The sequence below is a fragment of the Taurulus bubalis genome (genome assembly GCF_910589615.1).
Source record: "Taurulus bubalis genome assembly, chromosome: 11".
NCBI classification, from domain to species: Eukaryota; Metazoa; Chordata; class Actinopteri; order Perciformes; family Cottidae; genus Taurulus; species Taurulus bubalis.
In genome coordinates, this window is record NC_136599.1 from 5,581,571 (window position 1) to 5,708,426 (window position 126,856).

The following is a 126,856-nucleotide window of genomic DNA, read 5'->3' on the forward strand; positions in this document are numbered from 1 at the left end:
TATGGCGCTTCGACACAACCGATACAGTTTGGCGTAAAGTGTCCCACTTGTATGTTTTATTGATTTATTTGTAAATGTTTGATTTAAAAGGAGGGGGGTGGTCCATCTGCCGCTTCATAGCATGACTGCGCTGCCATTTTGAAGATGAATCGCTTCCAATTAGGGCACACAAATGACGGGGCAGTGCGTCTTGTTGGCTGCAGAGAACGTTCCTCCTCCGGGATCCGAGTATTGAGTCGGTGGGTTTTGGGCACGCAGCAGCAGATACATGTTTGAGCCATCGCTAAGTGGCACGTCTCATTATGAGGCTCGTTAGGGCCCGTGTTGCAGCTGCGTGGATGAGCAGCCTTAATAAGGAAAGTGACCCAACACCAAATATGAGCAGCGATGTTTTCCCACACAAGTCCGTCTACTATCGTCTTCCCGATCGCTTTCCTCTCGTCTGTCTGCTCCCCTCCCCTCCCCCTCTTTTGCCACAGCGCCCCACCATCACCATCAGCACCACCACCACCACGCCCCCTGTGTGCTTGTCAGTCACACAGTCGGCCATGTGTGTGCTGAAGACGTTACATAATGCCCTCCTTTCACTGCACTCCAGATCAAAGAGAACAATCCAGCACAGAAAGAAAAAAATGTGCTCCTTGATGATTTTTTTCTTCTTATCTTCCACCATCACATTGTTTTATCAGACTGTGTACAGTAGACTGAATTATTACCTGCTTCGGCATTCCCCTTCATGTTGAAAACCAAACAGAGCAAAGGGGGAATGAATGAATGAGGTTCACTTAAAACAAATCTAAAATACAGATGGGCAAGACATGAAAACGATATGCTTCAGTATATAAATCTCTTTTTAATGCGCTTTTCATTCATCATCTTTAAGTCAGAAAAAAACAAAACAAGAATTTGTCCATCAGAGTTTGATTTTAATAAAAGGAAATCGAGTTGCCTCACAGGAATACAAAAGGCGACACAATATATTTAATTCTGTGTAACTTTGGCTTTTTAATCCACAGGGGCTGCCCCCCCCCTTCAAAAAAAGAAGAAATGATGCAATTAGGATGAAATCATTATTGTGCAAATTGTGGTTTCTACTCTATTTTGCAGATTCTTCCGTGAGTTTCCGAGCGGAACGATCGCCTCTGTTCCAAAGCACACAGCGGCCCGGCTAAATGTTCACCGCACGTGCTCACACAGAGCAGGTATGGCCTTGAATGGAAATTCAATTAACAGAAAAAGCACAAGAACAAAACCCTCTCTCCATCGAGTGGAAGAAATGGTGACACACACACACACACACACAGAGAGAGAGAGAGAGAGAGAGAGAGAGAAAGAGAGAGAGAGCATCAAACGCTGTCAAAGAGGCCGAGCCTGTCCGCGGCGTCGTGAGGATTGCAATAATGAGTTTGTGTGCTGGGGGAACATTTACCTCCGATGCCAAATAGACTGCGCATTTTGGGACGACGGGGCAATAATGACGAGATAAAGAATTTTAAAAAAAGCGGAGCCTTTTTAGTGTGCCATTTAAAAAAAGAAAAGAAAAGAGAACAACAGGGAGGAGAAACTAGTTTAGCTTGTCGTTACAGTGGCGCGCAGCGATCTAATGGGATGCCGGTTTAAATGTCGTGCATGTAGGTTACATGTATGACATGTCTAAGTGTCCCCACAGTGGAAATCCAGCTGACATACAGGTATTTGATTCCCTCCAAAGAGCTGGGATCAGCAGCACTCCTTATCTCTGTTTAAAAAAAAAAAAGCAGCGATGGAGAGCGGTTGGCTGGTCCAAGGGAGCAGAGCGCCGGGGTTATCTCTGGCCCTCAGCTTTGGGGGGGCGGTGGGGGTGAATGTGCAGGTGGACCAGGAATTTAAAAAAAAAAGCCTCTTTAGGGCACACGGGCGCACGCTTTGCAGTGGTGCAGAGCAGACCGAGAGCCGCAGCGTCAAAATGGGTTTTGGCGCTCCGACCGTTATCACACCTGACAGTGTCTGGTTCGGGATCCAGCGGTGCACGCGGCATACGTAAGCGGCTGGTCATCTGGAAAGGCGGAGTGATAGGGTGTGACGTGTCACACGCCACATTAGGCCAGTGCCAGGGGATGTGTTTGACAGACCACAGGAAGTTCACTCCAGCAGCAACGCTTTGCCTCTCTTCGTACCGCCGCACCTATCGGAGACTTCCAAGCTCTCGTCTGGGGGACGGATACACGTGTGTAGATCATTTAATCCAAGATTTAGAAGTAAAAGGGCAGCCGTTGAATTTCTTCCAGGTATTTAAAAGTAGAAGAATGCAAAGCTTTATGCATTTAATGCACCTTTACTGTGACACGGTTGTGGTGTGACGCTGTTTGTCCTAATGTGTTGAGTCAGTAACAATACCTCATTAACGTCAGTGTGATTCATGTTTTAAAAGGCAAAACTCCTCCAGGTGAAGTTAGTCATAACTCTGGAGGCGAGCGAAATGCACAACAAAAAAACTACAGGAATGTTAAAAGTGATGCACAGACGAGCTGAAAACTGATTGTGGAGCATCTTCTGACTTGCAGACAATCAGGAATTAGAGAATCTAGCAAAAAAACATTTTTTTTTAACGATATCTCCTTGTATGTTGGATAAAATTGCTCCAACTAAAACTTCTCTACGTCCAATTTATCTCATGGATAAATGAAAAATTCAACCGGTTGTCACCCTCAAGACGCTGCTCTTTCGCTCTAGAGGCAAGAAAGAAGCATAATAGTGTGTGTTTGACAGAATTATGACAATATATAGCTATTCGTTCTCAACCCCCAAAAAATGTCTTCAACCCTTAAAGTGCATTAGATCTGTCTTCTAATTGGTACATTAGTACACTGCTGGATACAAGTTGCTCCATGTGTCTCTTTCTTGACCTCATTGACCCCTGCAGTGTCCCTCAGCCCGGGCGTCTTACCTGTCACTGTTTGGGGTCAGGGTGAGCGGAGCTGAGGGGCCCGAGGAAGAGGAGGAGGAGGAGGAGGAGGAAGGACAGACCAGGCCGGCCGCTGTGGCCCTGCCCGGTCCGGCTCACTCATCAGTGAGCACAGCTCCCAAACCTCTCTGATAGATCAGAATAGAAAGCATGCACCACATCATAGCTATGATTCACTGCAGCGCCCGAGTCCAAGCGCGGCCCGAAGGCCCTCGGACCTCTTAATCATCGAGTGTGTGTGTGTGTGTGTGTGTGTGGGTAAAGGAAGCGAGTGAGACAGACAGAGGAATGAATGAGCTTGTTTGCATACGACAGTGCTTCTATAAAAGTTTCCCCGTGTGTTTTTCCGCGTGTCAGAAAGAGTAAACTACAACTTAACAGGCCTTCAAAAATGTCTCCCAGAGCGCAGCACTGTACATGTCTCGCGTGTGTGTGTGTTTCCTCAGTTTTCGGTTCGTAATGGGGGGTATTTATGTATGTGGGTCGGCTAAAATATCTGTGTCTTATTCTGCTCAGTCATAATGTGCAGTGGGCGTAACCGCATGAGTGAAAACGTCAACGTCAGGCAACAGGAGGGATAATGCATGCAGAACACGTGTGGAGGTGACTTGGGCACATTTGCATACAAAGAAGTGCCAAAAATAATCAAATCAGCATCTGTTTGCACACAAACACACAGACGGGGGAGACTGCGACAACTCTGGGATTCAGGAGCGTTTGCCTGCTTCATTTCACCCGATTCCGATTATTCTGAATAAACCCGATAAACCGTATCGGGGTTGGGAGGGTCGTGAACTCTTCTCCTTCCGCCTCGCGGCTGCATTAAACCGAGCGGACGTGAGGTGTTAAGCGTGCGCTGGTGTAACCTGACAGAACTTGTTTAGCATGCAGGTTCTGAAGCTGCGCCCGGAGCAGCTGTCCGGTTTAGCATTACAGTAAATGCAAACTGCAAACTTTTCTTCTGTCGTTTTTGTGCACGAGCGCGGAGGAAAAACGAATAACCCCATTTGATGTCGGCAGAGTTTTTTCATTTTGTCGGTCCCGCCACCTAAAGAGGCCCAGGGCCCCCGAAACCCTTTGGGGCAGGGAATCCAGGAGGAAGCCATTAGAGGAGCTTCGCTGGAGCGCCGGCCCTTCCTCCCACCATCTCCACGTCAGGGCACAAGATCATGCAGAGCGCCCAGTGTGCGTGACATCCACGCAGAGGAACATGTGGAATTTCATCCCCCCTTCGCCATCAACTATTCAGTCCTGAAAGTAGTCGATTAATATTAGAATGCACCGGTTCAGATCCTTTTTTTCTTCTTCCATTATATTTAAATCTATGCACGAACACCACTTGGAATTTGGAGTGCATGAAAAATGTATCGAGTGCGAAAGATATTGCAGTTTCTTTGAGATATTTCCTGCACCCTCATTCTATTTCCCAGTGTTTCACTCGGCTTGCTCCTCGCTCCTGATTTGCATTCAGTGTTTGACCCAGGCACTAATCTACAATGACTCCCCCATAAGCCTCTGGCACATCGGGGAGACGTTATAAGCTGCGACAAAAGACAAGAAGCGCCGCGGCGAACCGAAAGTAGCAAAGGGGGGGAGGGGGGGGGGGGGGGGGGTCGGCCTACTGATTAGCTCAAATTGTGACATTAAATTCACTCTCACAGAGATTCAAATGAATCGCAGTTGGGATTTCAAATTTTTTTGCAATATGCCTCGATTGAAAACGCGGTCCTCTTTTTGGAGGCCGTTGCTTGGACATAGATACAGGGGAGAAATTCAGACGGTAAAGATGTTTGCATGAGACGGACAGGTACAGGCTTCTCCACATGATACTGCAGGTTTAAGAGCTGCCAAAAGAGGCAAGGTGGGGGAGGGGCAATGTCATGGAAATTTGAAGTCCTTTTTGAAGGGTCTGTATAATTTTCCAAAAAAGCGGTTGGGGATTTGTTAATCCAAACACCAAATATTCCCATTCAGCCTCGTGTGATAAGCCCTTATGATTTGTGACAGGGCAACCTCTTTGTCACAGTCTTGACATTTTGCATCTGTGCAGAAATCGTATGCTCCGAGCTTCGCCTGCGAGCTTCGCACGCCTGAAATAACCGCAATATTCGCTGTGTCACGGGAGCACACTATCAAATGGCATAATCGTTGGGAATCCACGGTTTTCACGTGTCCCAGAGTGCACCCTGCTAATCTCAGATCTCATCCTAGCTGCACAGCGTCGACTGTGCACACTGCTTGATATGCAGGCAGCGGTGTGCAGTTTGGGTGCATGTGCAACCAAAAAAAAGACACCTTTAAAAAAAAAAAAAAATAACAAAGTGAACTGGTAAACAAGTTCATCTCGGCAAAGTTCATATTCAGACTGGAAAATGGAGCCCAATTAGCATATATGCAGAGAGGCTTTGCATGCTTGACATCCTCTCAGCCCCTCTGCTGGAAATAGCCATGCACACAACATCCTCTGATTACATTGATATGTAGATTCATGCATCTGCAAAGATTAGTTATTCATTAATGTATTTGCTTTGAATTCTCGGGTGAGCGTACCTCAGACTGAAGTCTGGGCCAAACCGAATGCATCAGAGGAAAGAAAGGAAAAAAAAAAAGAAAATGTCACAAATGATCACAGAAAACCCACATCAAAAATATGCAGGTTCGGTGACCCACGACAACATAAACCCGATAGGGCGTCGCGATTTAAGAAAATCCTTTTGGCACCGGGGTTAAAAACAGAGGAAGTGTATAAACATAATTATCAGCCGCTTCATCTTCACAGCAGAATTAGTTTTCCTTGCTCTAAGTGGGCTATGAGGATTAATCATTGCAGCCTGTGTGAGTTGGTATAAGCTGTAGCGTTCTGTCATCCTTTCATAAAAGCATCATGGATCACCAGTTTGCTTCTTCAGTGTCCTCTCTCGCGGCCACACTGCGGGCACTTTTTTTTTTTTTTTTTTTTTAAACTTTAAAAATAGGCTCGCGACAGAGAGTGCCAAGAAATGCTAAACACCAAACAATGTCCTCCTCGCTCAGATCTGGCTACAAAATGGAGCTGATAAGCCCAGAGAGTCTGCACAGGGGAAGGAGAAAAACAAAAATAGTGTCACATTAATTAGTGCTATCTATATCAATTAGCGTGCACGGCGCTGATACGTGTACACACCTAATTTACAGTGTCAGTTTACGAGGTCACGTTTATTTATACACCCCTTAATCACAGTTATGGAATCGGCGGGCCTCTCATCGCGAGACAGGAAATGAAAATGAGTTTGGGAGGGGTTCCCTTTATTTGCCCATTAAGGTGGAACAAATAGGAAACTGGCTGATGAACACGGGGCTGACGAAATGGGAACAGAATGACAAAAACTAAAAAAGCAGGAAGACTGATTTGGACGTCAGCACCAAGTTGGCCGCCATCTTCAATTGCTGGGTCATTATGGGATATATTTCTGACCCGGCGGATTCAGTGACGCTAAACAAGGGTCAGCTGTACGGTAACGGAAAGACGTCATTGGTTGACTATCTGCACGAACTAAATCAAAGAGAGAGAGAGCGGAAAAAAAGCTTTTCCTCCTTGGTAATAAAAATGTGAAAAGAAGTTCAATCCATCATTTGCTTTTCCGAAGCTGCTGGAATTTGCCGGCACTACAAGAATAATTGTGTTCTGCCAGATTGCTCCCGACTAAACGGGAGCTTCCTCCTCCCTGTCCTCCCCTGCCCGAAAAAATGATGATCCATGGCTCTTGTGGATGTAAGACATCAGGTTGTGTTGTCTCTGGTTTTCATAGGTAATGATGCGAAATCACACGACTGGGAATAAAGACGCTTATAGTGGGCCATCCATCAGGGGCTGCTTTATTTGAGCTCCCGTTATAGGGGCATTATTCAGACCCCAGTCCACTCAAACACACGGCTGTCTGTCCCTAACCTCTCTTTCTCTCCCTCACACACACACATCTACACACACAGTCGCACACAGTTTGCCACGAGCTACTAGAGGGGACATCTCATTCTTTTATCCACGGCGGGTCATTGTGGCGGTGTCAGCTGGTGCCGTCTCTTTTATCACACTGGAAGCTAATGGAAGCAGCAACTGCACGAGGTGGGGGGAGAAGACGCACACACACACACACACACACACACACACACACACACACACACACACACACACACACACACACACGCTTTTATACACACAGAGCCATAAGAGGTTGGGGAGGTGGGGCCCCGGGGCAGGAGCTGCTCCGTGGTGATGTTTTTCTTGCCGAGGCCTCTATCAGCTTGTGTTTTCTGACACTCGGTAAACCACAAGCAGAGGGGCTTCCTCTCTTTTTTTCGGCGTTTTCATTTCACTGTAGCGGTTCGATTCCCCGTCGTGGTATAGAGCTAAGCTCGGGTGTCATCGTCAACCGAAAAAAAGAGGCTTTTTTCGTTTAATTTCACACGTCTCACCTGGCCTCATTCAAACGACACAACAAATGAATCCAGCTCTCTTTTCTTTCTTCTTCTTTTCTTCCACTTTAATCCCCGCTTGTACATTTTATTGCTCTCTTTTCTATATCTGTTGACGAGAAATACTCCACGGAGAACAACATGAGGAAGAAGAGGAGCGATCACTGCGGGAGGATTCACACATCCTTTGAAGGGACGGGTTGACCTAATTTCCCCCGATAATGGCGGAGAGGCGCAGGGCCGCTAAACACACATGCTATAAGGGACATATGCCAGGCATGTATTGTATTTATATTTTCTATAATTCTTTATTTTTTCATCCTTTTGTTCTCTTTGTATAACATAACAATCGTGCTTTATCATGTGACACCATTTAGATACATATCATGTTTATATTATGTTTTACATTAGGCAGTGAGACAGTTAAAAATATACAAAACAATATTGTTTTACTAGACATAGTTTCTATTTTTAATATAATCGTCAGTATCTTCATTGTCATCGTCATTTCGTATATTTCTGTAAGATATGTGCTTTAGCTTCTGTGATCAAAATATTATTGCAGAAAACAGCAACTCCATTTTTTCAACATTTAGACAATAACTTCCAATGTATTACAGACATTCACAGTTACATGTTTTACACAGTACAGTTTTACGACAAAGTTCCAGAGAAAACTGTGGTAGAGTAACTTTATACAAAATTCACAGGACATGAACTGTAGCCATTTCACATTTTCGCTCAGTTGTTTTGCTTTTCAGAGTAAACATGTTCTGTTCAACCAGATGCCTTTCACAGTAGCTGCCGCAGAAGCAAACTAGCATTGTCCTAACACGCCGTGGCAAAAAAAAGTCTGGGGGAAATTAAAGCTTTGTGCTTTTCACTAGTAAAGCAAAGACAACACAAACAAAAAGGAGAAAACAGGACCACTTGCTTACCGGCCTGCACTTACACATCTACATATGTATTGCTGAATACATATTGATCAAACTATAATTGATCATCACACGTAAAGAAAATGATAATAACTGTACTTAAACACAGAGTTGGTCCAGGTTTTTTGTGCTAGCATACAACGTGCTATTTTGTACTCGAGCCCAGTCGTGTAAACAGACCGTGGCTTCGTTGGAATTGGTGTCTTGGCTTAAGGCCGTCTCTGTTCCTCTTCTGCTTCTTCTTCTTCTTCTTCTTTTTTTATATATTTTTTTTGTCAGGAGACATTTCAGAATTTTTTTTCACTGATGTTTCCTGAGGAAAGCATGCAAAACGTAAACAGGATTGACTGTCAGCATTAAGGGATAGTCGATGTTTGTAAATCACTTTTCTAAACCCTCTGCTTTTTTTTTTTCTTCTTTTTTTGTGTGTAACTCTTTTGTACGTCTTTGTACCCTGTGCTTTTGCCAACCGAACACTAAATGGCATAGTTTTTGCTTTTGTCTGCCTATTGATTTTGGTCCTCCATCACAACACATATAGTATAAAACATCCTAAAAATAACTCTAAAAATTGTTTCGATCACATAAAAGTTTTCCCTTTTTTTTTACTGAAAAAAAGGAAGGAAAAATAACAGTCTCTCTCACACAAGACATCTTTTGCAACAGAGCTCCTAAACATGAACTTCTTATTGGCATTGTGCTTACTCCCCGTTTGCCTTGTGGCCTGTATTTACCTCACAGAGTGCAACGTTTGGAAAAGAGACAACTGTGTGAGGTTTAGTAAACATCCACAATAAAATTGACGCCATCCCTCGCACGTTCAATGATGTCAATTTTGTTCACTACTTCATCTACTATATTCACACGGTATTTACTTGATTCATGAAAGATATCCAACAAATCTCTAATCTATATCTCTATGTATTTTTCTTCTTTTCTCACAGTATTACACAGTATGTCTACACTTCTTCTTTTTTTAAATTCAGATTTATGTATTTGTGAACACTAACAGTCTTTGATATTGTTTTCAGAATGCAAACCAACAATAAGACATCATTGGCTTGTTTTTTTTTACAAATGCAGAAAAATGAACACATGGTGTGAAAATCGGTTTTTGATCACATATTGCCCCTGGAGGTAGGTGACTCAATTAAAATCTTGGAAGTCCTTTGTAATGTTCTCTTTTTGTCTACATGCTCCACGAGGGTTTCTCTGCTGTCTACACGTTGGCCTCGGCATTGGTCAGGTTAGAGGTCGGGCTGGTTGGGTTGGGTTGGTTCACGGTCTCCGTTGGGCTCGCCACCTTGGGTGGTGCGATGGTCGGGCTAACAGTTGTAGTGGTGGGGTTACCCGGACTGGCCGCGCTGGTGGTGGAGGTGGTGGTGGTGGTGATGGTTATGTTGGAGGTGGGACTAGTTGCCGGGTTCACCGGGCTAGCGGCGGTGGCCGCGGCGGCGGTGACGGTAGCGGTAGCGACTGGATTAGCTGGCGCAGGAGCCGGGTTAGCCGGGGTCACGGGGCTGGTGGCGCTGACCGGAGCCGGGCCGGTGGGGCTGGCGGGGTTGGCGGGAGCCGGGTTGGCGGCGGGGCTAGCGGGATCAGCGGGGCTGGACAGGATCGCCGCGTTGGTCTCCGCCTGCTGCTCGGGTCCATTCTCCTTAGGCCGCCTGACGACCGCAGGAGGCCTGAGCATTATCCGAAGTCGCTGGGAGAGAAACACAACGTGTTGAAGTACAGAAGAGAAACAAAAAAATGGTTGTCACCTCAGTCAGAAGAGCTTTATTTGTACCTCTTTGTACGTGCCCTTGAGTCCGAGGTACATATAGATCATGTACCCCGGTATGAGGATCATGGAGGACAACGCCATGAGCCAGCCCACTCCCTGACCCCAGGCCGGGAACACGTAGTCTCCCATTTTGAGAGGAACCATTTGAATGGCGCTGAACAAGAACACGCCCTGCGGGAGACACGAGACGCGTTACGCATCCTGACACCACCGGGCCACGGGCAAGCGCGGTCCCAGCCTGCCACGGCCGCAGGCAGGTGATATTGACTTTATTTATTGTTTCATTCGTCACGTCGTGACTTTAGATGTACGCTTGTGTTAGCGGGGAGTACTCACACCGACGATGAGCGGGGTGAACACGACCCAGCACATCTTCCACCATATGCAGGGCCTGTAGCCAATCATCTCCTCGATGTTGTCGTAGAACTTGTTCACACCTGCGAGACAAATGAATCCATGATCAAAATATTCATATCCAATTTATTTCAATTCGCCGCCGGTCCGCCATGCATGACGATGAGGACGGCGAGGCGGAACGCAGGAGCGTGTCGCGACCTTGAGGCTGTGCAAAAAATATCTTCAGAGCAGGTGTGACGTTTTTTTTCTCTAACCGTCGCATTTACCCCCGACTTTCCACACGTGACACTTCACCGACTGCATTTTTTTGCATGAGCATTTTTCTTTTGCAATAGTGCGTGAAACATGGATGATACACACCGTAGAACCAGGATATGGAGATGCATTCAAAGAAGACCAAGAACAGCAGACACATCCCACTGGCAGAGTAGTAGTCAAACAGCTTGAACACGTAGATTCCACCCTGGTTGCAGAAAGAAATGCGTTATAATACATCAAAAAAATACTCTGGTACTGTAGTAGTCCATATTTAAATCGCCTCTCGCCCACATACAGTAGATGCGTTGATTCCACGTCTATCTTTTAATTACATCTTTCAACCGGAGCACCTGCGTACCTGCGTGATGTTTGAAAGTCCGATCACATAGGACACCAGACAGACGGCCGCGATGAAGATCTCTCGTCTGCCTCTGAGAGCTTTGGGGAACTCGTCCACCAGCGCAGTGATGAAGCCTTCGACGGTGCAGAACTGAAAGAGATGGGACGCCTACGTGAATGTGTGCAATGCAATGCACCTGCTGTGCTTTTTTTTTAAAAATATCTACAGTACATATTTAAAGGTCGGTGATTATATTTTGCAAAATGTGTTCTCCACCAAGGAGGTTTTATGTTGAGTGATGATGACAAACGGCAAAGGCCCTGGGACAGAACCAATAATGTTATCTTCCGAATGACCGAGCATCCGCTTCTTGGGGACCATTTTGGAGGTAGCTTTGATATGCAAAGGGAACCCTATTTAGAATGAAGTTATAATTTAAGTCTTTTACTTTGAAGTGCTGGTGGTCATCCGGTGTATCGCTGCATGTATTATCTTCCCGAGTCTCTACGGCCTGATTCAAACCCAAATCTACCCGGACAGGCAGACCTGCGGGCACGCGGAGGTGATAAAGCTGCGTTAAAAAGACTTGACAGCTGATGTCAAAGCTCAGCTATATCTGTCCACAAGAAGCAAATTGCATGCTTATCACGCAGCAAGCAAAGGGGGTGAGCTGCGTGATATGTACCTGCATTTAAATATTTAGGTCAGCCCATGAGCAGATCATCTCCAAGCCCCTTACCTGGCTGTCTATCCCCAGCATGAGCAGCATGGAGAAGAACAGAATGGCCCAGAGAGGAGACACAGGCAACTGGGTTACCGCCTCCGGGTATGCCAGGAAAGCTAAGCCAGGACCTGGATAGCGAAGAGAAAAAAAAAATCATATTGCATCAGGGTTATTGTCATAGAACGCTGTTGTGACTGCAAACGCACACGCTCACATAGAAGTGATGACGAAGGCTGCGTTTAGCAGTCGCTATCAATGACAGTGCACTTTTTGTGTGTGTGTGTGTGTGCAGAGACGGAAATATTGCAGAAATATGCGATTTGTATTCACCTGAAGCTGCTACGTCGGCGATAGGTCTCTTTGTCACATGCGACATGAAGCCGACAATAGAGAAGATTACAAATCCAGCAAACATGCTGGTGCACGAGTTGATGCAGCACACGATGATGGAGTCTCTGGGGAGAGGAAATATAAAATAGGCCTGTTGTCAAAGATTTAAGTTGACTGAGATCTGAGAGAGGAGCTGCATCGCTGCTATTAATTCCTTTTGATCATAAAGATGTATGACAACAAAAAAAACTCCCTGACGCACATAAACGGATCTCATTCGAAAAATGTCGACGGATAATGAAATGTAGCGTTCATAAATATACATGTGGAGCGATATTTCCATTTGAAACATGCCCGGAAAAAGAACGCAACAGTTCTTTTTCGTTTTTCTTACGTAACTGATTGTGTACGTGACCCAGAACCGTGGGGCTGCTGGAGAAAACACTCAGGCTTTGCAATCATAGTCGTTGTTTCTCTTCCTGCAGAACGCACTCCGACTGCAAGAAACAGCCATCTCCTTGGATTCTCATTATATTTACGGCAGCACCTCACATTAATAAGGCCTTTTAAGAGCTCTTACCGTCCTTGAAAAAGGTCTTTAATAGAGGTGGATAAAACAGAAAAAAATTGCTATTTAATTGCGACCATCTTCAGCTATTACAAGTCACTCTGACATTAAATACAGCAGAATTCTCCGTCTCTTTCTCATGGATTATCTCGATTTGTGAATCGCCACCAGTCTTACTTGTACACGTTGTTATTGAAAGGGTTATAGCTGCCCAGAGCTATAAGTGACCCCAATCCCAATCCGTAGGAGAAAAAAATCTGGGTAGCTGCATCCAGCCATACCTGACAAAGGAACACAAGCATTTTTTTAGCCGCATGATGCCGAGCTCCGCCCCCCCCGAGGTCATGCAGTGCACGGATAGGCGTCACATCACGTGATGACATGTCATTACCTCCGATTCTTTGAGTTTCTCAAAGTCAGGGGTGATGTAGAACAGAATTCCCTCTCGAGCTCCAGGTAGAGTCACCCCGCGGATGAACAGAATAAACAGCATGAAGTAGGGATACGTAGCTGAGAAGTAAACGACCTGTACGACGTGAGACAGCGGGGTCAGCGGGGTGACGCCATTAATACATCTTAAATACATTTATGAAGCATACAGGACTAGTACATATGGAATTCACCCAATATTCAGAAGGTTTAAAACAAAAAAATTGGAAAAATTTCTATTTTCTTTGGCCACACACACACACACACACACATAGATAAGAGTCCCAATATTCAGCGCGAGCAGCTTCACTGTGAACGGCTATGTGCATTCATGACACTTGTGCAGGCAAGTTTCTGTGCAGTGTGGTGCGCAGGGGGGGGGGGGGATGGGGGTGCTTTGTGACCAAAACAAATTGTATTTGCCATGGTCACGTGACAAAGCTCGATTATTTATTTATTTCCCGAAATGTGGCACCACGAGGGAGGGAAAACTGCTCCAAGTTGAGGGAGAGAGGAGCAAACCAGATTGCGGCGTATTGAGCGTGCCGCTCCTCCTATCATGAAGCCACACTCGGCATAGACGCCGTGTCGGGAGAATTGGAATTAGAGGAGCCACCATGAGGCAGAGGAGGATTAGTGGACATGAGTGTTTGATGTCTCCTCTCTCTCACATTTAAACCAATCTGGACAATGCTGACTGCGGTTTAAATGATTGATGAGGTAATATTAGACTGATTAATATTGCATTGCTGTCACATTTGGTGATTTTGGGAGCCGGTATAGACACAAGAGGTCTTGGATACCCTGAATCTGGCAAACGTCTTACCTTCCCTGTCCAGCCAACCCCTTTCCAGATACAGAAGTACACGAGGACCCAGGCGACGGCCAGCGTTATTGCCAGTGGCAGTCGAATCTGGCCTGGTTTTTCCAAGCCATCGGTCATTTCGTGCATGTTGCGCCTATAAGTGAGAGCGAGCAACAATGAGACGGGGAAATGGGCATGCAGCAGCAGCAGCAGCAGAGGAGGCTGGGTTTCATGTGTCTCGGGGTTTTGCATGCAGGATAGTTTGAAGCTCTGCTGTGGTGAAAGCCAGAGAAAAGCATATAGGAAATATCTTACTCCCAAAACTCCACCACTGAACTGGTGAGATTGGTGGTATCTGTAATGGAGTGGTTTGTGTAACATTGCTCTGTGTTCCATACATTGTTACATGAGCTCCATGGAAGTTCCTGGAAAACAAAAATGACAGTGTTTTTTATTCTCCCTCCACAAGTATCACATCTGGAATTCCTAATTAACTATAACCTTGACCCTAATGCTGGGTTTGTCTTTTTTTATGAGTCACGTGTCCCTGTGTGGTACTTACAGTGGTGAAGGAGTTGTACAGGTAATAAATGGCCCAAGAAATGATTACAATGTAGTAAATGTTGAGATAGAAGGACAGCACAGCTGCTGCGAGGCCCACACCTATCATAGAAAAATGAATTAAGCAGTGTAGTAAAAACTATCATTGGATATGTGGCCTCCATAAATCCTATATATTATTTCTATGAAAGCACCATGAATATATATATATTTTTTATTTTTTTTGGACAGGCCTGGTATCAAGACACAGTTGTCTTTAAATATTCAGTTGAAGTGAAGTATACCTTTAAACATAGGAGCCAGTTTCCACACTCCAAGCCCTCCAATGGAGGTGTATTGCCCGAGGGAGGTTTCCAGTAGGAACAAGGGCATCCCAGCAAATATGAGAGTCAAAAAATATGGGATCAAGAAGGCTCCTGGATGGACAAAAGTATATGGATCAAGTTATGCATTGAAAAAAAAGAAGAAAAAAAGACCAATGTGACGCATGACTATAAAGAAAAACAACAATAATAAAAAAAAGAAAAGCACAACGTCAATTAATTCGGCTTGTAAATGTATGTGATATTCATTCTCTGCATGTACTCGACACGGTCAATTATGTTGGCTCGACTATGTGCATGGTGGAGCTGAACAGAGGGGGCAGTTTTTTTTCTTCATAAATTATCTGTGAAAAAAAAAAAATGTTTACCTCCACCGTTTTTCCCACAGAGATATGGAAACCTCCACACGTTGCCCAGTCCAATTGCATAACCCACACACGACAGGAGGAAATCAAACCTCCCTCCCCATGTCTCTCTCTCGGGCAGTGCTTTGTTCTGGCTCTCGGCGCTCGCGGCCAGTGCGTTGGGCACCATGTCATTATTAGTGGCCACCTCGTTCATTTCTGTGACCGCTCCGTCCGTTTTGGTGCCGTTCGTCGCCATGTCTCTGGGTCTATAGGCAGAGGTCCTGGCAGTCGAACGGGAGGCTTCAGCACCAGTCCACGTAGACAGCAGCTTCGCGGTTTCTTTATTATCAACCTATAACCTTTTTTTTGTTTGGACCAAACGTCTGGAGATGATGAAGCCTTGTGCACACACGGCTCGTCAGTCGCCGTTAACCTGGAATCGTGAATAGAGCATTTGGTCGGTTTTTTTCTCTCTCTCTCTCTCTCTCTCTCTCTCTCTCTCTCTCTCTCTCTCTCTCTCTCTCTCTCTCTCAAGAGGCGCTGAATATGTGGTTACTTGAAATGCAAACACATTTTTTTTGCACCGACAGGTATACACACTCAAACAATGTCATTTAACACACACTCTTTTACTGAATTATGCATTTTTTTAAACGCACACAAAAGCATCTCATTGACATTTTGCTGTCTGACATAAAAAAATAAATACATGTCATTCATATCAGACTCAGCCCCCCTCCCTCCCGCCCCCCTCCTCCCAAAAAAACCCATCGATGGCAAAGTCATGCTGGACTTTGCCATGACTCAAACACAGACGACAGATTGCACGTAAATGAACAGCCGCCAAAACCAGTTCAGCGCGCGCACGAAAGCCTAAACAAAGTCTGTAAAAAAAAAGAGGCAAAAACAAAGACACAGAAACACAGCGGGGATTCCATTCAGCTGACGGATAAATAAAAAGATAAAACTTTAAGACAAATGACAGGATCCGAAACATGCACTTCTAGCGCAAGACGCACCGTGGCAATAGCACATCGCCTATGATAATTATGCATAACGGAGTGGAGTCCACCAATTACCACCTGCAGATCCCTCCGAACTGTTACCCACATGCAGAATAGCAAGCAGCAGGGATACAGAGAGCTATCAAATAAACTGGAACACAAAACGCACAGTGGAGACAAAGGGATGTCCAATGCGTAAAAGCTTTACGCACCAGGCGGCACAAACAGCCACACCGTTCCATCCGATGAAATGAGAAGCAAACACGTTCATTCACGCACGGGAATGCGTCTCCACGTTCGCACCGTGCAAACGGACGGGCCAACAGACATTTAATTCGGTATTTAATTGGCTGCTTACACCGTGTCGGTGCAGAGCTCATCGCGCAGTCTTTTGCATTGACCCCCAGCAACGCGCCTGGCGCTCTCATTCACAATGTATGCACACGCACTGCCGCTGCAAAGACGGATAATATAGAATCATGCATTAGCCGGACTCGTTTTTGTGCGAGGCTTCAAACGCGCGCACACGCGCACAAACAGCCGCAATCGTTCAGTTTACTCACAATGAATCTGGGATCGGTGCCGCCGAGGATTCGCTGCCTGCCACAAATCTCGAAACGAGGTATCCGTAGATTCCTCCTGCGGATGAAGTTGTAAACTCCCAATATTTCTTGGAACATAGATAGATGTTACTTCCATTAAAAGACTTAAAGGGACCATGCAGCGTTAGAGATGTCCAAGCAGGAGCTGTCCAGCGGGGAGCAGTGCTGAAGACCAGGAGGAGGAAGAGGAGGAGGAGGAGGAAGAGGAGGAGGAGGCTGAATCAACACGGGCAGCAGCCGCTTCGCCTTGTGCGACTGTCTAACATCAACAAGCAGAGACTCAACTCCCATCTACAGCCTCAATGTCATCTCAAAGTCACCTCCCTCCTCCACCCTCCTCTTCCTCATCCATAGGCTGCACTGACATCGCACTTGTATGCTTTTTTTTTTTGGTGTTGTTTTTTAACATTTCAAATTGTTTCACTCTTTTCCCCGCCATTTTAATACACGTCGATAATGAGGCTTTCTCATTATTTATGTTGTTGACCTCCCATCGCAAGTTGCGCAATCCACACAGCCGAATGAGAATGAGGACGATTCCCGTTTCAAAGTTATGCATACTAGGGGGCTTAAAACATTTAAATTCAGGTTGTTTCCCCCTCGAACACTTTAGGATTCAGCTGCTTAAAATGCAATTATCTCTGCGCCCAGCAACACAAAACATCCCCTCTCCCCTCCCAGCCCTCATGACACACACACACACACACACACAGAAAGAGCACCCCCTCCCCTCATGTAATGATATCAATGGTCGAGGTGCAAAATGGAAACATATGTGGGGGTAATATGAGCAGCAATAAGAGGTCCACACGCGTGTGTTTAGGAAGGGGAGGCCAGGCAGCGGCTGTCTGCAAATCTGGCAAATTGTGATAAAGGCAAGCCCGTCAATAAAGGGAGGGAACATCGGCTGCTTGTCCAACTCTGACTAAGACCGACGTCTTCCACAAATGAGGGGATGATATGAGATGGAACTAACTCGTGGAGGAGGAACTCACCATTAAAGGAAAAGAACAAGAAAGAAAAAACAACAACAAATGAATGAAACTAAAAGAAAAACATGAGAGCAGCTAGAAAATAATCAGCGACGATTGGATCCAGCCGTGGATTGTTATTTTCTTCTTCTTCTTCTTCTTCTTCTTCTTCTTCTTCTTCTTCTTCTTTTTGTTTTGTTTTGATCCTCTACCAGAAACCATCCGGAAAGTGAAAGACAAGAACAAACATCTTTTAAAGGAGCAGCTCGTCAATGTGAAGTGGGAGTAGAGGTAAGAGATTCACAGCGTGTATAAATAGGCCCACACTTGTTTGATTGCATATTTAGCGCAAGTTTGTTTTTCTCCTCCTCAGCTCAGCTGCTTTTGTTGCGTGAACTGTGACGTCACGTTGGCGTCTACTCGTCTGTGCTTCCATGCTTGTTTATTAAAAAAAACACACGTGTGCTCTCCCTAAGTTTCCTGCTTAAAATCAGAACATATAAGCACTTTTTTTGTTCCCATCAGTGAGTTGGGGGTGGAGGAGTGCACACTGACTGTGGTGTAAACTTCTGGCATCATTCAGACTCCAGTGTGAATGTTCCTGTATCGCAGGCGGAGAGGGCACCAGATGGCAAACCAATGAGGGGTGAACTAACCTACTAAATGATACCACATGAAATGCAGCATTTAAAATCCCATCTGGGTTTTGCCGTCCCCGCGGACATGGGGTGTGAAAGCATGCCACATATTTATACACCTGCTGATGGAGCACACAGGCGTGTCCAATGGGCGGGTGACATGAGCGCTCAGCCGGCTGACCTCCTGACCCCTGCAGCCTTGGTCTGATTCAGCTCGCTGCCCGGTTCGCCAGCACGTCTCTTCATTTCAGTGGCTTGTATTTGACTCCTTGTGAACACGGTACGTGCTCCATTAGGCCGGGATTACGTGTCCTTTCTCGTAATGGCTTTTAGAGACTGTAGATTGAGTCTTTACTGGCTGTTAAATCATCTTAATGCTGGGGGTGCAGAAGGATGCTTCCAAGGCGCTGCACTTAACGTTGAAGAGTCCCTTTTGTCCCTTTTTTCCATTTAGTTTGGGTTTTTTGGACAAAATTATGATTATTGTATTTGAAATGTACATTATTTGATCAAATAAAATAATATGTTCTTACCAAAATATGTGGAGATATTTAAATAAATAGAAAATAACTGAAAATAACTTTAGTGCCCAATTTCTTTTAGGATAAAAACACAACATGTGAACTAAATAACTGAAAATGACTAATGGCGAATTTTTGTATAAATAAAAACACAAAATATGAAGTAAATAACAGAAAATAACTTTAACGCCCAATTATGTATGTATAAAAACACAAAATATGAAGTAAATAACAGAAAATGACTTTAACGCCCAATTATTTATATATAAAAACACAAAATATGAAGTAAATAACTAAAAAGGACTTTAACGCCCAATTTTTTATGAATAAAAACATAAAATATGAAGTAAATCAAATGCTTAAATTACATTTTTGAACATAAATTCAAATAAATCGAAAGAAAAATGCACAAATATAGCAAAGTTGATGTCGCATGTCTTCATGTGGCTCGAGCTTCAGGCCGCTGTGAGAACTCGGCCTCCATTTTCTCCCCTGACATCGCTGCTTTAACTGCTGTAGTTTCTCACTCTTCCCCCCCTGCCTTTTTATGCACTCATATTTCTCAACACCAGTCTGCAATCTGAGGGCCACAAAATGAACTGATTAGCATGATGATTAGTCATTAGTATGCTAATCGTAAGCAATTCCCATATTTTATTCATACTGTCGCCGACTTGTTTTTCTCCTTCTGCTGAAATTGTGTACACTCCCCATTTTATTCTCATTGTAAACACGCGAGTCAATCTGCTGACTGCTGATGATGAGTTTCACACGTCAAGCGTCTTTACACAATGTCACCATTTGTCCATATCACTAATAGATTCATGCAAGGTGAATCAAGCGATTATGAATCCATGATGGCAGAGGTAAACATTGCTTCAACCTTCTTTTCAGGAGAAATCTGGGTGCTGAAAAGCTGCAAAACACAGTTCACAAACACAACAAATCAACAGCAAATATTGACAAACCCCTTGTTTTGACCGCGAGGCAGCCTTCAAATGGGTACGCAAAATAAGAATGTCTTTTTTTTTAAAGGAACCCCACAAAGAGTTACCCTGTCAGAAGCCTCTGCTCTTTGTTTTCATCCTCTTCAGCGTGATTGCTGCTGCTGTGCATGTTTCTAGACTCGTCGGCGCTGAGAGAGTGTGAGTACAACAACATTGTGTCTTGGCGAGGCAAAGTAAAGCGTAACCGAATAACCACCGGCCCGAACATCTCTATGTAAAGCACAAATGTGATTTGGCCTGCCCACTCAGGTTTGATGATTGATGGAATTCACCTCACACTTCCTGCACACAGACACCTGAGACCGTCGCTTCTTCTTCTTCTTCTTCTTCTTCGCGGCCTCCAAAGATACAGGAACTCACTCGCAGGCTCCTGTTTGTCTGTGCTTCTTTAGTGTAGCATTTGTTTAGCATGACCTAAATTGCTGTGAAGTGAGTGCCTCAGCAGCTCTGTCTCGCCTCGCTCTTCCTCCCTCCCTCCCTCCCGACGTCTCCTTGTCTCTTTGTATGCCTCCTTGTTCTCCTTCGCTCTCTCTCACAAACACACCATTTACAAACGAGCTGAGAGGACAGTTTTTGTTTACAAAAAAAAAACAAAAAACAGATATTATTTACATGCGTAGTGAAGTATTGTGGGATGCAGGAATCAGTGAGGTGGGCTGGCCAATGATATTTCAGGAATAGCGAGTGAATCATCGACCAAATTTGTGGCGCATGCTCAGCATCTCTCCTTGGTGTGTGTGTGTTTTTTTGTGTGTTTTTTTGTTACCTTCCTGGAGGCATTAACAATGCAAAGAAGTTAAATCCCACAGCTGCACAATAGCGTATTTTTTTTCTCTCCTCTGTTGGGATTCTGATGTAGCTTTTTGCCACTCATTCAAAAAGAGATGACGTTTCCACAGATCCGTGGACTCGAACCGCCGTCCTTCAGCAGCTGCAGCTCTGACATGCCGGCGTGCAGCAGGCAGGACGGGGACCGGTTCCCCGCGTTGGTCTGTTGACAGCCAGCACACGGTGTGGATTTAGTAAACATCTGACCTCCACGATAACCAGTATGGGGGCACTAAAACGCTTCAAATTTTGTACATGCGTTGCTAGGCAACAGCATAATCGGTCTCCGGCTCTCTCCCCTCCTCTCACACGGCTCTCTACTGGGATTGCTGCGCCGCTATCATTGAAAATGGTTAATTAACTTCTACAAAAAGTCCATTAATGGAGCAGATTAGGCTTCTGAGGGTTAAAAAAGCACATAATATATATACGCCGGCATATGAATGCACGTCAAAGATGAAAAGGGCCTTTGAAATGGATTATTCAAGAAGCATGCACGGCTGTATTCTAGCAATAACGGCTTCAAGAGCCGCTATGAACAATGTAATCAATGTAAAATGGGTTTCGTGGCAAATTCGACACACTGGTGCCGTCCCTGACAAACTCATTCACAGAGATAATCTGTTATGATTGATTCTCAAAATTAGAAGAAGAAAAAAACACACAATTTTATACATTTATATTCTGCTTTCATGCCAGGAAATAATGTGTGTTGAAACACACTTATTTTCCAGATTTATACACACACAGATGTAGCAACTCTTCATATAAAGTTGAGATATGACACGAGTTACTGGACTGATTTTATTTCATATTGCCTTAAAAAAAAGCTTTAAATCAAAGAAATGAACGATAAAAAAAGATAAATACATATCAGGAATAAATATAATCAGTGGAAATGTAGATATTATGTGTTTATTATACGTGTATATATAATAAATGTGTTGTTTTTATCAGTGAAAGCAATAACGGTATCAAACAAAGACTTAAATTGCAGTGAAATAGGACCCGTACTTGTATTTAGGTGGGATAAATAGGTGGGTTTGAATGCAGGTGCATGCTGTGAGTTGGCAGCTTTCTCTCAAGGTGTTGGGCGGAGCGATCCACAGGGAGGGGGCGGCGGTGGAGAATGTCTGAGCAGGAGGTCAGAAAGGTGGGAGGGGGCTCGCTGGTGGAGGGCTTTGTAGAAAAGATTGCTCTGAAATTGTGTTTAAAAACTGCCCTCATGATGAAGAGTATGGATTCCTGGATGTGGAAGATTGTTCTTGTATTTCTAAATCAATAATAGCGAGCTGCTCTTGAAGCATAACCAATATTAACATGTGTATTAAAGGCTATTTGGTCTCAACATCTGCCGATATGAGATTATACACGAGTCAAACTGAAGAAATGCTTGAGTCAATCTCAGCATATCAGAGGTACAGTATCAGATAATCACTGTAATTATAATATTATATATCTAATTGACTCCAGCTTCTTGTTTTATTGCTATTTCTGTAATTAAAAGTTGCATTTCAGCTCCCATAGTAACACCGCCTCGTCCTCATTACAACCAGAGTTACAGTTAATAGATGGCAAATATAAAAAATGGGATTAAAGCAATTTCTTTGCAAATAAATGATCAACCCACAATGACAATTTCGGATCATTTGCGTGGGAATTGATTTATTATAATATTACTGTATTGTTATTTGAAGCGAGAAGGCACACACACGCATAAGGATTACAATTACTAAAATGATTGGCTATGAACTGGTAATAATTTCATGTTTAACATCACATTCTGCAGCTGGTCTACAGAAAAGTTATTCATCATGTTTCATGGCATCTGGCGTGGTTGTAATTCATAACAAGCATGTTAATTTAGGTCATTTTTGTTTTATTTTATTTGTCTAATCCGAACTCGTCAAATAGTGACATCACGGACTCGATAGTGACGTAATTGTTGATTACGCTCTGTTCCTAAAGCTGTGTAAGTGTTTTTCTTGAGTAAACGTAACTTCCTGTGAAGAAGGAAGTTTATTTTGAAAGGGCATTCTGCATGTAGAGCTGAAACATAAGACGCCGGCCCCGACACGTGCACAACCGACGCCGGAGGTTCTGCAAGAGAGTCACAGTTCGATGCTCAGAGACACTGACCGAGTGCTTCCAGTGGCTGGGAGTTGCATGCGTGGATTTAGCAGCAACGGTCATGTGTTGCTGTGGAAAAACGGTCTCATCAAGTATTGCACACCTGAGAAACCCAGACACTAACACGTCTGCATGCGGAGACGAGGGGTCCATCATCAGCATCAGAAAGAGCCCCGTTTAAAGAGCCCTTTAAACGCGAGCTTCGGCAGAAGCCTGCAATCCTTCCTCACCACACTGCCCCTGCTAATCCTCCCCGTTCACCCACATCACTATGGAAACTGACTGCATGTCTCACCCTTGCAGCCTAACTTGTGCCACGCCACCTGATCACCGTTCCCACGACGCGCCACGTGTCACCGCGCTGGGGCATTATTGGCTACTAGCGGCCGCCCTGTTGATGCCGAACCGTTGGGTTAATGTGCTTTGAAATTTGGACGACCGCTCCAGAAGAGACAATCGCTGTAGCTTAAGCTCAAAGCTGTGCAGGAGTGAGCGTCTCAAACTTATGTGTGGTGAGGAGTCTCAGGTTTTCATATTCCTGCGCCCGCTATACCTATTTCATTTATTTTCCTTTCCCTCTGGCAAAAGTGCAGGAGAATATTTGTCATGGTTTTAAAAGGTTTACCGGCTTCAAAGCGGAGGCAGCCGGTCGTCCAACCCATCAGTGAGACCACGCAATCCTTCCAGCACTGACAAGAATGGGTTAGAGCATGTGGACAAAATTCTCCAGCTAAGCTCCCAATTCAGAGCTTTAACGTAAAGCTCGGAGAAGCAAATTTGCATTTGCAGTTGACGTCAGCTTTAATCCACCCCAAACCACTTCTTCCACCTCCCTCAACATCTTGGAGAAGAGCTTCAGTAATCGCTAATTACATGGAGAAAAAAATGGTTATAATCGGTAGCAGCATCGGCCTAATCAGTGATAACACTGTAGCCTGAGATCAGCTGGAGGACCGAGCCTCAGGTAAACACAACCTGAACATAGAAGTCAAAGTTAAGCCAATGCTACGTGCATTTTGAGATAGTTTAAGCCTGCGGAAATAAACCACAGAAAGAAGGTTTAAGGTTTAGGTTTAAGCAACGAATAAATGTAATTATAAATGTAGACAAATGACTTCAGAATAACACTTTGTGTCACTGTGTTTGTTTCCTGTTTTATTTTGAAGTCCGTGTCTCTTGTGTCCTCTGTGTCCCTGCACTTCCAGCCCCTGTGATCGTCTGCCTTGTCCCTGATTGTTTCCTGCGGTGTCCCATCCCCTGCTCCTTCCCCTTGTTTTTAAACCCTGTTTGTCTCCTGCCCCAGTGTTGGTTCCTCCTGTGAGTGAGTCTGTCTTTTCTGTTTTACCGTGTCGTTTTTTGATCTAGTGTTTTTTGAAGCCTTGTCTGGCCTTTTTTGTTAAAATATATTTACTTTAGAACCGTTGCTTGGCACTTTGGTCCTATTCTGATTCCACGTCGTAACACTTTGGGAATTGAACACCGGCCGTCTGGTGGTTGAAAGTCCTTCACGTGGATGCATATAATTATTGTTTCCACCACAGAAAGGATCCTAACTGACTCCATTGTGTTTTTTTTTATTCATGTTGCCGACACACAATTTAAACGCATACTGTGCTACCTCCACGTAATGCGTTGTTATCTGCCTGGGTGAGTTTTTGTCCAAAAGCTTGATTAACCCCGTCTCATACTGAATGATGTTTCCAATACAACTAAACTGTACTTTTAATTACGTTCCGAGAGATTACGATTGCAGTTTCAACAGTTTGAAACACGTTGACCTTGTAAATAGAAACAAAACTATAAAAAATATTTTGTTGGGTTTAGGAAAAACAAACCATCATGGTTTGACTTAAATGAAAACTCAATTTAAATGAAACAAAAATACAACAAAGTTCTTGGTTATGCCTCTGGGAGAAAGCTCTGGGTTTTTGCAGAATCATGTGATACTTATTTGTGATCTGTCAAAAGAAACGTACATTTGTAGGAGACAGGGCTCTATGTATTTGTTGCTTTGCACTAACATGGTTTGGGTTATTGATACTTCAGTAGATATCAATGTCAAACATATTTTCTGTGACATGTTATTACAACCTATTGCAGCACAAAGTAGAGTCTTCAAGCTGCTTACTTTGTAGGATCAGGTTGTTGATGTGAAAAGTAGGACATCCTTGTATTGAAGTGCAGCTTTTCCCAGGTGTTTGGGATTTTTTTTTACTGGATAACCGACTTGAAACAACCGATAATCGCAAGTTCCAACCCTGTAACAATCATAATAATCTTTAATTGTCCTTTGTGTAACACATCTGCAAATAGTTAACTATGACATAAATAAATGATGTCCTTGATTAATGATTCATTCGTAATTTGTTTCTACAAATTCACATGTCGCAGGGCATCAACTCCATCATTTATGAGGCTGTGTTGGGACCAACTCTCATGTCGTGTTGCTTCTGTCCCAGGAGAGAAAATAACATCTGGACCGACGTGTTTGGCCAACACTTCTTTAATTATACTTTTTTTGCTGCATGCAAAACATATATGCAAGATCAAGCTTTCCATGGTCAGAGACACACATTTTAATCTGCATTTCTATGGCATTTATTCAGCTTTCATTATGTCGGCAGTGTAATTTTACATAATTAACACACAGATCACTGCTGCTAGATTCTTAGTATTTTATGAGCATTGTAACTGGCATCACCAGTTGTGTTGTATCTGGCGTGAAGCCAGGGTAGCTGCTGCCTGTAGGGACAATAAAATATAAATCACTATTTAAGGATACTTGATATATCCGTGGCTAAAGAGTCTCGTACATTTAAACTCTTCAGACGAATAAAACATCACCAAATCAAAGATTCAGAAGTACTTCAAAGATGGAAACGTCAACAACATTTCTCTTTAAACATACAGTACAAAAATACAGGGCACATTACACAATGTAGGAAACACTCAAAGGAAACATGTGATGCATTTTTATACTCCATAAACACACACAAGCAGGTCTATACTTTTATCAATTTGAGAACAATCCTCCACTTTACAGGCACATACATGCATTGTATCCAATAGGATTAATTGGATTATTGCAGAAAATCAAGTTTATGGTACTTACGTGTTATGAGCATCAAGATAATCCTCACAAATGAACACCACTTTTATGACTGTTGAAGCAATAATGCAATCGTCAGAAGTAAAAAGCTACAAATGAACTACACTTTTTTTAGCTTCTCAATTCACAAGAGGGGTGTTTACTGACATGGTGAATTCCATGTAGCTGATTTAATTTGAGGTTTTGTAAATACTGACTCATTCACTCACTCTCGCTTGGGACTATTGAATGAGAACCGAGCCATCGCTAGTGTTATTATAACAGCTGTGTTTGCCTGCTACAAGTCAAAATGCCTGCTTTGAGAAAGGCCTATTTGGTCAACAGCGGAAATATATTGAGAGAAAAGCAGAAACCCCAGAACAGATCCCTGAGGTACTCCATTATTCATATTCGAAAATGTTGATATAGTATTATTATAAGAAGCACACTGTGCTCTTTCAGATAAGTAAGACTTTAACAACTCAACCGCCAGGCCACATTGATTTTCTAGTAGGTCATAAGCACAAAGTGAGGTAATCTCACATCCCTACTTTTCACAGTTCTTTGACTTTCCAACAAGAAATGTTAATGACAGTGACTTCATAGACGAGGCTTCAGTAATCCACCCATCACCACGAGGCTGCTACACTTACATTATAAGTAAAATGGAGAATCAAGTTGACTCACTGTGTAAATGTTTCATCCGATTGTTGGTCGGTGCATTTTGAAGCTGATACAGTAGAATCAGAAGAAAACAAACCAACAAAAAAATTGAGAAATTGTCAATTTGTTTGAGCAAATTATAGCAATATTGTTTGTATTTATTTATTTCTGCAGTGAGAGCACGGTCTCAAGGCTTTGATTCATTAGATCATCATGTATGATTATTAAAACTCCCTATGTAGGATTTCATATCATCAAAGCCATCATACATCTTTTTCAGATACTATACGAGTAGCAGCCAGTAGAATACCTTCATAATAAATTGTTAAAAAAGGTTTTTGTGTTCTTATGGTATATTGGACATATGGTGCACACCAGGGGCGCGAGCTGCTTGGTTGCCAATTCAACATAATAAAGTGCTCTATATTTTAAAACAAATCCCAAACTTGTTGGATTTGTCTCCCCTCAGCCTCCACGAGGGGAGACCCGTGATTTACCATTCTTGCTTGTGTGCAGTGGCTGCTGGTTTTATCACGTATTTCCTCCAGGATCTCCCATGTCTTCCCATTGCACAGTAAACTGTATAAAGTAAACCACATTTCTATTTTAAGAGCATCAGATTTACCGCAGGCGTTAACCAGTGGCGGACTGGAACATGTATTTAAAGTAGCCTAATTAATCAGTGTGATGTGTGTTTTAGGACATGGGCAGATGTTCCATTGGGGGCTTTTCCACCGGGGGGCATTACAGAATTTCAGGCTTTTTGGACATTTGTCAGCATCTATTTGCATTAAAACCCGACTGCTTATAGCTCCCTTTCCCAGCTTTGCTTTTCCTTCCAACAGATTACTAAATATTTGGCCGTTCTTAATCTATTTTTTTTTACTTCAAGTTCCGTGCTTCTCAACATGTAAATAGCAACTTATTTTGTGTTTCTTTTTTGTCTCCCACTGCATAATATGTGCGTGTTCTCCAATTAGAGCAGAAGGTTTTAGTGCCTTTGCACATAAGTGCAAATGCATTAGCACCCAGATGCATGCGTTCAAATTAAAGCTGCAGTTTCACCAAAAAACTGCCCCTTTGATTTCCAATCTATTTTCTTTCTGGTATGTCTAGAGAAGTTATGCTATTTAGCCTTTTGCGCTGCATTGGGACAAATAACACAGATTGCAATTTACTTTCTGAGCGAAGCTGTGGAGACGAGATAATACACTGCTGTCGCTGTCCGACATGACATGCATGAGGACAAACCCAGGGGTTGTGGTTGCGTGCAACATGCCTGATGGTGTGTGTGTGTGTGTGTGTGTGTATGTGTGTGTGTGCGTGTGTGTGCGTGCTTGTGTTCCAGTATAACTCAAATGATCATTGCAGTACATGAGCAGTGTGATGCAACACCTCCAATGTATCCGTCTCTTAAACTGGGACAGATGCATGAGCAAGAGCAAGAAGTCCCTTAATTTAGTTGTTGGCAATGGCATCAGGGAACACTGACCTTTCGTTGGTTCCTTGAGGCCAATAAGTGAGTCACATGACAGCCGGATATTTACAGTGCCTCCTGTCACTGGCCTTGTCAAATCACAGCACACTCCACTGAAGCCTAGTAAGCCCTGGGCTGGACTTCAGCTACACAGACAGATGCAAAGGTGTTTTTTTTCCCTCCTCTTTTAACCGGAATGTACAGGAAAGCATTAGGGGATGTTGATGTATGTTAGTGTGAGTGTGTTTGCACATGAAAGCAGGACGGAGAGAGTGAGACATACAAGCGGAGACACAGACTGTCTGGAGGGCCGATGAATTTCAGGTCAATTTATCTTGTGAATGAGCCTCTGGAGGGCATTCGTCCCCAGACAGCTCATGAATTGTATAACAAGTACAACTGTACTTCTAGACCCACATCTCACAGGGGGCAACGATGGAATCGTCCAATTTATTTTCTCGTAGTTTGGCTTGGAAGATTAAACAAGCAATGCATGCAATGATACAACAAGACACCAGCCAAGGTTCTGCTAGAGTCCACTATCTTTACCACTTTGAATCTTTGGATTTTCGGCTGTAGGAGATCTCACAGTCAGACGTGTTTCTTCTTGCTGCCACGGTTGAGCTAGTTGTGCATGTGTGTTGCATAGATTGTATATAAGAAGTGACTGTAGTCACCGTGCGTCACCTATTGGTTTGTGGACTGCTGTTTTTGAAGCCTAAAGCTCGTCATTTTTGCCGTGACCGTCTTGGCTTTTTGCAACCAGAAGTGTCGCGAGAGGGTGAAGCTATGAACATCATGCTGTATTTACGAAGACTTGAAACTAGAGATTGAGACACATACATACTTGCACTTTTGCACTTCTACTGTTTAAGTTCATTTAATTTAATTCCTAAATTAACACTGTGTTCTTTTTTCTTTCATCCATATATTTTTATTTTTATCTTTATTTTTATTGTATATATCTTATATATCTTTCATCCCTGTTGGTTTAATATCTTATCTTATTTTCTGTGTAAATGGCTGCTACTCGACACCAAATTTCCCCTTGGGGATTAATAAAGTATATATTAATTCATTAATTTTACACTCATGTTTACAATGTTTACTGAAGTTATAAATCAAATGAGAAGTAGAGTCATTTTCTCATCTCATAGACTTCTATACAATCAGACTTATTTTGTGACCAGAGGAGTCGCCCCCTGATGGTCATTAGAAAGAACGCAGGTTTAAGGTACTTTCACTTGTCAGTCCCGGAGGTTGCCGTCCGGTAAGGAGACAATTATGCAAAGTAGCTTTATTTTGATTTCCTTTTGTGACCAAATCCCAAAGCCAAAATAGAATTAATAATTTAATTTAATAATTCCTTGTTTGCATTTCCATTTCATTGGTGGACTCAAGCTCTGTAAAGGTCAGAGTAAGGGACAGCATGCAGACAGTTTTCTCTCATGTATGGCAGCCAGAGGGAACATAATTAATACTGTAGGTGGTGCTTCCAAGAGGGCCCTTTTGCTCGATTCTTTCGGACATGATGGCACCATTGTGACATTGAGTATTGTGAATCTCGCCTGGTTCAGCTTTAATGCTGACACTGTATTCAGGGCTCAGACAGTATCCCAGATACAGAGCCATTTCAAAACATTTCTCTTGGACACAACACACAGCACAGATCAGCACTGGCCGACGGCAAATACCAGGACAGAAACACAGTAGCCTGCTTATGAAAACAAGAGTCTACAGACATGCTCCAGTCATTCTGTCAGGCTGTACTGTACAAAGGCACAAAACGCTTTGAGTTACATTATAAAGGCAGCATGCTAACACGCTCTCGGTGAAAACTTTGATCTTCTGGTGGCGCTAGAAGAAAAGTGAGGGGCTCCTCAATGCCAAAAGAAAACATCCTCTGGAAAACATGCATATCTGTAGTAAATGTCACGGCAATCCATCCATCATGGTGGTGCTAGAGGGAAAGTCAGAGGACCAAAGTCAGGGTGGCAATGGCGCAGCATGGCTAAAAACCCAGGATAAACTTTGACATGCATGCTACATTTTTACATTTAGAAACAGATTTTAAAGCAAAAAACAACAACTATATAGATACATTAATTAGAGTACAGCAAGCACATATTGAGCTAACCTCACGTCTAGACACCAATGTGCTGACGTGGTAAAACACACTTCATTCAACCTCAACAACAAACGACAATGTCGTTGAACAAAACCCTTCATGCAATCTTTCCAAAAATTGCCGTGAGTGAGCAGTCAGCAGGCAGTCAATAGCAGTATAACACAGGCAATAAAAGGTGTTTTGCAGCCATAACTCTGGCCACCAAAAATATTCAGTTTGCTGCAGCGGAATGAAAGATTAGTCTTGGACAGACACGGAGGTGCACACTCACTCACTCACAAAAACGCATGATCTTCCTGGCAGAGATCTTACCTTGTGAGTGGTCCACTGCCATGCATTTTCCAATAGAGGACTTAATAGACCCTTCAATGATGATTTGTATACATTTGGATGAATATTTTCACATTTGTTTATATTTAATGGATTCATTGGTGACAGACCATTTACAATATTAATGTTGATATTTACTATTGGGTTTTATTACTGCTATAAAAGCCAATGATTTCCATTGCCATTCTACGTAAAATTCCAGAAGTAATGTATACTATTTATCTCAGGAAGGTAATAAAAGTCAGGTGATAACCGTTGGAATTGTGACCTGCTTTCTCTCAACGTATACTCTCTCGACAGAGCAACCTTTTTCAAATGTAGTATTGCTGAAGTTATATCACCGTTTCGTTTTACTTATGAATGTCTGAGACATTGTCAGAAACCCTGAGGGCCTGCAGATCCCATTTCAGAGAGCTGCTATTTGAAGGCAAGAGGAGAAGGCAGTGACAAATCCAAAATGTGTGTGTGTGCACGCAGGGAGAATGTCTACTCGTTGTCACAGGCTACATTTATATGGGCTTAAAGATTCAAGTTACTGTGTTCACATATCGTACTGGCTCCATACCTTTCATTTAGCGGACACTGGCTTTGCATCCTCTGTGTTTGGGGTCTCACAGATTCTTTGATTACAACTCAATATGGAAAAAAATACCCGACTGAAGTGGTAACTCTCTGCAAAATGCAGAAATGAGCATAAAGCATTCTTATTTCCCCAAATAAGGAAGTATTTAAAGTTTTATATGAGACTTCATGAGCAAATGTATGTCTATTTTGTTCATGAGCAGAAATGTCCAATTTGTTATCCTACATTGTGACGGTACTTGTATTTAGGCTCAATTAAAATTAGATCTGAATTTAAAAACAACTGTCACAAACTGCAATAACAGAAATCCCCAAATATCTCTATAAAAAGTACGCAGTATCAAGGTAATAAAACGATATTGAATATATGTTTTGGGCTCTGCAGAAGCCCAAACGGAACATATTTTTTTTGTAATAATCAACATTTACAGGTGGAGCTTTATTTTGCTCATGAACTTTATATACAGCATGTTGTACTGTGTATAATTCCTTGTGAGCAACTGCATTTGATACATTTACACTGTTTATGAATATATCATCTGTGTGAGCATGCCCTTAACATAAATCACTAATATGACTTCCTCATCTCATGCAGAGAGACATTTATGAACAGCATTGTGACCTCCGCTGTTTGCAATGATTATTTGATGAGTAAAACATTGTAGCATGTTTACAGAGCAATATGGTTTCCAGTAATAGTTACTGAGTCAAAATAGAAAGAACAACTTCACAGGGAGTTTTCTTATCACATGACACATCCACCAAACATTTTTTCCTCCAACATTGCCATGTGAAAAATGTTCGATAATAAATCTGGAGACAGAATCTTGACCTCTTCTTTTTGCAAAAGAAACACATTTTCTGTCTCGCTGGAAGGGAACTTCTTCTTCCCCCATGTATCTTAGAGGAAATCTCTTCTGGGTGTCTCATACACTATTACAGAGGTTGGAAGGCGGGTAGTGAAGATAGGGTGGTCGGGACTTGGTGGTCCAGTGGACTGGAAAACGCTGCCCCCTGGCAGAGAGGCAGTGCGAGGCTCTATCGGCGCTGGAGCTAATGTGGCCACTGGCTCATTAGAGCTCTGATGTAAAGGAACACTGCCGAGCGCCAAGTGCTTCGGCGCTAAAAGAGTTCCAGAAAGAAACCACTGAACGCAGTGAAGCAAAGTGAATACTAGCCTCTCCCTCATCTCTAAAGATAAATCCCTCAATTTGGGTTAGACATTGTCACCGATCGGAGATCGGGCCTCTGTGATAAAGCGCTCACTGGACGGGCAGAGATGCTTTCACGTTGGAGAAGAAAAAAACCTCAAAACAAAAACACTGCATGTGCATCATTCAGTCTCATGCAGAGCATTCAGAGCCTGCCACAACAGGAGCTGCTGACAGGTTGGTCCTCAATGAAAGGAGGCAGAGAGGAATGGATGGAGATGGAGATGGAGAGAGGAAGGGAGGAAAGAAAGAAGGAAGGGCTGACAGGGAGGAGGGCCTATATGCTGTCAGCGCAGCTGCACGTCAACCCAATCATTATATCACGCGAGCATTTAAATTGACATGATGTACGCTGTGCATAGTAGTAGATCTTCACCAATGCAGTCCAGCTGATTCAGTATTGCCAGCATGAGATGTTCCGCCTCGGGCGTTTTGACACATTTGCACACTTGGAATCTATATTTTCTGCAGGAAAAGGATTTCAGGTTGATGGGTGAAAAAATCCAGCTTTTCAAATATCAAGCCAGTCAGATAAACTATTATTATGTCCAGCAGGAAGCGCGTGCACAATGTGCATGCTTGTGCAACTTCAGAAAACATTTCACATAACCTGGTTGGATGCAAGTATAAAAATAACTGAAAGCAGTGTGTTGCAGTAATCATTTGGACTTGTGGGGTTTTTAATACATTTGCATGAATGGTTCTGGAGTGCAAACAAACATTGTTAACCCTAATTGTGACCCCCATATGTTCAAGCAATCTCCATGTGAGCGTGCACGCGCACAAGAAGCACTGAATAGAGAATAATACAGTCGCTCTGAGGACAAAATGTAGTGGCAGGGAGGAAGAGAGGGAGGTGGAGTTGGTGGGGGAAATAGCCCCGTTCATCTCCTCTCATTTTCTGCCCGCTTCTACCCAGCAGAGTTTCTATGGCAACCCCTCAAAAAGCGGTGAATTGTGGATTTGAGATGCGCTGTCTGATTGCGCCGCGTGGAGGAGATGGCTGGCTCTTTCGTCAGCCTCGCTCTGTAAAGAGGAAATTGGTGGAGAGAGCTCCAATAAAAACGGCACTAGTACATATGCTTTCTTTGGTGCGTGTGCCAAAGCCTTTTCGGTACTACGGCATGCGAATGTGGGGGCGTGCGCGCGCACGTGTGTGTGCGTTTGCAGTGCACGCTGGCTGGTGGAAGCTTTACATTAGAATCTAGTGCCCCCTGCAGAGAGCTGCTCATCACTCCCCGGCACCCACCAGACTGCACGCAGCTCTCCAAATGAATCTGTCTGGCTGACCGTGCGCGCTCATCAGTATGCTTTTGGGTTGCAGCTGATGGGAGCCGGTGCCATTGATGACGTTTCATTTCGGCTCTGAATTCCCCGCAGCGTTGTACAACGCAGTGTGTTTTCATTTACGAGCACAGAATCTCATTCGGCCTCTTTCTCCCCCCCCTGACGTGCATCCTCCTCCTCCTCCTCCTCCTCCTCCTCCTCCTCCTCCTCCTCCTCACCTGTCCATTTCCAATGGAGGCTCCACCTTTGCATGTGACTGATGTGCACCGATGTGAGGTCTTTGTCAGGAGATGTGTGTAAGAGTAGGACATGTTGTTCAGTGTGAGTTCTCCCTCTCTCTCTGAGTGGCTGTATGATGCTTGTAAGCTGTGCCAGTTCCCATTAGCATCCCATTATAAACCAGCATGATCACTCGTCATTTAGAATGCCTGCCACAGCATGCTGTGTGTGTGTGCGTGTGTTTTACTGTGTGTGTGTGTTTTGTGAGAGCACGTGAGTGAACGTGTGTGTGTGTGAATCACACAGTCAAGTGATTGAGATGGCCTTGTTTCAAGAGAACATGGAGGAGGGGGAAAAATTGCTGCAAAGTCTTGCACTATGTACAATTCAATTTAAATGTGTCTGCAAGTGTTTGGTTTGTTTGACCCAGATTTCTCACCTACCCCAGTGTTGATAAATTGGATATCCTTAGGCAAGGCTTGCGCAACAATTTAATTTAGTCGATACATAGTGAACAGCGGCCTCTGCTGGCGGAATCTGTGTTGCACGTGAAGGCGAAGAATTAAGATCCTGAATCATGTCTTGTGGAAATGGCCTCAGACATTCATATATATATATATATATATATATATATATATATATATAAATATATATATATATATATATATATATATATTATTTTTTTTACTCAACTATAATGATAGCTTTTGGTTTTATTGATTATTTTTTTCCTGAGGTTTCTGCCTTCACCCCAATACGATGTTTTTTGCTGACTACATTGTCCAGCCGTTTTTAATTTTTTTATATACTTTTTTGAATATCTTCATTTTTTTTTCAATGGAATTGTGTTTCTGATGCTCACGTCACTGAAACTTTTTCCACACACAAAGTACTGTCACCATCACTGTTACACTGGAGTAATCCAAAGAACTGAACAGTTGTCATGGGGACAATTTGTTTCCAGTAAAAGATGAAAGAAGTCCAGTGGAAACTGTTTTATTGAGATTTATTATAAGATGAATTCGTCCTCAGTGCTCACCAGAAACTAAATTGGATTCATTTTATTGGGGTAAAGGCGGAAACCTTGAAACCTCTGGTAAAAAGTGAAAGAATGTGATTTTTTTGTCTTCCTTTAATCCTTTAATTTATCTTCTTTTTGGTCTCTTTCTCTACAGACACAAAAGGGGATTTACCTGCAACCTAAAAGTCCATTTTCACGGCAAACATTTCGACATGTGATGGCAATAAAAGCACAGGTGTAACAAATAACATAAAACTACGGCCGCATTCCATTTAGGTGGTCCAGGTCCTGTGTCGAGCGCTGGCATGGCTCGACCATGGAGCCTTAAATGGAATGGAAGGGAACCATCATTAATGTTACTGCTTACCCCTGTGCTATTCCTACTGGGAGATGAGTCAAAATGTCTGCCACGAAAAAACAGATTTGCCCTCCTTCTCTCTCCTCCTTTCACGGTCTGCTGGCTGTAGTCTCTCCTGGCCTCCACCCTCTTACCTTCTCTGCTACCCACCCACACACACACACACACACACACACACACACACACACACACACACACACACCCTCCTGAGCCTTCTGCGTCTCTGGTCCAGGTCTAGAGGAATGTTGAGTGTCTCTACAGCCCCCTCCCTGGAGATTAGGCCTCACCGTGGCCCCCTCACTTCATTCCAATCCAAAGTATGCCCCCTAAGAGCTGCCGCATTTTTATCTGAGCCGGGTGATTGTGACAGATTGGCCAAATGACACACAAACACACGCTCGTGGACACACGCCGAGGCACAAAACAGAGGGGAGGCTGGTCCTCCCGGAGGAGGGGGTGGCGGGGAGGGTACCAGACAGCGCCAGGCTCCTGCTATAAAACCCTCCCAGGATGAGGCCAGTGTCCTGCCCTGAGCTGGACAGAACCTCCTTCCTCTGTGCCAGGACGCCGTCCCGACAGGCAGCAGACGAGCATCCAACATGAACGACATCTACAAGGCAGCGGTACGTCCTCTCACTACTGATTCTAGCTAGTTGGATGCTCACCAAAAAAAGAAAAAATCAATCTGTGTGTGAACTAAATCTGGTATGACGGTGGTGTCGTTTTTTTTTTTTATCACAAACCCATAATCCCTAACCTTTGCCTTATTACTTTGTGACCTACGATGAGTGACTTATAATGTACGACCGCACTTTGACTCGCTGTGTGTGTTCTGGTCACTACAAAAGTCCCCCATCACTAAATTCCCCTGACGTTACTCGACGAATCCCTGCTGGCGCATCGCCTCCATCACCATCCGATGTCAGAGGAGCCCTGACACCATATACGTCTCTAGATGTTCTCCGACTCGCAGCACCTATCAGAGCTGATAGCGGCCACTCAGGAGGTCACCGACAGGACAGGTCCCTGGTTCCGCGTCGCTGCCGCTTCGTTCATGACTTCAAATGGAACGGTCCCCCCTTCACATGGCTAATTTTGGCCCCGGGGGTTGCTCAGATGCTTTTGCGCCCGTGGTCCTCTGGTGCCAGAGGAGGGCTTCAGGTTTAGATAAACCCCCCGCGACTAAATTCCAGCATTATCTGTGAGCCCGAAAGCCGTGTGGCTGCGGCTGTCTGTCCACCTCCGCCCCGGACGGTCAGCCGGCTGTCCCGTCCACTCACGCCTCGCATGTGAGCAGTGCAGCCGAGACAGCAAAGAGCCCACACAGGAATGTACAATTATTTGTTTAGATGCATTATTTGTTCCTTCATATATCACAACCAGAGGCGTGTGTGTGTATAAGTGTGTGTGGACGACAAACAATAACTCTTACATAAGCAGCTGTCTCCCTCTCTCATTCGTGGTAGCTTTTCCAGGATTACTGTTCCATTGTTGGGCCAGATCCACAGCTATGCTAATTTAAAGCACTGTGTATTGTGTCCTTTATCTGTGGTTCCTGATCCTGTCTGTTTATTTTTAACTCCTCCTCTTACTGGCTCTCACATGATATATAGGTCCTGTCAAGGATGGGCCAGCGTGTGGGACAAAGATGTTAACTGAAATGTCATGAAAACAGATTTCCATAAGAAGCGCAACACTTTAATGAGCATTGGTACGAAATGCATTATGGTGGAGGAGAAACATTTAAACAGACGGCTACAGAGAATGTACAGAATACACTAAAACGCCTACATTAGTATACGTGTAAGTACAATCCTCAAAGCAAAGCATTTACTACTTTACACTTTTTTACTTCTTGCAGGTTGAGCAGCTGACAGACGAACAGAAAAATGGTGCGTAAACTACAAAATCTCCCAGACTGAAAGCTAAAATATGAATTAATCGACTGCACATTGTGTATAATGTTGACAGCTGGTTTGCTAAAAGTGTGGCTCACCCTGTCCCGTGTGCAGAGTTCAAGGCCGCCTTCGACATCTTCGTACAAGATGCGGAGGACGGCTGCATCAGCACCAAGGAGCTGGGGAAGGTGATGAGGATGCTGGGCCAGAACCCCACGCCCGAGGAGCTGCAGGAGATGATTGACGAGGTGGACGAAGACGGTAAATCAAAAGCGCCGCGCCGCTGACGGCGACGAGAAACTAAATGACCTGGTTGATTGCCCGCTGACCTCTTCGCTGGAGCGGCGGGCAGGTCCATCATCGCACAATCATGTGGTGCAGACAAGCGCGGTTCAAACCCTCTGAGCTCTTAATGTCAAGCGATTGTCAAGGGGTCCCGCACACAGCAAGATGTGTCGGGCTGAATTAAAGGGAAATGCGTATCAGATGATGCACAAGTCAACTTGCATTTTCTAGGCGCTGTAATGATGAAACATAAAAAGTAACGCCCGATTTGCTCGATAAAGCGTCAATGTATATGTCATGCTGTCAAATGGTGTAACTATGGCATTTAAAGGCCCACGTAGTTTCTTTTATAGGTATTTCTTTTGTAATATACAGTAAATATAGCAGGTTCCAGACTTCTGTTTCCATTGATGCACTGTGTTAATACACTGGGCCTTTTAAGGAGCGCATTGGAGTTCTGCTGGTTAATGTGAAAGTCTCTCCAGTGCTGGGATGAAGTGCATTGTTTGTGTGCAGGGAGCGGCACGGTGGACTTTGACGAGTTCCTGGTCATGATGGTGAGATGCATGAAGGACGACAGCAAAGGGAAGTCAGAGGAGGAACTGGCGGAGCTGTTTCGCATGTTTGACAAGTGAGTTTTTCTTAAAAGCCTGTTGCTACTTTGCCCCGTTGAATTTGAATGTTTAAGACACCGTAAACTTGACGGAGTTAGATTTACCACAGACTAGAGTATCTCTAGCAAAGTATGCTCCCCATATGCAATTATGGGTTCTGACAAAATGCCAGGCGGCTCTGCTGAGTGCAGCGTGCTGTTTGCTCCGTAATCCTTTTTGACAGCTCAGAATATTTCAAACACCCACTCCATGTAAGCCAGACACCTCGTCTGAGCATCAAAGAACAACCTTTTTTCTCTCTCTCGCTTTAACAATTAAGTCTCCCCAAACACTTTCAACGCGAGATACGATCAGTCACATGTCACACACAAAACACGCCGCCACCTCCTCCACTGCCATCTGTGAAGCTGAACTTAGGTTTTGTTATGTGCATTAATACATTTGTACTCCCTTTTTTTGCAGGAACGCAGATGGTTACATCGACCTGGACGAGCTGAAAATGATGCTGGAATCTACAGGAGAGGCAATTACCGAGGACGACATCGAGGAGCTGATGAAAGACGGGGACAAGAACAACGACGGCAAGATTGACTACGATGGTGAGGAGTGACGGAGGAGACGGTGATGTAGCAAATGCTCATTCCACCAAAACTCATCCCAAATAAGACATTTACTTGATAAAAGCATCTTGTTTGCTAACCGAGTTTTCCTCTTCATTCGACAGAGTTCTTGGAGTTCATGAAAGGAGTGGAGTAATCCGGGAACAGGAGAAGAGCCAGAGTGTTATTTTTGTATTTCTCTGTGACTCCACGGTCATCTGTGGAAAACTGGGAAGCTGATTCGGAACGCCGCTGATAGAAACAATGGAACGACTTTGCAAGATACAGTCGAATACTGTAGCTGAATGTTTATGTATTTTTCTACCACCTCTTGCATCGTTGTAAATACAGTTTGTAACTACTTTTTTGGTGCCCGCGTATACAGAATTTGTGTAAATGTATCCAAATTACTTATGTTTTCTATAGAGGCCACGCAGTGCACCCGATTGGCTGCTCGGAATATCAACTTTGTGTTTGTTTTTTTTCAGACTAAACCTCGTCTCTGAAGTGCCACAGCCAGTTTACAAAGGAGAGACAGAAAATGTATGTGTGCACAAAGCAGAACACACTCATGACTTGACATATTTTTACACCAGGCTCCGGTAGACTAATCAGACTTTTAGAGCAATGTGCTGGACCCAGTTTGTGCATGTTCTGATGTGGCCATAGTGTACACTTCGGTATGTTTAAGAGACCCTCAGGACTCGATCTCCCCCTCTCAGGCCCCTGCAGCGCCTGCATATTTCTACATGGAAAGTCAGTTTGGAATGTGCGCTCATGTAATAAACAAGATGCATTTGTCAGAGCAGTCATGTTGTCAATTTTTCATTTTCTTTGAATCATCTAATTTAAACCGTATCACAATCTTTACTTTAAAGGGAAAGTTCACCCCAAAATAAATAAATCGTGTAATTTATCAATCTAGATTGTTTTGTTGCCTATTTTTTTTTTAGACATCGGTTGTAGAGATGTCCAACATACTCGGGTCCAAAACAATACATACAAAAAACTCCACAGCAACGTCTCTTTCCAGAAATCATAACCCGGTTACTCAAGATAATCAACAGGACTTTAAAATGTAATCAAGGAACTATTCTCAAGATATGTGGATTATCTTGAGTAACCGGGTCTTGAGAAAGTCTCTGCATCTTCCGCCGCAAACTAAAAACACATATTTTTCGACTACGCCTTGAATAAAGAAAGTAGAACCTAGTAGCTCCTTAGTAGCACTTAAATGGCACTTTGTAGTTTAACTTTGTTGAAGAAATTGTACTTTCTTGATTCTTGCTGTTGCACTTATTGTAATTCTCATTGGATAAAAGTGTCAGCTAAATGAAATGTAATGTAATGTTGATGTCAGGAAAGAGACTGTTGAGTTTTCCTAATTATTGTGTGCCATCTAGTCCCATTATGTCAGAGAGAAGGAAGACATCTCTACAGTGCATAACTCCAAAACAATCTAAATGGATACATCTCACCACAGGTAAGAGGAAAGATACCTATTAGTTTGAACTGTCCCTTTAAGTATAGACTTGGCTTGTTGCAGACATGTTGTTCTGTGCTCAGGTCGGGTGCTGTTCGGCAGTTGTTATCGAGAAGCAAACAACACTTAGTTTACAATCTCGTTCCTGATTCGCCTCGCTGCTCTTTGGATTCTGCGGGCCGATCACATGCTCGCCTCTCGGCCCTTCCCTGCTGCTCACACAGCAAATAAACCAACGCAGGAGGCCTGAAATATCCCCCGTGTGCTCTCAAAAGCAGAAACTTTTTGTGGTGTGAAACAGCTCTGTCTGCCTTAAATGTAATGTGTCTGTGTAATTTGTATTCAATAGTAGCGCTTGTCTGCGGCATGTGAACTATTCACATGGTTGCCGTGTACGTGTTTGGTTACACAGTCTATTGAGACAGGAGCTATTTATGTCTAATCATGTTAGTGCCCATGTTAGGGGATCTGGATTGACCGACACCAGTTGACAATCAGATGCCTTTGTCCTTATTAAGAATGCTATTTAACTACAAAGGGGGACAACAGTTCTATTGTTAAAACGGCTTTAATTCTGACATGTGTTGGCACATAGAAATATCTGGATCGTTAGAGGAGAAAGATTGATATCATACCGGCGACTGTTTCATTCTAGAATGAATACATGTGCATTTTAGTGACGTATTCAGAGGAATTGCTCACCGAAAAGCATACACAAATATATTGATATTAATCCGGACATTTTTCTGTTGGCTGCGTTGAATTTAATTCCCAGTTGAACCGGCTGCAGTTCTCACAGTGGCCACTTGGTGTCAGCAGGAAAACACAGTTGTATCCGTGTGTTTGGCGCAGCTCCAGGACCCAGAGGATGAGGAGGTTTCATGGCACAGATACACTCTTTTCCAAAAACAGACAATACTCGCTTGCCAGTCTTTGAAAACACACAGAGAGAGCCAGTCGGGATGATTTTGGACGTTGTTGGAATAATATTTAAATAATAACCATAAATAGACAACAAAATCCAAACCCTCTCTGAAATCTAGACAGAATGATTCACAGGGTTCATTTGCGTCCATTTCCAAAATGGATATATTTATATATATATATATATGTATATAAGCGACCATTGTTTTTAGATGGTGACAGATCTTTTGTGAAATGAGATCGAGTGTGAGCCGGTGGCGTCATGTGACCTGACTGATGACACCGTCCAAAGGCCTCCTCCCCACCTCCCTCCATCTCTTATTTCCCTGAAGGTCCTGCTCGCTCCATCCAGAGTCCTCATGGTCTGCGTTACTGACGGGATTTCAAACCCCTCATCAGCAGTGAAGCACATGCTGCTCCGCCTCACCAAACCTCTGCAGTCTGACGAATACAACACACCACGATCGACTCCAATCCGGGTGCACTGACCCCCACCCCCCCCCAAAAAAACACTGCATTGAGTAATAAAATGAGGTGAAAACATGTGAAAATGTGACGTGTTTCTTTCTATTTTTTTCTCCCCCCTGCACAGATTATAAACCGCTCTGCTGCCCGAGTTCTTAATAAGCTCTGAGCCGAGCTGAGTGGCGCTTTCCCCGCCATCAATGGGAGGCTGGGCAGCAGCTGAGTAGTGTGTGAATGAATCTGGGGTGTGGCGCACTAGCAGCCAGTTGGGTGGGGAAGTGACGCAGTTACGTAAGACGGGCCTGATGACTCATGCCTGCTGTTATTAACACACACTGCGGTTATGAGCCACCTTTGGTAATGTGGATTTCAGGGACACGTAAGCCGCCATAAAACCTGTTTCCTCTCCGTGTGCGACACTCGCGACCCCGTGACCCTGATTCCTGAAAATGACTGAGGTAGAGGGGATTTGCATAGGTAATAGTGAGCTTTCAATATTATGTAACTGGCTTCATTCAGTTTTATTCTCACTGTGTGTGTGTGTGTGTGTGTGTGTGTGTGTGTGTGTGTGTGTGTGTGTGTGTGTGTTGTCTATATACAGCTCCATATGTGCCTGACTCACACTTAGCCAATGGAATAACCCGTTTTATCCAGCATCTGCTTAGCCTCTACAACCCACGCGCACACACACACACACACACACACACACACACACACACACACACACACACACACACACACACACACACACACACTGGTTTATTGATTTAACAAAATCCCCCATTAGATCACACAACAGTCATGATGCACCATGAAATTGTTCCAAAACTGTGTTAGTAAGTCTCGCACTCCAACAGTGGGATGTTTTCATGACCTTTATGTCAGCTCAGTATGATTTATAGATGTTATAAAAGAAGAGGAAAACTCCCCGGAAGAGCGTGGAATTACCCGGACAACGATCCCGAGTTTGCAAGGCGTGGACTGCTCATACCATCTCGCTGCGGCCCACGCATGCAGACCTCGTATTGAAGCCGGCAGGCTTTTGGGTTGAGAGGATTCCTGTTTTTCTGGCTTCTCCACATCACATGGTGTTGGAAGTTATCCAGCGCCGGATATCACAGCCTGATCTCTGGAAATGTCTCCTTCACCATTCACACTCGTGTAAAACAACAACATTATTATTTGCTCCCGAACTCCTCAAGATTCATTGTCAGCCATTTTATTGAATGACTTCTTATGTTTGATGTTTTAATGGTAAACACATTATTTTGTGCTGCTGTCTATGACGAGCAAAAAAAAAGACATCATGGATTTATTATAAATAATCTTATTTGGAATCAATACATACAGTTTCTGGAGAGCAGATGGTATGTTTGTTTTTGTTGCCATAAATACACAATGAGGAAGTGGAACACTTTACACAAAGAGAGAGAGAGAGAGAGTGGAAGGACTGCAGATCAAACTTAAACAGAAGTATCACGATGCTCCATCCCACTGCTGGTGCTGGGAACACTGGAGCACTGTGTCTGGACCCGCTCGGCCATAACGGCCCACAGAACAGCGAGACTACAAGACGCACAGTTCTCAAATTCCACAATAACTATCCATTGACTCCAATGAATAACAGCGATTGTTTCCTTTTAATGTACTACTGGAGGGTTCATCTATTTTTACCACTTTCAAAAAAGGGAACTAGTATATGTGTGTGTGTGTGTGGATTGTGTACTTAAAAGTAGCAATACTACAATGTTGAAACTACAAAACACAACAAGTAGAAGTTGCACATTGAAACAAATGAGCCATAAAGCTCCGTAGAGCTGGAAATTCTCTGTGGGTTTTTCGCGACCCCGTTCAAATTTCACCCAGTAATCTGTTATCATAATGTTTATTATATATTTATTAACGACACTTTTATTACAGCACTTTATTGCTTTCCTCGAAAGTATGAAACGGGACGTCTCGTTGAAGAAATAAGAGATGTCCCGAGCCTTAATGTGTTCGTCTTGAGCGACAGACTCTTGGAAACTCCTGTCCCCCCCGCCCCCCTCCTTCTCTGATGACATCACTCCATGGCTCACCAATGTTGTAGAAGCACAGACGTGATCTTTTTGGCTCGCTCAGCAACTCTGCACTGCGAGCAACATATGGCCTTGTGTGACTGGCCCCGCCAGACGGGCAAGACGGTTCCCAGCGCGGCCTCCTCCTCCGCTGAGTGTTCCCAAGCGAGAGCACATGATAGACGGATGACCTTTACTTTGTGTTGGGTCTAGCAACACACGAAGGAATGTTCCCTTTCATTCACTTTGCCGCGGATCGAGCCGCAAAACAAACATCACCTTGTTCTTCGTGCTCGGTGAGCGCGTGCGTGCGATGGGCCCGCCGTACATCACCGGATGGTGAAATTGGCCAGGAAATGAGAGACTTCTGCCGTTAACAGATGGCTGCCTCGCTCTGCCACAAGTATTCCATGTGGCGGCGCTTTACACACATGACCCAGTATCCTCCCTGCCAAAACTCACGCTTGTTTCTCCCCCCGTCAGAGGACGTACACATGTCTCTCAGAGAAGATTTAAGTCCCACAAGAGTTAGTTTGGCTTGTTTTGCAAAGATAGTATATCTGAAGTGGGTTCCTGCTGAGATAAGATGCTTCCTGTCGAGAAAAACAGCATCTGAACGTCTAAATCATCGCTGGTGACAGCGCTGCAAATATGATCGCTCAAGAAATAACGAGCTGTGGGGATGTTAAAGTTTACAGTATGGCGGCACATCGCACAGTTGAGCCTTGTTCCATCCTCTAAATGTGTGCTTCCTCTCTCCGGTCTCGTCCGGCCTCGGATCTACGCTTCTTCTTCCATTACTAATATGGGGAAGTGGCGAAGCATTGCAAATGGCTTTCGATGTGACTCAAGGGTTCTGAGAATCCAACGGCCGTCCCCGACAACGGGAGATGAAATCACTGGCACGACGACAACGCATGCCATTCCAGCGCAGTTATACATAGCGCCGTGGAACCGCGGCTAAAAGGGAATGTCTGTGTTTCAGTGCAAACATGAACCCGTACTGGCTTAAACGGATTCAATATGTCCGCATTCGGCGTCTCCCGCGTGTCCTCGCTCACAAGTGAAGCGACAGCATGGCTCCGTGATGTCACCCCCTCTTCAGTGCCATGATGTCAGAGATTAGGATTATTCCCCTCGGCCCCTGAACATCTGCTTCTAAACAAACAGAGAGAGAGAGACTCGAAATCCCTGCGGTAAAGATGGCAGTTATTCAGATGACTTTCCCCACACATTCATCTGTGATAGGATAACGGTGGCCCTTTCAGAGCTAATAATACACGGAGAGACAAAACACTCCTTAATTCTAGCGAGGCTGCGAGGTGAGTTGGCCCTCATCTAAAGAATGAGTGTCTCTATTCTGAATAGATGAGCTCCGGTTATTGTGCATCAGAGGCAGAAGCAGCTGTGAAATTATTGTCAGTCATGCAGTATGCTAACTATGCTCTCATAACCGCAGCAGGTGTGAACCAGCTCCGACTGGCTTGTGCTCGGCCTCTACAACCCACGCACACACACCCCCCCACACACACACACACACACACACACACACAAATACGACATGCTTGCAAACAGACACATGCCAGCTCACCCCAAAGCTAAAATCTTGTCAGTCTCATGCACATCTGCTTCCCCGCCGATGCTGAGTAAGCACTGTGTTAGCCTCTGCTTCCCTTCGTGTGTGATCACAACAGGACAAAAATACTCCTGTCACACAAAACATATTGTGTCAGCCCAAAAAAAGCAAAAACACACACACACACACACACACACACACACACATTGCTAGACAGGGAAATTGTCTTTTTCTTTCTTCTTCTCTCTCATCAAAGGTGTCACTTAAAACGTTCTCTTCTGCATTCCACAGTAATTTCTCTTTCCAGGATCAGGCGTGAGTTTCCGACTGATATCTTGCCGAGTAACTTAATAACGGGGAGGAAGAACAGGAGCTGTTAAGACCGCACACGTCGCCTTTTGAAGTTGGCAGCAGGACACAAAATGATTTATTATCACAGAATGCCAAGAAAAAGGCGAACTAAAAAAGTAGCTGCAAGGGAATCCCGCTCGTCAACAGCTACTCTATCTGAGGATACGTGTTTGAAGACTATGCAACAGCAATAAAATAAAACTAATTTACTGTTGCTGCACACTGCTTCTCTGATTAATGGTTTTAACCGTCCCATCGGCAGCGTGCTCCCATCTTTCATGCACTGCGACAACCCTTCGCCGCTTTTTTGGGTCCCGATCACAGGCCTGCCCTGCAGGTATGTGGCTAGCCGGGTTCAGTCATGCTGGAAAACCCATCACTCAACAGCTTTAATTACCACGGCGGCGAGGTGTTGCAAGTCCCTGCATGTGCACAAGCCGAGGATTTCAGTTTTCAGGCCTGCTAGGATAATCTCAGTCATCTCAGCCCCGAAAGCTGCAACTCAAAGTGCTTTATTGCCGTATTTAAGTCATAAAATCCCACATGGTGACAGTTATTGGACCATGAACTTCTGCACAGATCAGCTACACAACATTTCCTTCCACCTATTTTTTATTTTTTTCCCTTTTCTTCCCGACTTTAAAAAAGCTTGGCTGCAGTTCATGAAATCATTTCTTCCGAGAAAGGGAATTCATGGCATCGCGTTTCTGTCGTCTGGTGGAGAACATGTGAATGAATAAATCTCAGAAGCAGCACCAAACCAGCAGAGCATTCCACCGAGCGGGAGGAGCGACGCATAAATCTGACGTGACACTCAGGAGAACACATATTTCTTCCAGCAGCTTTGGAAACGTTCATACGTTGCGTCGTCTAATCATCCTCATTTCTGCCACAATAACGTGTGTGTGTGTGTGTGTGTGTTGTCACCACCCGAGTCTTGTTTTGCCTGGCGTGATGAAAATGAAAATGATATATTATATATTATTATATATTTCTTTCTTAAAGCAAGGGTTGGTAATCTTAAAAAACTAGCTGCTAGATTTAAAGAATTATCCAACCCACAAAAAACTCAACCCAGTGTTGCCAACTCTTTTCCAATGAAAGTTGAGCGAGAACACACAAAGGCAGGTAGACAAGCAGGTAGCCTTATTTTGGCCTCACACACACCAGAATGTGTTTTTTTTGTCAGAGCATTTGATTTATTCATTGCTGTCGGGATGCAATGAGGAGTTTCAACAGAAATTAAAAAAAGAAAATGCCTTTAAATTGGACATTTTTTAAGAGACTAGAACTGTCTCATACCCCATAATATATACAATAATGTGTCATATATCCTGTTAATATGTGACATTGCCTCTTGCACTATATTCTAATATGATGCAGAGGAGGAAGTCTCTGCGGTGAGCGCATGCTGACTCCTCTTCCTTAACGCTCTGTGGTATTGAAAGATACTTGTCTTTGTGTGAAGAGAGCCTGTGGGAAACAGGAAGTCAAGGCATAAGCGTGGACAGACAACGGACGTCTGGCCGCACCTAGAGCCTCAGACGTAGCTCCGCCCCTTTTTGTTTTGTTTTAAAGAAAGTGATATTAAACGTTCAGTGAAAAACTAAATAACGTCAAATAAAAACTCTTTACGCAAACAAAGCGTTTTCAAGTAAAAATATACAATATATTTGTTGTATAAACTTGTACAGAATGTCTTGGACATTTCGCTTTACATACACTATACATAAGGGTCAAAAACAGGGTCACTTTCGCATCCTTCATGATTTTAAGAAAAATGTCCCCCATGGCAACCACATTTTCTGTACATCTTTACAAAACGAAAACAGCCCTTGGATGCACTTTAAGAGCCCATGACGAGATACAGATGACTTGTATAAAAAAAAAAGAATTCAAAAAATCCCTGAAAATGTCTCTCTGTGAGGTAAGAACACATTTTGTCAAACTCGTTTTCTTTCATTCCATCTCACACATCAAACGCACTCATTTTGTTCTGAGACCAGACTGGCGATAGAGAACAGCTAATCACACATCACGTCATCAGAATGGAGTAGCTGCAGACTGAAGGAGTAAAAAAATAGGGTGAGCATTCGTTCCTTTATACACTGATTACTTACACATTTGTTCTTTTCAATCGTGGCCAGTCTTGATCAGACTTGACCTCGACCTGGTAGTAACTGACTCCTGTCAAGGCCTCAACAACGACAGGAAATATGACCTAAAGGTTACAAAAACAAGGTTCTCGGTAGAACAAAAGCACATGCAAATAATGCAGTAATAAGAGATAGAATGTATACGGGGGGCGTTTCTGGAAAATAATATGTTTTAACTTCGATTTTTGGGGCCACTGGATCAGTGAAAACCCAAAAGAAAAGAAATACTCTCCGTGGTAACTCCATTCTGCTGCAGGTGAGCTGCAAAACCAGTCATCCGAAGAAAGACCGGACGATAATTCAAGGCCGGATCGCTGTAGTAGCTTATTTCTCTCAGCTAGTACCATCAAATAATCTCGAGATTTGGTCCCACAGAAAAAAAAAAACATTCTGATTGGCCAAAGACTCCTTTTAGACCATCGAAGGCAATAAATCGAATCATTAACATCCGCTTCACAGCCGGTGAACGACGAGTAACAGTCAAACAACAATCCTAGCTTTAATAGAAAAGTTATGAAATGTCCTGTTATTACGAGTCGCACACGACCACTGATTAATGCCATGTATAGAAATTAAGGCAGGCTGGCTCCAATGGATCGTGTCCTCTGTCTCCTTTAACAGATCAATGTCGTTCTTTTTGGTTGAGAAATACTGTGACTGACTTTCTGCTTGTGGCAACTAATTAGCTTCTAGGCTCATCATAAAAAAAGACCCTCGGAGACGCCGAAGCCATCCGATCGACACTCATGTCGACTCCAGCGTGTCCAGCTGGAAGACGTTGTGATTGGTCGGCGTGGTGAAGAAGAGCTGCTCCTCGCTGGTGGAGCGGTTATCGCAGGGGCTGTGCAGCCCCAGCGTCCGCTCAAAGTCCAGCAGCTGCCCCATGAAGTTGAAGTTGGGGGAAATGTTGGACTTCTTCCTCTTGACGAAGTCGTAGGCGTCGTTGAGCGGGAGGTTGAGTCTCTGCATCAGGTAGGCCACGGTGACCGTGACGGAGCGGCTGATGCCGGCCAGGCAGTGGACCAGGATGCCGCACTGCTTGGACCGAGCTTCATCTGTAGAGACCAAGGGACATCTCACCGTTAGGCGGGAAATAATATATTTTACGACGTTTAAACCTGTTAAGCCCTAGCGTCCCCCAATCGGGGGACCCCTTTATATCAGGAAAATCAAGAAAAAATCATGGTATAAATCCCTCCCCCCCAAAAGAACAAACATGATAGGTATCAAATTAAACATAAAAATCAGGGCTACAATAATATATAATCCCGATGTACAACCTCTAAAGACAACTTAAACGATAAATAGGATTAGGGGTTAGGGTTAGGGTTATTAGGGCTAGGGTTTAAAGGGCTACGAGCTTTTCTGGTGACAGGATAATGGCACCAGAGCTTGACATGTGAACCTGCATTCAAACACACAACCCCAGAGAGAGAGAGAGAGAGAGAGAGAGAGAGAGAGAGAGGGAGAGAAGGAAGATGGCACTTCCTTCCTCATTCATACCGCTAAACCTTTCGGAAACTAGTTCATGACACAACCGCCGAACAAACAAGTCACCGGCGCGCGGTGTTTTTTCTGGGTGCAGTCGTGGCAAGCGACGCCGAACCAAAAGTGAAATTTAAAAACACGATGGTGCTTGCGCCGTCGAAAGACGCGATCAGTCCGGAGATTAAAGAGCCGTTTGCTCTGCATCCAAGGCGCGATATTGCCGTGCGACAGCTGATAACGGCCCACGCAAGCGGTTAGAGAGGGAACGTTTGATGTGTCTCGCGGTGGAAACCACCATTTGCCGTTGACAATAGTAGAAACAAATCCCACCTGTCCCACGAATCCATTCACAAACCAGTCTACCGGACAATTATTGTGGATAAATGCGTCGGAAGCATTGATTGTGATCTTGTTATTATAAGCAATTACCTCATTAATACTGACAAGGAAAACTAAACACGTTGAACAAAGCGGTTGACCTACTCACCTATAAACGATATGGCCTCTGGGAAGAACTGGGACAGGTTCTGGCTCCAGTGGTCCGAAATGGGGATCTGTTTGTACCTGAAGTGGCCGTCGTGCTCAAACATGTTGGGGAGATTGGGCGTGACGTTCAGGATGTACTTGATGTTGTACTGGCCCAGCACGTCGAGGTTGGTGGAGTCTTTGGCGCAGCCCAGGTAAAGGTAGGGTAGGATCTGGACGGGGAAGGCCGGCTGGTTGCTGGGGACGGGGCTCTCGTCAGACTCCGTGGCGCTGCTGGGCTCCCGATCCGACTCCCCGTCGGAGCAATCGGAGCTGATCCGGAGATTTCCGAAACCAAGGACCGACAGCGGAGGAGAGGAGCTGGGACAGGAGCTGTCCAGGAGGGTCTCACAGTGCTCCGGGTACTCTGTGTGAAACTTCACAAATCCACCTGGACAAAAGAAGAAGAAGAAGAAGAAAAAAGACAGAAACACAAGTTAATAAAGTCACACAAATGGAGTTTAATCATTATTATTAACTCATCATATTTTCACTGGCAAAACCAATTAATAAAAAATTGAAGCAGAGCTGTAAAGAAGGAGCTCAGCCCCCCCCTTCCCCCAAAAAAGAAACCATTCATGAAATGCATGCCTGTTCCTGCGAGAGCAAAACATGGCGCGGCCATTTTGGAATTTTAATTGAGAATCTCAGTGACACACACAAACTTTAGAACAGCCTTCAAACCGGGAACCCACAACACCGGGAGGAGGCCGGCGCTAAAGTAACGTCAACGGCTGTAACGTCAACAGTTGTAACGTCAACGGCTGTAACGTCAACGGCTGTAACGTCAACAGTTGTAACGTCAAAAAGTCGGTATTTCAAAGTTCAAAACCTCTTCCCGTTTAAAAAAAAAAGAAGCAACACCAGCTCGTTAATACGGCGTATAAATATGCTAATTATTGCGCATATTGTTACGCATTGTGACTTGACGTGAGTTAACTTCGCATGTTTTCTAACGTAATAAACGACATATGAGTTATGAGTGCCGCTTCGCGTCTTTTAAGGGTGTTTAATTAGACGGCGGAAGTATTTATTCACCTTCCAGGTAATACGCCTGGCAGCCGTCTTCCCACAGCTTCTGAAGAAGTAGTCCCAGAACCGACGCCGGGGCTCCGCTGTCCTGCCAGTCCGCCGTGCACTCGTCGTACAGCAGCACCGTGTCCGTCTTGCACCGCCGGATGAACTTCTCCTTGTCCTCGTGGTTGGGGATGATAGTCCGGATCGGGATGTTGCCCTTCTTGAACCGGCGGAGCATCAGGCCCGGTATGGCCAGGTTCATGGCGCTCTCGATGTGGGACGATTCGTACAGCTCGTGTGGGCGGCAGTCCAGCAGCAGCGGAGAAGTGCCCCCGGACTCCAACTCCAGTTGCAGCCACTCCACGCTTTTACTCGGCGTCACATGAGACATATCGGACTCAATAGCATACTACACGCTGAGCACGAACACTTACATGGTCCACCAAGAAATAAAAACACACGATAAACTACATTTCACCCGAGGTTCAGAGACGAGAAAAAAAAAAGAAACAGAAGAATACAAAGTAGCGTTACGCGCTGCTCCGCCAGTGCATGGCGCTTCTGCGAAGAGATTTCCCCTTTTTTTTCTCCTCTTCTCTATTTCCATCAGTCAGAGAGCCTGACCTGCTCCCGGGCTAACGGAGACCTCATTGCACTTTCATTTCGCGGCACGCGAGTTTTAAATGTGGATGTTTAATAGCCGGCAGTCTCTTCATCAACTTCCACGACTCCACGTCGGAACCAGGGTCCTCCATGCGCATTCTCGTTCTGCCATTCCGATGCACGGGGAGTTTCTTTTTTTTTTTTTTTTACTTGACAGAAGAGCAACTCAAGAGGGAGGAGTTTATTCCTTATGATTTAAAGTCATAGCAAAAAATATCTCAGAAAAAAAAGAAAAGTTTGTTATCAATGGAAGCAGTTTTGTGAATCAGTATCATCGTGTTTATGAACTTGTGTTTGTTGTAACGAGTTTATTCTGACTATAACAACCACTAAATATCACTCCTTTATTTATGGGGACGTAATTGATTCTATTCGATGCAACCACGTGACCTTGTGTAACTTTTCTTTCATTTAGAATGATTCACTTTAAAATTAAATATCCCGTGGTGGGTCTGAGTTAGTGCGACAACAATGTTGCATAATATTTGCACAATTTGCAACTGGCCTGCTTATTGGGCGACATGTTTAACAAATAAGATGGAGCTGCATTATTGCGCATAACATGCGTTATTGCGTTAATATTGAACCAAATTCTCCTGACCTACAGGTGGCATTTCCCACAGTGCTCTCATTATACCCCTTACATCCTCTGGCACATAACAATAATCATACCACAACTATTAGTGTATTCCAGCACGTGGTAATACATGCAATGCAGTATTTACAATGCAACCACTATTCATTCAGTATCTGTTTACACTCCACTGTGCACTGTATTTTTCCTGCAGCATATTATTTCCCCACGGAAGCATGTTGTCATCTTCCACCGTGATAATATTCATTATCAGATCAGACACACCCTCGAAATTGCTCACTTCCTCAATGTTTCCATTAAATGTTGGCGAGGTGAAGAGGAACTCGGTTTTTTTTTGTCTTCTTTTTCTCTTGATTTCCCACGCATGTCCACAGGTGTTGCGTAATAAGGAACTGAGCCGCCTGCATCCACAGAAGACAGTGATGATGGAGGAAGGGAATAATGTGACAATGAGGGCAGACAACGCACAAAGGAGTTACTTCCTGCCAACAACATGCTTCTGGACTTTTCCCCCATATTTACTGGATTCACTGCATGTGGAGCAAGAATTATTGGCCTTGCTTATTGAATTCAAAGAAGCACATTATGCTGTCGCGTATGACCCTAAATGAGTGTTGATTCATATTCTGGAGAGCAGAGCAAACGTGATCAGAGGATTCAGGGAGAGAGAGAGAGAGAGAGAGAGAGAGAGAGAGAGAGAGAGAGAGAGAGAGAGAGAGAGAAACAGAGAGAGAGAGAGAGAGAAACAGAGAGAGAGAGAGACACACACACACACACACACACACACACACACACACACACACACACACACACACACACACACACTTTTGATATTTGATTGACAGAATCCCAGGTTTTGCATGTCAACTGATGCTTTGAGGGCTTTCACACACACACACACACACACACACACACACACACACACACACACACACACACACACACACACACACACACACACACGTATATATATATTACCCGACGGACGCACAAAACACACCACTGTCACGTGCAGATGTAGCTGAGGCTGAGGCACTGAAGATGAAACAGATGGGGAGGGAGAGCTTCCTCTCCATTGATGTTTCTCTCTGCACGCGCGCGCGAGAGTAAAAGGCTTCTTATTGGTCTACTTTTATCCAAACATGAAGATCAGAGGCCACATGATTGAAGATATATGTTAACATCAATAAAAATCATATATTGCATGATAAACGATATTCAATAACCAGGCTGCAACATTGATGACAGATAAATCCGACATTTCATTCAAAACGCTCTGTAACGTCTGCGACGCTGCTGTGATATTTGCTGCTGTTTTTTTATTTTTTTTATTACAACCAATAATGATCTTCCTTGCTGCGGATGAAGGGAAACACAATATCCTGTTCTCCATTGATACCATCTAGTGGTTGGCCGTGAAAGCGGCTGCAGCAGCTATGAGTCATCTGCAGGGGAAGGAGGAGGCCTGCAGCTCCGAGCAGGAGAGCCAGGGCGCCCCCTTGTGGCGAAAGACGAAAAATACCATAACATTGCATTTCATGAATGAACGACCGGATGCCAACTAATCTGCCCTTAAACTGATTATACATGGACACCACAAGGTTTTGTGAACTAGTTATCGTGGCATTTATTCAACAAGTGTCATGTTGTTTGTGGTATAACTATTTAATACAAGCATTGCTTTTGAAGTATGAGAGTAAATTAAATGTATACACCACCCTATACTTAAATGCTTCACCCCGTCTGAGATAAATGTCTGCAGAAGGAAGCGATGCCACATTCCAACACGTTATAACTGATATGAGAGATAATCGTTCTGCCAGAGGCACTGCATGTAATAAAAAGTTCACATATAAGTGTTTAATTATTTATCTGCATGCCTATGGCTATGTGGAAGTGAAAGGGATCATTCTTTTATGTGCAAGGCAACATTGGGCTTAACGTAAACATTGCTTTCCTAAAACGTAAAACAAAGATTAACAAATAAATACAGGGGGGTAAAACCACTGAATCAGTATTGATCATTGAAATAATAAATCGTGCACCAGCAGCTTTGCAAACATGTTCAAAACGAACAAGATAATGCAAATGTAAACTTATTTTTTAATGCAGCAAAAAACTGGTAAAAAAACTCAAACTTCCAATATATAATGTATAAACGTATTGAATTAAATCGGCCGACCTCAAGGTCACAGATACACAAGCTGTGTGAGTCAGTATCCGTCTGATATCCAAATATCTTGGTGTGTAGCCAAGATATCCTGGGCGTCCGGGTGATTGTTAAATGATATTAAATGGTATGCGTGGTCTCACTGATTAGTGATTTAAGATACGTATGGAGCAAGTGTGTGATATGTTATATGCAACATATGTTATATTTGAAGCATGCGATGTTTAGATTATTCAGATTAGATCTTTACGTAACATATAATGTGCACATCAGCAGCAGTAAAAACAACCCACATAGTAATACTCTAGAGTAGTTCTGAAATGGGGTAAGTGAGATATATATATATATATATATATATATATATATATATATATATATATATATATATATATATATATATATATATATATATTTCAAATTAGCATCCATTCAGAAATCCTTTGTAAATAGTTATTTAATAAATATTCAATGAAATATAAGTGTAAGTGCATCAACTACATTTTCTATATTCTATATCAAATCAGACACTGATGGCACAGCGCTGTGTATTACATCTTTTTTTCAAAAAGATTTTATAAAGGAAAGATTTGCATAAATAATATTAAACTACATAAAACACAGGTGAAAACAAAATTACTTCACGAAGACAGGAGGTACTTACTTTACTTGAGAACCACTGCACAGGTGAAAAGGGGTAATTATTAACTTCAGAAAGACATCATAAATACTGTTACTACTATTACTACATCATAGAAGTTCGACCTTTTGCAGTCATTCTCAATATAAATTCTAAAAGTGAACACACACAAGTCAATCAACACTTACCCCACACATTTATTTGGTGCCACAGGACATTTTATGACGCAGTGATATGTTTATTGTGATTACAATAAATAGCGTGAATACTGGGAGGTGAGTGTTCGGCGTGATCTCAAGCCACCGCTGATATCACGTGACTGAGGCCCGTGAAGTAGGACTTCTCCCTCTCACTCATCATCTCCAAGTGAAGAGGCCGCCGGCACAAGTCGCACTCTGCCGAGGAGTGCGGCCTCAGCTCCATCCCCACCTCCTTCCACGTCTTCAGCAGCCGGTCTGCGGAGGCGGAGCAGAGAGCAAACAGCTGAGGAAGCAACCATCTTCAACATACATTATGGATATGCTGTAAAAGGTGGAGAGAAAAGCGCCAAAAAAAGTGTAGAAATAAGCCGGTTTATAACCTACCAAGGTTTCAGAGTTGCAATATTCACCAAAACCTGTTCCTTTAACTGTATCTATTTCATCATCTTTGCTACGAACAAGGTGAATTAATGTATATTAATGACATTTTGTTCTTCTTCCGACAGAGAATGTTTCATTCACTGCACAATTTAAATGCACCTACGACAATACAAAACCCTTTAGATTAGTTTTCTGCTCCATGAGATATATCCTACTGGGCATACCAACAAAGAAGAACATCATCTGTGGAGTGTGGTGTGGCGTGGGCGCGATGCGCAGAAGCTCCTCCCCTTTAGCCACAGTGGGGTAGTTGATGGCCTGCACGTAGATGTTATAACGGGACATCATGATGTCGCAGATCTCAGTGTTCTTCTCTGCATCTGCCACCTGACGAAAACAGAGTTGGGCCATTAAATGGATTTTAATCCCTGCATCAGCACTAATTGGATACATGATACACGTGTCCATTACCCGGACAGGTATGATGTGGCTCGGGCAGTGGACCACCGGAAGGCCCGAGTCCATCAGCATCTGTCGGAGCAGCTTGACGCTCCTCTGATGCGTCCTCCGGAGCACCTGGCCCTCCTCGCTTTTCAGGACCTTGACGGACTCCTTGGCCCCCGCCAGCAGCATGGGGGGCAGCGAGGTGGTGAAGATGAAGCCGGCGGCGTAGGAGCGCACCGTGTCCACCAGGGCGGCGGTGCTGGCGATGTAGCCGCCCACGCAGCCGAACGCCTTGCCTGGAAAGCGAAAAGCCGTAACAAGTTAGAGAGCGTGCAACCGGGGTGAGGGTGCTGGTTGTTGGTTCTACTGACCGAGGGTTCCGGAGATGATGTCCATCTTGTGCATGACTCCGTCTCGGTCCCCGATGCCTCCTCCTCTGGGTCCGTACAAACCCACAGCGTGAACCTCGTCCACGAAGGTGATGGCACCGAACTCGTGGGCAATGTCGCACATCTCCTCTAGCGGGCACACGGCCCCTGTAGGAGACACCGCCTTTATTATATATGATCACTTATCATTAAAATAAAAGTACAAAAAAATGTTTTGATCTCGTCGTATCAAATGTAGGTATACGATTTATTCTTACTTCGGAGAAATATGACTCACATTTTTGGGGTTTTGTATACGACAGTAATGTTAATCCACATTTTCGACACTTATTTTCTTTCTTTTAACAAAAAAACATGAAATAGGAATAAACTAAATATTTTTAAATGTTCCATTAGCACAGTGTTTTTCAACCTTTTTTGAGCCGCGGCACATTTTATACAATAAAAAAATCCCGCGGCACACCAACAACCATAATAGCATAATACAGCATATATGCTAGGTAAATATTGCGCTACCTACTGCCATGGAAGAGTATTTAATGACTAGGCCAGCCACTATATTGCAGGCTCAGGCGCTCAACAATGGCAAATTATTTGCGGCAACTAAATAATGTTTTCTGGGACCACTTAAATGAAATTGGACATTTTCCCACGGCAAACCTGTGGCTGAAAATCGCTGCATCAGACTGACGCCCACATGGAGGGCTGTGCGCTCACCGTCCATTGAATGCACCGTCTCAAAGGCCACGATCTTTGGAGTGGAGGGGTCGGCCTTCTGGAGCAGCTCGTGCAGGTGGTCCACGTCATTGTGACGGAAGACGAACTTCTTGACCCCGCTGTTTCTTATGCCCTGGATCATTGAGGCGTGGTTGCCGGCGTCAGAGTAGATTTCACAATCTAGAGGAGTAAACAAATAGGAGGGAGGGAGGGGGTAATATGTATGTATTCAAATACAAACAATTGAATAGCAGAGGCATGGAACTTTAGGTGACATGTTGTAATGTTTAGCTAGCTTAGTTTAATGTACCTGGCAGTATTTTTGCCAGAGTAAACAGCGTGGAGTCATTGGCTACAAAGCAGGAAGTGAACAGCAGAGCCGCGTCCTTGTCGTGCAGGTCAGCGAGCTCGTGCTCCAGCTCCACGTGGAATTTGCTCGTCCCTGAAATATTCCGTGTGCCTCCAGCCCCGGCGCCGTGCTTTCGCAAAGTCTCCCTTGAAGAAAAGCAGCAAATACTTTTTGTTAAACTAGCCTGTTCTCTGATTTCATCAGGCCCAAATCTGCATCCGTCACCATCCTCGGAGGATTTCTAGGCGATCGCGTGACCCCTGGATCGGAGAGCCCACTCACATGATGGTCTGGGTGACTCGGGGGTGACGGCTCATGCCGAGGTAGTCGTTGCTGCACCACACGGACACGTCTCTCTTCGCGCAAAGAGACTCCGAGTAGTCGTCGGCCATGGGGAACGAGGAGGCGCGCCGGTTCACCGTCTTAAAAACCCGGTACGTGTGGTCCGCCTTCTTGCCTTCGATCTTCTTTTCAAAGTACTTGTCGTACTGGAAGGTGACGACTGAAGGAAGGTTTTATGAGGTTAGAAGACAATAACAAATCTCTTTGACTATGAAGAAACGATTGTTCATTATGAAGACGTTGTCTTTCTTACCCTCGGGCAGATTGTCCTTTAGCAGGTGCGACACTTTGGAAGACCCGGGTCTAAAAAGGCTTTTTGGTGACCCTGTGTTGACCTTGGCGGCCTCGATTAGACCCACAACCGATACATCCACGTCTTTCTTTCCTGTTCAAGAAAAGATGCACACTATCAATGATCTCCAAATCAGTGCATGACATTCATTTCCCAGGAGCAATACATGTCACTAGACCTTTCACAGCTGACCCATAGGAGTATCCGGTTGCAGGTAAGCTCACCTGCGCGCACAGAGTGCATTTCCTGGACGTCCTCCTGCAGCTCCATCCTGGCCTCTCTCACCACGCTTTTGTTTTTCTGCACCATTTCTGCAGCCAGGAACGGGCATTTGGAGCCGGCGGCCCGGCCAGCAGGTGGCGTGACGTGACCCGGGGGCAACGTGGTGTCATGCTTTTGATCTACAGAGGACAGGAATACAATCTGTCAATCAAAAAGACTGAGGGATTGTTATATAAAACTGTGAATCATAGCTTGTTTAATGAAAAAAGCCCAAAACTGCTGTATTTGGATGTATTGAACACCATAAGTAATATACAAGTGACATATATGGTTTGGTACATGAACAAATTCAAAATGTCACAGATGTGCGCCAATGTGCCGCAATGCAAATTTTGGAGACCTCGCCTGAATGTTCTCTGTACTAAACCCTCTCTAACTTTGTTCTGCTTCACTTTATCAAAGTCAACCTTTGCAGAGAGAATGTTCACATATTGTACTATGATTTTGGAGAAGTTTAGACCTTACAGCTGCATAATTTCAAAGAAATAATCATCCTGAAAGTGATTTCTTTTCTAGGCGGAACTGAAACCTTTTCATTTTTGCTGTGTGTCGTCTTCATTTGCTCTTAACTAGTAACATATATACTGATATTTACACATCTGAACATAATTTCACATGCGTACCTTTTATTAAAACACCAAAATTATCGAAATAGCCCTAGTGGTTGCAGAGATACACCCTTTTTAGTTTGGGTATGCAATTTTCGAGCAGAGGCCTAAAAATCGGTTAGTTTTCTCTTGGTTAATTGGATTAATTGAACAGTTACAGCCTTAAAACTGACCGTCGTTTGTTGGAGTTTCTTTGGATGCAGACGCTGAAGAGGACAGAGCTCTGGCCAGAGGCCTGGAGGCCAGGTCCATCATCACGGGGCATTTCTGGGCATAGCTCACCAGCGATGACTTCCCTGCCAGCTGCAGGACAACGCCGGGCACAACGGTGAGGAACGGGCAGCGGCGGATCACTGCGTCCATCGGAGATCCTCTTGACCTGAATGAGAGGGAGGACAAAAGGGTGTGATTTAAAGATCTCCCTCAACTATGCAGGTTCAAAAAGGGAATAGTATTTCCTCCCACGCAGTTGTTTGTCTTTACCTGAACACATCCCAGTGCACCCTGACGTAACGGATGAAACATGTCTTGAGAAACATGACTGATTCCCCACTAATCTCTGAGCAGTGAGACCGGGGAAAGCAATGTTATTTTTAAAGAGACTACTTTCATCCACTGCGCTCTGTAGTCAGCTGTCCTTGACAAGTGGAAAAGGGAAGGCCTCTGGAGGACCTGTCTGGCAGCGAAGGAGACGAGGAAACGCTCATGAACCCCACTGAGCCCCCGCCATCCTGCGTGGTGTCAAAAACACACGAGGCCGGATCTCAGAAGATCTGCAGCGTCAAACGCGACATTACAGTCTCTTTTCTGGATTCTTATTATTGATCCTAATTCTAATAATAATACATTTCATTTTGAAACACATTTTTCTTTCAGAAGAAACTCAGAGTGCCACAGAGCCAAAAAAAAAAAAGACAAATTAATAGCTGAAAATGAATCAACACAAGGTAAAAAAAGGCCTTCCTGAATAAAAAGGTTTTTAGGCCAGACTTAAAGAGTTCAGTGTCTGAGAATTCATAAATACAATTCAGCTTTGGAGGTAACTGACCTTGACTAAAAAAAAAAGAAAAACAGTTTTTAAATAGCCATGTTTTTTTATGTGTAATATTTATCATTATCACAGCATCTACAATCTGAAAAATCAATGTAGAATGAAAACTTGATATGTTCTTTTTAATTATATATAATTTAATATACACAGACCCCACATGATCTCACAGTATCCAGTTGCTTTAAAAATAGATTGTAAACCCATTTCCCCAGAGGTAAATATTGGTAGTCTGCAGCAAAAACGTCAACATAAAGATTTGAGGAATTGAATGACAGAGTATTTTTTTAATTTTTTTATCAGTTCCGATCAATACTTATCAAGCCAAGGTTCAATAGATGGCAGACAAAACGCTGGACAGCACACTGGACCACATGGCTTGTAAACCATCCCTGTAATAATACTCCCTCGTGCAGTTTTATAATAACCCACCTGCTTTATTCGTTATGATTTAAATGCAGCTCTTGTCTTCCTCGGCAGTTTTTTTTCCAAAGGCGAGTCTTCTTTTACGTTGAAGGAAACTCCAGCTGCAGATATTATAACACCTCGGTCACCGCGGTGACGTAGCAGCAGTCCTGTTGCACAAGCGGGGAGCCACGCCCACGGCTGTCACGTGACGCGGCCAACGATCGTCTGTTACAAACAGGAAGCACTCTACGTCCATTGAACTGGACATAAACTACTTCTAAACAAGTGGGGATTTAATGTGAAATTCCAAGGAAAGTTTAGTCTGATTGAAAACTTCACTTCTTCAATCTTACCAGTGTTGCTCACCAATTTAAGCTTCTCTAAATAACAACGCTGAGTATTTACTCAGTCAAGTACTGCACTTGTATTTACAATTATGAAGTAGTTACCTTTTAACATAAGTATTTCCATGGTATTTCCACCTAGGCACTTCCCAATACTACATTAATGTGGCAAATATGTTTACTTTTATTATTTCACTGCTATTGTTACTCGCTACTTATGACTAGATTATGACTAATCGAAATAATAGAAATTAGCTCAACTTCGACCAACTAATCAAATTAATGAATGAACATATACTTTATTAATCCCCAAGGAGACATTTGGTGTCGAGTAGCAGCAATTTAAAGACAGAAAATAAGATATCAAAACAGCAGGGATGAAAGATATATACAATAATAATACTACTAATAATAAAATAAAATAAAAATATCTGGGATGAAAGAAAAGCACAGTATTAATTTAGGAATTAAATTAAACTTAACCAGTCAAAGTGCAAGTATGTATGTATGTGTATATTAAGTGTGTGAGGTGTAATAAACAATCAATAACAAACAATAGGAGAGTGCAAAAATTAAAGTTATGCATGTAATATGTGAAGTGTGGATAAACATAAACATGTATAGTGATTAATCAGTCAGAGGATCTGGCAAGCGGTGACTAATCAAAGTACGGGTCACGTGCATTAAATAACAATGAGTTTAATAATATGTTAGTGGCATAATAACTGTCTGAAGGCGGAGCTGTCTGAGGAGCAGCAGTATATATATATAAATATAAATATATGAACAAGTGCAGGTGTGAGCTATTTATTCTACCTGCAACCAAACCTGTCAACACTACTGTCAACAATTGTTTGTTGGAATGAAAATACGAGTTTCTTTGCTCCTAGTACATTTATGTTTGAAGTACTTTGAGTTGTTTGTGTTAAATTCATATGATTGTCCATTGTGTTAATTCTTCTAGAATAACCAGATGTATTTTCTTTAGTGTATGGTGGGAATGAAACATGGTACATTTCTGTTAAATAAAACCAGCATTGACCACTGGTCCATGTCTACAATAAATCACAACTCTTCACACAGTCCCGGGTGTGGAAAAGTTTAGGGCCATTATGCAGCAATCTTCCTTTATTGAGGTACAATTGTGACTTTTTACTATCAATAGTTCGACATTTCTACTTCTTACTCAATTTGAATACTTATTTCACCACTTTTGGGTGTTCCTCAACCTACGTTTCCCCTTAAAGTTCTCAATCAAACTGATCTTACATTTGGTTTTACCATCATTTCAAGTGTTGAGTGTAAAAATAAATGTTATAAGCTTCAACATTTTAGTGAATTATATCATATGCTAAATATTTTCAACACTGTTTTTTTTACTAATCATTGTGATCGACCCTTGTGTGGATATCTATACTGCAACAGTTATAGTTAAAGTAAATGTATTAAGAGGAAAAATGAATGAATAAAATGAAGACTGCCTCCATCTGCTGGAGGACATATTTTATAATAAAAGAACAGTAGCGTGAGTTTTTTTATGTTGTGCTCTAATTAAAACGACCCGCCTTAGTCGCTCCAATTCCAAAACCACTAAATCCTCCTCGTCTGCTCACGCCATCTTTGCACCGACACGCACAGCGATGATGTTCGGTGGCTGTAAATCAGGCAACACAATGCTGAAACGATTGTACAATAATTAACTCCATGAATGAAACCGTTTTGGGAAAGTGTGTTTGGGAGCGTTGCAACAGCGGGCCAAAAAAAAAAAAAACTCTTGGGAACATAAACGAGGCAAACAAGAATCGGAAAATAAAAACGCAGATGTGTTCTGACTTGTCGAAGAGGTGACAGGGTTTTAATGATAGGATGGAGACAGTTCACAGTGATAAACCAGTCAGTCAATCATAACAAATTAAATGGAGCAAACATTACAAACCAACTTAATATTTGAATCCATCCGACAAGGGAAGGCAGGACAAGGAAACGGAAGATCTGTCTTCAGTTTAGCGCCCATCATTTTTTTAGCAGTTCACCTGTTCTTCCACTAAGGGGCAGCAGAGAGCTCATACCCAGCCGCCGTACCGCAGCTTGTTGGGCAGGTAGATGCTGGTGAGGAAATCTGGAGCTATGGCTGCGAGTGACTGTATTTCAGCCTTGACCTTGCTCTGCTGCATCAGTTCCATCTACGACAGAGAGAGCAAAACGGGCACGTTTTTTTTTTAAAGGAGCGTGAAGGGAGGAGGCTGCACAAACACGCATAAATCATCACCAGGTGTTTATCTCCAACGACCACTCCACAACAGAGTGGCTCCTCTTGCGTCGGCTGTACCAGCGAGCCGAGAGTCCTCTCAGGCGCATTCCTGCGCCGTGTGTCACGCGAGCAAAGACGTTACAACCGTTTGAAACCACTGAGGAAGAACACTTAGTTTCCTTTTGAAAAAAAAGAGAAGAAGTAGGGTGTTTCAGACCAGTGTGTGGGAGGTGAAGGTTGTGTGAAATGGAACATTATGATTGAGAATTCAGAATCGCACGCTACAGGTTCACACTCAACCATCCAATTGGTCATTTTGTGTGTTTTAGTGGAACTAAGTAAAAGTTTTTGATCTCACGCTGACCAGAATTTGATCAGATTTAGTTAATTTGAGAACTACTCATAAGTTTACACTCAAATGTTGATGAAATTAGATGAAAACAGAACTTTCTTTTATCCTCAGATAGCCACAGAGGTTTCCTCTCACCTCTTTCTGCCAGTCGGGTTTTCCGGCTACGTACGGCCTTGTGAGGAGGCTGCTGAGTTTGCTCTCATCTCTCCTGGTGAGGGGTCTCAGTGAATCTTCGGGAACCCGCAGCCTAAAGAATGAATGAATGAATATTTTATACGACACATAATAACCAAATTGATGTCGTGAAAACGGCAGCAGGCAGTTCAGATGACGGACGTCGTCCTTTTCAGTATATTTCCTCACATTCTCGACAGTTGAGTTATTATGTGTACGTTCAGGGAGGAACATAGGAAGGGGAAAAAAGTGCATACTATAATTAAATGTATGTCAAAAAAGCCCTTTTTGGCCTAAATTTGTTTAAGGGGACGTATACTTAAAACTCAATAGGCTCTTCCGAGAGGAAAGGAGAAAAAGTGAGGGCGACAGCAACAGAAACCAAAACAAACAACCCAAATGTCCCCAGAATATAATCCCAATTAGAGGCAGGAGGAGGAAGTAGGAAGTAGCGAATGTGGAGTCCAAACCTCTGGAGGTCAGTGGGGAGGAGGCCTAGCCACATAACGCTGGGGACGGTCAGACTGTGGGCCTCAAACGACATGGACTGTGGAAAAAACACACACACACACACACACACACACACACACACACACAAACATACACACACACACACGGATGCAAAAAATGCTCGTACACATAATGCATCTCAGATAAACACACTCGTCAGCCATGTACCTAAGTGTACCTACATCCTGGTTATGCCCAACACATGTTCACAATGAAGTTAATGAACACAAGGATGATTAAAACAAACATCACAGAGACCAACAAAGACATTGCCGCACAATCAGTCAACGTTTTCACTCCATACGATGTCAGTTTAAATATTCTAGGATGGATGATTTGTCCTTTTTTTTTTTACTTAAAAGAGGGGCATAATTACATATTGCTAACAGGGAGACACTGAACAGGCCGCATTGGACAATATACAGTATATGAATAAGTGGCATGGCAGGACTCACCACTGATCCGTACTTGTAGATGCACATGATCTCAATCCCTGGGAAAATCAGAGGGAGAGAGAGACACGGGACACGCTGCAATCACCAGCATACCAGAGCAATTATCCTCCGAAATGTGTAACAGAGCTTAGAACAAAGCGAAGCATTACATATGTGTCTCGCCATGCCATGGGGAAAGGGTTAGAGGTATGGAGAGGGATGGAAAGTGAGCCGTCCTGCCAGGACAAGATCACGGCCAACGGAAATAACAGTCAGCCGAGGCACCATGACGTAGCGGACAGGTGCTAACATCTGCTGGCCTAGTGGGACGTTTTTCCTCACTGTGAGTGTGTGTGTTCGTGCGAAGATTAAAGGGCAGTCCAAGTGTTGTTAAACGTGTGGAAATATGTGAGGTATGTGCGAGAGGTGAAACCGGTTTGTGCTCCAGAAGGACGACGAGTACCGTAAGGGTCGGCGTCCACCAGAGCGAAGATGGGGACGTGCAGCGCGTCCCAAAGCTTTCTAACCATCAGCCTGCTGTTCACGTCCGGCACGCCTTTACCCTGATCCACACAAACGTGAATAATGGCCTTTGTGAGAAATTGGGAACGACTATGAATGAAGTCACATTTAAAATAATAATGGAAACGCACTGTGATTATGATGCAAGGAGACATCTTTGTGCAGAAGTCGTCGTCCAGTAGTCTCTGAAACGTCGCGTCCTTCTCGACTATCATGACAAATTTTGCAGACGATACAATATCTACAAACGATAAAAGGAAAAACAACCCAGACCCTGCAGCTATGTAGAGTCCTCTCTGCACAGAACTAAATAAATATGACATTCTCAGGGAGGTACACACGCGGTAAAACTCTCAAAGACAAATCACAAAGGATACTTCTAATCCCACGGATGTTTGATGAAACTGCAACAGCCTGAAAGCAAACGTAGCCATGGAAATCGGTTCAACTTGTTCTTTTCCGTCATAAGCCTCATAGTACTATCATATTGCTTGGCAGGAAACAGAAGGCCCCCTGTGGAGCTGTTGTTTTCTCAGTGTAGTAAAGCAAAGACCGATTCAGCTGTGGATGGAACTTACAGCGGAGCTGGAGCGGCAGTCGATCCTTGTGCCGTCCTCCTCCAGATAACACAGAGCACCTGATATTAATCCCTTTGACGTGGCCAACTGGTGACATAAAAGTTACACATACACACAAGTTAAAGCGTGCTATTATTAACACTGCCTTCTTTTGATTTCGCCTTCAATTCAATCTCTGTTTGATCAGAGGAACCTTTTTTTTCCTCCCCCACCACAGGTGTTTCCCAAGATGTGAAGCAGAAGAAAATGCTTAAAAACACAGCGCTAAATAGATTTCATCTGTGGGACTTGAACTAATAAAAACACAGCACAGCCAAAGGAATTTTGCTACACGGTCTTAATGTCTGAGGCGTGTGTGTTTTCTTTTTTTTGTTCCATGCATTCACACTCACATTAACGAGGACACACACGCTTACCACATGTAGAGATCTGCGCGAAACCTTTAGCATGCAGGAAATATCATCCACTATGCTATCAACAGCCCTTTGAGAGCCAAACAGCTGTGTGTTGTTGTAATAGATGTCTCTGTGGAAACAAAAATGGAAATCTTAAAATTCAGGAATAATTGAACAAAGGAAAACTGCTTCACAAAAACAAAAAACACATGCACAGAACAGGAATTGTAATCAAGCGTTCGTGATGATCGTACAAAATGTGAGCTGAAGACAAATAAAGCAATAAACCTTTTAGTTGCAAACGAATTGCTCTGCACGAGTCTGTAGATGACCAGGAAAATCTTGAGAATTTGCGCTTCAAAACAGAGAAAGAAAACAAAATGAATGATTCTAAAACACTTATTGTTCACTTATCACATCTTTAAAAAAGGACTGGAGTGGGGGGAAAAAAACCCGAAACATACTCTGTTCTTAATTAGGATGTCCGTGTGGTAAACCGATCCCTAAAAGCCTCTTTCAACATATACCGTCTCTGCCAATTTGTCACCTAAAACTAAGTCTGACTTTTACTGCCGTTTGTGTGGTTTAGGAATGTGTTCACAATGAAAAGGAAATGAAAGCCACGTGAAGTACAGTACAACTGTAAAGCCGTTTTGACTAGTAGGAATGTTGGTTGTCAAAAACAGAAAGAGAGAAAAACAAAACAACAGAGGTGTGCGTACAGCTTCTCACCAAATTTAGTGACAGACGACGGACAGTCGCTCCGAATGGTGGTGACGGAACCTCCGGGGCTCATTTGAAGCCCGACGGCACTGTCGAAGCTCAAGTGGGAAGTAATGACAGAAAGAAGAAGAAGAAAAAACGTGCGGGGAGTTAAAAGAAGGGAAGAAAAACAAACCATCAAAGAAATGTACACAAAATTGTGGATGCCACATTTACTTTTAGAGCTTTGAAAAGCAGCTCCCCCACCTGCGAGCCATCTGAAATTCCCCACACCCCGAGGGCTACCTGTGAGACGGCCTCCCCCGTCCCGATTCCTCTGTAGAAAGCTCCGGGATTTTTCGCGCATTTGAAAAAGGGGCTGAGAATGTGCTTTAAGCCGCGACAAGGTTTGATCCAAACAAGACCAGACAGTCCGCTTTGTTCCGAGCATCAGGTCTCTGCAGCCTAGTCGCATTAAAGCCCTTTGTAAATGTTGTGTTTGTGTAGGCCGCAGCTTTTCACTCCCTTATCGTTCTGTCATCTTTTTAAAGCAGCAGGAAGTTATTTCAACTTCAATCTCCTCTGATCCAAAGTTACATTTTGTTTTTTCTACCACCTGCTTGCCCGTGCTGTCTGCTTACAACACCCCTTACACAAAGTTGAGTGTGTATTAAACAGCAATCGGATCAACTTGTGTGGCCTGACCTTCCCAAAAATGAAATAAAAATACCCTACAGGTAAATGTTTGTTTATTTCCTTACACAACACGACTGCATGTGTTTACCCTTTAAAAAGGTCAGAAGGCTACACAGATGTGTAGTCTTCAGGGAGAGTAAAACATTTTTTTTTTTCATGCAACAACGTGTTTAAATAGTTACCTGATGTTGGCCCAGCTGGATCTGTTGGGCAGTGCCAGGACAGGGGCCTCGTCTTTGGAAAGACTCGTCACTATTCCGAGGATTACGTTTTCAATGCGGGTCAAAATTTCCCTGCTGGAAATTAATAAAAAGGTATAGACACTTCAACGTTGGGCTGGGACAAACCTAGCAGATGGAGTTTCACATTTTCCCCCCTAAACTTCAGCAATATTTGATAAATATTTGTATACTGTATAGTTCATTTTCTGGAAAATCTCTGTGGTTAAAACAATCAAGCAAAAATGTATTTTACTTTGAAAACTGTGTATAGCTTGGATTCACTGAATATGATGGGACAGTTTGCTTTCCGTTCTTCCTCATTAATCATTAATTATAATTAATCAAAAATATATATATATTATTACACTCTTAATTATGGAGGAACCCCCAGAAAAAAAGTTTTTTAACTGTTTTTGTGTTTACACAAAAAACTAAAAGATGTGTTGGTGGTTTAACCAGTAAACAGAAAACATATTTCTAAATTATTTAGCTACAAGATGGAAGCCAAACTTTTGTCCCGTCATTGGAAACTGTCAACTACGGCTAGCCTGCTGGGAACCCGGATGTACCGCTAACTAGTTAGCTAGCTAACGTTAGCTAATCCAGTTTAACGTCGCGTTAGCTAACAACCGGAACTTACTGGCTGATTTCTTCTTCAACACGCAGGCAATCTGTCAGTAGTTCGACATTGTTCAGCAGTTCAGTACGAAGCTTGTCAATTTCTGAAAACAGCTCTGCTACACGGGATGCCATCATTTATATGTTGTTTTTTACGCAAGACGAGCCGACTAAACGTAAATATACTCATATTCATATGGATTCAGATACGCGGCTTTCCCGGGTAAGAATATAATGGAAATCTCGCGAGACTTGCGCACGCAGCTGACTGTGGTTGACTTACCAGCCGGAAGGATTCACGATGTACAATTGTTTTGGACACGAAAAAGCCATTGAGTCTGAAAAAAAAAATGATAACTTCACTTCCACCATATTTATTTTACATGGTAAGACGATATTCACAACATGGCATGCATGTATGTTGCTTATTTAGTATTTTTGAGTGGGTTTCAAAGGGAAAAACGCCTGAAAGTCACGTTACTTAAGTAGTTACTGTATACAGTTTCGACGTACTTATACTTTACTTGAGTATTTACATATTCTGCTACTTAATGCTATAATATTCGACTACATTTCAGAGATAATGCACTTTTTTAAAGATCTTGCACACCAGACATTTTTTGCATTTTGTAATTACTACATCTAGTTCGCCCTAAGTAAGATCCAGGGTCAATTAATCTCCACACATTACAAAAATAGACCACATTATACCCGTATAGTTGAAATATTTTCTGTTTACTGGTTATACCACCAACATGTCTTTTAGTTTTTTTGTTAACAATTAAAATGTGACTTTTTTTGTCTTCAGTTTCAAGGGTTCCTCCATAATTTATGCTACATGAATAAATATTTTCTCTTTTGAAGTGTCTTTTCTTCTGCACCTGGTATTTCCTCAGAGCTCTAACTGCACTTGTATTCATCCTCATGAAGCCGATAACTGCAGGTACTTCCACCTGGCAGAGAAGATTGCAGATCCTCCTCTTCAATGTCAATATTGCCGCGCACACATAGAAAAATGAAGTGTTGATGCCATTTTGACAATTCTTTAAAACATCAAATTAGCTCAGGATGTGTAGTTGTGATATTATGACGTTCTGCATTTGTAATGTCTAAAAATAAATAACATCTCAGTAAATTTGCAGCTATTAGCTGTACTTTCCTTCAGAGCTTTTCTCCTTGTATTGTGCTCCGCTGCACCTTCTCTCTTTCTCTCTTTCTCTTCTTCACCTGCCCTTCAGGCCAGTCTGGGCCTGAAGGGACCCGAGTACTTCTTCCATGAAAGGCTCAAAGTACAGGGCTTTTGTATACACCACTTACACCATCTGGTAGTTTACAAAATATAATTGATTGTATACTACGCGGCAGTATATGACATACTATAGGCCTATTCAGTATACAAACTCCTCATTACTTCTGAGTTTTAAATGCAACACATTTACTTGCACTAAAGCAATTTTACCTTGTGGTATTGGTGCAAATGTGCACTTTCTGCAAATATTCATTCTTGATCTGCGTAATTAAACCAGTTCTCTTGTTGTTTTCTTTCTGTGTGTTCAGGTTGTAGGTCGGCGGATGTCGTTACAGACACACAGCGGCGTGGAAAGGACTGTAAGCCACCAGTCTTCCTCCTCGAGCTTAAGGTCAGTGCATCTTTGCAACCGTCGTCCATTAATGAGAGGATAAATGTGTGTGTGCCAGTTAGTACCTCATTGGTGTCGACCTATTGCTGGTGGTGTTAAGAAAAATCCCCATTAGTACCTTATGTAGTTCTCAATAATGAGACTCTTCTTGTGAGCTTGCTGCTACTTGTCCAAAGGTGTGTCGACTGTATGTATATTTCCGTTTGTGTGTGTTTTTTTTTCTGTGTGTGTGTGTGGTGGTTTGCAGTAGGGTGGGTGGGGGCTTAATTGACGGTGGTTAGAATCTTAGAGAAATAAAATATTGTATCCGTCAGCCACGTGGAAGCAATTTTTAGATATATTTTTGATGCTGATTGTGTGTAAAGAGTCAGTCTGTGTCAGTTAGACATTATAAGTGTTGCTCATTGTGTAGCAGACAGTAATTGACTAATGACTGCGGGTTTAAGCTCCAAAAATAATTACATGAATGCGACGCCTTGAGGAAATCAAGCTTCATCGACAACCTTTCAAAACCTGTTTCAGTCTCTTTGTTGCTTTGTGCTGCAGTCATGTCAATCTATTGTTAAAAGTGAGAAATGTTCTTAGATTCTAAAACTATTAGGTCATCCCGAGTCCCCACCTTCAAGAATTGCTGGCAGGCATGCTGTGTGTGTTTGCGGAGGCACTGCGGTCTTTCTTTCACAGTGTGAAGGCCTGGCCAGAGTGTGTGGGAGCCAGGATCTAAAGAGAAGAGGTCCGTGGCCCTGACCTGACCCTGAATATTTCCTAATGTGCAGCTTTACCAAAGGTTCCCCTTTCCCCTGAGTGGCTTTGACAAGCTGCTTCCGTAGTAATGGCTCTTAATTTCTGAGTAATTGCTATCTCTAAGCGATGAGGGACAACCCCTCACCCAGGCTGCAAAAAAAAGCATAACATGTGGAAGTCCACAGGTTGTGGGGGTCCTTTTTTCTTCTGTTCCAGAAAGCTTGAGACCCCTGCTGTTCCTTTGGCCCGGGAGAGATTTGTGTCGAGTGTGAGGCCCTAACCTGAGGAGACAGAGTGCAACGAGTCATGTGCTTGTCTCGGGACGAGTGTTTGTGCTGGGCAGGAGGGGAAGGGGGAGCATTGGGGGGGGAGCAGGGTCAGAGGAAAGAGAGTGGGGGCACTCGCTGCAGGTGAGGGGGATTAGCTGCAGCTAGAGGCCCAAAGAAACTAAATACAGATCTGTCAACCTAATCCTCACAAATAGAAAACAGAGCTGCCCTCCCTTCACAATCCACATAGTTCAGCACATCCACCTCCTGCTCCTCTGCACCCCGCGACCACCCCCACCCCTGTCCACTTTCTTCCTCGGGCTCTCCTGCTCCTCTGTTTCTCATCAGCTCTTGGCCTGGGCCAGTCTGGCTATTCTGTCTCCTCTCTAATGGCTCCTCAGACCTGCATCCACTAAAGAGGAGCTGACTGATCACCCAGGGTTCCTCTCTGATTGACAGACCAGCACAGAGTGCTGAGAGCAGGAGTCAAAGGTGCAAGGCCTCTCTCTGCAGAGACATGCGATCTAAATGGGACCTCTGTCTTGAGCTGCGTGGAACTGGGCAGACCTTTATCAGGCCCTCACACCCCAGTAATGGATGCTGATAAGTATGTGGCTCGGTGAGGAGACCGGCTCAGTGTCAAAAGCCTGGACTCTGTGCCGATGGCACAAGTGACAGAGCGCCTTGAGTGATAACATCCTGCGATGGATAAGCTTTACTAAGCCAGGCATTTTGGTAGGCTTAGCTAAAACGGTATCTCTGACTGTCCGTCACACCAACTATAACTGATGGGTCTGGCTTGGACTGCTGAGAACTATGAATCAGATCCGAGCTTCTCTGGTGTTCCTCTATAGTGTCACATCCGACTGCAGACAGACGCAGGTGTGACGGGACGTACCGGATACGGGCGAAAGTAGATACTGAGTGATGGCAAGGAGGATTACAAGGTGCCGCATTTAAAATAAGAGAATTGTGTGTTCCTCAGCAGAAAATATCTGCTTTTCATTTTCACATGCAGCGCTGTTTTGTCCTAATAATGCAGACATTGAGAATAAAATAGGGATTGGGTTGCATTTGCCAGTTCCAATTTGTATTTGGCTCTGAATCTTGCTTATATCTAAGAGTCTATCAGTCTTTTTTACCCTCTAATCTATTCCCTCTTATTTTTTTCATCAGTACTAAGCATGAGCAAACAGCCCATAAAGCTAAATAAGTAATCTATCTGGCAGAACTTGAGTTATTAGTTCTTGGAACATGAAGTAATGTGTAACTTGAATAAAGTTAAAACTAAATAGATTTGATAAGGGGAGAGCACTTGGATTCAATTATTCAATAATGGATCCACATTGTGAAAAAAATGCTTTTAAACCTAAATGGGATTTGCGAAGTGAACTTATTTTGAAGCTGTTTCATATTCCCACCCCCTCTCTTTCTTCTGCATGTCTTACAGCTGTGTCTCATATGTTCGTGAGGCCTCTGGAAGTGTGAGACACCAGAAGGGGGACATTTGCAATCGCTCAGCTCCACCTGGTCTGGCTGTTTTAACAGGCCGCTGGTTTGTGCGGTGCACACAGTGGGGTTACACCAAAAATGTAGACAAGGGCGGACAGGACAGGCAGACAGGGGTGGTGGTGGTGGTGGTGGTAGTGGGGGGAGGGAAAAAATGTGCTTCCATCCCTCTCTTATCCTTGCACCCCGACCCCACACTGCTTCATTTGAGGGTCAGTTTACTCTGGAAAAAGTTTTACAGTATCGCCTGCTTGGCCTGACCCCCTCCTACTCCACCCGAACCTCATGCGTACACGGGCCTTCAAAGGACTGCTGCCTGCTGCTCTCTGAGGCAACACATGAAATAAATATTAATCTGACCTCTGACCGCATGCTTTGAGCTCCTAAATAGAGATAAGCAGGCCGATGGAAAAGGCACCGACTCGTAGAGAAAGAGAGAACGATTTTACGTGGAGATGAAAAGTACCGTCTTGTGCTCTTGTGGGGGATTGGAAGCTGCTGTGTGGTCGCCTGTGGAGTTTAGTATCGTGCTCTGACCTGTTGGAGTGGGGAGGTGTGTACTTGTGCAGATTGTCTTAGATCATTGTGGGAAGACTCAAAAATTCCTTGGGCAAAATGTCAAATTTGAGAAACATTTGAAGATAAAAAAAAAAGGACAGGAAGAAGCAACCGATCGTAAATATGACATGTAAAGATCTTGTGAGCTCACCTTTTGTAAGTCTTATAGTGAAACTTCATAGTCATGGTTGCACAGCCGTCACCGCAGTTCTGCCCTCGAGTGATTTACTCGACTGGCTCTGCAAGCAGAAATGTGTCCACTCTCTTCATTTGCCGAGCATTCATTATCAATCGCGCCTATATGTTTTATTTTAGTGCTTAATTGTCTAAATATCTTAGTGGTTGTCTGTTTCTCAGGCAAAATATTGAGTTCAGTGTGAAATACTTGAGAGAAATCGTGTCCATTCTTTCGGGTGCTTATTTTTTAATTTGTTCCTAATGTGTGTGTCGCCGTCTAAAGTTTCAAACGCGATAGTTTTCCTTGTCGAAGGCCCCTCAGTGCGGCTCACCCAGCCTGGCCTCCTCCGCCTGTGCCCATTCTGTTTACTGTGACTGTCATCAGGCCCATGGAGGCCCAAACAAAGGGGGGTCTGTTCCTATTATTCTGCCCCAGGATCGTCAGCCCCTCTCTGGGCACAAGCTGAGCCAAGGGGCTTGTGGTATAGTTGCAGGAGCACCAGTGTGTGTGTGTGTGTGTGTGTGTGTGTGTGTGTGTGTGTGTGTGTGTGTGTGAGAGAGAGCAAGAGAATGAGTGTAAAACAATGGGAGCTAGAGAGAGAAAAGAGGGGAAGATGTATAGTTCTAACTGAAACCAGGACCGTTTCAAGTCCCCTGTTGGAAACTGCTGTAATGTAAACACCTGCGGCCATTAGCTGATTCTATCTGAGGCACCGGATAGAAATGTTTATATGTTACAGGCTACTACTGAAAGGCCATTTAAAAGCAAATAGAGGATTAGATATACAGAACGAGACGTGGCAGGCTGTGTAAGCTTTCAGGCTTTAAGCCATGTTGAATTGTCAGTGCAAGGCCTTTGAAGACGAGAACAACCACATTAAATGGGCAGGAAGGTGAGCTAAGTGTAGAAGACCCCAAGACACGCTCTGCCTCCTTTCCCTTCCTCTGTTTGCAATCATAGCTTAAGTCGTCTGGCTGCCTTCTCTTGCTGTGCCATTGAAGTCTAATTTTATTGTCGTAAAAATCACCTGGCAAGCTGTATAGCCCTAAAACATCTCAACTGCAGAGCCTTTAAAACTCCACTCTCTGCGCAGTGAAAATCTTTTTAGGAGGTCTGTCTGGATGAAGCAGTGCATCTGAAAACCCCTCCGCCCGAGCGCCCGACGGGGTCAGGAGCGTTCCATTAAAGTGTGGTGTTTAAGAGGTGCTGGGGCCAGGAGGGGGCAGATGGAGGGGATGAAGCAGCTGCCAAACATCTGCACCCCTGCTCTCTGTCTGTGCACCGCCGCCTTTTGTCACAAACTTCCTGCTCCAGCCGGCAGCGGGGATAGGAAGCTTGGATATCTGCAAAAAAAAAATGCAGCATGAAATGGCCGCGGCGAGGCTGTAATGCTGCCTCTCTGACATCAAAAGAGGACTTTTTTGACTGTGAACCATTCAGAGAGTGCACCTGCAGATCGTCCGAGTTGCATGTTGCAACCTCTCCCTGCAGCATTGAAGTATTCACCCAACACAGGCAAGTACTCACTCTCTCATATGACGTCTGAAAAGGCCTATTGTCACCGTGTGGACATCCGTCATTATTGAATACACACAAACACGCAGGCACTAGGGATTGTGGGAAAGGAATGACAAAATGTGCTTTATCATAAACTGAATCATCAAGAATGATACAAATCCCGTCCTAATCCTTTTTTTGTTTTGTTTTTGTATTTGTACAGCCACGAGCCAACTGGTAACAAAGGCCAACTTTGCGTTATCCCCATTAGAAACCACACACACAGACGCACACACACACACACACACTCTCTCTGTCACACACTCTCTTTCTCTCTCCCTCTCTTTCTCTCTCCCTCTCTCTCTCCCCCCTCCCTCTCTCTCCCCTGCTCCTCCCAGCTCACTACGCCTCCTCAGAACTTGTCCTTGTCTCTCCTGGTGGACGCGTCTGCTCACATCCTCCTCTCTGCAGTCGCACGCTGCACTCCGGTTGGTATCTGTTGGCCGCGGGGCTGCGGATGAGGACAGTGGTCCGCGCGAGCACATTTCTGGCCCCCAAAGAAAGGACTTTTTTGAAGTGAAGTTGATGTTTCATTTCGGGAGCACTCCCCTCAACATGAGGGTCCGTACCTGACGTTGGAGCCTGTTGCTACAAGTTTAATATCCATTTGTTTCCCTCCTCCTTCTCTCGGCGAACAGAACTGAAGCGCAATTACGCACGGCGAGCGCCGCGCCATGGCACCGATTTTGGACAGACGTGCTCCCGCTCTGCTCTTGGTGTGGAGCTACTGCGTCCTGGCGGACACCGCGTTCACGAACTTTACGCTGGATAACGAGTTCCACTCCAGTTTCATCCACCGGCGGCTGAAGAGCCAGGAGCGCAGGGAGATGCAGCGGGAGATCCTGTCGATCCTGGGGCTGCCGCACCGGCCGCGACCGCACCTCCACGGGAAGCACAACGCGGCCCCGATGTTCATGTTGGACTTGTACAACGCCATGTCCACGGAGGGGGACGAGGACCGGTACTCCTACCCCTACAAGCCCGTCTTCACCACCCAGGGGCCGCCGATAGCCAGCGTGCAGGACAACAACTTCTTGAACGACGCGGACATGGTCATGAGCTTTGTCAATTTGGGTAAGCGTCTTTATTTTCGGTTGAAAATACGACTTTACAGGAGTTAGAGACGTTGGAAATGATGGCAAATACTAAAGTCACTACGATGCACCAGTCACTCCCAGTTCTTTAATACCATACAGTTGAATTAGGTGAATATTGGAAATATTATAAGTCCCTAAAATGGAAATATCTCTTATGGGCGCACACATTTTTTCCACGTTGTTGGTTTAAGGGATTCTGTATATGTTGTTAAATGATCTGCTACAACTATACAGGCCATATATTCAGTGTTTACGGCAAGTATTGCTCTCCACTTGCTGTTTTTTTTAGCCATAGGCTATCTATGAGTCACAGGTGATAGTTGTGGATTGTATCTCGTTCCTTCCGCTTGTATTTTCCTGATACATACATGCACACACAGGAGACCTAGCACAACAACCACCTTTACAACGTAATAATAATAATACCAGCTGTATCACATTCCAGTGTCCGTCTCTGTTAAACAGCTGTGCAGCCAGCTAATGTCCAGGTGCTGCAGACGATGGACCAGCCAGCAGCTAATATGTCAACCATGTGTTATCTAAAGAATGAGTAAGTCAACAGCAGGATGGGTTCAAAGTGCACTGGGTCCTCCCTCCCTTCTAATCAGGAGACATCCCTTTAGACTCTCCAAAATAATGCAAGTCCGTGACGCTCCTAAGTTAGTTTCGTTAGTTTTAGTTTTGGTCACAGTATCCACTGTCGTGTTGCTGGAGGCGCGTCCCTCACGTGTCATATTTCTGCTTAGTTTTTGGTTGTTAAATGTTGTTCCCGGAACCAATGTGCTTATCTCTTAAGAATGTTTATTGAAATCCAACCATCTGCCATTTTTTTTTATTGCTGTCAGCAACAATCAGAGGTTGTTAAGAGCAAATCATCACAACATTAGCAGGCGGTGTCAGATTTACGGACGGATAAACACATCGTTGCCCCGCTTATGTTCCAGATAAGTAGCCGCGATCAATTTCAGTGCATTAAACCTTTATCGTTGTTCGGCAGAGATGTTTTGGCGAAATTGTCCAATCCTGGAAAGATCATTGTTGGAGTGCCTTGGCTGGAGGGAGGGAGGTGACACTGGTTCCTCCACTCACTCACTGCACTGTAATTACCGAGGGAGCTGCTGCATTGTGACTATTTTTGACAGGCTGCGACACAGATGGATTTGACCACAGAGACTCGCAAAGTCAAGGGCCGGGGCCGCAGTAAGCTGACAAGGAAGAAGGGAGCTTTTGAGAGAGAGAGAGAGAGAGACAGACAGAGAGAGAGAGAGAGAGACAGACGGCAGATGGTCGGGACTCAGTCCATTTCTTTTAGCAAGGGATGATGCTTAAAGCAGACAGAGAATGGGTCACATCAGCTGGAGAGAGCATTTAATGTAATATATTAGAGGATCATGAAAATAAAGTCACACAGCTTTTTCCTGTCAAGTCTTGTGGGTAAAGTAATTACTGATGGCACTTGTCCAGGCTGAGTCTTCCTCACCATGTCACTCAGTTCACTAATTTGCATATAACGTGTGCATTTCTCATTGCATTGTGTGCGTGTGTGTGTGTGTGTGTGTGTGTGTGTGTGTGTGTGTGTGTGTGTGTGTGTGTGTGTGTGTGTGTGTGTGCTATCTGCCACGTGTTGCATCAGTCAGTAGGGTTCATTGTTAGGTTTCTCCCCGAGTCTCATCAAATGTGTGTCCCGGCAGCTTGATTCAAAACAGCAGATCATATTCTGTGTCATTACCCTTCACGTGAGAGAGAGAGAGACAGAGAAGTAAGCGATGGCTATCGGATGGATTGACTACTTCCTCTCCAGAATTCCTTCCTATCCGCATTTGCTCCTTGTGGGTTTGTTTTCTTATTTAGGTCGTCTGAGAGCAAATGAGTGTGGCTTTTATTTAAAAACTGTCCCTCAAAGCTCTGCATGTCTCCATAACTGCTGTGCCAAGGTACATTAGTCAGACTTTGTACACTGGTTGCTGCTTCCTGAGAGGCCAGCTTTCATGCACTGGTTTATAATTGTATATATATACGGTTGAACACTACAAGAATGCATCTGATCTCTCTATGGGTGCATCATGAAGGCGCAGGGGTAGAATGTAAACTAACTCAAAGAATATGTCTCTTAATATTCATATTTCTTAAGAAAGATTTGCTCGTCCGTCCCGAGTGCCACTGCTCCACTTTTGTCGTCAGCTCGTGTGAGTGTTGCAGACTCTCGGTACCGCTTGCCAGCGAAGGCGGGTGTGGGGCTTTGGGACAGACCCCAGACCCGGGACGTCCTCTCACTGAGTCACCTCGGGGTTTAAAAGCCCAGCTGTGTAAATGGCTTACGGCATCCATGCAGAATGTACACTGCAACACGAAGCACAGGTCACCCGTGGCACTGGGTGTGTGCCGGACGTGCCGCGATGACACGCCAGCGAAGTGATCGCAGCACAGAAAAGTGCACAGAAAGGTATGAAAATACAAATTATAATAGGTGCTTTTTAATATATTACATGCCACTATTTATACATACTCTGCCTGTGTGCACACACAGCTATACTCCTTCTTGTAACTGTTATTTAATGTAGTCCCAGTGGTGTCTGGCAGCATTAACCCTCAGCCACTGTGAATTAGGGCATTTCCTCTTTAACAAACCACAGCTTCCAGGGGTTTTTGGCCGCTACTTTTTTTTGCCTGTGCTGCACTGCAGTTCAGTTCAGTTCAAGTTAAACTCACTCAGGCCAGTCAACATCCAGGCGCACATGCACAAACACTCACTACGCCCCAAACCTGAAATTCCCATTTACACCTCCGGGAAAAAAAGGGCCGTGACTTGGACGTCTGCTATTCGCATCCTGGATGACGGAAACGGTAGCAGCATCAACACCTGTGTTTGTGTGGGAGGAGCGGTTTGAAGTCTTTTACTGTAAAATGTCCGCGTGAGATGTGTTAGTCACCGCTTCCTTATTTTGTCTGCACTCATGCCGTCTGGCATGGATTAACGTAGCCCGAGGTGAGGTTTGTGTATGTGTGTGTGTGTGTGTGTGTGTGTGTGTGTGTGTGTGTGTGTGCGTCAGTGTTTGTGTGTGTCCCTTTTGGGCTGGTCATTAATTCAGTATAATGGTTTTTTTCTTTTCATCTTCAGCGATCTTATCATGATGTTGTTATAAGTTAAATGGTAAGAAAGCAACGATATACATATTATGTGTACATTATGTATGTTATTATATTGTCTGTCCCTTTAATATTTTCCAACTATCCTACTCTGTCTCCAAGCCCATTGGTTTCTACTGGAAAGATAAACTCTTTAAAGGGAATAACTCGCTTTAAATAGACATCTAACACTAATAACAGACATATTGTAACATATTACTCTTATATTGTTTGTTTATGTCACATTTATATCTTGAAATTTTGTCTTCATACTATTTTGTCAAATGTGCGATGCACCAATTGCCAAGTAAAAATTACTTTTATGTGCAAACATGCCATTTTTGATCCTGAATAATTAGTTTTTCTTTCATTTTTCTTGACAAAAAAAACAAACCCTGGCCATATAATATCATCAGACTCACACTTTTTAAAGATTCAAAGCTGTAACTCAAGACTAGAATAGAGTTTGGCCTCGTACAGTGTGCAATTGGAGTTAATTAAAAGTATAAAAAAAAACAACGCGCGCTACCCGGGTGCGTTTAATTGCTCTGTGTTGCTGCTGATAATCGGCACCAGATGTGATACTTTTAACTAAACAGAATCAGTACACAAACAAAGCTCCACCGCTCTCTTTCTCTCGACATTTTGGTCGTTATCTCGCCCCAAATGTTGCACGAAGAACATCCAGTAATCCTCCTTTTTTTGTAGGTAGTGTTTATTAATCTACCTATGTTGTTTTTAGCCATTTTCTCATGTGTTTGTGATACTGTATTGTATCTGTGCTACTGCCTCTTGGCCAGGTCATCATTGTAAATTGAGAATATTTAACTGGTGAGTTGAGGCTGTGATCAGAGCCGGCAGATGTATCGTAGCAGACTTGTCTGAAGGTGAGTCAGTGCACTAGCAGGTAATTATCCTCTGCGTTTCCTTGGTGACCGGACAGAGCACCAGCTGGCCCTCCACCATTCACATTCACGGCCCTCCGTCTGCTCCCGTTTGTCGGCCATTGCTCTCTGCTTTACAGAGCGCGTTGGCGCAGGAAGGAGACGGAGACCTGAGCCGAAATGTCCCAAACCGATGGATCAGTTGGGATGCATTAGAGTCTTTGGCTCCCGGACGGCATTGTGTCACCGGCTCACACAGTTGTGTCACGCTAGAGGCGCTTAGCTTCACTCTCGTGCCTCATGCTGAGGTTAATGCAGATGTTTCCCCTCTGTCTGCCGGCCAAAGCAGCTGCGCAGGGGAAACTTTATCTTTTTCAGAGTCCAACGAGTCCCCTCATCTCGACCTCCACCATCCCCGCCTGGCCCCGTCTCTCAATGCGTCCGACACGCAGGACCATCCGATACCGAACTTCCCTCCCTGCCCTCCTGAACAAACAGTATTGATTATCAGCGCTGGCCTCCCAGTTTTAATTAGCGAGTTATCATACGGTCCCGGTGGTGTTGCGTGGTGTTTAGTCTCCAACCTCCGGCTCTGGCCCTCCACCTCCAGGGGCTTAAACCTCTCGTGCTTCCAGACATAAAACATTTCAACACTTTCTCAAGTTCTTTTGTGTGTTTTTCCACTCCCCACCTCTCTCTCTCGTTCTCTCACACATACATATTCACACACACACACACACTTTCTCTGAACCCAAAAACACAGCTTTCCCTTCCTCTCCACTTCATTCCTCACTCCTTCCCTCTCCCATAACCCCCACCCACCCCCACACACACACACACACACACTCTGTTGTCCATCGCTGAGCTGATGGACTTGTCCGTCTCGGTCTCTGCGTCTCACGCTCGAAGCTGCTTCTTCCCCCGAATGTGTTTTGAGGAGGCTTCACATTGAGGAAGAGCAAATGAAAACACAAAGCGGTGTTGAAGGCCAGTCACTCCTCTGTGTGCGCAGCCTGTCCTTGACACTGTTCGTACGCCTTTCTCCCTCCCGTAGATTTGTATAATCGCTTCTGTATTCACTCCTAGTGAAGCAAAAGCACATGTGTGTGTGTGTGTGTGTGTGTGTGTACGAGTACAACTACAACTCCTTTGTTTTGCCCGAGAGGAATGTTTCTGGAGCTAATTAGTGTTATTGAGTGCATGTTTTATTGCCTTCTGCTGGACTTGGAGTGAGCAAAAGCAGAGGAATGTAACAGTCGGTACAGATAGCCTTCCTGTCAGGTAATCTCTCCTAATGCTGTCCGCGGTTTGATGTATTGCGCTGATGTCTGGCGCGGGAATAAATAACACAAATGGAGACGAATGCAGACTCTATTAAGCTGCAGGCGGCGGGCAGAACCAGAGAAAACGCTGGTTTTCCCTCCTCCATTTATTGTCTCTCAGATTCACCTGTTGAACCCAGGAGTCCAGAGTGACATCTGGATGTACATAGCGGAGCCTCTGTGCTCTTGGCCCGGCTCAGGCGCTCGCTGGGAGGGATGATGAAACGCTCCGCGGGTGGGACTCGACAATGTGGCAAGTGGTCCAAAAAGGCCCAGATGTACGAAGCGGCGGGCGTTCTAGCTTTTGTGATGGACGGCGCTCCTTCGCTGCCAGGAATGTTGGGCTCGTTTTAGTTTCTCTAATGATTTCACTCTCCGGCTTTTACTTCTTTTATTTTTGTTCCTGTCCGCCTCTCCAAACGTAGCGAGACAATGCGTGTAGAAAGAAGAAGAATTGAGACATTAAAGTGAGCTGCGAGCTATTAAAATAACAAAGAATGAGTGATACTCCGACCCGTTTAGCCACTTCTCTTTCATCTGGGTTACTTCGGCCTCGCCTTATCAGTGACCGGCAGCACATAAGACTCCCCTGCACTTCTATGACGGCGGGTACCAAGCGGTGAAGCCGAGAGAGCAGATGTGGGCCAGAGCGCAGCCAGAGATCCTGGGACCAACGGCTCCGCTGCTGCGAAAACAAATACAGTTTTTTGCTTGGTATTGGGGCACCGAAAAGGGCATAAGGGGAGAGGAGGAAGGAGATGAGAGGACGAAAAGATAGATCAGGAACGGGTGCCGTGCATTTCTTTTAAACGGAGTGCATTGCTGTGTTTATTCCTTGTCCTTGTGGGAGAGCAATGTGCTTTGAGAGCATTCGTTATGTGTGTGTGCTCTTGCATGGTAAAACACTATTTCCGAGCCACTTACCCTGCCCACCAGCTGCACTGCATGATGTGTGTTAGCTGTCCTCGCGGAAGATTGCGTTAGCGGAAGCCCGTAATACTGACCAGATTTCTCCACACGTCCCAACAGCCAAATGAAAGCTTGTAAAAGCCAAGCAACAACTCGAATGCAAGTGTGTTTTTTTTTTTTTTTTTTTATAAGTGATGAAATTGTGCAGCGTGGAATATGAGCTGCATGTGGCAGTTTTCTGTTTGTTTAGGCGTATAGCTGTGTTTCCTCCACACTTATTTTGTTTATTGAAAAAAACAATAGGCTGTAATTAAAACAAAATAAACAACAAGCTGATAAAAAATAATCCGGGTGCCAATGCGCTCGTCATGTGTGCCCGTGATGCCGTTCTGGGACGCAGGAGGAAAATATAAAACCGTTTTATGCCGACATCGGGGAAATCTGTGTGTGCCAATGTGCGTATTGTATGTGAATTTCTTTTTTTTTTTTTTTAGGTCTATAATAAGAGGCGGTTTGGCTGGTCGAGAAGGGTGTGGCCCGTGTGGCCACAAAATTAAAGAACATAAAACACAAGGGGATGAGGGGAAGAGTGAGAGGGGGAAACTGAGCGGCTGTGGTTCCACGTCTCCGAGTTGTTTTATCCTGCAGATGGTTGCTGAGATCCCTCTCTGCTTGGCACCGGTCTCTCCACACCCCTTCATCCCTGTCTCTCAACGCATGCTATCCCGCCACAGAACAATGGCCGCTGAAGAATTAGGATGTGGTTTTCTTTGTCGCCTTTCACCGTAGTGCAGCTTCTCTTGAAAGACTTCTGAGGGAACACGGCGAAGTAGACGTTTCCAATTTCGGAGATGACTCAATTTGCCCTGCAGGACCTTCAATCAGCGTAGCGTGGGCTCTTCAGATTCACCACCACTCTGGCAAAAAAAAGCGTACCACTAATGGTATCAAAGAAGCTTCAAGTTAGACGTTAGGATGGAGAATACTCTTTTGTCTGTTCGTGAAATGTGAAGCTAAAGCCCGCAGGCGAGTCTCCACTGGTTTGCAACTTCTACCAGACAAGAAATAGTCCACGGTTCTTGTTTTTACACGGTTCTGTACGGATTAAACACACAAGATATTACTTGTTTATTAGTCAGCGTTAGAGGTGCTGGCAGCCGGATTTTGTCACATTTTGACAGAGCCACGCTAGCTGTTTCCCCCTGTTTTCAGTCTTTATGCTAAGCTAAGCTAACCAGTTAAGAGAGGCATCGCTCTTCTTACAGTAGCTCTCTTCCAGAAAGCGAATGACCGTATTATCTGAAATGAAACCATTGTTTTAAACTAAAACTATCTGCATGGTTAGGTACCAATCTCGGGAAGGTGATTTGTGATTTTCGTGGTTTGGACGGACCGACCCTTTAGCACAGCTGCAGCTGCGCGGTCGCCCTGTGAAGGACTGAGGTAGAGGCTTTACAGTCGGACGCATTCCTGCGAGTTCCAGGCTGTTGCATATCCCGTATAAATCTCTGGTCCACGATGCCCAGCGAAGCATGAGGTGGAACCCAGCACTACGGTTTACGGGTGCAGAGGGCAAGCGTGTTTGATGGCTGCTGCGAGAGGGAGAGAGAGAGTTCACCAAAGCCGCTCCGGGTATAATCTCAGGCCTCTCAATGGCCCTCAGAAACGTTTAGTTCAACCACAAGTCTTAAATGTAAAGACTCTTCTTCCTGTGGTTACTGCTTCTACTTGCACACAGGCACGTGATCACACACACACACACACACACAGACGCACACACACACAGACGCACACGCACTGCAGTGAGTTAATGATCGTTAAGTGTCAATAAGTTATAGCATTAAACTCCGCTGACCCTTTCCCAGGGAGCCAGCGCTGTCGGGCCCCGCAGCCGCACAAATACATCACACAGGCATGATGTCATCAGCAGTCGCCAGTCGGCAGGATGTTTCCTAACGTGGTAATCGCCCTACTGTGGGTAGTCACCCGGTACCCGAGAGATCAAAACCGTCTGTACTCTTTTTGTAGGATAAACATCTTGAGCACTCTGCCCTTTCCTTGCACTCTGTTTTTCTTCCCCTCTCTCCTTTTGGCTTCTGGAAACTATGACTTACTTGTTCCCAACACTGTGCTTAAAAACACTGTCGAAAAGGAAGACGGATCATTACGGCGCATCAATCAATTTAGCGTGACTTTATGTGGTGTTACGGTCGGCTTCGTTTACTTCCATGTGAAATGATGTGACCCCGATTTGACTTATCGCCTTTTCTAGTTTCTGGTTTGTGAATCAGGTGTGTGCCGTTAGAGTTAATGGGCTCTCCGGGGATGCAGAATGAGCTGCAGATAATGGTTGCACAGTAATCTCAAGAGAACTGGAGGTGGAATGGGAGGAGGGAGAGGGATGGAGGGAGGGAGGGGTGGGGAGCTTAAGCTGTCGGTTGAGAGAAGTGAGAGTGGTGCCAGGGGTGAGATCCCCCTCCTGCAGAGCAGCGGAAGCGTGCGAGGCGGGACTGAGAGGTGTGAGGGTGCCGGACAGACGCTCGGGCTAATACGAGCCGTCAGATTTGGCTCGCTGCAGCTCCGGAGCTCGAGGTGTCGGAGAAGTGTCTTAGGTCTGCTGGCCCGGCCGGCAGAAGGGGGAGGGTGGGGGAGAGAGGAGAGGGGAGGGAGATACAAGTAGAGAGAAAGGGGAGTTGCAGGATGAGGCTGGTTATATTTTTGTGAGTTCCATAAAACTAAAACCAACAGTGTTAGTGCGTCTCTGAATACTTTCTGAATTCCTTAGCTTGTCAGCGGCTCTCAGACTCAAGCTGCATTTGCTCCTATTGAAGAATTTAGGTCAAAAGTTTTATTTTTTTATTTTTAAAGGCTAGATGATTTCCCTACACACATGAGAATTACAGTTTCTTTTAAGCAAATGTTACTCAAACAGGGGTAAATAGTGTATTTTTAACTATTTTAAGCTGCGGATTTGGTGCGAGTAGGATGGTGCTGCGGTGCCTATAATCATGGGAATGAAGGAACTGGTCACCCACTATATACACGGTTCTTATGGTCATGGAAAACCTGGAAAAGTCATGGAATTGTAAAATGGTTATTTCCAGGCCTGGAAAAGTGATTGAAAAAAAATAAACTGCCAAAAGTTTTGGAAAAGTCATGTAAACGTGTTATATTCATGTGTTCATGGCGTTCATTTACGCTGAGATTGAAATAATGAATATGCTTTTAAAAGAAAGACGCTAAAAATATAAGCAGGCATACATACAGGCATCTATGTAAATGTTTATTCTGTTAATCAAACTATTGTCTCTCATTTATTTGTGTCATTTAAGGTTTACTGTATGCTTTGAATTCTCATTGTTAGTTTAAATACTACATTTTCTCACTTTTTTCATGTTTACACCCAGATTTCACTAGATGTTTGGTCATGGAAATTTGGTTTAAAGTCATGGAAAAGTCATGGAAATCCATGTGCATGAACCCTGTATATATACTTATGTATAAATATAAACATATAAAAATATAAACATACACTTTTCTTTGGCTACGCTAGCAATACTTGTAAATAGGATCATACATGAACACTAAATAAAGTACGGACATGTTGAGAGGGATTTTGATAAAGAATATGTATAATATGCAGTTAAATGAAATCAAATTCAGAAAGCATGGCTGCAAAATAGTGAACCTCAAATTCTTTTTTTCTGGAAAAAGATCAGAGCTTTTGGATGTTAGCGGGCAGAGCCTCTGGAGTACGTGGTGAGGAAGCTGCAGGCCTTGTGGGGAAGCATAACTCATGAAAGATGCGAACACAGTGTTCACACCGTATCACCCTGTGGTGACCAGGTGCACGGGAGGCTTAAAGGACAGAGAGGTCGTCGTCATCCCAACGTCTCTGATGTGTGCTGCTGTGCACGTGTGCTGCTGTGCACGTGTGCTGCTGTGCACGTGTGCGGTGCACACAAGTCAAATGATGTGGGCCAACTGTGCACCGTCAGCAGTTTGTATAAAAAGCAAATCGGGCATCTGACCAAATGATAAAAGCAGCTCTGTGTGTGTGTGTGTGTGTGTGTGTGTGTGTGTGTGTGTGTGTGTGTGTGTGTGTGTGTGTATACATGTGTACATGTGTGTTTGTCTTTTTGCATGTGTGTGTTGTTGCATCTTTAATTATGGATTACAGAAACCCATAATGATTGAGTTACCGTGTTTCACAGGAAACACTTTGTGATAGCTGTGTGTGTGTGTGTGTGTGTGTGTGTGTGTGTGTGAGGAGCAGCAGCGACTGATCCGGACGCCGCCTCCTCAGAATGAAGGGCTCATAAGCCATGAGAGGGTGTGTTCCCCATGTTTGTGGTGTGCGTATGTTCGCGACACAGGTGGGGCGATGGCTACTCACTTCCTCCCATAGGAAGTCATAAATGCACCCGCTTGGCTTTGACTGTGCCTCTCCCCCTCATCTAATGACTGCCATGCTGCTATAATGGCCTGGAAGAGAGAGAGAGAGAGAGGCTATACACTCTGTGGGCTACACTCTCCTTTTTCGCTCAAACTGTACAGATGAAATTCATGCGATGAGGAGTGGAAATGGAAAGCGATGCGAGATAAATAGTTGGTGTGGGAGTTGCACCGCGGCATCCAGCTGTTCTCACAAGGAACAAATCAAGAGCTTTCACAGTGGAGGGGCGGCAGGTCTGGCTTTCTCCCCAGAGGGAGTGCACCTGCGCTCAGCTGCAGGAGGAGTGAGAGGTCCCTGGTGTGGTGGAGGAACAAGCAGGCCCTGGAGCAGAGAGGTACGAGGGAGAGAGAGAGAGAGGGATGAACTAGTCGTCCTTACTTTGATATATTCCTCTTTTTGAATGGAGAACATTTGGTCACCAGCGGACTAGTATTCAAGGGTTCAAGGATCATTTATAGGACCAAAACTAATTATCTGGATAGACATTCGAAAATCTGTTTGAGTCCCAAGCATCATTGATCGTAAACACAGAGTCCGCCTCCTCTTGTCCCGCTGGAGTCCTGTCCGTCAAGTGCAGCCTGATCCGATGACCACGATGGAGTCGGGTCCTCTGTAAAGATCTGGGCTCAACGGTCACCAACCTCCTGTTGAAGTCATATTTCATCCATCTTATCTTCCTGTGACAGGACATCAGACAGCCAGGGGTAGGCTGGGCAGTGGAGTAGCATTAGGTGCTATCTGGGTTAGCTCCGTCTCCATCTCGGGTCTCCTGACTCTCCTCTCTGGGGCAGTTTGGTCCGACAGGTCTGGCTGGCTGCTCTACAGTGTGGACAGAGAGATTTATACAAGTCTAACTCCATTTTTTCCAGACTTCTCAGCTTCTCAAACCAGTCCAACGTCCCCGTAGCCGATCCAGGACAAAGTGAGCCCAAAGCTAACGGCTAACAGGCCGAAGAGCTGTCCCTCATTGAAGAGTAATTAGACCCCTTCTTTACTGCTGCTCTGGCCAATCATCTCTCAGTGCTGCCTTTTGTACAACGTCCTTCAGCAACTGGGTTTAATAGAGACGTAAATGAAAGGGGTCGTAGGGGGAGAAAGTCCAATGGGGAAACTAAATAAGAGTGAAGAGGGGAAACGGGTCCGATGAAGACAAAGAGGCAGGTGTGCAGTGAAGGAAGTGACACGCACGAGAAGGGCAGTGAGACCCGCATAACTTTTACATCACTGCACACTTATATTACTAACAGCTGGTATGCTGGGGTCAGAGATTCTTGGGAAGTGTTATGTGTGTGTGTGTGAGTGTGTGTGTGTGTGTGTGTGTGTGTGTGTGTGCACTAGTGTGACGATAGCTCGGCAAAGATCTTGCCAAGTTCAGATACAGGCAAAAAAAAAAATGGCTGCTGGAGAGGGCTGTCCTCCGTCACCACTACTCAACCCTGCAGGGGCATGAGGTCGACGTCTTAACTGTATTAGGACCGTAAACTATTATGTTCACGGCTCTAGGGATGGCTGTCAGACCGCCTGTCCAAACAGGAGTTTCTCAACAGCTACGAAATGTTGTACAAACATTCGTGGTCTCCAGAGGATGGATCCTAATCATTTTTGACTTTTCTTTTTTCCAGTAGTCCAATTATTGGCTATGTCTCAACTTTTTTTCTAACTTTATCATCATGTCTGACCAAATACCTGCAAAACTACTGACATTCCCATGGGCCTAATCTTTCAGCGTTGATTACCAAGATGGTAAAAACATGTTCAACATTAAACCTTCTAAACTTCAGCATTTTGGCATTTTGGTATTTTCAGCTCTCAGAGGGAGTGTGGCTGTCGACTCTTTTTCTTGTTTCATGTAATCAATCATTTGGATATGTAGATGTCAGGTAAACAAATATCACTTTTTTTTATTTTTAATGCCCGTTACATTTCCAAGGATGATGGCTTTAAACTGTTTTTTTCTGAATTGAATTATTATAATACAATGTAAATCTCTGTACTTTTAGTCTAGTTTTGATTGGTGCTGTATAAATAAGGAAGAAAGGTAATTTCTAGTCTAATCTACAATATATACACTGCAAAAACAGCCATTCTAGAAAGAAGCAAAACATTCTTCTATTCAATCAAAGCAAAAAAAACTTACCCCATTGGCAGATTTTTTTGCTTGACAAGATTTCTTAAAATAAGCCAAAAATCAAGAAAAGTAAGGCATACTTTCCTAAAATTAGAATTTTTTTCTAATCAAAACATGCTTGACAAGATTAATATTCTTTTTTTGGGCAAATATGACTTTTTTTCTTGATACAAGGCTTTTTTTACTTTCTTGAAATTCCTTTTTTGCAGTGTAGAAGTTGAGAAAAAAAACAGCTCAAAATGCCATTGATGCTCTGAGAAGATGATGTAGTGTTTTCATGTTTTTCGTAAGCTTCTAAATGATGTATTGTGTTTGTGTGTGTGTGTGTATCTGTTTGCATACTTGTGGGCGGTCTGTCTGACAGTTGATAAAGAGGGAGGTGGAGGGACAGCCAGGAGATGTTGAGAGACAAGGCGCTGACCCCTAGGATGTCCTGCTGGGACATGAGAGGAGCAGGGTCAGGGGGGCCACGTCTTGCGGCTGCAAGGAGGTGGGGTTGTGGGTGGGGGGGTGCTTGGAAAGCCGGGATGAGAGAGAGGAGGGGACGGGGACGGGGTGCACCAAACACGGAACCACCCCCCCTTAGCTCATGAGAACCAGATGAAGGGCAGACTGGACGACTCTCTGGGGCTGCGAGAGGAAGAGAGCGAGAAGAAAGGGGCTCATAAAGCTGTCAGATTCCGCCTGCATCTCTCTATCATGGCTCAGTGTGCGCCGCATGCATTGCTCCCAGTGCTCATACTCGTGAATGTTTCAATCGTTAGCCAACATGTGTACTGCACATCTAGAGATGTTTTTAATCCGGGACTGCCCCACAGTCTGACAAGCTATGTCAGCTCCTTGCTAACAGCCGCGGTCGAAGGGCCGTGAGAGGATAAACTGTAGAAAATGAGAGGTACATTTGTTTTTGCACTTTTTTTGCAAACAGGTTTTGTTTCTTTTTGAGATGCAACTCAATGCTACACAAAAAAAAACATATTTTTGTAATATGAAGCAACTTTACCCCCTCTGTGTCTCCCTGCACACATGTAGAATCCCTGCTCATGTGGAAAGAAGCATTTTCTGCATATGTGCAATCCGTCTCATTTTTTGTGGTTTTATTGATTTTTTTTTTTTCCCCCGCAGTGGAGCACGATAAGGAATTCCTGCCGGTGCGGCGACATCACCGAGAGTTCAGATTCGACCTATCCCGGATCCCGGAGGGCGAGGCGGTCACCGCCGCCGAGTTTCGGATTTACAAAGACTTCATCCACGAACGCTTCGACAACGAGACCTTCCGCATCAGCATCTACCAGGTGTTGGAGGAACACGCTGACAGGTGAGCACGGCTCGCTAGATTTGTGACTATCAATTTCAATATCGCTGTTAATTTGTGATATCTGCCTTCTTCATTATGTTCTTATATTTATATATTTTAAAATAAGCCCTTATCTGGAAGTTTCTCCACCCGAAGGCGGTCTCCACCATCTCCGTGTGTCAGTAATCCGGGCTGTGCAGAAGGTGTATGTGACTCAGGAAAGGCCCGTGTCCTGCTCTCCTCGACCCCTCCTCAAGGTTTCTGTTGTCCGGAGGGAACAACACGGGCATTTATTCCTTTGCCAGAGACGGGCTTGGGTACATGAATGAACCAGAGCTCTGTGACACACTATCTGCCCTGTCAGAAAATAGGTCGGGATACATGAATGGCCACATGAAGAACAAGGGATTTTAGTCTCTGATGGTAGAAAGAGTAGAAAATCCAGAGTTCAGTGTCGGACAATGGGACTGAATTGGATATGCACTATTTCACTCGCTATTTTTCACACAGTTCTTTCGCAGCTGTGTTTTCTCTCTCTCTCTTTCTCTCTCTGGCTTTGTAGCTCTTCCACAGAATTTTTTTTTTTCCAGCCAATGATGGACTGTGTGTATGAAAGGACCGGTCGTTTATAAAGCCATTATTGTCAATTAAGAAAATGAAGTGTTCCCCTGGGCCTCACCATCTGGAGCCCTCCCTCCCGTCCTCCTCCCTCTCATTCTTACTCCATCTCTCTCTCTTTGTTTCACTCCGTCACACTCCTCCGACTCCCTCGCTCCACTCCATTGCTTTTGCTTTGCGCTCCGGTCACTTAGCTTTACGCTGCGTCACATGGGTTCAACCCATCTCTTGTAATTGTGCACATAACCCCCGTTGACTTCTGTTCATCTCTGACTTTAAACGTGAACTGCTCTTCTGTGTCCTTCTCAAGGGAGTCCGACCTGGTTCTGCTGGACTCTCGGGTGATCTGGGCAGCAGAGGAGGGCTGGTTGGTGTTCGACGTGACGGCCACCAGTAACCACTGGGTCCTGAACCCTGGCAGGAACCTGGGTCTGCAGCTGGCCCTGGATAGCACAAAGGGTGAGTGTCACTCAGTGTATCAGTGTATTCCCCGGCACATTAAAATGTTTTTCACAGAGATAGACGGCTGAACTGTAGCGCTGGACGGCGCTAGAAATAAAGGAATGACGTCCACTCTTTGGGTGACAGGACTTAGGCTGGAATGGATGGCGGCTTGTATACAATTGAATTTTTTTGAATAAGAATCATTTGGTTATGGTCTTCTCAGTAATTGTAATAAATTACGAATCGATCATCCTTAAGGTTTATGTTCCTGCGCCAGCTACTGATATATATCTTAATTAATTAAAGTATAGGTGTGAATGAAAGTAGTCAAAGTAGGCCAGTTATCCATCCGTTACCATGAGTTATACCCAGGAAGCGACCTCCGGTTCTGAAAAGTTAAGACAATGCCGAAGTGTCTTAAACCTGCATTCTCTGTCATGGCCATCAGGGGGCGACTCCTACGGTCGTAAAAATAAGTCTGATTGTAAGGAAGTCTATGAGAAAGTTGCTGTACTTCTCACTTAGTTCATTCCCTCTGTAAACATGAGTTTATGTCTGATTCTCTAGTTTCAAGTCTTCTTCAATACAGCATGATGCAAACTTGTTCTGTCACGCCCCACTTTGGAGGAAGAAAAATGTTCGGGCCGCACCGCCCCAATAAAATTGGAACAAAATGGTCCAACCTTTTGTGACTCCTCCATCTGTGCTTTTTCAAATAATAGAATAAAGCCAATTGAAATCCCTTTCAAGTAAACCAGATCGCTCCATCAGACAAATACTAAAATGTGCAATCACTAATCAAGTTCTATCTGTGCACAAAATAACTAATATCTGTCAAAATAATTACCAATTGTGGCTGCAAATAACCTGTTTTGCACTAAATATATTTTCAAGATAATAACAATAACGTTCAACCTGTGCAAAACAGAATGAGTGCAGATGTGTGAGCATCACGTTGTATCAGTATTAGTGGCTGCAGTGAGCTGCTTTCCTCTACACATATTTTTAAAACGGGGTTGTAGATTTGATCCGGCCTCTCAATTCATGCTCAATGTTGAGCTTACATCTGTTTTCTGTTTTGAGAGACGCAACAGCAGAAAAGCCGAATCAATGCAAAACGGCAAGAATCTGCGAGTCACGTCACCTGTTAATGTAACGTAAACATTTCCACAAAAGTGCGGGCATTTCACCATGTATTTATTAACAACCTTTTATGTCCGTGTACTTTGTACTTTAGTGCTATGTAAAGTTATCATATTCATGGGGAGAGTGGTCGTCCTGAAACCACAAGGTAGCGGTTCATCCCTGTTCCCCATAGTTTCATGTTGAAGTGTCCTTGAGATATTGAGAGATACATGTCGTTCTTTTGGATCAAACGGATCCAAAAGAACGACATGTATCTCTTTTAAAGTGGAGTGGATGTTGTTTGACGTCTGAACAGACCAGACGGTCTGCATTATAGAACAACATGCGCTGACATCAGTGCAAGAATCTGTTGATTCATTCCTGGTGTGCGCACGGCAAAGATAAATCAAAAACCTGGTCCTCATCATTCATCATCAGCCATTCACCCCCGTCTTCATCCGTCATACCCTCAGCATCATCAGCAGGCTTTCAGAAAGCACACCCTGTTATCCTGAGGATCACATCTCAGCTGGAGTTTGTCATCACAGAGCTTGTGCTGTTAGTCAGTGGAAAACTTCATCAACAAACACTGTGAGGTACAAGAGGCTTGTTTGAGAATATTATCTCTCTGGCTCGATGGCAGGATGTTACATGTCAGGTGAAGAAAACAGACACTGTATTGCTTTTGTGTTGTGGGAGGGGAGTGCTGGAAAGGCCATGAGCGTGTGTGTGCGTGTGTGTGCGTGTGTGTGTGTGTGTGTGTACGAAGGGTTATTGGTGAGCATGCACAGACAGGCGCACGGGACATCCCGTCGCCGGCGGGGGACCAGAAGCTTTGATTTGCCACGTAATGGGCGATCAGGCACGAAGTAGATAGAAGTAGATAGACACTGCTGGAGAGCACATGCACATGCACACGCACGCACACACACACACACACACACACACACACAAAACGCACACTCCGACACAACAAGTAGAGACGCTTTGATGTCCGCTGTTACGTTTTTGTTCTTGGCATTTCCGAGGTGGAGAAGGGATGAGGGGGAAAGGGAAAGGAATTCACGGAGGAAAATGTCATTTGTAAAACAGACAGAAATGTGGTTGCGGTGAGGAAAAGCGGAAAGACCACACGCATGCAAAATATACACAGCGGGGCACACGTTTATTTGATTTCAGGCGCATTCTGCAAATTCTCCTCGTGCATCACCACGTACGACTTTAAAAAAAGCGAGATGTCCGCGACGCCAGCACCTGTTGAACCGCTCTCTCTGTCTCCCCCTGCAGGCGAGAGCATCAATCCCCGCGCGGCCGGGCTGATCGGTCGCAGCGGGCCTCAGAATAAACAGCCCTTCATGGTGGCCTTCTTCAAAGCCACCGAGGTGCACCTGCGAAGCATCCGCTCGGCGCAAGGAGGGGCCAAGCAGCGCAACCCCAACCGCTCCAAAGGGACGAAGAACCAAGAGGCGCTGAGAGTGGCCAATGTTGCAGGTAAACACGGAAAGTGTGTTTGTGTGTGTTTTTGTATTTTCAGCCAGCGCTGATCCACTCCGACACATGAGAGTTCTTAATTGTACATCCACGATTATACACAATACATCCAACAAAAAGCACGGCCATTGGAACCGGTGTGATTTCTAGCAGTGCACAAAAAAAAACCACGTGATGCACGCTTTGTTCTTGGAGGTGTGAGAGCGCTGTGTTTATGTGAAGCCGCTGTAACATTAGATCGTAATGCCTGAGCTTTAAAAAAAAAAATCAAAAAAAATCCCTCTGCTGTCTTTGTTTGTTTGCACGAGCGTTACAGAGCCGGCGGGGCCAAGTTCCCCGCGTGGAGGTGAGGCAGCGCAGGCTTTTATGGCGAGAGCACATCTGCGTTGCGCTGTAGGGCAACCGGGGCCACAGCACATGGGCCAAATGGGCCAGTTTGGGACTTTTGGATACCAGCGGTCTTTTAACTGGATGATGAGAACCAGTTGCTCATGATCATTTCCAATGCGAGCCGCTCTCGGGAACTTAATGTAGCGCAGAACCCCAGAGGTCACCAGAGGAAGAGAGAGAGAGAGATACCGTTAGATAGAAAACAGACTATTCTTTTTCTCTCTACACGTGGATGGGGTAGAAGGGGAAAGGAAATGTTGAAAGGAGCGAAGATGAAGGAAGGGAGAAATAAGTAAAGGCTTGAGTTCGGGAGAAGAAAAAAAAAAAGTGGGCGAGTCCACTCTGTGTTGCACATCTGTTTCATCCAGTGGAAACTCAAAGCCCAGCAGAGTGACCTCTAAGCAGGGTGGCCCATTCATTTGAAACAATTACCAAACTGCTGCTGTATCTGGAGGTTGTTTCCTTCAGCCATTGTTTGAATGTTACTGTTTTGTATGTGGATATCGGCTGTGTTTAGGTCTGTTCCTTATCATCTCTAATTGGGGTCTGACCACAGAGTGATCACTCTTGCAGCTGAATGGGATAACGGCACACGCGTTGGAGTAAAAACCTCTCTCCTGTCTTCCTCCTCAGAAAACAGCAGTACCGACCAGAAGCAGGCCTGCAAGAAGCACGAGCTCTACGTCAGCTTCAGAGACTTGGGGTGGCAGGTACGGAAAGCGTTGCTTGAAGCCTAAATCGGACACTTCTGGTTGCAATATCCAAGAATCCTGAGGAATGGCGGACTAGAATCCGTCCACATAATACTTGAATCCAAGGGTGTTGTTTTCAGCTGGATGTGCTCACTGAAGTCTCTCTGAACTTTGTCCTCTTACTGACCAGCTGCCACACTGTAACTGTATTCTCTGAGCAATAAGCTGCAGACTTCTTTTTTTTTGTCTTTCCAGCTGCTCTCACCCTCTGATTATCTGCAGTGGCATGATCAGGCCAGACGCCACTGAAAGAAAGAAATGCTTTGAAAACAATCAGTCACTTAATCCAAGGACAGAATATAAATTAGTCATTACAAATGCCACTGGTTCCATCTTCTCAAATGAGAATATTTTCAGGTTTTCTTTGTCTTCTAAGGGACTAAATCTTTGTATTTTTGGACTTTTGCTCAGCCAGAGCAAGCAACTGAAATATTTCAACTTTGAGCTCTTGAGTTTTTCGACAACTTCCTGCCATTTTATAGACTATTAAGCAAGGAAATAATGGGCAGATTAGAAACTAATGACAATATGCGGTAGTTGCACCTGTGCTGCCAGTGTTTTTTGTAATAAAGGTGCAATTACAACATCATCTATCATCAGAAAAAGGCTCAAGGAATACAAAAAAATACCACTTTCCCAATTCTCCAAACTGAATTTCTCCCCCTCCTCTTCTCTCAGGACTGGATCATCGCTCCAGAAGGTTACGCGGCGTACTACTGCGAGGGAGAGTGTGCCTTCCCGCTGAACTCCTACATGAACGCCACAAACCACGCCATCGTGCAAACCCTAGTGAGTAAAAACCCTCCACCCCAAAAAAACACATGCGAAGAGTCTAATCATCTCATCAATTGTTGAGTAAACCGTCATCGGTGATGTGATGCAGGACGTTTAAAAGCGCTTTATTCCCACAGTAGAGTCAGTGTGTGTGTGTGTGTGTGATGCTTGAACCATCGGTTTGTGGTGTAATGATGAGTTTAACGTTTAAACCCACCCTTCTCTCGCTCTTCCCAGGTTCATTTTATCAACCCGGAGACGGTTCCTAAGCCCTGCTGTGCGCCCACGCAGCTCCACGCCATCTCGGTGCTCTACTTCGACGACAGCTCCAACGTCATCCTCAAGAAATACCGCAACATGGTGGTCAGAGCTTGTGGCTGCCACTAGACTGTCAGCATCTTCACTTACACACACACACACACACACACACACACACACGCGATTAGGAAGGGCTTCCTCTTGCTGTCGGGCACCGTTTGAAACATTGAGATTTGGGAGGGTAGTGCGTGTGTTTTAATGATCGCTCCGAGTTCAAGGCAGCCTGCTGTGTGTTTACGCTCATCCTGAAGTAAACGCCATGTCTCATGTGTGATGAACAGGGATTTCAAATCATTTTTAAACTCCCCACCACGAGTGCACACACACACACACACACACACAAACACGCACACACACACACTCACGTTTGTGCTTTCTACTGTGTATACAAGACATTAAAAGCAGTGATTGTACTGTATATTCATTCACAGTCAACAATCTTTTGTTTATTTCAATAATTGGTATTGTAGTTGATTCTTTTACTGTAGATTTTATTATATATATATATATTTTTTATGACTGAGAGACCCAGATGGATGTTCTGAATTTCTTCCATGTACAATACTGTGTAAATATTTTTCTTTTCTTTTTTTTTTTTCAAACAAAGCAAGAGCTGTATTTATTTCCTAGAACGTCCCCTGGGGGTCGTGTGTGTTTTCTCCCCCGTTTGTAATGCTGCCTGTTTTTTCTTTCACACGATAGTGCTCACAAAACCCCCGGGCAAACAAAATTGACAGAAAACTACTTTTGACGCTCCTCTTTTCGGATTTTTTTCACGACAACTTGGACCCGTTCAAATGTCTGCACGTTGCATCGGTCGCCGTGTTCCTGACGCACATTTACACGGCGACAACCAGCTGAACTGTCGGAGAGAACGAGAGACGGAGCTTTTGTTCAAAGCGTCTTGTTCTGTGCGCTCGACATTTTTCAGGTTTATATTCCTCTGCTGTAACACAATCTGTCATATTTAATAGGTCTATTTATTGAGAGCTGGCTACGGTGGCCTGCAAGTGTGCTCCAATGTCTCAACCATGTTTTACTGCTGAACTGGTACAACAATAAAGTGGGAGAAAAAGCAACAAAGCCACCTGGAGGAGTTTTAATTTGAATGAAAAGCTGAATTTATTTGATATGCTGGGCGTGCACTTTCTCCACACTTTAAATATTTGCTTGGATTACAGCTTTATTATTCACCTTGCTGACCTGAGATCTGTCTGAGATGTGCTTCACTGTGCAGAGGCAAGCTGAAAACCTTTTGTTTTCTCAGGTTTGTGTGTGTGTGTGTGTGTGTGTGTGTGTGTGTGTGTGGTTCGCGCCTGTGAGGTGGATGTGGGTTTTTTATGTCTTTGGGTAGGTGGATGTGCGCACATGCATTTTAATGTTTAGCACAGCTTCTGTGTTTCCTGTCTACTATGAATCCATTTAAAGTTATATTATTTTCCTCGTTGACGTGACAGGATTTATTAAAACAATTAAAAAGCCCTCGGCACAACACAACAGTCCTGTTCTAATCATCCATGTATCTTTCTCAAGTTTAATTGTGGACACTGTTCTTAAATTGCTCGGGTCCTCCAGCTGAAGGCTTTGCATCACAAGCTGGACGTGTCTGCATCCTCCTCTGCACAGCATGGTAATATTATGTATTTCACAACACCTCTAGTACAAAGTTGCTTTGTTTAAAATAAATAAAAGAAAGCATCCCTCTGTGTGGGAATGGGCAGTAATAAGTTTACACTGCCCTCTGTTGGGGAAAACACACAAAATGTCACACAATGAGAACTTTTTTTTATTTTTTAGATGTATTTCTTATCTATGTGAACTTTGGAATTGTATTGTTCGCCTGCTCAGTATCTCAACCCGATCTGAAGAAACAAAAAGACTTCTTCAGTCGGCACCTGTGAGGAGGAAGAGGAGTTTATGGAAAAAAAAAAAAAATCCCTTACACCCACATTCATTTTCACATGAGCGTTTCAGTATGAGAGGTATGAGGTGTGTGTGTGTGTGTGTGTGTGTGTGTGTGTGTGTGTGTGTGTGTGTGTGTGTGTGTGTGTGTGTGTGTGTGTGTGTGTGAGAGAGAGTGACTGTTGTCTCATGCTGACACGTTTGGGGAGAAAAGGAAAAGATCATTTTCAAATTATAAGGAAAACATAACTTAATTTTATTGAGCAGGTTTTGGGCTATAAAGGTGAACTGCCTACCTGTATTGATTCACTCTTCTCCTTTATTTTAAGACATATTTAGGCGGCTGAGTTGTGTGATCATTGTCATAAACCAGCAGCCTAAAGACATGATGCTTCAGTGAGTCTTCTGGAGAAGTCAAATATGCCTCAAGAAAAACCTGACATTTGCAGCCTGGTTATGTATTTATGAATGATTTACACCTTAGGACAATGTGTCTCAGTACATCTCCCTCCTCCACACACACACACGCACCTTACTTGGAAATGACTTAACTTTCACCGCCCCGCAGTTCGCAGAAGGAAACCGAAAGTGTTGAACTCGCTTCAGGCTTAATTTCGCTTTCGCTTCCATTTAACTTTAGTTACGACTTCTGCGTTGAAGTTTGAGGTCCGTTTGTCTATATTTAGATTTTTTGTTATTTAACTGCTTCACATTATTAGCCTGCATGAGTTGGGATGTACCCCGTTTTAGAAGCTTGAGCAGCATTAGAATAAAATATAGATTTCTATTGTTGTTTGTGTCCGCTTGCAAGGTGGGAACGTCGACATGCATCTCTGACACTTTACAGCACTTTGCTCTTGGGGTGGAAGATGGAGGCTAAGATGCACATGAAAGAGTGGCTGGTGGCTCAGATAGAGAGCGGGCACTATGAGGGTCTGAGCTGGGAGGATGAGAGCAAGAGCATGTTCAGGATCCCGTGGAAGCACGCAGCCAAGAAGGACTACAAGCAGACGGAGGACGCGGCTCTCTTCAAGGTTCCGTATCCTCAACCACGTGCACGTTATGGGCAAATGGGACTTTTAATTATAGCATGTTTGGAACTTTTTTTATGAGTAATAAATGCACCCAGAACGCCGGTTGACAGTTGGATTAAACACTTATTTTTCCTTTTTATTTTTAGCTAAATGTATTTATTTATTTCAGACCATAAATTGAGCTACTCACTTTGGAAACAGGTTTATAGGCTAACTGCCTGTTGTCTTGTTAAGCAGATGTGCTCATGTTTTCTCCATGCAATTTCCCAGAGAAGCAACATAAACTGTCTCAATATTTATTTTTTATTTACATTACATTTCATTTAGCTGAAGCTTTTATCCGACTTCCAATAAGCGCATTCAACCACGAGTACAAACTCAGAACAACAAATCAAGAAAGGACAATTTCTTCAAGAAAGTTAAACTACAAAGTGCTAGAAGTACATGCACTTATAGTATTTTTATTCCTGATCAGTAATCATTTTACAAAGGTTTAAAATAGCCAGAAAAGCAATAAGTGAATTTATATAATTTTATTTAGTGGCCCACCAAAATGTATTTGCCTGCATCCAATATTGTGTTATGTATGTATGTATGTATTACTAATATTATTATTTCGCTTCTTTTCAAAAGGCTTAAAATATAGTTGAACTGTGGGTTGACTGTTCCGCTGTAGATTGGAGAAAAACAGAAAAACAACTTTCATAATAATATTTCTTGCTTCTTGTTATTGAGGAGTTACCTCTTTCTTGCAATACTGTGTTGCGTAATCGTTTGCATACTAGTCCAAGAATAACCAGTTGAAGAAAAGCTGTCAGAAGAAACTTACTGGCACTTTTCTGTTTATAGCATGAACACGTCAATGCTTGTCACTGGGAGGCGGGCAAGCTTTAATAATGAGTGATTGGAATGAAAGAATGAAGAGAAATGTGGTCGAATATCGTTTGATTCTGCTGGTTTAATTCACTTAAATGTATTCTGTTTACCGTAGCACTACAATTTTATTATTATCATTAAGTAAAATAAATAATATCTCACATTTTAGGTAATCTGAATCAGATCTTGAGAACTGATTAGCATTATTTAAAGTTGTATCAAGTAAAAATGACAAGATTTCCAACTCATTGTTCATTAAACTCTTCTAAATTAATTTCAGGAACAAAAAAAGAGATGGGTGGTGACTCATATTTTCTTCCAGTGCACATTCAGTTAGCTGCTTTCACACTGCTCTGGATGGAGATTTAGTTAAAGATAATTAATAACAGAACAATATATATATTTCTGGGATATATTCCGATAAAAGAAATTACACTGCTAATCAATTTGCTGCAACAAAATCAGAATCAGAATCAGCTTTAATGGCCTTATATGTTTACACATACATGGAATTTGCTCTTCGTGCTTATACACAATATACAATAACAAAAAAAAGACATTAAAGACAATAGTACCAAAAAAAAAAAAGTGCAAATCGTGCAATGGAAGCGTCTGATTAACTGTTCATCAGAGTGCCGGCCAGTGGAAAGAAATAGTGTGCATGTGTTGAAATATATGTGTTTCGGTTTTTCCACGGAATCATATTTGTTTTTGTGTGTCTACAATGTCGATGTTCACCTTCAGGCCTGGGCTGTATACAAGGGCAAGTACAGGGAGGGGCGGGACAGAGCCGACCCCACCATGTGGAAGACCCGTCTCCGCTGTGCCCTCAACAAGAGCACAGACTTCCAGGAGGTCCCTGAACGCAACCAGCTGGACATCACCGAGCCTTATAAAGTCTACCATATCCAGCACGACAATGGGTCGGCCAGGCCTGCAGGTAAGAATAAACACAAACGCTCCTTAAAAAAAAGTTATTTTTTGTTTTAAATGGCCTCTTTTGGGTTTCCTTCATTTGCTCTCATTCGTGGTCTCACTGCTCGCTCTCCTCAGAATCTCCCCAGACGAAAGATCAAGCGGTCCAGGCTCTGAGTTCTCCAGAGGACCCGGCTGTTCTGGTCCAGCAGGTGAGTTAAAAACATAAAGATCAATATGCTATAAATCCACTAAATACTTGTCATCGACAGTGACGTAACATAAGAACACGGCTATCAGTTTCTTATTAATAGGACTCATTATTTCCGTTTTTTTTTTTAATCAGTGTTTACTTTGAGTTTTCAGAAGTAGGTGGAAAACAGGAAGGATGATTAGGTCTAGATGGTAAATCATTTTTTTTGTGTTTTCAGCTTCGTTGTCAAAAGGAATCCTTTCACAGAAGTAAAGAAGAAGTAAAACCATTGCCTGGTGAGTGTCACGCACACAAACTGTTGAATGTTTACGGAGGAACCAAAGCAAAGAAAAAGGAACGTTGGCCTCTATAATCCCCACGTGGGCATAGTCTTGTCTCGGCCTGGCATTTGATCCCATTGGAGCGGTCCAAACAGAGCCGGGTCGCATTTGTCCGTGAAATCTGGCCTCCGTGCTTCTGGATTCAGAGTATTTGCCGGTTAGAGTCTGACGTACATCTTGTCACCCCAAGTAAGGTCACATTTCTCCAACAAGGAAAAAAAAACCTTCTGGGTCGGAGCGCTTCCTGGACTCAATAGAGTTTATTTAAGGTGCTCTTCAGAAGAAAACTCCAAAGCACTCTCTTCTGAACACTTAAAATGCCTTTATGGTCACGTGAGGCCTAAAAGCAAACGGCATCGAGCCTTCGTCTGTCCCCGGAGACAAACTGTGCGGATAAAGTTCTGATTGAATAACGTCTCTATCCTGCTTTAGATGTCACGATGAGGGAGCACATGTATTGTGAGCTCACAGGAAACAAAACTCTAAATCAGAGCCCCTCTACGATCCCCTTCCTCAGCCCTACTCTGACTATATCAGGTAAGCTTTACGGGATTATGCAAAGATTTTTTTTTTTCAAACTCAACATGCGCTGACACAAGTCGCCCTTCTGTCGTGTGCAGACTTCCGAATGCAGGTGACCTTGTTGTACCAGGGCCAGAGGGTGATGAAGGTGACCACCAGGAGCCCGGAGGGGTGCTTCATCCTGCAGGGCCGCGTCCCCTTGGGGAACGAGCGGATCTACGGGCCCTGCTCCGCCCAGCAGCTCTCCTTCCCCTCCCCGGGCTCCGTGGCCCTGCCGCCGTGGATGGCCGAAGCGATGAACCGCCTCCTGTGTCACCTGGAGAGGGGCGTGCTGCTGTGGGTGGCCCCAGACGGGGTGTTCATCAAGCGCTTCTGCCAGGGCAGGGTGTACTGGAGCGGCCCCAGGGCCCAACACGCCGACCAGCCCAACAAACTGGAGCGAGAAAAGACCTTCAAACTGCTCGATGTGCCCACGTTCCTCAGCGGTAAGGCGACGAGCGCATCAACAAAGCTGTCCGCGGCTAAAAAGGCAGTTTGAACTGGTCGAAATCTAGCCGGGACGAGATGGGATTTATTCAAAAAAAGAGGCAGATTATTATTTAGGATGCTTTTATTGCTCACATTATTGCTCTATGCAAAGAGGGAATATGTCTGCATGATGGAATCAGAATATTCCAATATGAAATGTTTGTGTGCAGAGCTCCAGAGCTGTTTACAGGGGAAGGGGTCGACGCCTTCTTATGAGATCGAGCTCTGCTTCGGAGAGGAGTATCCGGACCCCAACGTGCCGAAAAACAGGAAGCTGATCATGGCGAAGGTGGGCACATATTTACCCTGAATGCATATGTGCAGATTTTGTATTTAATATCATAATATGATGGTTAAATTATTGATACGTTTTCCATTTCCTTTTAGAAATAGTCTGTTTAACGCTCCCTTAAGAAATTCTGTTTCATCACATCAAACTATTTACAACATCCTGAAGTCAAATTAATGGAAATTCATGCAATTCATCGGGATCAGACTCTTCTGCGGAATTGCAATTACAGTTATGCGTGCGCGTGTTTTCACATATTAACCAGAACATTCTCACTTCATGCTCTCTCATGCCTGCATCTGAATTCTAAATGATCTTGGGTTGTCACTGTGTTGTAAATGTACTTACAAAGTTCACTGTGAATTTCACAACATGTTAAAAAAGTATGCCAACTCTTTGATTGGAGACGCACAGATGCTGATTACTGACTCAAATAGCTGGATTTAGTCGGTGACAAATTACAAATTAAAGAGAATTTATTTCCATGTACTTATTTGTTAGCCATGTTCAAGCCAAGAGCGGCCCCTGTCTCCTACAAGCAGCGAGGCATGCAGTTTATTCGATTAATTCTGGTATCAGATCAGATACCAAACGTCCGGGTATCGGTAACGGATCGGTGCATCCTTATCTCTGATGTGCAACAGTCCAGTCGGACATGTCTGTTCCTGTGTGAAGCACAGCTTGTAGTACGTTCACACACCAGCAGAGGTCCTCGTAATCACTCTGATCCTGTGTCCCGTTGGCCAGGTGGTGCCCTTGTTCGCGGTGGAGCTCCTGCAGAGGTTCAACTTGGGCGAGATTGAGGAGAAGCGGCCGGATCTCACCCCCAACACAGAGGGAGAGAAGATGTAGCGAGGACAGGGAACGCTCACCTGCACCTGAACAATATACAAGAGGATTACTGAAGTTGTGTTCCTTCCCTGACGTCGTCATGAAAGACATCCTCAGAGGAGAATACAATGCAGAGCATCATCGGTGGAGATGTATACATGCTGAAAAAACAATGGAGGTGCTGCATTGTAGACATATTTGCAATGCAGAAAGGGATTTTTGTTTTTGTATCTTATATTGCTTTTCCTCTGTCCACCAGGCAGTGGGAATGGCAATAGTTATTAGCTGCAAAAATCTTCTTTAACCCAATAAAACATGCTGAAAACATCTGTATGTATGCGTGCAGAACAGATGTGTGTACGCTTATCTGATCGAGCCGCTTCACACTTGGTGGGTGTATCGCCGTGGCGGATTTGGTGCAAATTCATTGTTAATAAACTTTGAATAAACAAGCAAACAGTGATCTATTTTAGCAGCAAGGGGCGGGGCTTAAGGGCACCTGACTTTTGGACAGTGTTGCCAGATTGGGCTGGTTTCCTCCCAAAATGGGCTACTTTTGAATTTGGGCTTGTTTTGTTAAAAAAATAATAATAATGTTTAATATATATTGTGAAAATAATACAAATTGCATGGAACCTCATTTCCATTCACTCATATTATTAATTAATGTAAGAAGTATTTGATGAACAGGAGTTTAAATCGTCATTAGGAATAAATGAAAACCTGCTTAACTTATCATCATCATCATCATTGACAGGGGGAATTGTGTATTTGTCTGTGGGTTGTTTTAGCCTATTTGTCTAATCTTTTATATTTGGTTATTTGATGCAGATATGAAGCTTGATATACTTCTGATGGACTGCTTTTACGGGTTGACACAGATTTCTGCCAGGGTTATGATTTAGGCTGTTTATTTAAAGTTTTTTCCCAGTCTATTGGCCTGGTAACACTGCTCCTGGGCGGGAATGAGTCCAACATGTCACCTGCACTGCACCTTGACAAACTAGTTCACTGTTGCTGCAGGATACTTTACGCGGATAAACTGGAGCATCCAACCAGAGTGGATTTCACCGGTGTGGCCGTGAGTGAGCTGCTACTTGTGTTTAGTTTTTGTTTTCACATTTAAGACTATATTTCCTCAACAGTGTATCAACAGCAATTTATAAAACGCTCTAATTGTACCCCCGGCAAAATCCCTCCGCCACTTAAAGTAGTGCAGTAAACGAGATTTGGATGTTTTTCCGGGTCAGATGAAGTGATTTGGGGTTCCCGGACTGACGCCATCTTTGCTTTACCTTTCACCCTTACGGGCCATGTTGGTATTGTGAAATTGTTATGAAGAAAAAATATAAATTACTAATTGTAAAACCATTAATACCAAGCAGTATAAGTCTCAGATATTTGGGGAAGTGAAGAGCGAAAGGGGCAACTTCTGTTCAAGGTGGAGCTTTCATTTACAATTTAATGAATCATTTAATGAATAATAATGCATCCTATTTTGTTTGTTATATTTTGTGTCATATATGAATCTGAGCAGTGACATTTCTCTGTTAGGCAAATGTAGTAGTACTCATGTTTAGTATACAGTAAATAGCCGGCTATACAGTTGCATAGTGTTATTTTTTTGAGTTAGAATAGTAATGTATTTCCACGCTTTTTATATCTAAACATCATAATAAACCTTTTTAGTTTGGAGCTCCAGGCAGTTGCTGGTCTCGCCCAATGGCAACATCTGGCCCTAGTGTTTTCTCTATTGAACCAGAGTGTATTTCACTGTTGTTTCTGACCTTGTTGACTTTAGTGTGTGACAAAACGTGTAGCTGTATGGAAGCTTGTTGGAGTGTGAAGTTGTTTGCATGAGCGCTTCCTGCTTGAGAAAACTGTAAGCAGCAACTCCGCAGGCCAAAGTTTGGAGTGTTCTGAACCAGCATGTTTTCAATGGCCACTTGTATTATTAATAATGAGAATGTACCTGTATTTTTTTTTCTGTAGATTATATTTGAGGTGTGTAGTATTTTACAACACATGCCGGGAAGAAATTCACACCTCTAAATAAATCTAGAAAGCTTTTTTTTTCTTTATTTCTAGCGAACATCATAACAGATTCACAATTTTTAAAAATATACATTTTTTTGTAGCTATAACATTTAAAAAGAAAAAAAAAATCAACAAGGTAAGGTTATCTTTTTGAAAATAAAATACAAAAAAAACAAACACAAAGAACTAAAGTGAGATTGTGTGCTGAATCAGAGGAGATACCCGTATCTGAGTTTAAAATACTTTCATCATTTTCCCTGCCTTCAAACAAATACAGTACGTAAAAAAATGAGATGGGAACAGAAGCGTGCAGTACACGGGGGTCAAGAGTATTCACAAAGCATCATGTTCCAACGTGTTATTAGCACCATTACTCAGCCATACTGCACTTTTTTACTCTTTCCATCATTCAGTTTTTAATGGAAAAACACCATGAGTGTCGAGGCGATGTGGCACAGACCCGTCTGTGTGGGTGGGATTGTCTGTTACGCAGTTTTTCATTAGTGTTCTCCCTTTCTCAGAGATAATGTTAAGAACATATTGGAGGGTATAATGCCTTGACGAACAATCAATTGTTTGAAACGACTCCCGGCGATGAGAATAAAAAAAGGCGAAGAGTTGCTCATACATTCACCTTGCCTGCCCAGGCCGACATGTAGACATCGGCTCAGAAGCAAGAAAATTAAAAAAAGAAATGCATTGCGAAATTGACAGAGAGATTGCATTAAATCTGTTTAGCATATTTACTGTATATAACATCTGTAATGTAATATATATAGTCAACTTTTGTTCATATATATCTGCACTTCTTCAATAGCGTTTACTTTCATAACACTGATTGAAAATCGATACCCTGCAGAAAACACTGTCAGTAAGTAGGTGGGTGGGACAACCATTACAAAAACAGAGTGACCACAGACAAGTGCTTGATTGTCTCACTAAATGTCTTCAGTGTGTCTGTAAGGAGCCATCCAGAGATCTTTCAGCGGCGGCTCCTCTCAGGGCTGTTCTAAGTAAGGTTGAGGGAAGGAAAGGAAGGGAAGGGTAAAGGAAAGGAGGATACAACTAGGGCAAGACCAGGATGGACTAGGTTAATATTTTGGGCAGCAGTGTGGACACCCGTAAATTGTGTTTTCTATTGTTTTTTTGTATTCCTTCCCTGCAACCCTACCTTGAGGTCTCTCCATTGTTTGTCTTGGTGGGTGCAACAGAGACAAGGAGGGTGTGTATGTGCTTGTGTGTGAGTGTGAGTGTGTGTGTGTGTGTGTGTAAATATGCACGTACACGTATGCATTTCCAAGATTCTACTGCCACTTCATTAGCTTGGAGCCATGAGGTAAATCCAGGAGGCTGTCGTGAGTTCCAGTTGCGGGAAGGGTATCCGGGGCAGACCAGCGCCGCTTGCGAGGGCGCGGCTGCTCCGGGGCGGGGGGCTCTACGGCCGGAGCGCGAGGAGGAGCCGGCGCGGCGGGAGGTGGGTGGTGAAGAAGAGGTGGCGGAGGAGGTGGAGGCGGCATCTCCTCCCTGTGCGAGTTGCTGGGTTCTCCTGCGGCCCTGGATGGCAGGAGTTGCGTGCGATGGGCCCTGGAGCCGGTACGCGCGTGTGTCCGGTGGGTGGGGGTGGGGGTAGGGGTGGGGGTGAGAGCCAGGCAGACGTCCCCCTCCATGAGCTGGCGGCAGGGCAGGCCATACATCTGCGTGGTCCTCTGGGGGCAGCAAGAAGACCAGCCTCGGTCCTGCACAAAGAACGGATACTCCACCAAGACCTTCAGTAACTCCTACACAAAACCACAACAATGTTACACACTCAACCAAGAGGTCTCTCATGCCTTTCACTCATCATCACCACAATCTTTGGTGTGTAATAATAACATGTGTAAAGAATAAAACGGATGCTTCCACCTGAGAACATCTACAGCCTGAAAGTGTGACTGATTAGCATTAACACTCATCTTGCCATGCAGTTAGTCATTACATTACGTCTTATTATGCTTTAATGCAGATGTCTGCCACTCCAGTTGTAAGCTGGAGCGAACATGGAGAGAGAGAGAAAGCTGACCTGAGTGTTGCGGTCTGTGAGGTGGACCTGCAGGTGGCTGTAGCCTTGTGCGCTGCTGGGGGAAATCAGCAGCACGGTGCAGGTGCTGAGGTGGAACTCCGGGGAGGTATCCGCGCTCCTCAGGAAGTCCTCGGTCCGCAGCTCCTCCACCCGCTTCAACCGCCCGTTGGCCAACTCGATCAGAGAACCCTTGGTGAAGTGAGGTAGGAGCGCGGGGGGAGATGGGTGGAGGGCCGGGGGCGAGGTGTGAAGATGAGAAGGAGATAGCTCCCTCCCTCTTTCTCTTTCTCTGTCCCGTCGCCTCTCGCGCTCACCGTCTCTCTCTTGGTCTTTGTCATGTTGAAGGTGCTTCTCTTTGTCTTTACCTCTGAGTTTCTCTCTGTCTCTTTCTTGGTCTCGGTCCCGGTCTCTCTGCGACCTGTCATGGCTGTTAGGTGGACCCAGGGGTGAGTGTGGTGAGTTCCTTAGATTGTGCTGCCTGGGTGCCGGCTCCCTGTGCAGGTTGTACAGAGCGGTTCCTGAGGGGCTGTAGAGCGGGTAGGCCTGGACCTGAGGGCAGGGGTGGCACGCCGATCCCAAGGAGTAGTAGATCTGGGCTTCAGCTGGTGTGACGGCGAGGGGGTCCAACAGTCCCCCTCTACCTGCCCTGGGGACTGGTCCGAGAGTATGGGGACTGGCGGAGAGTAAGCTGGTCTTAACTATCCCATGCGAATGTCTGTCCTGCAGTGAGGAATGTGGCTCAGGGCCTTCCTGAGCTTGAGAGTCTGGCAAAAATGGCCCTCCAGTGTGGACACGGGATATTAAATCCTCCTGCTGTCTCCGCCCACCATTGGTATGGGAGCTGAGTGGACTGATGTCCAGCCGGCTTCTGCTGCTATCATTCCCATATTCTCCCGTGAGCAGAGGCCTGGCGGTCGAGGCAGTCCTGCTGCCGGGCCCGTCCAGGCCATTGGGCCTCTTGCCCAGGTATCTGTGTCTGGCTTCGACAAAGCTTGGATCTTGAGGGTAGAGAGAGTGGTGGCTGAACAAGTACGATGGGGAGAAGAGAGAGGAGCTGTTGTCCCGCCGGCCGCTGTTAATGTAGGACCATATCTCTCGAGAGTCGGCCGGGTAGGGGGTCTTGAAGGAGGAGGCGGAGGAGGAAGATGGGGGAGGTGGCAAGGAGAGCGGCCCTTCCCCTCGAAGCCACCTGGAGTGGTGGGGCAGGGGCGAGGGGAGAGGATCATCTCTCCAGGCGGGAGACCCGGAGCCCCTCCTCTCGCCGACCTGCCCCGGGAAAAGGGGGAGAGAGACAGAGGGAGAGTAGCCCAGGTGCCATGGTAGGGGCAGGGGGAGGCCTGGTGCTGGAGCAGGAAGGGGTGGAGGAGTGTGTAGGAGATGGGCGTTTGGGTTGATCAGAGCTCGGTCACTGGCCTCCCCTCCTCCACCGCAGGACCGACTCCGGAGCGGCACAGGGGGTTTAAACTCGTCCAGAGGGATGTGGTGTTCTGCCGATCCATGCCGAGACTCCCTCTTCTTGGGAGGGAGGCACTCTTTGCCACGGTCGGGGGTGGGATTCATGGGTGGGCTCCAGCAGCACTGGGGGGCCCCCTGTGTGTGGGTGTAGGCTAGGTCACATGGGCCTCACGGGAGAACGAGGGCCGCAGACAGAGGGGACGGCTGCTCCACAGCATCACTGTCGGATCACTGCTGAGTCTGTCGTACCGAAGCGCCACTCACCTAGAGGATGGATGAAAGGGGACGGGGACGGGGACAGGGGAGGCAAAACAGAGGGAGGGGGGCGGGGACAGAAGAAAGAGAGATTCAGTTTGAACACAGAAAAAAAGAAAAAGGACAGTCTGTCAGGTCCTGGCATCAGAGGGAGTTAAGACGTAGCTGTCAATCTGGTCCGACATGCAATCAAACATTCAGCGGCGTCAGACAGATGGTGAGAAATCAGCCAGTCACTCCTGAATATAAACTACTTTGAAAAGGTTAGAAACGCTTTATGATAGCTGCCACTAATTAGTCATTACCTTTTGTGCACTGCGGTGGGACTGAAACTACCCATTTTACTCGTTTCATTCAAACACATTACTCCCACATGCAGACTAAAAATATATTTTGCAGCCAATGAAGTTCAGAGGCAGTGCAGTGCGTGTGTGTACAAGCACATATACACACACACACATGCGCGCACAGAGCGCTCACAGCAGGAGAGTTTTCATCTCTGACTCTCATGGGGATGATTGGAATATGTAGATATGTTTTGGTACCACTTTCATGAACCACCCCCACGACACCCCCGGGTGTTCTCTGTGTTCTATACGAGCTTACTACTAGCAGCCCCCCACCATCCCTTCTCTTTCAGACACGCACACGGACAGCAAGCAGACACACAACTACTCCCTCAGGCGGCTGTACTTACTCCCCCAGTGAAAGGCAAAGCTGGTCACCACCCACCCAAAAGCTGACAGAGACACTGTTGATATTACCACCAGTTGTTGTGGATACAGGATATGTGTCTTTGCATATTAATTATGTGTCACAGCAGGGGTGTGTGGAAATGTGTGTGATTGTCTCCGTGTGTGTGTGCATGTGTGTGTGTGTGTGTGATTTTCTTTCTTTTTTTCTTCCCGCGAGAAATGTGTGAATGTGTTTATTTGTTTAGGTCTCTGTGTGCGCGTGTGTTTGTGTTCGAGTCCTCAAATGTGTCAGAGATTCTGCAGTCTTCTTTCATTCAGTGAGAAGTGCGGGGGTGCTCTACTTATTCTTCTCCAAACATTTTTTTTAAATGAGCTCTTTTTTTTTTTTTTTTAAGTGATGGTTGCCGCGCCGCCAGCCCAGCTGTTCCCTCCACCGCCGCCGCCGCCGCCGCCGCCGCCGCCGCCGCTGCCGCCGCTGCCGCTGCCGCCGCCGCTGCTCCCGCCACAACACCACAGCTCCATGCTGCCACTCAGCCCCGCACTCACCCGCAAGTCTGTCTCAACAGCCTACCAACTCCCTGCCGTCTCACCATCCGCCACACTGTCACCATGGCAACTGTGTCCACGCACACACACGGACGCGCATGCACATACACATACACACACAGCCGCTCTTGTGAGAGAGAGAGAGGTTAGATGGGGATACTCCACGGAGAGGCGGGTAAACTGTTGCTCATCAAGCGACTTGGTCCAAAAACAGAATAAGTGTCGGAGTGGAGCAAGCTGTTTGTGCATCTGAGTGGAAAACTGCAAACTGGGTGGTGAGAGGAGGGGAATTAATTGTCCCAGACACTCACATGCTAGTGTGATGGAGTAGAACGTGGGAGATGTTGATGATGGGCAAAAAACTGCTGTTGCTGTTATGATGTAAAAACCACATCGAGTTCACTTTAATTGATATTTTTGCAGCTCGGCTGAAAGACAACACGGCCTTACGTGGGCTGAAAACGACCGTTGACCTCTGGGGCTCGTGGAAAATTGCTGCTCTTGAGATGAAATGCCCTCAGACGGCATCAACAATCGGAAATCATTCCTCACATAACCATGCATACTTTTGTTCTTCTTCTTCGCATCCTTTTAATCCTAGAATGATAGTTTTTTTTTGTTTCATCAGTGAATTATGATGATCTTATCAAGCTATGACATGTTTAATGTCATGGAAGGATAACATCAGTGCCCGCTTGGCTACAAAGAAAAGAAAAAACTTCATATTAATTATAAAAATTCAATTCAACCAATTAAAAAAATGAGAATCAGTAACGGTACTTGAAAAAATCGTTCAATATTTTTTTCAAGTGCCACAGACGAATCGAAAGGTCAGATTTCTTTTTGCACAAGAACTTGTCTAGAATACAGATTTCTTACGACAACAATCTAGTTTCAGTGTTTGTCCTCAGATGACTCCGACACCCTCGTCATTTCGACAGCCCTCATGGAAAAGCCTGTCAAAAATACCTAATATAAACTTGCCAAAAAAAAGTAGAGGAAAACAACACAATTGTGCAAGTGGAGGAGTTTGCAGAGAAGTGTCTTCTAACAGAATATACTCCTACACTTTGCAGACATGCACACGGAGCTGGAGCTTAGCTGCAGCTACTGTGCATTTAAATATATCAAATCAGACAGATCTCCGGCATAATTATACTACAGCCTCCTTCCAAGACTTTTGATTTGCCATGTAATATATAGTGGTTGCAATATATCTTTAACGTTACTTACATTCTTTTTTTTGCTTACAACAGATTAAAAAACAAAACAGCTGGTTTTATATTATATTATTACATATATACACATTATATTAGTATGTGCAATGCTCACATTCTTGAACTTTCTCTCAAGTAATTGTCAATTTTGTCTGCACCGCTCCACCTCATCCCGCCTTTTTCTCTACACGCATTTCTCAGGAACTGTCAAATGCACCATATATACACTCATGACTACAAACCTCAACAACAACAACAACAACAACAACAAAAAGCAGAACTACACAATATGTTCCCCTATTTTTGCAATCAAACTAAACATCAACTGATCGTTTCAAGGTGCTGTTTGCAGAAACTAAAAAAAAAGCAGCAAATTACCGCTCTTCTAATCCTGAAAGAGCAGTGTGGGAGTTTCTACAGCGGTTGCTGTGATGGGATGCGAGACTGACCTTAGTGCGGGCTGAGCAGACGTCCCAGTCTTGGCAGTCATTCATATTCCAGTCCTCCCAGAGGGTCAACCCACTCCTCAGCTCCTCACTGCGCTGCCACAAGTTACAACACCCGCGGATATCAGCAGCCTCCAGCTACACGCTGCCTCTGATGTCTGCATGCATGAAATAACACCAGCGAGCCCACCAAACTGAGGGAAAGAACTGAGAGCCTGCTATCCGTCGCTCTGTCTGTTGTGTGTGTGTGACTGTGTGCGTGTCAAATGTGTGTGCGTGTGTGTGTGTGTGTGCAAAGGGCTGAGGAAATGAGTAATATCTAGCAGTGAGAAACATGTCTGCTATGCAGAGCCACACAGGCAGACCAGTTGCTGCTGCCGCCCACTTGCTTTAATCACTGTGAGGGATACAAACATGCGCGCACACACACATTTATTCACACACAAATGTACACACACAAACAGTCAAGGATGCAGCACATACAGATTATATACCGGGCGGTATATGTTGACTATATGCCGTCTTTTGTACTGTCTGAAGGTATGCACTCCACTTAAGTTTCACTAGTTACCTTTTCAACATGAAAAGTGATTCGTAATCAATACAATCAATCGTGTAATTGTTAATCTATATTTGTGAAGACATGTTGGCACATAAAGAAGAGGGAGGGATTTGGGGGGAGGCAGAGAGACAGTTGATGAGAGACAAGGAGGGACGTGGTAGGAGGCTCATCATCCTACACACACTCTCAGACTTCGGCTGCCTCTGACTCAAAACCAAACCTCACATCCATCAAGCGCACACACACACACAAACACACACACACACACACACACACACACACACACACACACACACACACACACACACACACACACACACACACGAGTTATTTTTCTGTTTATCTGTAGTTTTCATCTGAATTTGTGTCCTTTGTTCTCTTCAAAGCACTTTGTGACGAACCTGTTGTTAAAAGAGCTTTTTATGAATAAATTAGATTTCACTCACACACACACACACACTCACAGCGGCTCATACGCTAACAGGAGCGCTGCAGGAGTGCTCTCAATGATTTGCCTCAGTGATTCAGTCGGTGCAAGTGAAGTGCGTCGGCATGGCTCGTACGGCTTATTAGGGCTGGATCGGTGAGAGGTGTGCAGCTCATTCACGGCGAGAAATCAGAAACCTGGCGGTATAGAAACCCACGAAAATTATAAACGGTCACAAGGTTGAAAATGCAAATCTATTACCCCCGTCGGCAAAGAAACAAGGCCAACCCTCAGTTCAGACACACTTATGTTAATTATCGGTGCAGAAATGCAATAAAGGAAAGAACATGTAAATTGGAGCACGGGGAGAAATAGGATTTAATGAAGCAATCAAATCATTGCTGCTGAATTGTAAGGAGCAATATTTATTTTCTCTATGAGCAATTCAGGCAACACAACCTTGCAAACACAGAGCAGAGTGCAGACTCGGCTCCAGCAACGTTTTTGGAACCAGAGGTTGACCTTGTCTAACTTTTCAACCTCAATAGAGTGAAAAAAGCTTATCAGATTTGGAAGTGTGTGCAGACGCATCGGCTGGAAGGACACACTGGAACGTTGTCGGCGAGGTGACAATTGAGAAAGTCTCCTCTGACATTTCGGAGAAGATTACTTTTATTTGAAGAGAATGCTGTTTGGAAATGATGTGCACTGAGGTTGTGTGGGCACAAGCGCTGTCTGCGCTGGCATTTGCTGTTTCTGTGTGGGTTTATTACAAGTATCACAATTAAAAGAGGAGAGAGATTTTCTCTTTTTTTGGTTTTGTTTTTGGAGTGTTTTGGACTTAGATTCAACCTTGTTGTGAGATTTTGCTTGTAATAGTTTAAGGGCCATATATGACAAATGGATGTTTAATTGGAATTATGTCTCAACAAAAGTAAGAACAACAACTATTGTTAGTCTATAAATATATTAGAAAGAAAACATCTTACTTTTTTTTTTTAAGAATCTGTTAAATTAATTAATTTATATGCAATAAAAAGTGATAAAAGGCCAAGAATTAAAGGTTTCTTACTTATTTATAAAAGTTGGTTTACAAACAGGAAATGTATGTTTGTTTCTGTTATTGTAATTTTGTTTTAAAGATTTAAAAACAGTAATAACTCATTTTAATGTTGGCAGCATCTAAAAATAAAGTTGCAGATATTTTTTTTCAATGAGTATATTAAACCCATTACTCTTAAGGAGAGTTGGATTTTCTATGTAAAGTGTCCAACACACGATCATACAAGATACCAAACACAATGAAGTGAACCAACATTATTAAAACTCATGGTCGCAATTTAGTGAGAAATCGTACTGCATTTAAAAAAAATAATAAAATGTACTAAAGCAAATAAAATATTCTGCCTTTTCTTCTAATAAAAACAATTCTACATAAATCACATCAGTGTTTGATATAGATTTCGACACAATAGTCCAGTCATAGTGAAAGAGGAGAAAATAGTGCCGGCTTCATCAAAGATTGTTTACTACAATATAGAGATATAGAAATGACTGTTGTGTTCTACTTACGCATGTACACTTTGATATTTAACATATTCAACGCACACACAGATCAACACGACCAAAAACAAAAAAATCAACACCAGCAAATACACAGTGGAGTCACACTGTGCTGTCAATCATTTATGTGCACCACTGAGACTTTTCCTCTCTCTCTCTCTCTCTAACACACACACACACACACACACACACACACACACACACACACACACACACACACACACACACACACACACACACACACACACACACACACACACACACACACACACACACACAGGGTCAGGTCTAGACAAGAAAGGTCAGATGAGTCACCCAGCAAACCAAAGTGGTGGAAGTGTCAAGTAGCAAAAAGGGGTCAAAGTTGTCTTCAACAGGTTGGACTTGACTTCCTCTCCTCAGCAGATTTTATTGAACATTGGACACGTTTAACCGTATCAGCTTCTCCTCTATTTATTGCAATTAAAACCATGTTTTGCTTCTTTTTTTTGTATCCCCTTCCTGGTGCGTATAGCCTGGTATGGGGTGCCTGATCACGTTTCAGGCTGAGCCGAGGATCTATGATGGACGTCTGATGCAGCAGAAATTTGTTGCTGAATGTAACGGATCTGAAAAGAGGAGAGGGGGGAGGTTGGTAGAGGACACAGATAGATGGATAGATAGATAGAGAGAGAGTTGGCGTGGTGAGGGGAGGAGGGGAGTACTACTAGCCGTGTGTGGTGGCTTACTCCACAAGGAGCAGGGCTAAGCCGATAAAAGGACAGGGTGATACGGGCGATGGCTTATTGGGCAACAGGCCAGGTCAGCCTTCAGGGCCCTGGCCCATTCTTCAACAGGATGAGCCAGCAGCTCTGCACGCAAAGAGCCGATTTAAGAGTGACTCTTTCTGGAAATGTGCTCAGTCATGAAAAGGCTAGCCCACTTTGCCCCCGGGTTTTTTTTTTCCGACGGAGGATGTGAAGTGTGCGGCCGTCAGTGCGGCAAAAATAAACATTCGTTCACCGCCCTCCCTGTTGTAAACGGAGCGCGCTAAAACATCGCAAGAACGCAGCTGATTGGAGCAGAGTAGTGCAGCGTGAGCGATGCAGACGAGAGGATGACGGCGGTAATGTATTGCTGGGGTTAATCCCCGTGAATCCCAACTGGTACGGCCTAAGGAAGGCTTAGTATAGTTCTGGGAGGAAATCCCCCTGTGTAGTGGTACAGGCCATTAGCCCCTTGGGTATAAATAGGGCAGCTACGGCGCCTTAAGCTGGCTTTTACGCAATATCAGTTAAAAATATGACTTGACTAATTACATGCAGGTCAGCCAGTCAGCAGAAGCAACAAAAAAAAACTCCTCTGACCAGACTGCTGCAGTGTCTTCTTCTACATACACACACACACACACACACACACACACACACACACACACACACACACACACACACACACACACACTGCACATGCGAGTATGCACACAGAGGTCAGCCGGGAACAAGTGGAACGGTTAAGAGGTATTCTGCAAACCTCGTGGGTGTCGTTTACTAAGGCGGGTGCTTGTTGTTGTCATTCATTGACATTTAAGTGTCTACCGATGGGAGTTTCATTTTTGCACTTTTCCACCCGAGTCTATCTCTTCTGCGGCATTTGCACCAGCGACATTTCTCGACCACAAAGAGATGACTCGGGTTTCAATTCCTAGGCATCGTATGTATCGCAAAGTTTAAACAAAAGAACTATAAACAAACATCTTTAAGTGTGCCACGGCGATTCTTATGCAACTGCAGTGATGTCACATTGTGCTGATGCACAGTCATGCTTTTGTATTTCCATTCTTGCAGCTTGCTGGTTTTGTCGAAATTAGTTTCCCCTACTTTTCAACACGCTCGTCTTCACCGACTCGCAGGTGACAGTCCCTCTCGCTATAGTTTGTGACATATGATTAGCCAAACTCAGAGCGCTTGATGGGAGTAGTACTCTCACGCTATGAGATCAGTAGCTTACAATTGGGGTGGGGGAGAGGAGAAAGAGAGAGAGAAAGAGAGAGACTCAGAGCGCGAGATGAAGTCTGATGGGGATAGAAAACAGTTTGAAAAGAGAGAGAACAAGTGTGTGTTTGTGTGTGTGTGAAAGAAGAGGCTGGATTACTTTTCATTCCAAAGATGTCGCTGTTTTTTGGCGCTGTCCCCATGGCGACTGACAGTCAAACTGGGCTTTCTGTTAGTTCTCTTGTTTAGCAGCAAAATGTCAGCGAGCTGTATGCACGCATACCCGGCGATGACTTCAAGTGCCATTCATTTTCAGCGAGACTGTCTAGACTGGCTTCATAGATGCTGTCTGGATTACCTTCATCACTGCCGGCATTCAAGGCAACATTGCTATACACTGCCATTATATTGCTGCGGCTCCACAAAAACCCTCCCACATCAGATCCGCTGCCCGGACACACACTTGTTTACTCGACACACGGCTTGTGAATGTTTTTGTCGTAGACGTAGAGGGTTGCTGCAAATGATATTGAAATAGGATTGAGTGGGTTTAATGCTTCGGTTTTAAAAAAAGAAAGTAGGGAGAATCCCAGTTGAGAGAGAACCTTTGTCACGCAGATATTTCATAATCTCTGCTCATAATTACCCACCTAAAAAAAAAAAAAAAAAAAGAAGTCAAATTAAATTAGAGAAAGATGTTTTTTTGCTGAGTGATTTCCATTTCACAATGACGAGAGAAGCAAGGACAGGGAAGGTAATAGGCAACTTCCGGACAGGCTCTCAGGACACTATTGACGCTATATAGGCTACAGGACGTCTCAGATGTTACACTTTCTGTGCAGTGATACCAAAACCGATACTGTGAGATTTGTTGCGTTTCGTGCACGCCGGCTCTGCACGAGGGAGCAGATTCACTGATCCGCTGGTCAGGCCTGGCTGAAAACAAACTGTGGGCGTTAAGTGGTGGGTGTCTGGGTCGGAAGGTCGTTGACCCCCATTGTAGATGAAGTGTGGAGGAGGAGGAGAACATACTGCTTGATCATACACGAGGGTGAGCAGGTCAAGGCCAGAGAAAAACGATCCGTAGCAAATACAGAGAGCAAAGGAAAAACTTTGTTTACTGACAGAACGCACTTTTACATTTGCACACGCCACACAGTGTCCTCGCAAACTACTTCACACGTATCTGGGTCTGAACGTAAATGCATCTGATGAAATCGCACTTTCTTGCACCTCCCTCTCGTGGGACACCCCCCCACTGACAGGTGTGTTTCTCACCTTAAAGTAGTCTGGCACAGTGTCAACTGTATTCAAACGCCTGCCTCTGTTTTGGGATTACTCGTCACACTCGTGGCTCCTCGGCCGAGCTCCCAAGCCGATTCTCATCCCCTTCAACTGTGAGATGCTGATCTGGGGACAGTTGGCATGGAGACCCCCCTCGGCTGATGAGCATGTACCGTTGAAGGGATTTGTGCAATACCGTAGTCGTCGTTTTGAAGGCTCGAGTTCGGCATGTTGGCCGACGCCATCTTGGATTTTGGCCGTCGTCATCGTGTTTTTTTTGCAACCATTAAACGGAATTGACCATATTTAGACTGCAGACGTAGGGACGCCATATACGTCCCTACGACCTACGGCTGCGACCTGTCAATCACAAGGTAGCCCCGCCTTAAAGTGTACCCTGCTTTATAGTCTAGTTGACTCTAAATTAACCATAATTTAGCAAATAAACATTGTGCTGTATTGAAGAAGACGTGACACTAGAGATTGAGACCATAAACTCAGGTTTACAATGTTTACTGAGGGAATAAATCAAGTGAGAAGTCATTTTCTCATAGACTTCTATACAACCAGAAGAGTCTCCCCCTGGTGGGCAGTAGTGAGAATCCAGGGTTAATGCACTTCCACATCGGTTTCACGTTTGAAGAACCGGAAGCTGCCGCCTGGCAATATGGACTTATTAAACGTGACATCACAATCGCTAAAGTAGCTATTTGTGTACTGCAATTTTGATCATTTAAACAATTGGAAAGGTTATAATGGGGCTGTCGGTGCATCATTCTAATACACACATGATCACAAACAATTCCCATTTTTCTCAAAACTTTATGCATAATATACTCTATATTAAAAGTATACTTTTTGTGTATTTGCAAAAAGTACATTTCTATGATAGTATACTTGAAATATGCTATCAAAGAAGTGTACTTTCTGCAAATATATAAAACGTATACTTTTTGTATATTTGCAGATAGTATACTTGAAATATACTATCAAAGAAGTGTACTAAATATGCTATCAAATAAGTGTACTTTCAGCAAATATATAAAAAGTATACTTTTTGTATATTTGGAGAAAGTACACTTCTTTGATAGTATACTTGAAATGTGCTATCAAAGAAGTGTACTTTCTGCAAACATATACAAAGTATACTTTTTGTATATTTGCCGAAAGTATACTTCTTTGATGGTATATTTTAAATACACAATTGAAAATGTAAGTATACTTTAAATATACAAAAGTATACTTTTTTTTGCTATACTGTTTTCTAAATAGCTACGCCAAGTTAATTGTGGATATGGAGCCATGTATGCCTCTGTTGACACATAGCAGCTATATTACATATTGCTGGATTTCTCAGTTCACCTTTGTAAATCAAACATTGTGTGAGCCGCACTTCTCATATATATTAATTCAATGAAGTACGAGCTTGTGTTTGGAGCAGCACCGTTTCTAGAATTGTTGCCGAATTTGACTCCCGTGAGGATGACATCATGCAAGCCACGTAAAGTGTTGGTCTGCCCGAACGGTAGGTGTGACTTTGAGTAACAGTGAGCGGGATTATCCATCACACGCCCTGCAATGCCCCGGCGAGCAAGAAGAGGAAGAGGGTGATAACGAATATGATGAATACAAAAAAAGGTCACACGGGGTCATGAGGCGGAAGACGGGAATTTTTCTCAGCGCAAACATAAATCATACGGCACTAAAAGCCCATGCACAAATCCATGTGTAGTCTCTGTGTGAATGTACACTTCACTCTCCAAGTTTTCCCTCTCTGTCTCTTTCACTTTCAGCCCCCCCCCCCCCCCCCCCCCCCCCCCTCACCACCGCCCACTCTCTGTCTTTCCCTTTCACTCAACTGGCTGGCTGTTTGAGAGCACACACTCAACGTGGGTGAGAGTGCTGGAGTATATGACTGTCGACACAAGGTGCAGTGTGTGTGTATGTGTGTGTGTGTCTGCCTGTCTGTGTGGTGCTGTAGGTGGAGAGGCACAGCAGGGCGTAAAGGAGCAGCGTGGTAATGACAGGCCATGCATTATATAACATGCAGATTGCATAAGAAGGAGATTATTTTAGGTCCAGATATTGAGGATGTATAACTTATATATTTTTTTACGTGGGCGTGTACAGCACTATGCGCACCTCTAAGTGCAAGGATGTGTGTTTGTGTGAAAATGTTCTGAAATGTGCTTTTTATTTTTTTTTGGTGTCTTTCGAGGAGTGTGTGGGTGTAAGTAAACTAAGTGTATTATGTGTTTGTAAGATGGGGGCATGAATGTTTTCAGATTTCTTTCATAGCTATCTGCATATCAAAACAAGTATGTGGGAATGTTGGCACATTTGTGTACAGTGTGCATAAGGGTGTCTTTATTGCGAGCTCCCACTCATTATCACTTTTAGACTTCAGAGAGATCTACTTTTAAAGGGGATGATCCTGCTTGTCGGGACCAAACCTTGTAACTTCCAGATTTAATGGTTTTCGTGTTTGTGCTTGCGTTGGATTTATCTTTTTTTTTTGTTAAACATGCTCCTTCATGGGCTAAACAAGTTTTTAGAATCTCCATCAGGCACAAGTAATCACGTCATCACCGTGCTAAACTAGTCGCATCCCGCTACCGCTGTCCCGTGTCACGGAGTCTCCTGCTTTTCATTTTGGCTCCCTATTTTTTATTTTTTTTACGTGCGATAGGGAATCTGGAGATGAACCAGCAGCCTTTCCTCCAGTACTGGTCCAACAGCTCTGCAAACTCTTTCCACATGTGGGTTAAGATGTACAAGATTGTGTCAGCTTTCGGTTTCTTCAGAGATGCAAACACATTTTTATGTAAAATTCCCATTTGGGCTGTGGTGAAAAGAGGTGAAAACTACAGTAAATAAGTGTCAAAATAAAATGTTTCTTCCCCACGCTAAATATTCTTTATGGCGGCTTACACTCACAAATCTAAAGAACAGCATGGCTTTTGCTTTCCCCCCCAAATCTGAATCATATTACCTTTATATTATGGGGTAGGCTACTACTCCCAAAACATATGTAGGACTTAACCTCATTTTTTTCTTATTATTTAGCCCCAATAAACATCCGTTTCTTCAGATGTTTCCTCAAATTGCCAAAAGAGTGAAAAGAGAGTAATGTTGTAATACCGTCAGTGCAAAGGGAAAAAAACAGAAAAAAACAAGCATTGATGCACATTTTGGGTCACATTGTCACGAGGTTATGGTCCTATCGGATGTGTTGTGTGGAGTCACAGAAGTGAGGCAGATAGTCTCCGTGTGCCACTGCCTTCTCTGTGCGCCTCGCTCCATGCATGAGTGTGCCCCTGTAAAAATAGACCTCTTAAAGGGCCAGCAGCCACTCAACCTTCTCCCACAAGCCTGTTCTGCTCTTCAGGGTGACAGTACTCTAAGAAACATGGGATGGGAGAACATGCTGTATTTCTCATTCAGCCCACAGAGACGAGTTGTATTTCTGTTTCCCACGAGATGTGGAAAAAAACCCACGTTCAGTTTCTCTTCATCATCACCATTCATGAGGGCACCGATACCAGCGCCATAAAACAAAGCTCCAGGTTACTATGATACGCGTATTAAACTCCTATTAAAGATCTGTGTTTTGAAGCCACCTGACGACAGCCAGAGCCCCACCTCGGCACAAATTCTCACCATTACACCACTGAGTCCTTCCTCCAAATCGGATAGAAATTGCTCCTTTGCATATGAGTCACACTTTCAAAAGGAGAGTTTTTTTTAAAGCAATCTCTCTAAGTGACATAGGACTTCCTGTACGCTGCTCGCAGATCGTCCTCGTAATTGTAATAAGTGAATTAAGTCGGCGAGGACAAATGTTGTGCATCTCGCTCGAAAGACATCTATAGCTGGGAACTCTTTGAACCTGTGAAGTGCTCCTATAGGCAGCATATGGGGGTATCACTGCAGCAGAAGGACAGCGGCTGCTGGAGCAGAAATAGACATACAGAAATCATAATCGTGTGCACCGGCGTAGTGTTTCTCCTGCGAGAATGGCGAGAAATGAGGAGTCGGTAATAGAAGCACAAACATAGCACTCCCGGCAGAGGGATTGCATCATGTGGTGTGAAGATGTGATTGCAAATTAAAAGTGCATGTCTAATCGTGTGTCTTGTACACTGGTTGAATTAGAAGTTACAGACCGTTACAGATGCCCGATGCACACCTGCGCATCCTCCCTTTTTGATTGCCCCCAACATCTGCACCTCCTATTTTCTCTCCTCCTCCTCCTCCCTCATTTCCCACCTCTTTCCAAACCCCCACACCTCGACTAACCCCACCCTCACCAATCTCATATCTGTTCCTCCCAGTTTATGCGGGCTCCTCCAGGGCCCCTGGCTATCTCTGGACCAGGGCTATTTAAGCCCACTGCTCTAATTCTGAAAGTCCTGATCTGCCGTCATGCTGAGTGATGAACCTCTACCCCTCTCTCTCTCTCTCTCTCTCTTTCTCTTTCTCTCTCTCTCTCTGTCTGTCTTCGTCTTCCTCACACACTCCTTGACTGTGGATCTGTCACACTCTCCCTCTTGTTCACACTCTCTCTGTTATGCCCTTCCACACACGCACAAACACTCCCACACACAGGTGCCGATTTACATGAGGGTATACGCTCATTCACACACACACACACACACACACACACACGCACACACACACACACACACACACACACACACACACACACACACACACACACACACACACACACACACACACCCTGTAATTAACCCAGCTGACTCTTAAGATGACCTGATGACAGACAGTCCTGAACCTGTTTCCTCAGAACATTTAAACACACATAGTTGATCCCTTCATTCAAAGTTGGCAACACACCTGCGCTCCCTCTCTCTCCCACACACACACACACACACACACACACACACAGAGGAGGAAGCGGTGTGGTCACATACCTCGCCGGGTGCCTTCGCGTAGCAGGTAGTAGAGAGTTTACTCATTGGACCAGTAAGCAGCAGGCACGTAGAAATATCCAGTTTTGAGACTGCGAGCCTCTTCTTCCTCTCTACTGCTCAGCCTCCCCTTCCTTCATCCTATTCCTGCCTCTCTCCTCCTTCTCACTCTCTAAACGCCTCTTTGCTCTCTCTCCCTCTATCTCCTTGCGAGTGCGCTCTCTCTTTCTCTCTCCCCAGCTCGCTTGATCTCTCCAACCCCCTCCCTCCCTCCTCTCCTCTCTCGCCGGCGCTCTGACTGACACACACACCTTCTATCTCACCCCTTACAACTTCAATCTACACTCATCCCTCTGAGTAAGTCTCTCTGACACACGGTGACACTTGATAACTTTTTTCCTTTCCCCTGCCTAATATGCTCCCTCCCTCTCTCCCCCCCCCTCTCTCTCTGGGAGTGTATAATTAGACAGAGCTCAGTGGTAATACAGTCAGGCTCATTGTGGGAGCCTTAGCATTGCTGCTCATGTTTGGCTGATAGCCCAGCGGCTTCACTCATTAACCTCCCTCGAGCTGCAGAGTGGGCCAGCCCACGGGCGCGTGCTATTCGCTGCAACACCTCAGCCTCTTAGCCCGTCGGCCAATTGCAGCCCACGTGGATTGGGACGGGGACGGGGGAGGCGGAGGTGTGCCGGGCCGGGGCAAACGGTGTCGTAGGTGAGGGAGCTAAACATAATCACTAAGCATTGACATGCAGACATGCAGGTGAAGCGCACAACACCAGCTGGTCATATCTTGACACATTGAGGATTTCGTGGCAGTCAAAAGGAGTCACTTCTCTTTTAGCTTTAATCGCTTGGTCATGATCTGCGTGCAGTGGCATCATGTGCTTTTCTTTCAAGCGTGAAACCACAAAAGACCACTCACACATTTGTATTGTGAAACCACTGTGAGGTATATGGGAATGTCCTGTGTGTGTGTGTGTGTGTGTGTGTGTAGCAATAAGTCATATGCTCTCTTCACTGTACTGCCTCAGTTCCCATCGCAAACGACCTGGCATTACTTTTTGAACACTTCTGCCTTTCTAAACAATTAGTTTATGTTCATAAATGATATCCAATCTTGTCTGAACTAACCTGCGCTGTCATACTATTGATGCCTCGCAGATATCTTATATTTACTTTGCTGCCACACCTGGGCGGGTGCTTTTCACGACTCATGTCCAGGAGCTGGAAGTGTTTGGACAGGACAGACCACGAGCAGCTTGCATGCGATCACAATACAGATCAAAATCAAAAGGGAGTTTGAATCTATGACTCTTTGTTTGCCTTTCTTTGATTGCGGTCCTCCCTGCTGGATTGAGCAATTATCCCCCTTTTTTTTTTATTATTTCTTCCTATTATAATTGCTGTGTTTCCTTTTTGTTGTGGCTATTGTTACCTGGGAATCCTGGGCATGAAGCAGCTGCACCGAAGCTCATACAAGTGGTCTTTACTATACTTAAAAATTATAAATAACTGGTTTTCAAACAGCCTTGATTTAATACATATGCCTCCATATGACCTATATAAGTAAACGAGACCAGCAGCGAGAATAGTTTTTTTTTCCATTTAGCCAGACTGTCCGAGCCTGCTGCAGTAAAATGAGAGGTTTTCTAAAGGGGAACACTTCCACTTTCGTCCACAGGGGTCGCTAAAGTTAACACAATGAGAGTTTCTTGTAGTAGCTTTAAGTTCTGGCGACACATAACATGCTGTTGACCATTAATCAATATATCATGTGTGGATACTGAAGCTTTTTAAAATGACATTTGGTGATGGCATGAAGGCACCTCTAAAACAATATAAAATGCTTTTTTATTTGTTTACAAAAAGGCAAAGAAAGATTGGGCAATGTATCAGTCAGAAAAAGTGCTATAATGTAAAGTAACTACTCAAAAGTTCCATCCAATAATATTAGTTTAAAACATCTTATATTTCTATTTCTGTGTCTGGTACTTTAGAGGCATAATCAGTAAAGATAGATAGACGGATAGATATTCACACAAACAAAAGTGTCAAAGCCATAAGTGCAGCTTCATGAATGTCTCATAACCTGAATAGATCATATTTTCTTTTAATCAGCCTTGTAATAGTCAAAGTTGTTATGAGCTATTTGAACTTTAGACTTTGAGTCAACTGATATACTTTGTTATGCTTCAAGAGATTATTTTTTTGTTCTGTCAGCTGAACATTTTTCACGAAACATAAATGTACATGAATATCTTGTAATTTTATTTCAAAAAAGGTCACCACTGATTTCTTGTCAAGCAAGCATTATCTTTCTGAAAGTTTCAGTTTGACTGGAGCCCAGGAGTAGGAGGGAGATTGTGATCAAACAACCAGAAAGAGTGGGAGGGTGTGACTACAGCACTAATCAAGAGATCACATGGTGTGTGTGTGTGAGCGTGTGTGTGTGTGTGTGTGTTGCTCTTGTGATCATTAGGCACTGTGCTGGCTGAATGTCTTGGTATCATTTCCTCTCTCCTTCTCTCTCTCCTGTTCTCACTTCTGCATTCACACTACAACATCCTATAAACACCGATGTAAATAGAACTGGGAAAAAACATTACTCTGCTCGCTGAGTGAAAAATGTTGTTTTTAACAACCAAAAGTTTGAGTCAGTGAGGCGACAAACAGAGAAGCAGAGTCTCGCCCACTTCTGACGGACCACCACGGGACCTTATTTCAGTAAAAACAATATATACCGTAAAAGTCGGGTTATACGCCGCTACTACCTTCGGCCATTGTCTCCATTTGCACCCAGCTGTAGCCAGCTGGCGCTCATGCTAGTTCCGCGCTAACTTCCGCTAGCTCCCCGACAACCACCAAAGGTAAGGACCAGCCCCGGCTCTACACCCGACTTGGGCAGAGGGGACTCGGACAGTAGCAGCAGCATCGGGGAGCTAGCAGCAGGAGCGGGGAGCTAGTAGCAGCACTAGCTAGCTCTGCTACAGGCTTGCTACAGCGGGACACTGACCGGAGGTAGTAGTGGCGTATAATACGACTTTTACGGTAGTCAACATGTTTTTGATCCCGCCATGAATTACACACCTGACGTTAATCAGTTCAAAACATAATTTTGCATGTCAAGGGAGTCACATTTTGTTGTAAGCATAAGGCTGGGAAAATACCTAAATTGAAAAAACTACACTCACAAAAGGCCCTGTCCCCAGCAGCCATGTTGACATGTCATAGCAGGGTAAAAATAGGTGTAATTGATGAATTAATTATGGCCCCGTGCTATTTAATATGACACAGTAATCCCACGGTTAGAGCCAACATGCACAATGCCGGGGCCCACTTAAACGTAACAGGGCCATAATCATTTTTATTAATTACACCTGTGTGTTTGGCCCCGAGGCTGCAAAAAAGGCTTATGTCATGTCGTGCTCGTTCTTTTTCGCTTCCTGGCTGATTTTTAAAAAGAAGTCGCTGGAAGTCACACAACAGAGTTAGATGACGTTACATTTGTGCGTGGAACATAATCAAGTTATCTAGAGCGCCAAGTTGGAGTCGGTGACTTACATTGTGCAAGACGAGCGATGCAGTTTCACACACAACTACAAACTGTGTCTTTCTCGACGTACAGGAGGAGTTTTTAAATTGGTATGTGTAGGGCATGGATTAAAAACTAAACTACTACTGACTACCATGCATTTATTTTTATTTTTTACCAAATAAGGTCCCATGGAAGACACCGGAGAGGGGGCTTTGTCTCTCTATGACAAATCACTGAACAAATACACAACGAATTCCATCAATCAGCTTGAGAAATGGAAACACACAGTAACAGCAGAATATATATATATATATATATATATATATATGAAGTAAATCCACAGAAACAATTCAGAATTCAGTGAAGAATGATCAGTGTCAATGAGTTCATGCGTGGATAGCGTGATGTGGAAGCGGCCAATCAGGGACATTCACCAACGTAAACAGGAAGAGCACAGATGTCAATCCACTGATCAGGGTCTGTCACACACTCAAACACATCCGCGTAAGCTTATAACACACAGAGAAGGATGTCAGGGACTTTCAAGGTGAAACTTGACACTGTTGACCCTTAAATCGGGAGCCTGGTGAAAATAAAGCGCCTCGCCATATTACAGTTTCAGATTCTCCGGTGGCCCACAGAGCTCAGAAGCCCGTAAAGGCCGATAGAGGACTCTAATCCTTCGAGAGAGAAAACAAGAGGTCTGTCTGTGTGGATCTACCTTGAGCCATAAAGATGGGAAATCTTTGTCTGTAATCTGTGTGTGGATAAATGGAACAACACAAACTGAGAAAGAGAGCCAAGCACATGGCAGCGAGACACAAACCCGTGATTCCTGCCTCGACACACACACACAAAGCAATGACGAGGC

The 126,856-nt window shown here is 44.2% G+C and overlaps 8 protein-coding genes across 8 annotated transcripts; 3 read left to right on the forward strand and 5 right to left on the reverse strand.

Moving 5' to 3' along the window:
- Positions 1-9,550: 9,550 nt before the first annotated feature.
- LOC306744215 (sodium- and chloride-dependent GABA transporter 1-like) lies at positions 9,551-15,415 on the reverse strand (the record flags this gene model as incomplete). Its single annotated transcript, XM_079226816.1, has 14 exons — positions 9,551-10,036; positions 10,121-10,288; positions 10,454-10,554; positions 10,835-10,937; positions 11,091-11,222; positions 11,812-11,924; positions 12,127-12,251; positions 12,872-12,975; positions 13,086-13,220; positions 13,950-14,082; positions 14,244-14,353; positions 14,491-14,591; positions 14,774-14,905; positions 15,181-15,415. The coding sequence occupies 14 exons, from the start codon at positions 15,413-15,415 to the stop codon at positions 9,551-9,553; spliced, it is 2,178 nt and encodes a 725-aa protein (XP_079082942.1).
- Positions 15,416-35,763: 20,348 nt separating this feature from the next.
- Positions 35,764-39,546, forward strand: tnnc1a (troponin C type 1a (slow)). The gene is made up of 6 exons (XM_079225962.1): positions 35,764-35,847; positions 37,086-37,116; positions 37,237-37,383; positions 37,924-38,038; positions 38,484-38,620; positions 38,746-39,546. The coding sequence occupies exons 1-6, from the start codon at positions 35,824-35,826 to the stop codon at positions 38,775-38,777; spliced, it is 486 nt and encodes a 161-aa protein (XP_079082088.1). The 5' UTR covers positions 35,764-35,823; the 3' UTR covers positions 38,778-39,546.
- A 7,583-nt stretch (positions 39,547-47,129) lies between these two features.
- On the reverse strand, positions 47,130-51,053 carry LOC306744012 (dual specificity protein phosphatase 7-like; the record flags this gene model as incomplete). Its single annotated transcript, XM_079226576.1, has 3 exons — positions 47,130-48,687; positions 49,608-50,036; positions 50,684-51,053. 3 exons carry the CDS (start codon positions 51,051-51,053, stop codon positions 48,377-48,379), a joined length of 1,110 nt encoding a protein of 369 aa, XP_079082702.1. The 3' UTR covers positions 47,130-48,376.
- Positions 51,054-54,790: 3,737 nt separating this feature from the next.
- On the reverse strand, positions 54,791-60,276 carry LOC306743077 (5-aminolevulinate synthase, non-specific, mitochondrial-like). Its single transcript, XM_079225558.1, has 11 exons — positions 60,212-60,276; positions 58,905-59,110; positions 58,066-58,242; positions 57,803-57,934; positions 57,490-57,709; positions 57,169-57,353; positions 56,859-57,038; positions 56,124-56,288; positions 55,780-56,048; positions 55,533-55,695; positions 54,791-55,182 (listed from the first exon to the last, which is right to left on the reverse strand). Exons 2-11 carry the CDS (start codon positions 59,092-59,094, stop codon positions 55,022-55,024), a joined length of 1,842 nt encoding a protein of 613 aa, XP_079081684.1. The 5' UTR covers positions 59,095-59,110; positions 60,212-60,276; the 3' UTR covers positions 54,791-55,021.
- Positions 60,277-62,533: 2,257 nt separating this feature from the next.
- spo11 (SPO11 initiator of meiotic double stranded breaks) lies at positions 62,534-68,119 on the reverse strand (the record flags this gene model as incomplete). Its single annotated transcript, XM_079225559.1, has 13 exons — positions 62,534-62,714; positions 63,270-63,381; positions 63,779-63,855; positions 64,274-64,311; positions 64,716-64,815; positions 64,906-65,015; positions 65,152-65,188; positions 65,353-65,439; positions 65,769-65,877; positions 66,036-66,102; positions 66,480-66,568; positions 67,328-67,441; positions 68,007-68,119. 13 exons carry the CDS (start codon positions 68,117-68,119, stop codon positions 62,595-62,597), a joined length of 1,173 nt encoding a protein of 390 aa, XP_079081685.1. The 3' UTR covers positions 62,534-62,594.
- A 6,994-nt stretch (positions 68,120-75,113) lies between these two features.
- Positions 75,114-96,622, forward strand: bmp7b (bone morphogenetic protein 7b; the record flags this gene model as incomplete). Its single annotated transcript, XM_079226795.1, has 7 exons — positions 75,114-75,513; positions 89,487-89,679; positions 90,587-90,735; positions 93,133-93,336; positions 94,360-94,436; positions 95,157-95,267; positions 95,490-96,622. 7 exons carry the CDS (start codon positions 75,114-75,116, stop codon positions 95,637-95,639), a joined length of 1,284 nt encoding a protein of 427 aa, XP_079082921.1. The 3' UTR covers positions 95,640-96,622.
- Positions 96,623-98,341: 1,719 nt separating this feature from the next.
- On the forward strand, positions 98,342-103,058 carry irf10 (interferon regulatory factor 10; the record flags this gene model as incomplete). Its single annotated transcript, XM_079226473.1, has 8 exons — positions 98,342-98,506; positions 100,127-100,322; positions 100,436-100,509; positions 100,729-100,786; positions 101,264-101,368; positions 101,452-101,838; positions 102,052-102,170; positions 102,918-103,058. The coding sequence occupies 8 exons, from the start codon at positions 98,342-98,344 to the stop codon at positions 103,020-103,022; spliced, it is 1,209 nt and encodes a 402-aa protein (XP_079082599.1). The 3' UTR covers positions 103,023-103,058.
- Positions 103,059-106,342: 3,284 nt separating this feature from the next.
- On the reverse strand, positions 106,343-108,657 carry LOC306743235 (uncharacterized protein; the record flags this gene model as incomplete). Its single annotated transcript, XM_079225735.1, has 2 exons — positions 106,343-106,816; positions 107,098-108,657. 2 exons carry the CDS (start codon positions 108,655-108,657, stop codon positions 106,343-106,345), a joined length of 2,034 nt encoding a protein of 677 aa, XP_079081861.1.
- Between the last annotated feature and the right edge of the window lie 18,199 nt (positions 108,658-126,856).

Coding starts and splice junctions, on each gene's coding strand:
- tnnc1a (XM_079225962.1), top strand. CDS start 35,824: ATGAACGACATCTACAAGGCAGCG. Junction 35,848..37,085: donor ACGACATCTACAAGGCAGCG/GTACGTCCTCTC, acceptor TACTTCTTGCAG/GTTGAGCAGCTGACAGACGA. Junction 38,621..38,745: donor CGGCAAGATTGACTACGATG/GTGAGGAGTGAC, acceptor TTCATTCGACAG/AGTTCTTGGAGTTCATGAAA.
- LOC306743077 (XM_079225558.1), bottom strand. CDS start 59,094: ATGGACGCAGTGATCCGCCGCTGCCCGTTCCTCACCGTTGTGCCCGGC. Junction 57,039..57,168: donor TCTGGCAAAAATACTGCCAG/GTACATTAAACT, acceptor TTACTCCTCTAG/ATTGTGAAATCTACTCTGAC. Junction 55,696..55,779: donor GCCACATCATACCTGTCCGG/GTAATGGACACG, acceptor TGTTTTCGTCAG/GTGGCAGATGCAGAGAAGAA.